Source organism: Hypanus sabinus, chromosome 5 (assembly GCF_030144855.1).
Source record: "Hypanus sabinus isolate sHypSab1 chromosome 5, sHypSab1.hap1, whole genome shotgun sequence".
NCBI lineage: Eukaryota > Metazoa > Chordata > Chondrichthyes > Myliobatiformes > Dasyatidae > Hypanus > Hypanus sabinus.
In genome coordinates, this window is record NC_082710.1 from 45607916 (window position 1) to 45720432 (window position 112517).

General features: G+C 39.8%; 1 protein-coding gene across 5 annotated transcripts; it reads left to right on the top strand.

Moving 5' to 3' along the window:
* The first annotated feature begins 6799 nt into the window (after positions 1–6799).
* Positions 6800–106909, top strand: LOC132394123 (spindlin-W). Of its 5 annotated transcripts, none has more exons than XM_059969888.1 (9): positions 6800–7944; positions 33598–33722; positions 56456–56553; positions 60130–60206; positions 69278–69495; positions 91493–91541; positions 96525–96775; positions 96895–97131; positions 100722–106909. In XM_059969888.1, the coding sequence occupies exons 5-9, from the start codon at positions 69441–69443 to the stop codon at positions 100922–100924; spliced, it is 795 nt and encodes a 264-aa protein (XP_059825871.1). In that variant the 5' UTR covers positions 6800–7944; positions 33598–33722; positions 56456–56553; positions 60130–60206; positions 69278–69440; the 3' UTR covers positions 100925–106909. The 5 variants fall into 5 exon arrangements, with proteins under 5 accessions (XP_059825871.1, XP_059825870.1, XP_059825869.1 ...); XM_059969887.1 differs by lacking the exon at positions 33598–33722 and adding an exon at positions 57658–57750; XM_059969886.1 differs by lacking the exon at positions 33598–33722.
* The last annotated feature ends 5608 nt before the right edge of the window (positions 106910–112517 follow it).

Consider the following 112517-nt stretch of genomic DNA (forward strand, 5'->3'; position numbering starts at 1 on the left):
AATCATTCAATGTTGTGAAGTGGGATCATTAAGGATCCTTGCAGACAATAGCTGTTAATGAAATATAAATCCCTAAAGAACCATTATCAGTGATGTAATTGCAATCTAATTGAAGCTGGAATTTGTGATAGCTTGGTTTATAGGTGCACTGAAGCCACATATTTATTTTTTTACCTGTTTTTAAGTTGCAGATTTGAGTCTGGAAGGATCTGTTACCTGAGGGACTAGTAAGGTGAAAAACTTTACATTGAACTCCGAATCAGAATCAGGTTTCATATCAGAATCAGAATCAGGCATACGTTGTGAAATTTGTTGTTTTGCAGCAGCAGTACATTGCAATACATAATTAAAAAACTATAAATTATGATAAGAAATATATATTTTTTAAATTAAATGAAGTAGAGCAAAAATATTTAAAAAAGAAGAAAAAAAGTGAGTTCATTGTCCATTCAGAAATCTGATGGCCGAGGGGAAGAAGTATTTCTGAAAAGTTGAGTGTATCTCTTCAGGCTCCTGTACCTCCTCCTTGATGGCAGCAATAAAAAGAGGGCATATCCTGGGTGATAGAGGATAGGGTGATGGATGCCGCCTTTTTGAGGCATTGCTTTTTGAAGATGTCCTCTATGCTGGGGAAGGCTGGTGCCCATAATGGAGCTGGCTGAGTTTACAACCTATGCAGCTTTTCCTGATTCTGTGCAGCGGCTCCTCCATACCAGATGGTGATGCAACCAGTTAGAATTATTTCTATGGTACATTTGCAGAAATTTGCAAGAATCTTTGGGTGACACACTAAGTTTCCACAAACTCCAAATGAAATATAGCTGCTGTCAGGCCTTCCTTGTAATTGCATGAATATGCTGGACCCAGGATAGATCTTCAGAGACATTGCACCCAGGAACTTGAAACTGCTCACCTTTTTCTACTGCTGATCCCTCTGAGCACTGGTGTGGGCTCCTCGACTTCCCTCAGAGAGGCTAAGTCATCACAGGCATAACACAAAGTCACCTTCATCATCAGAAACAATGCCGCACACCAGGGCAAACAGTGATGCCAGCAGTGCAGTTAATAAAAAGATGCACTTATCCAGCTTTGCAGATGACTTTGGAAAGGCAGTCAATGATGGTAATCTGGCACAGTCAGCATTGTAACAGCATTCAACCAAGGAAACCTTCAAACACATGGCTTAAAGCATCATTAACAGTCATTTCACAAAATGAGCTAAATGAACTGGAGCTCCAACCAGGTCTGGTTTCTCAATAATTGTACAGACATAATATGAGAGAGGATTGTTCCCTCTACACCATTTGTCTCAATTAATATGCAATTGAGTTATGGACTCATAGAGCATGGCAACATGCATCAGGTCACAGTGTCAATGCTGGGCATCAAATGCCAGTACCTCCCTACACTAATTCCATTTCCCAGCATGCAGTCTGTTGCCTCCTATGCCTTGGCATTTGAAGTGGTTCTTAAATATGGAAGATCACATCCAGCTTTCTCTCAGGGAGATTATTTCAAATATCAACCAGTTCTTCCTCAAATCCCCTCTGAACCTCCTTCCACTTAAACCTACGTCCTCTGGTCATGAGCACGTCTGCAAAGTGGATGTATTTCTCATTGTTTAGTTCATCCATGCCCCTCAATCTTGTAGACTTCATTCGGGTCACCCACCAGCCTTCTCAGCTTCAAAGGAAAAACATAACCTAGCTTATCCAGTTTCTTCTCATAGATGAAAAGTTCCATCCCAGGCAACATCCTGCTGAATCTCCTTCAAATCCTCTTCATTATGTCAGATTAAGTATTGGAATTCAGCACAGAGCCAAGTAAATGTCACAGAGCAGTGAGTTGAACTGGTCCATCCCTCACCTCAGTCCTCGACCTTTTCAATCTGGCCCTGCGCCTGAATCGATGTCTAAACATTGGGTTCAATCGCCTCGATACACTCTGGTGACTGGACCCCGATTTGACCTGTACCCGACCTTTCTGATTTGGCACGGCATTTAAATCGATTGAACCTCGATGTCTTCATCATCTTCAGCACCGGGCCCTCTGCCTCCAAGCCTAAAGGGAATTACAGACTATTTGTGCGTCTGCCAGAAAATGTGTGATTAACAAAGTGTTTAGTCATTTCCTTTGTTTTGTTAGCCACCAGGCAGAAGTTGTTGCAATTCACCAGCACCATCTTAAACCAGAAGTCCTCTCTAAATGTGACATTTCACACATTTCAGGATTGAATTCCAGCTATCATTTCTCGACTATCTTACCAACTAATCAATATCATATTGTACCAAAGACTTACTCCTCCCCCCACTTCCCCTACTCCACAGCCAATGACACAGTCAACTGCCTGGATTCTCTTTTACAATTACAATGACATTTCCTCAAGATCTCCATGAAATAACTGTTCACAAATGACTTTCAATAGAACCTTCCAAAACACCTCAGGGCAAGGGGAAATCTGTTCAGCATGTGTTTCCCTGAATGCTCTGAGCAAATAAGTGACCATTGGAGTGAAAAATAAGGGTTGGGGGGGGGGGGGGATAGATTTTCATCACTCAGAATACCACACCTTGACCCTGCAGCTCCCTGTCTCTGGTAACAGGTCTGCCAAATGATTTGCACATTCCTGCATACTTCTATTTTACACTTGGTGAAGGGAAAAGAAAGCTGTCTTTTCAACTGACACACTATAAATTAATATGTTAATCGAACCATGTATCAGCTTTCAAGAGCATAGAAGAAGAAATGATGCAGATTTCACATAAGGACAGCACTACACTATGTAATACTATAGTCTCCCCACTCACAGCACTTCTCATAGAATTCTTGACACATGACTGAAATAAAAAGTTTTAACTCATAAACAATCAGTATGATAAAGGAAATGTACTACTTATACATTTATAACAGCCTTTCATGCTGATATTTCTCTTTATGAGTGCTTTCCAATTAGATTTATTGCACATACTACTATGACACAGTGCTCACAACTAAACTCTTTCTGTTGCCCCCCCACCCACATTTCAGTTGGATGGATTACGATGTCTAGGATCTATGGAGCTTCTCAGAACAAATGGCAGTCGCCTTGGGCAAGGCCAATGATAAGAGGAGAAAATGAAGATATCCTGAGAGGGCATAGTCTTTCATGCTTCACAATGCCAGTGAAGCTCTTGAAGCAGCGACCAAACAACACACTCTTTGTGCTCCCTGCCAATCACTGATTACACAGCTGCTGTTGAGGCCCCTAAGCAGAGAGTTGTGGACAGAGCACAGCACATCACTAAAACCAGCCTTCTCCCATGGACTCTGCCGATTCTTCTCATTCCCTCAGTAAAGTAGACAGCATTCTGAAAGATCCCACCTACCCCAGACATTCCCTCTTCTCCACTCTCCCATCAGGCAGAAAATACAAAGGTCTGAAAGAACATACCACCGGCTCTTCTATCCCGCTGTTATTGACTAGACTATTGAATGGTTCCATAATTCAATAAAATGGACTCTTGACTTCACAATCTACATCATTATAACCTTGTTCCTTATTGCCTACCTGCGCTACACTTTCTCTGTAGCTGTTACACTTTATTCTGCATTTTGTTATTGTTTTACCTTGTTCTGTCTCAATGCACTATGTAAAGAATTGATCTAAATGATCAGTATGCAAGACAAACTTTTCACTCTATCTCAGTACAAGTGACAATAATAAAACAATTTCATTTTCAAGCTTCTGCAGTAGCAAATGATCCCATCAAGGCAATAGTATTCTCCCTGTTAGCAATGGTCTGCTCCTGATTGCTAGTTCCCTGATCTTTCAGAACAGGAGTCTACTCTTAGGTGGCAACAACCTTTTCTAGGTTGGCATCATTCACTTGTTGAAGAAACAGATACCTGTTTCTGGTTAACAATGAGCTGTTCCTGGGTGACTTCTCTGTTCTTGCTGATCAATATCTATTCCAGAGAGACAGGTGGACCTCTGATTGGAACAGCTTTGAAAATCCACTGAGTCATCAAGACCTTGGATAGCCTCCTCCTATGTCTCCATGGAAACTAGAACCTGCTCCATCAGCTGGTGCAACAAGGAAATATTGATGCTGGCTACCATAGCAGTATAAATCTCTTTCAGATTTGAAATTATACCCCTGCCCCCCAATTCCATGTGAACATTTGTGCAAGGCGAGAGATGATTTCCTTCACGCTTCTGATTATGCCTAGCATTCTGTTACACAGGAGGGAAAAGCTCCAAGTATTTGGACTTGTCTCATCAACACACTTTCTCCTTTTCTACAAGGATTGGAAGGTTGTGTTAAGTAAAGTGGATCTCCCTCCTCCACTGAATCCCTTTTCCATAGTACAAAGCACTTGCCATAGTGTTGCAGCTTGTTTATATGCCTAATGCGTGGAGCTCTATCGCTATGCAGCATTTGAAAGTGTTCTTAGCTGTGCTAAAGTAGTAATGGACAGCAGCTGCTCAGGTTACCACTGAGTGAAGCATTTTTCACTGAAACTGCCTCTGAATGTTTCCATAACTGTGATTAAAAAGCACATTTGGGCTGCACTGGAATGATTAGGTATAAGTTAATTATTCCAAATGGGATTGATTCTTCTGTTTGGAGTAATCCAATTTCTAAGCAGTCTTATTAGTGATTCAAGTGTGTGGAAATATCTTTAAAGATAATCTGAATATACAGGTACGTTTCTTAAAGGTTGACTATTTTATTCCTTCTGTGACTTATGATTTTAAAATATTAATGGCTAACATTTACAATGATGGTGGTCAATATTAGTGCAGGTAAAGTAGCTATAAATGAATCTGAAATAAACCTTGAACAGACCTGACGCTTAACAAATCCAATTACGACAAAGTAGCAATCAATAAAACAAATTGAATGTTGAACTATGCGGTTAAGAAGTACTTATTAAAGAAGATCACGGTTACACTGTGCAATGGATGCCTTGAGTATCGTGTTCTATTTTGACTTCAGAGATGCAAGGAAAGCACCTAAGACATTATTTTTTATCTTTTGTGAAACTTGGCTGTGTTCAAATTATCCACCACATTGGACTGCAAAACTGTGAATACACTTCAATTATAATTCACAATGGAACACCATAAAATGTACTTCATATACTGTACATGTCCAGCTTTTCTTGGGACATTGAAATAATGAGCCACCGGATGGATCCTTTGCCAGGTGAGATTGGAAAAATTGGGGATTTTTTTTTGGCTTGAGATGAATGTGGGCTGTAGCCAAACCTGCATCAAGTATGCATTTAACTAAACTTACCATAAAGGGATTGAGTGGAATTTTGTAGCCCTGACATATAAAAATTGACCATGCTGAATATCCCAGCATACAGGGATTTGTTACAAATAAACTGTATGCTGAAAAGTAGCATTTGGAAATATTAATGCTCAGCTGACAGCCAGTGTGGAACCCATTCATTATTGATAAAACAAGAACCATCTTGATATCTTTGTGTGATAATAGCCAAACATAAATCACAATCCTGAGCTCCAGTGGACTGGTTAGCTCAAAGACTATGGTAGGGCACCATCTTAGTGTAGCGGTTAGCCCGAAGCTATTACAACTCTTGGCCTCAGAGTTCAGAATTAATTTCTGGTGTCCTCTGTAAGAAAGGTTTCATGTGCTTTCCATGTGCACAAAAGCTTCCTCCAGGTGCTCTGGTTTCCTTCCACTGTTCAAAAATGTGCCAGTTAGTAGAGTAACAAGAATGGTAGTGAACCCAAATGCTGAGTAACATCTAGAATTAACACAGACTAGAAGTAAACAAGACCACACAAATGAAATCCAAAGGTGAAATCACAAACAGTACTACTAGAAATGGGACTCTTATGGTTGAGCACTGAGTGCTCGGCACGAGGCCTTTAAGTATAGACTTTCCATGAAGGAATGTGGCAGAGAATAATCTAAATCCCTGTCTGTTATTAATATAGGAGATTTAATGGAGATAGTTGTCCTATTATAGAATACCAAAAAATTATTTTTGTGCAGCATAGATAAGTATTTAATCTGAAATCTGATAGTTAATTTAGGTCATATCCTTTGCACAGAATTTACAGAGTCCCCAAACTTATATGCATGGTTGCAGCTGAACATCACAGTGATTTTAATGGTGTGATATATATACTTTGATGTTATTTGCATTAAAATAATTTGCCCATCTGAGATTTGTGAGTATCACCTGTTTCTATCACATCAGACTATGTCATATGATCAGGGATATCAAACCTCAACAACTTTCTCTTAGAATTTACATCTGCTTTCTGCACTTTATATCTAGTACCATTCTGGGCATTTTATTTCCACCCTCCACCTCTTCCCAATTTTTTTTGTCTTGTTGGTCTCCCCTCTCACTGCATGACATCTATATCTCTCTTTATTAGGAACAGAAAGAGCCAGTGATATGTCAAACTGTTGGGTGAACAATTTGTTTTATTATACTGCAGATCATAGTCTTTCTTGGAGGTTTTGCTGCTGCTTGCTTGGTGGGTAATGGGTGCTGATGCTTTTTTGCTGAAGTAAGGGGGGAGGGTCATTGTTCTGCTGTTGCTTGTCTGGGGGAGTTGGTGTGTAGGGGGCTTTGGGGTTCTAACATTTTTACTCTCATTCATTCCTTGGGGCACTTCTATTTTCGTGGATGCCTGTGAAGAACAAGAATTTCAGGCTGGGTATTGTATACCTTCTCTGATATTAAATGTGACCATTGAACTATTGATGCCTTGTTCCTCAGTATCCTGACCTCAGGTTCACCCACTAACATCTCAAGATCTAGCAAAGTAAAAAAAAATAAATTATTAAAAAGCATCAAGATGCAGTAAAGCATTTTGACAATGAAATGCTATGCACAGTTCCAGTGAATAAAAACAAATTTTAGGATTTTTAAAACATAAAAGAAAGTAAACATCAAATGCAAATTTTTAGGCAACGTAGTAAGGACAAAAAACATAATTTAAGAAACAGTAGGAGCAGTAGGATTCCGTGTGGGACACTAGGTTGTAACTAAGTTTACAAGATATTCATCAAAGACCATTGGATCCCTCAAGGCCCCTCTGCCATTCATCGAAATCTTCTTTGCTTGGTTAATGCAGTCTTAGTAAAAGCACGCCTCGTCGCACATCGTTGTATTAGACACGAGGAGGAAATCCTCATATGGCGGTGCTCAGGTTTCTTTGTCATTATTCTAAATCTACACTGAACTGCAGCTTACTTAAGAATTTATTCAATATCTTTGCTGTTGCTTTGGTTTTCAGTTTTAACTGTAGCACGTCTTGCTTTGGATCTTTGCAACAGAGCAAGTGTCGTACTCCCTGACTTCTTCAAAAGTAACACCGGGTTATTCTGGAAAGATTCGAGCTTTTGCACAGATCATGCTGCCTGCACCTGAGTTATATCGATGATAAAGGGTAACTTGTAAGAGACTTTGATGGACGACTGTGGCACTTTAAAATAAAATAATTGCAATGGTTGACGACGATTCAAAACTGTTCTTTACAGCACTCTAAAATAATTGTCCCCATTAAATTAACCGGGACAAGAGATTTAAAACCGAACAAAAGAAACTCGGGGCTTTAAATTCCCGCGCGTGCGTACAAATGAGGAAAGTCATTTGTTTCAATGCAGCTGTGCATAATATTAGTGAAGGACGTTTAAGCATGCTCTTTTCGCGGCTGCCTCCTGAACAGAGAGCGATACAGTAGTAGAGACACTTTGTGGCAGGAAGTCGGTATTACCCGATGTTACCGGCTTCAGTTTAGCTTGAACTCCCGAGTGGGAGCTCACAATCTGGCAGAGAGGAAAGGGAGGGAGTGAATGAGATTCACCGCTGGCGCTGCTGCAGTGAGTGCCTGTGTGAGACCGTGAGGTGGAGTTTCTATGCGCCCGGGACACGCACTAAGACTCCATAATTTTCTGCATATAAAGAAAGGTAAAGGAAATTGATACATCTTTTTTTTCTAGCTCAAGTTAAGCGTGGTCGACCTGGTTTTGGGAAACGGAGTGGCGCCGAGCGAGGTGACGGAATAGCAGAATAAGCAGGGAGAAAATGCCCAAGCGTGGCTAAAGCGAAGCGCTGGAGAGAGCGGGCGGGTGGGCGACTGCAGCAGCAGTTCCTTTGTTTGAGCACGAACGATGGCAGGCGAGTCCGTCCACCCGCTGCTGCCTCCGGTGCGGCATCGGCGCTCTGCGGAACCCGTGCCGCTCTGACCCATCACAATTCTCTGGTGCCGTGGGCGCTCAGCGACTTTACCGAAAGCGGGGTTGTGCTTTACATATTTGATTTGTCGGACCGTGAAGGTTTATGTTGTACTTGCCTTCCCACGTTCACTGAACCGTATTTACCGTGTCGTTGAAGGTTTTGTCGAAACAGAGGGGGGAAATACTCGTTTTCATGAAGTAAATCGAACGAATCAGTAAATGTATGCCTCGGGGAGATGTTAATGTGTAATTTTGTTTGGCTTTATAACGGAATGCTAGATTAAGTCAGCTGGATTCCAGTTCTGTTTTTGGAGTCGTATATTCCGAACTGCAGTTTCATTACAAAGGATGTAAATATTGTTCACAGTCAAGCCTAAAATATTTTGTGTTTCTCCTGCAACTGAAAATCTCTGTGATTTTAGAACTAGCAGCTTATGGTGCCTCTACTGCAAATTAATACATCTTGGGGTATGATGTCAGTGTGATGGATATGGTGCATGGAGGAGAGGCGGCTGCACTGTTTCTGCTGTCATCAAAACAGACGTGTATAAACAAATTATTGAGGGATTATTTAAAAATTCAGATCACAGCATCAGCACACCGTGTACACAACCAATGCGTAACTTTGATAGAATTGAAGGTGTCTAAACTTTGTTTTGTATCATATTTTGCGATCCGTAACTAAAATGATATATTTTAATTGAACAGAACACCATCATATTGTATGAAGTCCAGTTCTTTGAAGGGCCGCAGGAAGGCTGAAGAAGGGTCTCGGCCCGAAACGTTGACTGTACTCTTTTACTCCCCCCATTGATGCTGACTGCCCTGCTGAGTTCCTCCAGCATTTTGTGTCTGTTTCTTGGATTTCCAGCATCTCAGATGTTTTTCTTGTTTTAGACTGGGTAATATTCAGGTTAAGTCCCCTCAACTGAATGTTGTCATGGATATATTGCCACATAATGTTAAGCACATTCACATTTCACATCAAATGATTATTTGCACTTCTTGAAATATAATGAATGCAATATTGAAATTCTATTTCTTTCTAATTTCTCCTTCTGAAGCTACTAGCCTGTTCAAGAATGTGGTTTCAGGGGATTGGTCACTTAGTGGGGCACCATTTAAGCAATCTTTTTCCCATTTCTGGCTAGCCTGGTTTTTATACAGACCAGGTATGTCTGATTTCAAGTGAATTAGTGATGGGGAATTCTGACGAATGTTATGTATTTTATCTGTCCCTCTCCACCCACAATTAGAAGGCTGCTGGCAACAATTCTGTTGGCCCTATAGATTTGGCTGAGATGAATTACCAAGTGCATTGAGAATCAGATCTAATGTGACATTAACCATTAGATCAGATGGAGCTTTTAATGACCAGCAAAAATGTATAGCATTGGATTTCCTTAAGTCAAATCAATGAAGTTGCTATCGTAAATCAAGACAGTTAATTTCCAAATGGGGTATTTCATTAACATTGAGTCTATTAGAAGAACTCTCCTTTGAAGTTCACCATAATGCCATTCAATTGTTGTACCTCTTCGGGACCTGAGCCAGAGTATAGTGATGAAAGCACTGTTGGATTGGATTGGCGTATGATGATTATTGAAAGATAATGATGTTTAAATGGATGTGCAAGGTTCCCGGAAGGGAAATGGACCTGTGATTGGATAAGTGTGTGATTGATGTTGTTCTTCGTTGGTTACAAGTTCAGGGAAACAAGTGGGAAGATTGGCTTGGAAGAGAAGTAAAACATGGGATAATAGAAACATTGGATAGACTTCAGAGTTTGTGGATTGGCAATAGTATTTGGTTTCTAGCGTGTTTAACTTGAAATGTAGAACAATCTGAGGTATTGAACTAGCTTGCCAGAGATGACACAATTTATTACCTTTGTACATTGCTTCCAGTGCCATTCAGCAAATGCATGCACCTTAATGCTGCCTCTGGAATATCGTTTGAAGATTAACAAGTTTCTTCTTGCAGTGGCTATGATGCTCCCATTTGTTTGAGTCTGCAAATTTTATGTGGGTAGGTTGAGTAGATAAAGCATGAAAGTGATAAATTGCTTTTATCTCACAAATTAGGATTGTGAAATGCTGACACCGCATTAGACTGGCCAAATTTCAGAGCTGAGTTGGAAAAGCTTTGTATTGTTTTGGCAAAGTTCCATGAGTAATTCTGGGTTTCTTTCCACAGAGGAAATGCACTTGCCCCGCTTGGCTAGTGCCTTGGAAACCAAAAAATATTATTTTGAGAAAGTTGGCATTGGTGTAAAAGTGGCAGAATTCTTATCTCCAAGTGAGAAGGACATGGGTTTAAGATCCCTAGGGACTTAATCTTGGTTGTTAATACATTCCAATACCTAGTGACTTTGGAATGAAATTGTAAATTGGTTTATTATTGTCACATGTACCGAGATACAGTGGCAAAGCTTGCCTTGCATACTGTTGATACAGATCAATTCAGTATCACAGTGCATTGAGGTAGTATTAGGGGAAAAATCTTAACAGTATGCAGAATAAAGTCTTACAGAGAAAGTACAATGCAGCTGGACAAAAAGGTGTGAGGTCATACTGAGGTAAATTGTGTGGTCAAATCCATTTTATCATTTGGGGGACTGTTCAATAGTCTTAGAACAGTAAGATAGTAGCTGCCCTTGAGCTTGATATGTGATTTCACACTTTTATCTTCTGCCCAATGGGAGAGGTGAGAAGAAAGAATGCTCAGGGTTGGAGTGGGCAGGGGGGAAACGTCTTTGATTATGTTGACTGCTTTACCGAGGCATAATGAAGTATCTCAATTTATGGTAAAAGTTGCAGCATTATCCATTTCCAGGACCGTCAGCTGCGGTAAATGCAGATCATGTAACACAAATAATGCTGGTGGAATTCAACAGGTCAGGCAGCATCTATGGAGGGAAATAGACAGCATTTCAGGTCAAGACCCTTCTTTGTCTTAGCACCATATAATCTGTAAGCAGAAATTCTGATACAAATCGCGCTATGCTTGAAGAATACAAACTTGAAGCACAAAAGGGATCCCAGATTAAGTGATGCGTCATCTGTGCCACAGAAAATTGCCAAGATTTTGGTATCTCACTGTGCTCACAGAGCACCTTTCTAGGCGAGAGAGCACTGATAGAAACAACAGCAAATGGGGTCGCTATGATAGCATGTACATGGTTATATGATATTGATAAATTGGTTTGTTATTGTCACCTGTACAAAGATACAGTGAAAAACTTGTTTGCAAGGTTTTCATACAGATACATTCATTAATATGTCAATGCACTGTTGTGCAAGGTAGAATAACCGTGCAGAATAAAGTGTTAGTTACAGTGCAAGTGCAGTGTAGGTAAAATGTGCAAGTTCATAAGGTGGATTGTGAGGTCAAGAGTAAGGAACCATTGAAAAATAGTCTATAACAGCATTATGGGAGCTGTGCCGTGGTGCATAGGTAAAAATTGGTGGGGCTCAAAGGGGACGTGTCAAATCTCTTTAGCCTCCTGAGGAAGATCAAGTTCAAGTAATTTAAGCAGTGTGCAGCTACCATCATCTTTTGAGCAAATATAATAAATCTGAAGATACTGTTTTTGAAGGTTAGAGATAATGGCTCTGAAATCAAGGCTAATATTTAGTTTGAGTCAGTTTTACTGAATGCTGAATCATTGTTCTTTTATTGTTTGTAGACCATAGTTCTGTAAACTGTACCTAATCAAATTATGGGACTACCTCACCAGAAGGACTGCAGCAGATAAGATATTTCACCTCTGCCTTATCAAGGATAATTTAGAGATTGGCTGATCTTCCTAATCAGGACTAGGACTGCAAGCCCTGGTAACAGTTTCTTTGCTTAAGCTGTGACTTTAACAAACACCTTGCCACCAATGAGGTTTCATCGCTAGGACAGCGAGCTGTTAACTGTTTACCTGTTCTGAGCTTTGCTGTAGGTATTTTGAATTATATTTTAATTTATTTATAACATAGGATTTTGGTTTCTTGTTGTCTGGGTGCACTGTGGTCCAAAGGAATGTTGTTTCATTTGGTTGTATATATGTACAGTCAGATGAAAATAAACTTGATCTTGCCAGTAGTGAAAAGGAATTTCAAAAGTCTATACAATTTTTTCTTGTCATCATCTCTGCTGTTTTATTGCTCAACTATAACTAACAGTACAAAGTTATTTTAATAGCTCTGAAATGCTTTGGAACATCTTTAGATTACGGAAGGCACTATATAAATGCAAATATAATCTTGAACCTCGGCCAGTATGTGAATTTGACAGCTGGGCATTACTCTCAATCGACTTGGCCTTTCCGGTTGTGTATAATGGAAGGCCTAGACTGGTACATAGTTTCATTTGTCCTTACATGTTGTTCAGGCCGCTCAGTTGGTGGGTTTCTCCTAAATCATAAAAACAAAAATTTGAAAAATGTTTTTAGTTAAAAGTTTAGTTAAAAGACAATGCTTTAGAAACATTTTGGCAAAATTATGAATAGCTTGAAAAGTTTACTTGTTTTGCAAACAGGAAAGGAATATGTGGAGGAAATAGCTTATTTTGGGTCAACAATCTTGTATTTTCCCTGAATATCTCGAGTAGCTCGTCAATGTTAGGTTTGTTATTTAAAGGGATTTGGCAATCTATTGATGGGATGATTATTTCAATATGTGTGAACAAGTATCTTGAGTGTGGGAGTGCTGCGTATTATTTTACTCATTCCGGGGACATGGATGTCACTGCCAAAGCCAGCATTTATTGCCCACTTTTAATTGCTTTTGAACTGAGTGCCTTGTTAGCCCATTTCAGAGAGCATTTAAGACTTGGCTAGGCTTGCAAAAGATGGAATAATTTCCTTCTGTAAAAAAAAACTGGCACTCCACTTGGCACTGCCTTTGAATCGCTGATTCGATGTAGTGCTCGTCATCCTCCTGCCTGAAGCTCCAACCATATGTGAAAATAAGCATCTACTATGTCTGACAGACCACCTGCAAACTACAATCTCTCTCATCACCTTCTGAAAGCTGCTATCTCTAGTCTTTATTTGGCTGCTCAACTTTCCCAAGCCTGGAGATTTTTTTTCTATGATAACCAGCTTAATGGTGGGCAGCTTCCATCACATGTAGCAGGAGGTATTGAGAGAGATTGTAGGTTCCATATGGGTAATCAACCACTGGCAGCCCTTGGCAATGGGTTGCAGGCACCATGCTGGCCGGAATGTAACACAGCTCCACATCTCATCACTGGCCTTGGCCCACTCAGCTCTCTTCACAAGCAGCCTGTCCACATAGAACCATGAACCAGTGTTGAAAACTGATGCAAGAGTCCAGGGATTTGCATCAATTTTCCCATACAACAGCACTGACAGGAATTAATCTTTTATGTATAGTGTTATAATGATCCCTTTTGGTACTGATTCTCTTAATGTTTTTAGTCCAGTGTGTTACCAGTGTAATTGTGTGTGGTCAGATTTCAATATTATTCTCATAAGTTCACAGTTGAAGGACTTTTCATCTGGGAATGACCTGAATCTGCTCCAATTTCCCTACCGACACAGTAGGCCAATGGTAGATGTAATTTCATTGGCTCTTCTCTCAGTTCTGGAACACTTGGACAATGAAGATGTATAAATTAGGATGCTGTTCATTGGCTACAGCTCAGCAGTCAACACTATTATCCCCTTGAAACATGTCACTATCCGAGGCCTGGGCCTTGGCACTTCCCTGTGCAACTGAATTGTTGATTTCCTCACTGGCAGACCAGTTAGTATGTGTTGTGTATTTAATATTTCAGTAGCATTTTAGTAATATTGTACATGTATTTGATTAAGCATTCTTTGTTTAAATAATCAGTTACAGGTTTATGCAAAAGTACACAAATTATCACACCACCATGTCATATTGCATGTATCTCACTAAAAGTAAAATTGAAACTAATAAGTGTATCTCTCAAGCTCCCTTGTTTTAATTTCAATTAGTTTTATGTTTTGGAGTTACTAAACATAACAATGGCAATGAGGAAGTTTTAAACAAACCTGAAATAACAACCCACCTGTTGAAGTACAGTGAGATGTTCGAGTTTTTAAAGTGCAATGAGGCATTTGAGTTTTTTTAAAAAAGCAAAAGAACATTGAATTTATGGGCTCAAAAACTGAGTACTGCGTGATTTAAAAAAAATAGCAGAATTGACTGACTACATTAGAAAGATAGATGTGTTTGCACAGAGGGATAACTATATTGTATACTGAGTGAATTGAGCTGTAGTTTGAAACAAATGTATAGCCAACAAGAAGTGAGTGCTAGCTTTGCAATTTAAAGGCATACAGTTTGCTTAGAAGTTTAACTGCTCCAACCAAACCAGCCAAAATGAGCTTTGCTGATATCATGAAAGTAATGCAGGAACATTTAGAATCAAAACCATTGTTGATTGCAGAATGTTTTGGGTCTCATAAGCAGAATCAAAAGGAAGAGGAGTCCATTTCTGCATATGTTTGGCTGAATAGAAGAGATTGAGCATTGTCAGTTCATTGAAAAGATTAATGATGCACTGTGATATCATTTAGTTTGTAGAATATTAAATGAAAGCATTCAAAATTGGCTCCTAACTGAAGTACAAATTACATTTAAAAGAGCAGTTGAAATCACTGTATTGATGGAAACAGCAAAGATGCAATTGAGTTGTCGTCAGGAATGAAAGTGATCTTCAACAAAATTGCAGTGCCTAATCAGAACAAGCCTGGCTGAACAGGTTGTAGAAGGGACTCACATTCACCAGTCTAACACAGACTTAAAGTCAAAACTTCCATAAAATGCAACGAGGTAGCAGACAAAAATAAATGGACTGTTCTCGGAAGTGAAAAAGCTAAAAAGTCAAGTTGCAGTTTCAAAAAGAGTACTAATCTGTACGCTGTTGATTAAAAAATCTGATAATGATGCAGGATTGGGTAGCATTGTGATTTACAATGTGAAAACTAACGAGACAAGCAATATGGCTTACAGAAATGAATGGCAAACTAATGAAAATGGAATTGGACAGTAGCTTGGCTATTTAAGTCATTCCACGAAATGAGTTGGAATGGCAACTAAGAACTTGTACTGGAGAAACGATAAATCCTGTGGAAATGACATTTCTAACAATGAAACACAACAATCAACAAGCCACATTGGGCTTGTATATGTTTAAAAACAGGATGGTCAACAATATGAGGCCATGATTGGCTGACACAACTACAGTTTGATTGGAGATCCATCAGCCATTTGCATTTCACATCCCCTGTAATGGAATCAACTGAAAGCAAATTAAGCACTGAATGATGCCGCAGCAGTGTTCAGGAATGGCTTGGGAAAACTCAATTGCATCAAGGTTAAATTGGTGTTAAATGAAAATGCCACACCCAAGTTTTGTAAAGCCTGTCCAGTTCCTTGTGCCATCCATGATAAAGTAGCCAAGTGAGTTACATCACATTGAGTCTCAAGGAATTCTTTGCAAGGTTGAGTGGAGCCCATGGGTAACAGTAGTGATCACAATAGCCAAAAAGAATGGGTCTGTCAGAATCTGGTATTTTTTTTTCAGGTCACTGTCAAAACAGTATTGAAAGTAGATCAATACCCACTGCCCTCAATAGAGGGTATCTTTGCAAACCTTGCTGGAGAGAAACACTTCAGCAACATGTATGTAGCATTTTTTTGCTATAGTAGGCTTATCTTTAGAATAATATCTACACCTGCTCTTTGGAAGGAAGCAATGGACCAGGTGCTGCAAGGCTTCCCAGGCACTTAGTATTATCTGATTGATATTATTGCTACAGAGAAGGATGGCAAGGAACAGCTCCAAAATCTCAAGGCAGTGTTAAAAAGATGAGGAGATTATGAGCTCAGAGCACGACACAACAAGTGTGAATTCTTTAAGGCAGCATCCTTTACTGTGGTCGCAACATTGATACACCAGATTGACATCTGAGAAAATTCAAGCATGTTGGATGCCCCGAGGCCAGGGACATACCACAGTTGTGGTCCTTATTAGGATTTGTCCATTACTATAGCAGGTTCCTGCCAAACCTGGCTACTGTGCTGTACCTTTTGAACTCATTACTACAGATCAGGAAGAAATGCATTGGACAAAGCAGTTTAATATGCCTTTCCAAAAGACAAAGGAAATGGTGACATCAGACACTGTTCTCACACATTATGATCCACATTGCCCAGTGAAGCTTGCATGTGATGCCTTGCCTTATGGTAAAGGAATCTTGTTGAACTGTAGTATCTCTGATGAATAACATTAATGAAAATTCCAGAATCATCCTCCTACTTTTAGTCACTGTAAAGCATAATTAAATAAACTATGCCCTAGTGGAATCGTAGCTTTTGAACTCAAGCAAAATGTGGTGTCTACAGTGAACACATGAAAAGATTAATAGCATTGTCATGAACATTAGGTGCAGATACAGAGGTATCCCAGGATAAGAGATAAGAAAGGTAGATATGATATGATTTCCTAAATCAGTGGTTCTCAATCTTTTTCTGCTTGTGCCCCACTTGTGGCTTTCATTTGTCTCTGTGGCCCCCACACTCCGTAGTCTCTGTTAGCTGCTAAAGCATTTTTTGGTCAACTGTACTAATTATTCAAATATACAGTCAGTATTTAAGTTCTAACAGGTTATAGGTATTGTATGTTAAATACATTGTTCCAGGTGTATGTGGAAAATGAAACTACCTCGAACCTCTCACTAGGATACTTTGTTTATAAAATATACTGTATAATATTCTTCTAACCAGCAATGAAAGCACTTAATATTGTTGCTTTGAGTATTTAGTGAGATCCTTGTGCCTGTGTGAGAAACTAGCAAGTTTTGAACATCTGTTTGTAACTTGGTTAAAGATAATCGAAGATCACTTTTCACAACATCAAGATGGTTACAAGCTTTTTGCAGCAGGTGAAGAGCTTGACTAAAACCATATTCGATGAGATAAGAGGTGGGAAATCCATTTTAAAAACAACGTTGCTTTCTCCCAGAGATGTGGAAACTTATTTTGAATATCACTAATTATCCAGAAATTTTGCTTGAGCTAACATATCACTCTGCAGCTCGATAAGACATTCTTGTGATGTGGTGTGAACATCATTCACATTCACCCCAAATGGATTCATCACCCAATCTGGAACATTCATCTCCAGCATGTCTCTGAACTGAAATTCCATGTCAGCATGCAGTTGTTTCAAATGATCAAGATACACAATCAGACCATCATCTTGTAAATTCTATTCTTAAGAGTGGCCAGTAAATTGCATTAACTCGCGACATCCAATATTGTTGCTGAAAAGTTTGAATTTTCCAAGGAAAGCAGTAATAAGCTCGTCGCATGATATGAGATTGCAGTTTTTTTTCCCCCTTGTAACTGTTTTTAAATTGTATCTGACAGGTAAAATATGTCAGACTTAGCAATGACAATTTGTTCTCCAAGCTGCTTATTGCATAGAAATGCTGTAATACTTTCCTGAAGTGCAACAAAGTGACAAAAATAATTACCTCTTGATAACCATTGGATCTCTGTATGTATTAGTTAACCGTTAAATACCTCATAAGTTTGTCAAAAAAGACTTCCGTCATGAATTTGATTTGATGAAGTTGGTGACCATTATTACAGCAGCAAAGGTGTCAGGCAAACATCCTCCCATTGTATTTTTGCAACTAAATGCTGATGGTTGATGACACAGTCTATGCAAAAAATGTCATCCAATTATAAGTATATTCTCATGTAGGGAAATTAACAGTATTGAATATACATGTAAAAATAAAACTAGCTTTTTCAGGCTGCATTTTAAAAAGCTAGCATTTTAAAGTATTTACTTAAAATTCAATTATATGCAAATATATATTCAAATATAAGTAACATGATTTAATGGAGGTTGTAGTGGTAGGTGGTGAGGCAGTGGTAGACTTCAAGTGTTCTGGCAGATGACCCCGCTGCAGTAACTGCAACCTTCATGTATTATAACTCGCAGGGGTCAGCGGAAGACAAATCGAACCACCACATTCTTGCTGCAGATAGCCCTGCCCCATCTGCAGTTTGTGACTTGGGGTGGATGTGTAGTGGGGCAAGCTTGGCATGCCCAGGCTAACCTGTTTTGTCTGCCTCATTTGCATCTTGCATTTTCCCATTCAGTGCTCCTTTTAAATATCATTTATTTCTTTTGTTACGTATCCCGTAACTGGATAACTCACCAGCAAAGATAGAGAGCTCCGTTGGAGTCTGATGGCACTATTTTCGAACGTTTTATTCATAAAGGGGGCACAAAATTAAGGTTAAACCAAACATTCAGAACATATACATCGGCAAAACTCAATCTAAAGCGCGGGTACAGCAATAATCATCATTAAGAAATAATCTCGACTGTTGTCTAGGGGATAATATATTGTCCGTTGGGAACACAAAAGTCACTCAGAAGTCTGCAGCCTTCTGTCTCTTGGGGAATCGCTGGGTTTCACGTGTTTCAGAGAGAGTGAGGAGAAAACGGGAAAACTTGCCCGGGTCTTTGACGAAGCAACACCGTTGAGTCAGGGGAGCGTTGTTTCCCTGTTATTAGTTCGAAGTCCTTCTCGGTATTATCAGCCACCTGCTCCCCAGGCAGAGAAGTTACGCATGCATGTGGCTTTTGACTGGCTTCCAGCTATCATGGGAGCGTTGAGCGATCGAGTCCTTCTGGTGCATCTCTCTCTGGGGTACCGCCTTCTGCAGTCCCCTGTTATCTTGACTTGCAGAGTTGTATCATCAAAGTACGGTGATGCAATCCTCACCCAGTTGTCACGTAGCAGGGTCATGCCCTCAGCACAGGTGTCTCTAAGAGCCCTGGCCAAAACCATTACATTGTCTCTCATTTGCCTGGGTCCAAGACCCGAACTAATAGTGCTCTTACGATTCTCTGGAAGGAGGGGGCTGCTCCCGCCCGTTCGGCCCCTCAGAGCTGTGGTACATTCATAACACTTTATATATTTAGTAATATTTCATTAGAGCACTAGACTTAACATGGCCTTTAAGAAACTCCTGTGGCCCCCAGAGTCTTGTATTTTTACTTGTGGCCCCTATGAAATCCAGTGTGGCCCCTGGGGGCCGTATGACCCATGTTGAGAACCACTGCCCTAAATTATGCTGATTATATTCACATAAATAATTAATTCAAGATGATATGTGGGGGTCATGATCATATATTTACATCTCCCCTGAGGATAATAAATCATGGGCACAATGTCAAAATCGTCATTGCTGGATTGTGATAATGAGCTTTGCTTAAAGAAGAGGGCGCATGTATGTTCTGGGTCTGCAGGAATGTCTAGCATTGGAGAATATTTTGAGGGGTGTGGTATATATTAATATACCCGACAGCAAGAGACATTATAATGAGTCATCTCAATTGGAACATTGCGAGTTAGGAAAATTGGCAAAAATATAACAACAAATAATGTTAGAATAAATTGTGATGTTCAGAAGCTGTTGACTTGCTTGGTATCTTCTATTTGGTTAGTGATTTGCTCACCATAGCACTGAGTCAGAGGTTACTAGCATATTAACCACAGTGCTTATTATCCTCATCAGGTACCACTTTGGCCTGTTTGCAGTAGCTAAAGTGTATCCAATTACTTTTATCTTCTGCTTTCACCACCGAGTTAGCAATTAACAGCACTTGTTAAGGGCCTTCCCATCGAGCGTCCGGTAGTTGCTAATGCAGTTTTTCAATCAGGACCCATTCACCAGAAATCAGATTGTCTCCTCCTCCTCCACTCCAAGCAGCAGAAAACTGTTGAGAAGCAGACAGTACAGTTTAGGTTAATTTTACACAATAGTTGACCAAACTATCAGCCGTAATATGTGTACTAGCCTCTCTGAGATCAAGATGTCCCAGTAGTGACTTGGGATGCCCTGTTACAACCTTGAATGGACTTAGTTTAGTCTTGTTTGGGGTTGCTCTGATGCTTCATAAGACTATAGGAAGAGCTGTAGGCCAGGTACTCCTTCTCATGATACTTAGTCGTTGATGATTTCATTAATTCGTTCAACTTATCCTGATGACTCTGGGAGATGTGGACATTGAAAAGACCAGTCAATGTTCATCGCTTGACATAATTCCTGACAAACGCTCCCAGTGAAATGTGTTATTTGGTCAGTCAATGTGACATGGCAATCCCCATCTAGGAATATAATCCTTGATCAGAGTTTTTTTTTACTTTGCCTGTGGCAGTGGCTTTCCTTGCTGCAATAGCTTCTCAATATCTTGAAAATTTGTCCACTATCACCAGTATGATTGTTGTTAGCACGTCGAGCACTTAGTTATAACTTTTCAGCTGCTCCAGGGTTCAATTTCTGGCAGGTCATAGATCTTTAAAACGTTTGTTGAGCTTGTGCCTTGTACTTTGGATTTCACCACCACTGGGGTAATTTGCTGATCATCTTTTCCATGCCAGCGCGTCCTAGGGAGTAGGGTATCTGTAAAGTTTGGGCCGAACCGTCAGCTGTGCTCTTTTCCAAAGATGCTGCCTGACCTGTTGAGTTCCTCCAGCAATTTGTGTGTGTTGTTCGGGTTTCCAGCATCTGCAGATTTTCTCTTGTTTGTAGATGGAGCTACTAGTCTAGACTAGTGCCATATCTCCATGCTCCATCACTCTTCAACAACCTATTTTCCATCCAGAACCATTTTTTTCTGGTTAGAGCATCGAGCTTGCATCTCTCAAATATCCTGTATCTTCGTCTGTGATGCAGAGTCCGACTTTGTTTCCACAGCCCCAATTGTCGGCTTGTGTGAATTTGAGAACAATGTTAATTTCAGTGATGGTCAGATTTTTTTCAAAACAGCAACATATAGTTTTCCTTCACTCTTAACTTTCTACTAGAGTGGTGTACCAGAGTACAACAGGCAATGTTCTTGGAAATTTGGAAATAAGAGGGAGATCTTGCTTCCTCTTAATTTATGCACAGGAAGCTCCCACTTTATCTGGGATTCCTATGTGTCCTTAAATTTTTACACAATTTAAACAAAAATTTTTGAATTTTGAAGTTTTTGATCTGAGGTTCTTCAGAAGTCAAGAATGAGGCATAAAACTTGGGCACCATCATTTATTGAGTGCTAAAACAAACAAAAGGATTGGGAAAGGAGAGTGGTGAGTGAGAAGGCGAAGGCAGGAGAAGAAAAGAGAGCCAATGTGGACTGCTTTTTTAATTCCAATGAATTTCCATAAATAACAGACATTCCATTCAAACTTTTTAGATAAGAGTTAGCCAATCAGTAGTCCATATCCCCTAGAAGCTCCCAGTATAATACAGAATAGCTGTAACCATTTGGAAACACATTGAACAATTGTATATACATAGGTAATTAGATAAAAATAAAAAAAATGCAAACAAGCATAGGGTAGTTAAATTGCAAGGGAAGTAGCAATTATACTGCCTAACCCAACAGCTCCCAACAGAATTGATTATAAATTGACTCAAATGGTAGAGAAGCTATAAAATCAAGGTTTAAGTTAAGACTGGCAGCCATAAAATCTTGCATTTTTTTAAATGATCTCATCTGGCAATGATTTGTTAGTTCAGTGTGTATTTTATGTTGGTGTGATATGCCTTGATTTTTATTTATGCGGGCTTATTGAACCTTGCTTTAATAGCACTATATTTACAGAGATACTTTAAGCTAAGAGTAGAGGGATATTTAAATGTGATGGTAGCTCAAGTTTATAGTTATCCAACCATATGCATGTATAAGACAATGTTCCTCTGGACCAAAGTGCACAACACAGCACACATGTAGCACATAAAGTATTATTACCGCAGATAAATTAACAAATAATAAGGTGCATATGTGATGCAAATTAATAAGTGAACAGTAAAATGCTGTTGGTGCTTCATACATGGGTGGTTACAGGCAGCCCAGTAGTTTTACAGCCTGTATCAAGTAGTCTTAGTGATAAATTGAGTGTTTAACAAGGATATTATAAACAAAATGATTTCAACATTTTATGATTTTAGTTTGGTGAATGAGCTGTTAAACTATATAGACTGTGTACTTTGAAAATAAATTGGTTGGTCTACTGAATAGGTTGTTTCTGTCCTGTGAAAGAATATGTTTTGCGGTTGGTTGCAGTAGATCGTATCTGGTGTTGAACTGGCTCAGGGATTTTGTTGAACATGTCTGTTCAGTATGTTACGAATGCGCCACAACTCTGAGGGGCCGAAGGGTACAACGTAGCCCCCTCCTTTTTGAGCAGGGGTGTCAAACTCATTTTAGGTCACGGGCCGGATTGGGCAAAATGCAGCTTCATGCGGGCCGGATCAGTCAGGCGCGTGCGAACGCAGCTTTCATTGCCTCCGTTTTTTCAGCCTGTTCTCATGTGTCTCAGTCTCTGCTATAACTACAAAGTGTTTCACTTCACAAATTCAGTTTCTTATGAAGAAGACTGCTGAGCAAGCATTATTTTTATGATTGGTATTAACTTACAATCATAGGCTTCATATCGCCGGGCCATTAATAATTAAAATTATAGATATATCTAAAATGACCTCGCGGGCCGGATATGGCCCGTGGGCCTTGAGTTTGACACCTATGTTTTTGAGAATCGCAAGATCACTATTAAGTCAGTTCAGGAGACCCAGGAAATGAGAGAAAGACGTGCAGAATCCACAAAGAGTTTGGAATATGTCCTGGCCTCCGAAAGGCGGGACCATTGATACCAGCTATTGTCTCTTGGAGACAGAATTGTGTATTGAATCCGGTACGATGCATCGAAGCCCCCAGGCAATGAACTGAGGGGGAGGTTGGTGGAGGGATTGCATCATCCCAACCTGATTGTCATCTGAGACCCTGTGAGTCAGGATAAAAGAGGGTCTGTGGGAACAGCCCCTCAGACGCACCAGAAGAAACGCTAGAACTCCTGTAATAGCGAAGCCGGTGGAAACAGCCCACGTGCGTCCTCTTCCATTTGCCTCGGAATCGTAGGTCTTGCCACGGAAGAACGGTTTTAGCTAACAACAACGGGGAAATCAGTCCCCCAACGACTCTCGAAGGATTGACATCATAAAAGGAATGGGCAAGTTAAACCTCCGTCTTTCACTTGATTCCAACCAAAGGCTGCAGCCTACAGCTTGAATGAACTAAAGTGACTTTTATATTTCCATCGGACAATACATTATCCCCTAGACAACGATAGAGCTATTTCTTATTGATTATTATTATACCCGCGCTTTTAGATTTAGTATTGATGACGTATATTATCTGTATGTTTGCATTGATATTTTTGTGTATTTTATCAATAAATACTGTTAAAAATAGTACTATCAGACTTCAACGGACCTCTCTATCTTTGCTGGTTAGTGACCCAGTTACGGGGTACGTAACAAGTGAATTAGAGTAGTATAACCTGCAAAAGGGTTTTGTAAAAAGTAAATATGGAGGGAAAATTTCCAGATGTGAAAGTGCTGATAAAAGTTTAGTAAAATAGCAAAAGTTGGATTGCGCAGTTTAATTTGAACTCTTGGTTCTTAATGTACTGCAAAATCCCACCATATTCATTTATTGATTAAGCATGTGAACTTTACTCTCAATGCTTTTGACTTCTGGCACCTGATGTAGTAGGCAGATAATGTGGAACCAATTGCTAAAAGCAGCAGAAGATATTAATTTATTTTCTTCTATGGGTTGGAATAACTTGTTGCCTTCAAATTGAGATTAGCCAGTTATGTTGAGTATCATCCCAGTTGTAAAACTATCCTTTTTAGTTGTTGAGGGCAAAATGGGACAAATTTAACACAATGATGGCTGTTAAATATAGTTATGGAGCCATGGAACTTGTAAGCCTGGTATGTTTTAATGGACAAAACAAGGTGAAGTTTATGTAAAAGTTTATTAACTACAAAATTCTATACTTGAAACAACAGATAGATGATCTTGTAGGAGCTTCTTAAATAATATAACTTATGTCTTTTGGTCTGGTCTCCTCTTGGCTGTTTTCTCATGTGGCCTTTAAATGTATGTGAATCTTTCCCAAGAAACAATCTGCTAGATGATGCTGTCTTTGTACAGTATGTTTTGGATCCAATCAATATGTCTGTGAAGTTAATTTTGTTAAGTTTTTTTTGTGTGCCATACTCTGCCAAAGCCTCAGCGACCACTTTTCCTGGAGGAAAGATTCTGTGAGTGGTCCCCCACGTCCTTCTCACAGCGCAGTTGTTTTTTTATGAGGCCGAGTTGCGAGCTCGACTCTCAACCCAACACGGATGGAAAGCGTGTCCGGGACTGGATTCGAACTTGAGAGCCTTTGTTCCGGAGTCCGGCGCTGATGTCACTGCGCCACCAGTCAGCCACCAATTTTGTTAATTAAGTAGAATATATAAATATTTTATGTTTTTAAAAAAAAATAAAGAAAGAAACCGAAGTACTCAGAGAAATCCAGTGACATTCTTTAGATTACAGTATCAAACAAAATCACACATTTCTCCACCATTAGAGAAATGGACAGAGTTGTCACACTTTTTCCACTATCAGAGATCCATTCTGACAGGGAACGTAAGTATTTCTTGTCATCAGGATCAGATTTATTATTGATATACGTCATGAAATTCGTGTTTTGTGATGGTAGACCTGTTCATCACTTGTGACCCCAATTTGAAGGAGAAGTCAGCCTAATCAATCCAGAAGCTGGAGAAAACAGACGGTTCTCAAGAGGAAACAGTGTCCTGCATCACTTCTGCTGTCCGAGTGCCCCAGGAACAGCAAATAGGACACATACACTGTTGTCTTTGGCACCACTCATGAACCTGCTCTAAGAAAACCTGTAACTTCCAGTGGAAACTTTTTTTTGTATGCACTTTAGATCACATGACAAGTCACTAGCTTTACCGGAATGTTAAGCACATTCTTGGCACAAAAATAACTATCACACTTGTGGATTTTATATGTTGCATAATGAATTAAGTAGGATGTACAATATCATTATTCTTAACTGTTTACAAAGTTCTTGCCACCTTCTACATCTTACTACAGTCCTATACACAGGAGCTTTTGTTTGTACGTGTCTCTACCTACCAGAGAGCTGTCATCCTTGTTCTGGCTGCATTCTACTGCTATCTAGTCCTTCCACATACATAGCTCTTTCCTGTGATAAATTATTAAGAGACCATTTTGATTTAATCACTCTCTTGTATTTTGGCAGTAGAAAACAAGGAAGTTGTAGACCACAGAATCTTTCAACTATCGTTGAGTCACTGGTAAATTGGTTTATTATATATAACATAGAAAGTATAGCACTGGAATAGGCCCCATGGCCTACAATGTAGTGCCAAACCAATTAAATTAGTAATCAAATGGCTAACTGAATTAATCTTATCTCTGCTTAGGTATGTCCATATCCTTCCATATTCCTCAATTCGTGCATCTAGCTAAAAGTCTCTAACGTTTCTGCCTCTACCACCAGCTCTGCAGTGCATTGCAGGCACCCACCACTCTGTATAGTGGAAACAAAATTGCTTCTTACATTTCCTTTGAAATTATCTCTTCTTATTTTAAATGCATGCGCTCTGGTATCAGAGATTTCAAACACTGGAAAAAATATTGTCTGCCTATTCTTTTTATCTATGACTCTCATAATCTCAAGATCCTCTATCAGATCTCTGCTCAGCCTCCACTTCTCCAGAGAAAGCAATCCAAGTTTGTCCGACCTCTCGTTTAGCACACGTCTTCTAATTCAGACAACATCCTGATTAAACCACTTCTGCACCCTCTCCAAAGCCTCAACATCCCTCCTATAATGGGGCGACCAGTATTGTATAGAATATTCCAGTTACTGCCAAACTAGAGTTTTTTAAAGCTGCAACATGACTTCCTGAATTTTGAACTCAGTGCCTTGACTAATAAAGGCAAGAATGCCGTATGCTTTAACCACCCTATCATTGTATAACTGTGTATACAGTCGGCCCTCCTTATCTGTGGGGGATTGGTTCTGGGATCCCCCCACCCCCCCCCGCGGATACCAAAAAACACAGATGCTCAAGTCCCTTATCTAACCTGCCTCACTGTGGTGGTCTTTAGGACCCAGCGGAACCCCCGGACCTTATTTAACCTGGTTCAGTACGGTGGACATCAGGACCCAGCGCAGCTCTGAATCTGCAGTGTTTCTGTTCATTAAAATAATCACGATCACGATTGAAAATGAAGTGGAAGTAATAAAGCGATCGGAAAGAGGTGAAACGCCATCGGTCATTGGAAAAGCATTAGGCTACAGTCAGTCAACGATCGGAACAATTTCACTGGAGCTTGTGAAAGGCCCTGCCCCGATGAAAGCTACAATTATTACTAAGCAACGCAGTGGTTTAACTATTGAAATACATATGTTTCTTAAGTGTTTTATATACCGTATACTAAGACAAACGTTTGACTAACCGACGCTAAATAATACCATATGTACCTGTTCCGACTTCAAATCCGACTTAAAGACAGACTCAGGAACGGAACTCGTTCTTAGCCCGGGGACTGCCTGTACTTTTAAATCATCTCTAGATTATTTATAATACCAAATACAATGTAAATGCTATGTAAGTAGTTGTTATACCATATTGTTTATGGAATAATGACAAGAAAACATAGTCTGTACGTGCTCAAACAACGAGTGCTGGAGAGAGAACTTGCGGGTTTTCCCGATCCGCGGTTGGTTGAATCCGCGGATAAAGAAGGCCAACTGTACTATAGTATATAATTAATGAAAAGATTAGATTAGGTTGGCTTTATTGGCCACATGTACAAACATACAGTGATACACTGTCAATGACTAAAAGTCCAAGGGTGTGTTGGGACCATGCTTACATCATCAACATAACGTGCCCACACAGTCACGGGGAGAATGTACAAACTCCTTACAGAAAACAGGGAGTTGAATCCTAATCTTCTGATGGCTGGCCCTGTAACGTGTTACGCTAACTGCTGCGCTATGGTGCTGCCCACACAGTGGTCTCTATTCTACAAAGTGCGCTATTTGTACAGGGGCCTTTGGACCAGTACTTGGAGCCACTGCTTTCAAACTCGAGGTGATAGCACTACATGCTGGGCTGTCGCTTGTGTCATCAGGAGAGAAGGTAGAAGTACTGGAAAGTCCTGAGAACAGGAGACAGAAAGTGTTGCATCATATGTAAACTGCTCTGAAGAAACTGTTGTATCTTTTTTTTAAAAAAAAGAGTTAAACGGAAGTCCAGACTATGGGAAGGGATTACTAGATGGAAAGTTTGTAAATGAGCGGAGGGTTTTGGAAAGAAGTACCACAATGGTACGAACCAGTTGGGGAATGGCAGCAAATCACGATAAAGTGAGAGACGCTTAGTGTGCATGTTCAGGAGTGAAATGTGTTTTCAAATAGTGAGGTTTCATTAGTGTACATGATGAAGGAGAAATAAGGTCGGGCTCCGTGGACTGTGCAAATACAGTTATTTTGATTAGTGCTGGGATTTGAGGTTCACAGTAGTCCTGCCTCAGAAAAGTATTGCTTATATAATGGGGAGCAAGGCTGCATATCTGACAAGTTACAGAGGAAGATGTAGAAAAAAAAATAAGGCACAATTAGTAAGTTTATTAGCAGGACTCAGTTTTGGTTTTGACTTGAACAGTATTTCTTTGGAAATGCTGTTGAAGATGAATTTGGAGAATGGTTTTGATTTTATCTTTCTCTAATAGAGCTTCATCATTGGAGAATTTGCTTTAGGTGTATAGCAATTAAAACTCAACGTGCACATAGATCACTGATCAATCTGCGGGACGCACGGGTTAATTTCCTGATAGTAGAAGTAAATACTCATCTGAAAATTAAATGAGGTACAAATTAAATACATTGTTATATAAAAGAACAGAAAGATTTGGAAGAAAATAATTGAGAAAAATGTGTTTTGTGATGCACTGCAAGCATTAATAATTAAAGTGAGAACAGAGTGAAAGCCCTAAAATGATTGGAAATCCAGCCAAGTATCCTCTATATATTCTCTGATGAGGAACACTGTAATTACTAGTTGCCAGGAGAATTGTGAAAGTGTGCCATTTCCTGTCCAGCAAATTAACAGAAATGTATTGACAGAGCATCACACTCTGTTTACGGAGACCAAAAGCTTGTCCATTCCTTGATTAACATTTTAAACAATCAATTTTTATTTTTGTGTTGAGAATGGGTGTGGAAGGACCAAAAGCAAAATACCAGGCACAAAGTTTAAAAACCAAAAGGTCAAAGCTCTAGTTGTGTTAGTTTGAGTGTATTTTAACATGGAAAATGGATTTCAGAAAAATGGAGTGTGAAGCAGTGTTGATATATTTTTTGCTATAGGGCCATTGACACTTTATGTAGATGCCTTGATTTGTGAAGCTATTTGATTATAATTAATGCACTGCTATTAATAGGTGGAGATGGTCTAGGAGTCATTAATAATTCCTATTTTATAGCAAGAGACTATTTTAATGTATTTTTGTACATTACTGGTACAGTGTCATTTACCAATGCTGTTGCAATAGTTTATTAGTGCACCTGCATCAACAAAGATCTCTCAGCTATGTTGACAGCTGCGCTGAAGCAGAATGTAATTCCATCAAAAGGCTTGCATTTAATAATTTTAAGAAGCAGGTGTTAAGAAACTGATTGGCATCTTTGAAGATGACAGTCTTGGTATGGAGCACAGGTTTAGATATGATTGTATGATGCTAATCTTTGCTACAGAGAGCTCTGTTAGATGACAAAGATTTGGATGGAAGTCAAAGCTTTTTAAGACTGGCTGGTGAACCATCTGGGAAAGGTAGCAGGAAGAACCCTCACAATTAATATAACCTTCCCCGGTCTTTGATTCATCATAACCTTCCTCGGTCTTTGATTCATCAGCACCTCCATCAGGTAAACACAAGTTTTGCTAAGATAAATAATCACTTATTGAATAGTGAAACAGAAACGAGGGTTCAAATGATCTCCTGCTGCGTTTGTTTCTTATTTACTGATGGGAACATTTATTATGGCAAAATTATTGGGGAGTGGGTGTAAAAATCTATGCTGCATGTGATTGGAAGGCTTACTAATGAATATATTTACATGCTTTTGTTAGTGACTTGAATATAAGCAATTAGAACAACACACACAAAATGCTGGAGGAGCTCAGCTGGCGAGGCAGCATCTATGGAAAAGAGTAAACAGTTGACGTTTTATGCTGAGACCCTTCATTGGTTCTGGGGGTGGGGGGGAACAAAAGATGAGAAGAATCACTGAACTCAACGGGCGGACATTTGCAGTTATAGGAAAGGGTTGGAGAGATACCAGTCTACCTCAGTTAGGCATCTTGGTTGGCATGGGCTAAAGAGTCTGTTTTCTGTGCTGTATAGCTCCAAATACAGCAAAGTTTTCCCCAGATAAACATGCAAAGTTCTTCTCAGCATCTTGGGACTAAATTCAGAGAACTGTATTACAGGCTAGACATGCAGCAGTCTGACATTGTCTATGAGATACGATATTTTCCAAATATAACAATATGCCAGACTCCGCCAACACAATCATTGTATTTATCCTATCACATGGATACACCAATCAGATGATGGTAAATTGGTGAGCAAGCTGCAAGGAATAGCCTTTGGCAGCCTTTTGGCCCCCGTCTTCCAATCAATGAGATTCTCTGCACTTCCCCATATTGCTTTAGTCATCTAATATCCCAAAATCGATCAATCACTACCTTGAATATGCTTAGCAGCTGAACAACAAAACACCTTCCCAGATAAAGAATTCAAAAGTTTAGAACACTTTAAGTGGAGGAATTTCTTCTCATCTCTAGGTTATTGGGTAGTGAGAGGCAGATTATATTTCTTCATCTGCATTAGGTCTTCTATTAACAAGGGTGAAGACGTAAACCTTGGGTCAGTCTATAATAATGGAGACTGTGCCAAAAGCACTCGTACGTGGTTAGTCAGTTTTGATATGAACTATTAAGTTGGTGAATTCAATGTTGTACCTGGAAAGTTACAGTAGACCCAATTGAAAGATCTGGAGGTGTTGTTGAACTTTTAGTAGACCTTATCACTATGCAACATGCCACCAGTGGGAGTGAAAAAGAATTAAAGGGGGCAACTGGAAGCTCATGATCATTTCTGTGGAGTGAACATGAACTCTACAAAGCCTTCAGCTGATTTCCATTTGGTTTTCTTGGCGTAGAGAAGATCACGTTGTGAATACGGAATGCATTGCTCTAGACTGGAAGAAGTACAAGTGAATTGCTGCTTTGCCCGGAAAGATTTGAGTCTCTGAATGATGAGAAAGAAAGATGTTGAACGGGTATTGTTTCAAACCTTGGGGTTGCATTGTAAAGTGCCCAAGTGCTGTTAGTGAGAATATAAAATCAATTGAGAAAGCAGTGAAGGAAATGATTCCCTTAAATGCTGAAAAGGAAGAGGAATATGTTCCTGTTTAATCCTTCCAGAATAGGTGGGAAGTCTAAAGGATAATCTGATGAAGATGGGAACAGGTGTGGTGGAATTTAACATCCAGAAGACCTCTATCCGTGCTGTGTCGGAGGAGAGGCAGTGAGAACAGAGGTGCAGGACTACCTGAGTTGTTATCAAAGACTGTCCACAATGGTAGAGGTGAAGCCATGGATCAGGAAGAAGGAAAGACATTTCAGAGACCTGTGCAGAATATCTTGTCATTGAAGCTAATATGACAGAGACGGGAACTGGGAGACTGAAATGGAGGTCTTGTAAGAAGCAGGCTGGGAGGAAATTTGCTGAATGTACAGTAGCTACATAGCCTAATTAGTCTGCTCTCAACCATCAGGTTAAATAATGGAAGGTGTTGATAGTTCAATAGTTCTATTTGATATCAGAGAATGTATACAATATGCAACCCAAAATCCTTGTTCTTTGTAGACATCCATGAAAACAGACATACTATAGGCTCTTCCCCTCCTCAGTAACAGTGAGAGGGGAGACCAACAAAGACAAACAACTCACTGATTACTGTGTTAAAGTCTGCTGCGATGCTTTTGTTCCAAAACCTCTGACTCGAAAATTGGCAACAAACTCTCCCACGCCAATGAGAGAAAGAGGGCATGTGAGCCCCTGACAGCCGATCCAGTGTTCTGTTTTCTCCTGCAACACTTCAGCCAGCAGCACTGGTGAAGTATCACCTCTTCCACAGGGCCGCAGGCTCGGAAGCCCGAAGGCGTTCTCATCTTCTAGGCTGTTTCCTTGGGATATTGAAAAACGGCTGGTCATGAGCCCTAAGGGGCAGGTCCCATCACCGCAAAGATCTAAAGTTTGAGTGTAGCTCGAGGTCAGGATCTTCAGCAGGACCACATGCAGCTTAAAAAGGAAAAAGAGAAACTGAGGTTAAAAATTGAGCTGTTTTTGCAGATGAGCTGGAAGGTGTCACTGTCGAGTGCCATCATCAACACTCTCACTTGTAACCTCATCGATAACATTTTTGGATTTTAGAAATGAAGAGCCCTGGTAAAATGAATGTCAATGTTCATCAAAGGAATAATGCTCCCACTACTACACCTACCTAAACTTATAAAGGGCAGGAGTAAAACACTTCTGGATGCACAAGATTTTCTTCTCTGATATTCTACCTGTACAAGAGAGGATGCAATAGCTTAATGCAATAGGAGACATTTCAGATCCCAGTCCCCACTGTTTTATATAAATATGAAGCATAACTTTGCATGTCCTTTTTCTCAGAACAATGTTTATTGTGTTAAATAATTTTAAGTCCATGATTTTGTGAACTAGTCCATTGTCAAAGGAAATGTAATTAAATTTGATGTTAAGCTATTATAACACTGAAAATGTTTTGAAAGAGACAAAATCTGAATTAATTGCCATTCTAAAATGTTGGTGGGTGAGTTTACTCTAATGATGATTTTGATGCTTAAAGCTTTCAAAGGCTGTCTGGAGATAAATCTGATCTTGTAGAACGATGGTTGCTAATTGCATCTTGGTTTGTGGTATGTCTGTCAACAAGGGTTCAGAGAATTAAGCAAATTGGTTAATTCTCTCCTTCACTTGGGATGTTTTAAAATTTTATAATAGAAACCTCTTTTGCTGTGTGCAATACAAGGTTTGACCAATTTTGTTGTGTGGAAAGCCATAAAAACAGTTTTTAGCACCCAAATGCTTTAGTTTGTTTATTGCTAGATGTATTTTGGTTGCAGGTTCTGCATCACCCTGCATGGTAGAAGACTATCTTGGTCTTTTGGGTGTGGGGGTCAGTCAAAAGCAGGTCTTGTAAAAATGATCATGCCTTTTTCATTATCAAAGATCATGTTTACATCAGGTCTGAAGGGGAGGATATTTCCTCATGTTTGCACAACATTTATACAAGCTTAGCAAGTCAATTTTCTGCCTTTATATATGGTACGATATATAGAAATACTATCCCTTTTAAATCCATCTTCTGATAAGATGGCAACGCACTTGGACACGGCGGCATCTACGGGATCAACCAGAGGTGTTATTGTCCTTTGTAAATGTATCTTTCACAATCGCAACACCCTGCTGGACATTAACATGCTGCATGTCTACTCCATCAGTGAGTTGCTCGTTAGTGGAGAAACTGAAGGAGCCGGACTTGGTGTGGACCGTGATGCTGCATGAGGCAGGGAGGCAGTGGTGCGTGAAAGAAGTGTGCAGTCTAACAGTGAGTGATGGTCTTGGGCATTTTTCTTGTGATGGCAAGACCCTGTTGGGCATGGGTGATGTGGAATGCTGCAAGTCCAATCATTGGTTTATTGGCATACGGTGGGGGTGGATAGCGGAGAAACTGTATGGCCTCAGTTGTATTGAGGACTAGCCTCAAACCAAGGTATCGTCTGTTTGCAGCTGCCCAGGTGGAGGTGTTGGAGCTGGGAGCCCTGTGGAGTGCCAGAGGTAGTGTAGTGAGGTGCCATGCTGGAGTTGGTGATGCCCCCCTCCCATTGTTTGCTTGGCAGAAGACGAGCTGTATTGTGTTCGACTGCAGACTGTTGCAACGTTTATGGATCCAGGGACTTGGACAATATTCTTTGTTCCCCTGTACTTTACTGCTATCTTGTATGTGCTTGCGATCTTAAATGTACTATGTGTGTCTTATGCTGTATATGATTGTTGGTACTGTCTTTTGCACTTTGGCGTTGAAGTAACACTGGCTGTATTTATGAGAATTTATGTATAGTTGAATGATAATTAAACTTGAACTTGAAGCTGCAGTTTCTGTTAGCCATATGTCTCTATATTTTCTTCCTTTTTGAGATCTTGACATTGAGCAGATGTTATTTCTGTATGTGAATAACTAAAGATTGTTAAAGACCAATCATTTTGCATCCCTGTATACACATGACTGTGTTGCTGACGATACAACCTTTGTTGGTAGAATCTCAGGTGGTGACGAGAGGGCGTATAGGAGTGAGATATACCAACTTGTGGAATGGTACGGCAGCAACAACCCGGCACTCAACGTCAGTAAGACAAAAGAGCTGATTGTGGACTTCAGGAAGGGTAAGATGAAGGAACACATACCAATCCTCATAGAGGGATTAGAAGTGGAGAGAGTGAGCAGCTTCAAGTTCCTGGGTGTCAAGATTTGAGGATCTAACCTGGTCCCAACGTACTGATGTAGTCATAAAGAAGGCAAGACAATGGCTATACATTCGGCCCTCCTTATCCGCGGGGGATTGGTTCCGGGACCCCTCACGGATACCAAAATTCGTAGATGCTCAAGTCCCTTATTCATCCTGTTGCTATGTGGTGGATCTTAGGACCAAGCGGAACCCTAGACCTTATTTAACCTGTCTCAGTGCAGTGGACATTAGGACCTGGTGGTAGAACTCTGAATCCGCCGTGTTTCTGTTCGCGAAAATAATCACAAAAATGGTTGAAAATAAAGTGAAAATAATAAAGTGATCAGAAAGAGGTGAAACACCATTGATCATTGGAAAAGCGTAAGCGTCGGTCGATGATCAGAACAATTTTAAAGGATAAAGTGAGAAAGGCTCTGCCCCAATGAAAGCTACAATTATTACTAAGCAACACAGTGGTTTAATTATTGGGCTTTGTGGTTTTGGGTTTTTGATCCTCCTCATCAACCTGACATGGTGGAGAGCACACTTGGGAGCAGTCTGTCACTCAATCGAACTTGGGGAAATTCCATTCCTGAGCCTGCCGCTGAAACATACGTTCTTAAGTGTTTTATATGCACAGAAGGGTAAAATATATACAATATACTAAGACAAACATTTGACTAACTGACACTAAATAATACCGGATGTACCTGTTCCGACTTAGTAAGAGAACTTATGATTTTTTTTTTGATCCTGATCCACGATCACCCACGCGCATTCTCCCATATACTTTAATTCATCCCTAGATTACTTGTAATACCTAATACAATGTAAATACTATGTAAAGTGGTTGTTATACTGTATTGTTTAGGGAATAATGACAAGAAAAAAAAAGTCTGTACATGCTCGAACAACAAGTGCTGGAAGAGCACTTCCGGGTTTTTGCGATTTGCGGTTGGTTGTATTAGCGCATGCGGAATTCGCGGATAATGAGGGCCGACTGCTTTATTAGAAGTGTGAAGAGATTTTGGCATGTCAACAAATACAATTGAAAACTTCTATAGTTGTACCGTGGAGAGCATTCTGACAGGCTGCATCACTGTCTGGTATGGGAGGGCTACTGCACAGGACCAAAAGAAGCTGCAGAAGGTTGTGAATTTTGTTAGCTCCATCTTGGGCACTAGCCTACAAAGTACCCAGGACATCTTTGGGGAGCAGTGTCTCAGAAAGGCAGCGTCCATTATTAAGGATCTCCAGCACCCAGGACATGTCCTTTTCTCACTGTTACCATCAGGTAGGAGGTACAGAAGCCTGAAGGCGCACACTCAGTGATTCAGGAACAGCTTCTGCCATCCAATTCCTAAATGGACTTTGAAGCTTTGGACATGACCTCACTTTTTTAATATGCTGTATCTGTTTTTGCACATTTTTGAACAATCTATTCAATATATGCAATTGATTTACTTGTTCATTATGTTTTATTTTATCTATTAGTTTTTTTTCCTCTCTGCTAGATTATGTATTGAATTGAACTGCTGCTGCTAAGTTAACAAATTTCACGCCACATGCTGGTGATAATAAACCGGATCCTGATTCTGCTTCTGAAATGCCGTGCATTTTCCAAAAACAAAAGGAGCTAGAATAGATTGCAGAGGAGATCTATTCTTGATATTCCATGCATGCACATTACCACTGACCCATGTTTGGATGTCTCAAAGCACTATGTCATTGGCAATAATAAACTATTTAAAGGGTTTTCACTTGCCTGTGACATTTGATCAGGAGCCAATATGCGATGAGAAACTCTAAGCAGCGAAGAAATTCAACTCCTGCTGCCTTTGGAAACGCTTCTCCTCTGAATCACAGATATTTTCAAAAATATAATGTTAATGTGCCAAGAACAATGTTTGCATACCTCTACCATGCCCAAAGGTACTTGGGTAGATTGGGAAAATGGGCAAAGTAGTGGCAGATGGGATGTAATGTAGGGAGCTGTATGGTCAGGCACTTTAGTAGAAGGAATAAAGATGTAGGCTATTTTCTAAACGGGAAACATTCAAAATTCAGTGGTGCCAAGGGACTTGGAAGTGTTGCGCAGATTTCTGTAAAGGTTAACTTGCAGGGTGAGTCAGTGCGAAGGCAATGTTAGCAGTCATTTATAAAAGACTAGAATATAAGATCAAAGGTGTGATGCTGATGCTTTATAAGGCATTGGTCAGACTGCACTTGGAGTATTGTGAGCAGATTTGGAGCCCTTATCCAATATGGGATGGCATTGGAGAGAGTCTAGAGAATGATTCTGTGAATTAAATGGTTAACATATGAAGACAGCCTTTTTCTGATCTTGGAGTATGTGGGTCTGTTAGTGGGTAATGTTTGTGAGGTTTCTGTACAGAGTAAGTACTGTAGACCCGTTAATGTCCGTAGAAAGTTTGTTGATAGTAGCTGGATTCTTTTTTGGTCTCAGGCACCATTAAAATGCCTATCATGTGGCTTAGTGGAATCTCTTCGGATTCGGGCTTATTGCTTTTATGTAAACATTAATGCCCTTTTGTAAGTTCAAGGAGTGACCATTACTAGGTCTAATTGATTTATGAGGACTGTTTTAATGGGTACATGATGAAAAACACAGGCTGTGTTGAAACAAGAAGTCAGAGTTTGTCTATCGTGCACTTGTGAAACGTATTTATGGGGCTGCCTTCCTGGTTTCACTGGATTTCAACTGGGGCCAGAGATCAAGATCTGTGCCTAGAACCCAGGGGTGGTTTTAGGGGTGAGTCGGAAATTGGACTTCTCCCAATAATGGCAAGTGGTGATTTAAAAATCGTGAACCCTGAAGTCTTTGTGCCTTGCAGATATCTTTGTGGAAATCATTGTTACTTACTATGTAGTATTTTGTATGGTTTATTTGTGCTTTCTGTTTTTTTTAAATGATAAATTAGGCTTAAATTACTTTATGTTTGTACGCTTATTGCCACGTCTTCTGGACACTCGTATTGTTGGGTGTGATTAATGCAACCCATTACACTTTGTCATTGCCAGCAGGGTCCAGGAAAATGTGGCTGAGGACAAGCAAGTCAAGCAATACTGTGGAGCAAACACGAGGAAATCTGCGGATGCTGGAAATTCAAACAACTACACACACAAAAATGCTGGTGGAACACAGCAGGCTAGGCAGCATCTATAGGGAGAAGCGCTGTCGACGTTTTGGGTCGAGACGCTTCGTCAGGACTAATTGAAAGGAAAGATAGTGAGAGATCTGAAAGTAGTGGGGGGAGGGGGAAATGCGAAATGATAGGAGAAGACCAGAGGGGGTGGGACGAAGCTAAGAGCTGGAAAGGTGATTGGCGAAAGTGATACAGAGCTGGAGAAGGGAAAGGTTAATGGGATGGGAGGCCTCGGGAGAAAGAAAGGAGTGGGGGGGGGGGAGCCCCAGAGGGAGATGGAAAACAGGCAAACAACTAAATATGTCAGGGATTGGGTAAGAAGGAGAGGAGGGCCATTAACGGAAGTTAGAGAAGTCAATGTTCATGCCATCAGTTGGGAGGCCACCCAGCCGGTATATAAGGTGTTGTTCCTCCAACCTGAGTTTGGATTCATTTTGACAATAGAGGAGGCCATGGATAGACCTATCAGAATGGGAATGGGATGTGGAATTAAAATGTGTGGCCACTGGGAGATCCTGCTTTTTCTGACGGACTGAGCGTAGGTGTGCAGCGAAACGGTTTCCCAGTCTGTGTCGGGTCTCACCAATATATAAAAGGCCACACAGGGAGCACCGGACGCAGTATACCACACCAGCCGACTCACAGGTGAAGTGTCGCCTCACCTGGAAGGACTGTCTGGAGCCCTGAATGGTGACTTATCAGTCCCTGGGTGGATGGATAACTCTGAGGGTTTTGAATCACTGGCTAATGTTCTGAGTAAATGGGGTCCTCCCAGATGTTGGGAGAAGGTATTTGCTGAAATGTCTGACGTTAAAGCTTCCATGCGTAGTATCACAAAGCCTCAAACTTAGCTTTTCCCTCTTGAGGCAGGGAATCCCTCTTAGTGGGATGGATTTTTATGACTGCATTGTGGCGATTGAGTACTGAAAAAGCTGAACTCTGAGGAAGTCAGACGTCTAGAGTGCGAGTTTAAGTTCTCAGAACACTACTTTAAGTGAAATGGCACGTGCAGTTTGAGAATGTGCTGAGCACTCTGAAGTTAAACAAGTTGCCATGGCATGTACATGGGCTACCGTGGTGCGAAAGCATCGCATACAGTGCATCTGTGTGATTGTGGATCCCTTAAAGGTCCAATCTACGGTCCTGCAGGAGGATTGAGACCCAGACATGGGAGACTGGGATATCTGGTATGATGATGATGATTCAGATAAGGATGGAAATAATGTAATTAAGGTGCACTCCCCTTAGACGTGTAAAAGGTAAAGAGGAACCCTGGAATGCTAATGAATAAAATCAAGCTGCAGTGCCTGTCCCTACTACCAATGAGAACACAATCGATAATTAACTCTGCTATCATCGAGTTACAGGATTTAGCCCAAAACAAGGGGAATCCTTACTCAGCTGGCTCACCCACCTATGGGATTTAGGAACCTCTCAACTTTTTCATGTGCATGAATTGATTCAATTAGGGTCATTCACGATGGACTCATTAGTCCTGGCTGAAATGTGTGCTGGTCAGGCTAACAGCTGGTTGCTCCTTGTGGGCAGTGGTTGTACAAGCTGTTCGTGCTTGCTACCCTGCTTCTTTGTATTGGCATGAGTCTCCTCATCCCTTGAAAATCCCTCGATGGCTATTTAACACAATCTGCCATTTGTAATAATGTCTTTAATGGCCCTGAGATTGTCCCCTTTTCCCTTGGTTGGCTCACCTGATCGATGGAATGAGGACTCAGGGTGGAGAGGCATCATGCTGGCTCTGTTAGGACCAGGTGAGGGTTGGACTGTTGCAGAGTCGAGCAGCCTATTGGCTCTGACTTGAAGGGTCAGATGTAGATCAAGGACGGGTGCAAGGTAAGGCTGCTTTTACATTCCGTGGGCACCAGGGGCATTCTGAGTGCATGATGAATGGTACTAGGAGTGCCCCCTAAGCCGCCGATGATTGTGCCCCGGCAGTGTACCTACTGGTGCTACTTTTGTCCTCATTGTGACCCAGCTGGGTTGCATTTGATAGTCCAGACAAAGGGTCTGGTCGAACTTCCAGAATGTAATGTTAATCCCAAATCACAGGACATTCTCCGGTTATATCGGAACTTGGCTGAATTGGACCCTGGATGGCGGGTTACTCAACCTGCCGTTTACAGGTATGGCCAAGGCTCCAAGACTGCCACAGTTGCTCTAAAGGCAATGCATATTTCAGAGGGGGACCTGAGGCCATACATGCCTGTTACCCTTTGATAGTCACATGGCAACAAGCAGTGGGGAATCGCCCTGGTGGACACTGGGGCTGAGATTACCTTATTACATGGGAATCCAGATCTGTATACAGGGGAGTGAGTGTGTATTCAGGGATATGGGTAACCAGTTACAGATGCTGTACAAACAAAGGTCCATCTTGCTAATGGCAAGGGACTTCCTCTGTCTGTCCCCGAGCTCAATCTCTCAGGAACTTGTGAACATTTTGGGAATTGATTTGTTAATGGGGAAACTCTTTCATGACAGCATTTGGCAAATTTACTTTTGGTATTTGGAAGGTATCTTTTCTGGTTGGGGAAGAGTAAAATGGGAACCTGTCTTACCTGTCTTTATAACTTTGCCAAGGCAAATAGTAGTTACCAAGCAATATTGTGTCCCGTGAGGGCATAAGGAAATCAAGGAGACAGTGGGGTCCCTCCTGAACCTGGGGGTTCATCATCCTCCCTCATCCATTTATACCAGCCCTCTGGCCAGTTCAGAAACCTGATGGTTCATGGTGTATGACCATTGATTATCGTCGGTTAAATCGTTGTGCACTTGCAGGCCATAGCTGCTCCAGACATTGGTACCCTGACTGAGGACCTTTCTAGCGTGACTGAGAGTCATGTTGTTCTTGGTTTGTCTAATGCTTTTTCCTCTGTCCTTGTTGCTGAGCAGACTCAAGATCAGTTTTCTTTTACGTGACTTCCACATGTTCGTAATCCTACTATTTGTCATAGTGTGGTAGAGTGTGATTTTTGTGAACGTGTCTCATCTCCAGCATTTAAAGCAGCTCAGTATATAGATGATGTGCTCTAGGGGATCCTCTGAAAAGAGTTTCCAAAGCCCTTAATACTTTGATCACTTGATCATGGGGATGGGAAATTAATCTTGATAAAGTACAAGGCTCAGCTATGATTGTTCATATGGACCAAGGGTTATAGGAAAATTCCTGATCAGGTCAGAAATAAGATCCTAAACTTAGCACGTCCTCTAACTAAACAAGAAGCCCAATGCCTTGTTGGCCTTTTGGGTTACTGGCAGCACCATATGCCTTATTTGACTATACTCCTCCGAGCCTTGTGCACTGTGATTAGAACGAAATTTGGTTTTGTGTGAGGCCCTGGGCAACAATTTGGTTTTGTGTGGGGCCCTGAGGCTGCAAAGGAAGCTGTCATCACAGCCTTATGCCCGACTTCATTTTGAGAGGGCCTCTCCTTTGAACTGTAAGTTTCTGTTAAAGATGATGTAACAGTCTGCAGCCTGCGGTAGAAGTATGGAGGAAAGAATATGCCACTGGGGTTCCTGGTCCTGAAAGCTTCCCAATGCTGCCACCAGATATAATGCATTTGAGAAACGATTCTTGCCTGCTACTGGGCTTTGATCGAGACAGATGACATTTCCACCCTGACCTTTCCATTGCAGGATGGGTCACACTCACCCGTAAGGAAGGGCATGCACAACAGAGTTCAGTTGTCAAGTGGAAGTGGTTGATCTCTGAACCAGCATCCAAGGGACTGCATGGAATTAATAAAATACATAAACTGACTGCCCTCAGGCAACATCACCCGCTTCAGAAGCTACTTGGTCAAAGTCTTGCCTGTTGCAAGGGGCGTTGTCTCTGATCTTCTGACTCCTGCTCAGCCACAGCTCGCCTGATTCACCGACGGCTCTGTGATATGGAAGAATGATTGGCGTTGTTGGTAGGCTGCTGCCCTTAACCTTCTCACCCATTGAGTTCTGAAAAAGGAGGGCTCTGATGGGTCGAGTCAATATGCAGAACTCGTTGCAGTGCATACTGTCATTAGGCTTAAAACCAAAGAGGCCCACGTTCATATTGGTTATTGGGTTGCCCTTGTGGAACCAGCAGTCTTACACTGTTATTGGATGAGGAACAGAGTTATGGAAGGATGTTTGGAACCAATCATCACATGATACCATTACAGTTTACCATGTTGCTACCCATTTTAAAGATGATTTGCCGATGCTAAGATTTAACAATGTTGACAAACACACTTGTGTTTACATGGTAACATCTAGCCCCAGCCTCAAATACCATTATTGCCACTTGTTTGGTGTGCCCATGAGTCTTCTGGTCATTTGGGGGTACAGGGTACTGTGGAGTTGTCTAGGCAGCGAGGATTATTCCTTCCCATTGATATAACTTGTACAGTAGTAGGGAATCATGGGTGGTACTTTGAAATTAAGGACAGATAGCTTTTAAAATGACCCTTATCTGACATTTGCTGTGGGCGTGCCCCACTTAGATTTGACAATAGATTATATTGGCCCCTTTCCTTTACAGACGTGATCTCCAGAACTTCCTCACTGTGGTGGACAGTTATTCTAGTCTTTTGATGGTAAACTCTACTGTTAACAATAATCAGGTATCATAAGATCGTAAGACATAGGAGCAGAATTAGACTATGTAGCCCATCGGGTCTGCTCCGCCATTCCATCATGGTTGATCTCGGATCCCACTCAACCCAATATACTTGCCTTTTCGCCATAAACTTCTAATGCTCTGACTGATCAGGAAGCTATCAATTTCTCTTAAATATTCCCACTGGCTTGGCCTCCTCTGCAGTCTATAGTAGAGTATTCCATAGATTCACTACTCTCTGGCTTAAAATTCCTCCTTCCTTCTGTTCTAAAAGGCTGTGCCCTCTTGTTTTGGATACCCCCACCATGGGAAACATCCGCTCCACATCCACCTATTCTAGTCTTTTCAACATTCGATAGGTATCAACGAGATTCTCATGCATTCTTCTAAATTCCAGTGAGTACAGGCCAAAACTGCCAAACACTTCTCATAGGTTAACCCTTCATTCCCAGAATCATCCCTGTGAACCTCCTCTGGACTCTCTCTGATGACAATACATCCTTCCTGAGATATGGGGCCCAAAGCTCTTATCAATATTCCAAGTATGGCCTAACTATTGTCTTGTAAAGCCTCAGCATTATCTCTTGACATTTATATATTCTATTCCCCTTGAAATAAATGCCAACATTGTATTTGTCTTTCTTACCACATTCAACCCAATTCCCTCTGCACCTCTGTTTGAATCTTCTCCCTATTTAGATAATAGTCCACGTTAATGTTCTGTTTACCAAAATGCATTATCGTACATTTCCCAACACTATGTTCCACCTGTCACTTTTTTGGCCATTCTTCCTATTTGTCTAAGTCCTGCTGCAATAGCATTGCTTCCTCAACACTACCTATCTCTCTACCTGTCTTTGCTGCAAAGCCATCTATTCTATTATCCAAATCTCTGACAAGCTATGTGAAAAGTAGTGGTCAGAATACTGACTCCTGAGGAACACCACTAATCACTGGCAGCCAACCAGAAAAGGCCCCCTTTATTCCCACTTGCTGCCCTCTGGCTGTCAGCCATTCCTCTGTCTATACCAGAATCTTTCCTTTAATGCCATGGGATTTTTATCTTGTTAAGCAGCCTTGTGTGTGACACCTTATCAAGTGCCTTCTGAAAATCCAAGTAAATGCCATCCACTGCCTCTCCTTTGTCTGCCCTGTTTGTTACTTCCTCGAAGAACTAACAGATTTGTCAGGCAAGATTTCCCTTCACATGCAGACTTTGACTTATTTTGTCGTTAGTCTCCAAGTAACCTGAAACCTCATCCTTAATAATAGACTCCAACACTTTCCCAACCACTAACTGACCTATAATTTCCTTTCTTTTGCCTTCCTCCCTTTTTAGAGTGGAGTGACATTTGCAATCTTCCAGTCCTTTGGGGACCTTGCCAGAATCGAGTGATTCTTGAAAGATCATGACCAATGCATCTGTTATCTTTTCTGCAACCTCTCTCAGGACTCGGGGAGGTAGTCCAACTGGTCTGGGCAACTTATTCACCTTAAGACCTTTTGAGTTTGTCTAGCATTTTTTCCTTTGTAATAGTAATAGCAATGGCACTCACTCCTGCTCCCTGACACTCACGGACCTCTGGCACATTGCCAGTGTCTTCCACAGTGAAGACTGATGCAAAGTACCCATTAAGTTCATCTGTCATTTCTTTGTCCCCCATTACTACCTCACCAGCATCATTTTCCAGTGGTTCAATATCAACTCTCACCTCCCTTTTACTCTTTATATAACTGAAAAAACTTATAGTATCCTGCTTTTGTTATTGGGTAGTTTGTCCTTGTATTTAATCATTTCTTATAGCTTTCTAAATTGCCTGTTGTTGAATTGTAAAAGCTTGTCTGTCACATTTGCCTACCCCTGCCATTATTCAATCCAATAATGGTTTGCACTTTTCAGGTTCTAAGATACAAGAGTGGGCTGTCTGTAGTGGTTAATGGTGGGTCTTGCATGTGCCCTATTATCCTGAGGACAGTGGTTTGATTGAACAAATGAATTGCCTATTAAAACATCATGTTCATTTACTTCTGCTTGTACCTTTTCTGGATGGTTACCTGTCCTTCCCCATGCTTTGTGTAATTTGAATAACCACCTCTTGAAAGGAGATGCCTCCTTTTTGTTAATGACAGGACAACTTGTACCTTTTGTTCCTGGTGGTACAAACTGAGCGCTGATTCAGTTCTACAAGGAGAGTAAGGTGTTAGTGGAGGGTGAGATTATTGCCGACAGACAAGGAAATACACACTGGATGAGACCACAACAAGCCACTGATAACTTACTGTTTTGGGAAAATGAAATTATTGTTTCAGGAAAAGATGTACATTACGTGATATGTGCTAATTGGGGGCCTGTGAGTGGGAGGGAATGTTGTAAACCTAGGACTAGCTTTGTATAACTTTATTCTGTGAAACAAGTGCCAGCTTGATAGTAATTTGACTCTTGTATCCTTGGTCACAATGTAGTGCTTGTAAATCTTGCTCATTCTGTTTGAACTGTCAGCAAGATGTTGTTAATGCCCCCTCTCCACCCATTTAAGGATAAAGAGATGCTGAGGTTAATCCTTGTATCTGTATAATTTTTTCAGTTTCAATAATTGTGATAATAGTTTTAAACATCAAGGGATCTTAATATGTATTCTTCATTTTAAGCAGAAGGAAGAGTTCTATGTGTCTTTAACCTGCCAGGCATTCAATAAGTGCAATGTATTATATTAGTTTTGTAAAACATTGGATGAATGTCTGGAGGATCAAAATGACAATAGCTCTTTCTGGTCGTGTAGCATATGTAGTCTTTTAGTAGGTAATGTTTGTGAAGTATCTACAGAGGAAAGAGTGAGGTTGTTAATGTCTGTGGATTGTTTGTTGATAATAGCTGGATTCATCCTTGGTCTAGGGCGGGGGTCGGCAACCCGCGGCTCCGGAGCCACATGTGGCTCTTTTACGTCTGTGCTGCGGCTCCCTGTTGCTTTGGGAAATAATTGGTCAGTATTTAATTAAAATGTATTTTATGTTAGTTTGTTAGTTTTTGAAATGTAATTCTAAATTTGAAGATTATGGTGATCTTGTACAATCTAAATAAGACGTTGTGGCGACCCATTTCCTGACACATCCGAACCGGCTCACAATTAGCCAGCGTTCAGGCTAAGGGAGATAGCCTACGGGGGTTTGTGAGTACGTGTCTTTTGCAGCATCCGCGCCCATGGGGGGTGGTTTGAGGGAGGCTTAAAAGCAAGGCTGTTTAGTTCGAATAAAGCTATCTTTGACTGCAGTTTACTGACTGCGTGTAGCACACCGCTACAACGTGTTTTTATCGCTGGCTGTCCAGAGGGGAGGTGCTGAAATGCTTTGTCGCGTGTCTGGAAGAAGTGAAAACTTTCCTGGGCAGCAAAGGGCTCACCTCTCCTGAGCTGGAACAGCCAGAGTGGCTGGAAAAGCTACGCTTCATGGTAGACATGACAGCGCACCTGAACACGCTGAACACAGCTCTTAAGGGGTAAGGACGTACAGCCCTGCACATGTTGGAGGATGTTTTGGCATTCGAGCGCAAGTTGACAGTGCTTGCCAGAGATTTACAGAAAGGCACATTGTCTCACTTCCCCTATTTGAGAGAGTTCAAACAAGGTCACGACATGATAAATTCGGAGTATTTACATTCTGCAATCATCGCAATGCAAACATCGTTTGGGAAACGCTTCTGTGAGTTCAGAGAGGAAAAAAACACATTATCCTTCCCGGTCACTCCCCTAAGCATCGATCCATCCCTACTGAATACGACTGCATTGTCAGGTGTGAGTCAACCTGAACAAGTATGATAAATATTTTAATTGCCTATTATTTTACGTATATTCATATGTTTTCATTGTTCAGTGAAATAGTCCTTTTATTTTTCAGGTTGTCAGCTGGCTGACGTTATTTTTGGTTTGCTGCTGGCGGCAAATTTAAGTTTGGCGTTTTTCATAAGTACAAGAAGGACTGAAATAGACGTTGAGTATTTTACTTAAAAGTAACCTTCAACCCAACATTTTTTTTTCGGAGTTCAAAATGTTTTTGTTGCATGCAGAAATGTAATTTCGTTTTCTCTGCAGGAGTTCATCAATTTCATAAATGCAACACATTATAGTTTGTTTATACATAGCATAAAGGCAAAACAAAACGTTGTATGCAGTGTTATTTCATTTTAAATGTCAAACAGGTTTTGCGGCTCCCAGTGTTTTCTTTTCTGTGGGAAACGGGTCCAAGTGGCTCTTTCAGTGGTAAAGGTTGCTGACCCCTGGTCTAAGGCTACATCCACACTAGATCAGATAAGTCTGTAACCAAAGCATTTTCTCTTTGTTTTCACCCTCTGTCCACATTGAAACGGCGTTTTCCTCCCTCGAAAACAGAGCTTTTCTAAAATGCTCTCCAGAGTGTGCAACTCTGAAAACGCTGATTGAGCAGTTTGGTGTATACGGGGTAACCGAAGCTTTTTAAAAACGCTGTCATGGCATGCCGGAATAGATGGTAACGGCAGCACGGCAGTTCATTGTTTTCTTGAACACAACCTCCAACACCACGGCAACAATGGTGGACGGCTTCAGGAGACTGTCCCTGAGCAGAATGTTACTGCAGCTTTGCAGTATGACAGAGAATTTCAACCCCCCCCCCCCTACACAATTTAACAATTTCAGAACAGACGGCAACGAGGCTGAAGCTAGAAGAGTTAGAAATGTACTCACCAAGTACTTTGACCCATAACTTATTTGAATAAGTAAGTATACTCACTTTGCTGCGTAATATGTCCTTGCTTGTATGAAGGTGGTTTACCTATTTATCCAAGTACTTCTCTGACAATAGATGTGTAACAGCCTAATGTAACATTGTATGGAAATACAAGGTAACACTGATGCAGACATGTTTTATACAATTAACAAGGTGCTTTATTAAGGTGCTTGTGCAAACATTCGATGGATGTAATTGTCACTACTGCTAAAATGTCATTTTTAAGTAGTAGCTTATGTTTGGCATAGACGTGCAAATGTTAAGGCCAAAAAAGGAAGATTGTAAGTTTCACTTTTACTCGGGTAAAAATAAAATCACTTTTTCCTAGTAGCTCGTTTTATTGCACATGTTAAATACAGCAAAATAATACAGGAAGACATGGCAAAAGTAAAGGCAAACAAATGAAGTAACAGCAAATTTCACTTTTGCCCAGTAACAAGCCTTATTGCATTTAGTCGTAGCTGTTGTCCCTTTCATCGGTGAAGAAGCTATGGCTGTAGGAAATGTTTCCAGGGTGACCCCTCTGGGAGTGGGGGAGATGTTGGTGGAGCCACCCAGGGGTCTGTGTGTCTGTATGTGTAACTATTGTAGTGTCTGTAGGCTGGTATTGTGGCAGTGAAAAGTACGGGGGGGAGCCATTCATATTTTCTCATCATTGCAAATCCCTCTGCAACAGAGTTAGTCAGATTTTCAATGTTCGTCATCAGCCGGGTCATACTGTCAGTGAACTCCCTGTTAGTTGCCTCCATATGCTCAGTATTTGTCTTTTTTAGTTTTAAATCCTCCTGCGCGAGAGTCAACAGCTGTCTGTCATTTAGCGATTTCCTTTTTTTAAAAAAGTTTTCTCGTCTGTAACTGGACAAACGCACACCGTCTTTCACGGTGAGATTCGACACCAAACATGTTGCTTGTTTTCTGTAGCTGTGTCCTGTGCATACCCAATAGGAGGAGATTTGTCCAAATACCTGTTTTAATGTGGACGGAGGTATTTTCAGAAACACCTGGTATGGACGCCTATCGTTTTTACGTGAAACTGCTGTTTTCAAAATTATCCGGTCTATTGTGGACGTAGCCTCAGACATCATTAAAATGTGAATGTCAAGTTGTTTGATATTCTGCCCAATGGTTTCTTTTCAGATTTGGACTTATTGCTTCTATGTAAACATTAATGCCCTTTTGTATGTCCAAGGGATGCAAGGGGTGACCATTACAATGTTTAATTGATTTATGAGGACTGTGTTAATGGACACAGGATGTGTTTGGAGAGAAAAAAGCAGGCTGTGTTGAGTCAAAAGATCAAACAGATCATCTATATGTGTTTCTGTACTTATGAAACTCGTATCTATGGGGATCCATTTCCCAGTTTCATTGGACTTCAACAGGGGCCAGAGATTGTGATCAGTGCCTAGTACCCAGAGGGGGTTTCTGGAGCGAGTTGGGATCTGGAGTTACCCTGATAATAGCAACAATCAGGTAGTGACTAAGAATTGTGAGCCCTAAGATCCTTGTGCCTTGCAGGAAATCTTTGTGACTTGCTATGTATTATTTTTGTGTGGTTTATATATGCTTTCTATTTTATGGTAATAAATTAGGCTGAAGTTACTTTTTCTGTTGTTTATTTACTTATTACCCCATCTCCTGGACACTTGAATTGTTGGGTCTGCCCGTTACAACTTGCTGAAGTTTAGAAGAATGATGGATTTCATTGAAATCTATTAAATATTGAAAGGCCTAGATAGCGTGTATGTGGAGAAGATGTTTATTATAGTGGGTGAGCCTAGGACCAAAAGGCACAGCTTCAGTATAGACGGTCATTCATTTAGAAGAGGAGGTATTTCTTTAGTCAGAGGGTGGTGAATCTGAAATTCATTGTCACAGACAGCTGTGGAGACCAAGTATTGAGTATATTGAATGCAGAGGTTGATAGGTTCTTGGTTAGCCAAGGTCCTAAAGGTTATGGGGAAAAGGCAGGAGAATGGGTTGAGAGAGATGATAAAACAACCATGATGGAATAACAGAGCAGACTTGATGGGCCTAATGGCCTAATTCTGATCCTATGTCTGATGGTCTTATAGACACTTTCTGTGCAAAAAATTGTTGATTTTTTTCAAGTCATTTATGATGGTTATTCACTATCCAAAGTCGTCTTAGCACCACAGAAGAACCTTTTGAAGGTTCAAAATGTTCTTTGTTAATCTTTAACTAGTGTTATTTATTCTTTCTTTTGAGAAACAATGTTCAGGAAGAATATTATTGACAACTGAGACTGCAGCCTAATCAGAGCAGAGAACGCTCAGTCAGTCTAAGGCTCCTGCCTTCTGACCTGATCAGTGCAGTTGTTAAAACATCACATGCCTATGCAGTCATCACTAGATGGCTGGCAAAACAAAAGATATAACTATTAGAAGGCAGTAAGGGTGGAGCTGGAGATGGAGCTAGAGCAGGCATGGGCAAACTACGGCCCGCGGGCCATATGCGGCCCGTTAAGCTTTTTAATCCGGCCCGCAGAACTTGATGAAATTATATTAATAAACCTTGTTAACGTTTTTTCCCCGCAATTCTGGCGTTTTCCCAATAGATGACGCACTCTATATACATTTGTGGCGACCCATTTCCTGGCACATCCGAACCGGCACACAATTAGCCAGCGTTCCGGCTAAGGGAGATAGCTTGCGGGGATTTGCGAGCACAGAGCTTTAGAGCCTCTGCAGGGGGGCAGGTTGAGGGAGGCTTAAAAGTTGAGGCTGGGGATTTCGAATAAAGTTTTTTTTTCTTCGACTGCAGTTACCGACTCCGTGTCGTAATTTTAGTGCTGCATGTAGCACACCGCTACACATTGACCTTGGTTGAGGTGCAGCGTATTACTCCACATTTGCGCTTTACTCTTTGTTGAGCTCGACGTATTTGTGTGAACAGGCATTCAGCGTCATGAACATCAACAAAGCCAGCCACAGATCTAAGTTAACTGACCAACACCTCAGATCCATCCTGAGAATCTCCACAACAAAACTAAATCCAGACTTTGATGCGCTGGCTAAAAAGGGAGACCAACAACACTGTTCCCACTGAAATTAAAAATAAGTTCCTTCGTTGTGTTATGTAAAAAATACATTTGAAAATATTTTTTTCAATAAGCCTTACATGTTACATGTCATTTCTGTTACGTGATGGACATGAGTAGTGCGCAGGTGCATGTACGTTCTCAAAATAAAAAATGCGCTCCAGATCAAATAACGCGCTCCGCATACTGGCGCGCTGTCACTGTTCTGTCTTTGTGCTGGTCGTTGTTGAGTTTTGGCACAGGGGACAATTGAATAAGAAGGAGCAGGACAAGTAGACCTGCATCTCCTACCGTTTTTGAAATAAAGACAGTCAGGAGGAGAGTGATGATGATAATATCTTGAAGGATAACAGAATTTTCAGTGCTTTAAAATAATAACTGTTACTATTAAAAAAAGCTGTATTTTATTCATTTAATTTTCAGTGTTTTAAAAGTCATTTCAATAAATAGCTAAATACCATGGGACTTCAAAGACAGATATTTTGTTGTAATGCATTTGTTAATTTTCAATTGAAATTAAAGCACATGTTTTCTACATATCCCATGATATTTTATTTTCTCTTATGAGGTGTATTGCCAAAACACTCAGTCCATCTGCTCCTGGTCCGGCCCCCCTGTCAAATTTTAGAACCCTGTGTGGCCCACAAGTCAAAAAGTTTGCCCACACCTGAGTTAGAGCCTACTCCCTCAGCTTTGACCTGAAAGGGAACTTTTCCCAGGCCTATCTTTTTGTGACAGACAACATGTTTGTCTGCAGCTCATTGTTATGACTTTCTTGTTCATATTCGTGTTTGGAAAACCTTTGTAGAATTCTAATCTCTGTTAGAATTGTTTCTCAAAATAAATGTTCCATTTAAGATAAAATGGCTATGTTTAATCTGCTTTTTTTTTAGCTGGAAGTTTCTCATCCTTTGTTGTGAGAGGGGATCTCACCACTTGAAATAATTGACAGCTAAACTCCTCCCGAAAAGAGACTGAATTATTTCAGTAGTTTGTCCTTGGTGGATATAGTATTATGTCCCAAAAGTGAGGGTATTTATAAACAACTAAAATTGTAAGGTTAGGTTTAGGACTCTGGAAAGGGTGCACTGTATTGTCACTCTTTGTGACATATTGAATTGTTAGCAAATTTAGTCACTTGCCAAGAACCTTTTATTTGTTCAAAAAATGACTGGTAGAAGAGGACATGACAAAACAAACTTTGTTTCATTTTAGATCCATAGGGTGAAACACTGAATAAAATATAGCGTATGGCAGTCTGAGGTATTTGCACTTCAAATACTTCTGTTTGGAGAACGCCATTAACAAGTACAAACCAGCTGGGCTGGGTTCATCTGTGGTGAAAGACATTACTTCACAATAATGTAAAGTAGAGCTTGTTCCTAATATGCTGCATATTGAAGTCAAAACCATACGTTTCCAGATTTTTGTTATATTACCAATTTATTTATTGCCCATGTTCCATGTATAATGTATATACAGATGTAATAAAAAGTCAAACTGTAGTTGGGTCACCTTTTGATGTGTTTTATCAGATTTCCTTTTAAATTTGCTGTGTAAGTTTTTGTGCACGGTATTTGCAAAACAAAATACTTCCTTTTTTTTCAGGTTCATAGAATCTTCCAAGTTCTTTTATGGCTAAATAAATTCTTTTGAATATTATTAGTGTTGCAATATAAGAAATGAATATTGTTGAATAGGATAATTATTAGCTTGATGCGCTATAATGTCTTTGCATGTCAGAGCATGAAGCATAGTAGGGAATGAATCATGCAGTTCACCATTCACCTCATTTATGGCTGTGGTGGGTCTAAAAACACTAATTACACTCAATGGCCACTTTATTACAGGAAGGACCTGTTCCGACAGGACGGTTTGCACCTGAATTGGAGGGGGACTAATATCCTTGCTGGTAGGTTAGCTAGTGCTGCTCCGGGGGTTTAAACTAGATTTGCAGGGGGAGGGGAACCAGAGTGTTAGAGCAGATGATGAGGTGGAGGAGGATAAAGGTCATGCAAGGACTGCTTGTGTGGACAGAAATCAAAGGTATGTATGTGATAGAAATGCTCCCAGGTGCCAAACTGAAGATAATGGGGAAGAGGCTTCTGGCTCTCAAATAGAGAAAGATAGGAGACGGCATGTGAGGGAGGATAAGCAGGTGATAGAGAAGGGATGCGCTCAGATCAAAGGTTTGTGATCTATCTATATTAACGCAAGGAGTGTTGTGAACAAAGTACATGGAGCTATGATTGTTGGCCATCACGGTGACTTGGATGGCTGAGGGACAGGAATGGTCACTTCAAGTGCCGGGTTTTAGATGTTTCAGAAAGGGCAGGGAGGGAGGCAAAAGAGGTGGGGACGTGGCACTGTTGATCAGAGATAGTGTCGTGGCTGCAGAAAAGGTGGACACCATGGAGGGATTGTCTAAAGACTCTCTGGGTGGAGATTAGGAACAGGAAAGGGTCAATAACTTTACTGGGTTTTTTTTATAGGCCGCCCAATAGTAACAGGGATATCAAGGAGCAGATAGGGAAACAGATCCTGGAAAGGTGTAGTAACAGAGTTGTCGTGATGGGAGATTTTAATTTCCCAAATATCGATTGGCATCTCCCTAGACCAAGGGTTTTAGATGAGGTGGAGTTTGTTAGGTGTGTTCTGGAAGGTTTCTTGACACAATATGTAGATAATTCGACAAGAGGAGAGGCTGTACTTGATTTGGTATTGGGAAATGAACCTGGTCAGGTGTCAGATCTCTCAGTGGGAGAGCATCTTGGAGATAGTGATCACAATTCTATCTCCTTTACCATAGCATTGGAGAGAGATAGGAACAGACAAGTTAGAAAAGTGTTTAATTGGATTGAGGGGAATTATGAGGCTCTCGGTCAGGAAATTGGAAGTCTAAATTGGAAACAGATGTTCTCAGGGAAAAGTACGGAAGTATGGCAAATGTTCAGGGAATATTTGTGTGAAGTTCTGCATAAATATGTTCCAGTGAGACAGGAAAGTTATGGTAGGGTACAGGAACCATGGTGTACAAAGGCTGTAATAAATCTGGTCAAAAAGAAAAAAAAAACTTACAAAAGGTTCAGAGAGCTAGGTAATGTTAGAGATCTAGAAGATTATAAGGCTACTAGGAAGGAGCTTAAAAAGGAAATTAGGAGAGCCAGAAAGGGCCATGATAAGGCCTTGGCAGGCAGGATTAAGGAAAATCCCAGGGCATTCTACAAGTGTGTGAAGAGCAGGAGGATAAGACGTGAAAGAATAGGACCTATCAAATGTGACAGTGGGAAGGTGTGTATGGGACCAGAGGAAATAGCAGAGGTACTTAAGGAATACTTCAGTATTCACTATGGAAAAGGCTGTTGGTGATAATAGTGATGACTTGCAGCAGATTGAAAAGCTTGAACATGTAGATATTAAGAAAGAATATGTGCTGGAGCTTTTGGAAAGCATCAAGTTGATAAGTCACTGAGCCCGGATGAGATGTACCCCAGGCTACTGTGGGAGGCGAGGGAGGAAATTGCTGAGCCTCTGGCGATTATCTTTGCATCATCAATGGGGACGGGAGAGGTTCCAGAGGATTGGAGGGTTGTGAATGTTGTTCCTTTATTTAAGAAAGGGGTAGAGATAGTCCAAGAAATTATAGTCCAGTGAGTCTTACTTCAGTGGTTGGTAAGTTGATGGAGAAGATCCTAAGAGGCAGGATTTATGAACATTTGGAGAGGCATAATATGATTAGGAATAGTCAGCATGGCTTTGTCAAGGGCAGGTCATGCCTTACGAGCCTGACTGAATTTTTTGAGGATGAGGTTAAACACATTGATGAAGGTAGAGCTGTAGATGTAGTGTATATGGATTTCAGCAAAGCATTTGATAAGGTACCCCATGCAAGGCTTATTGAGAAAGTAAGGAGGCATGGGATCCAAGGGGACATTGCTTTATGAATCCAGAACTGGCTTGCCCACAGAAGGCAAAGCGTGGTTGTAGACAGGTCATGTTCTGCACAGTGGTTGGTCACCAGTGGAGTGCCTCGGGGATCTGTTCTGGGACCCTTACTCTTCATGATTTTTATAAATGACCTGGATGCAGAAGTGGAGGGATGTGTTAATAAGTTTGTAAATGAAACTAAGGTTGGAGGTGTTGTGATAGTGTGGAGGGCTGTCAGAGGTTATAGTGGGACAATGATAGGATGCAAAACTGGGCTGAGAAGTGGCAGATGGAGTTTAACCCAGCTAAGTATGAAGTAGTTCATTTTGGTAAGTCAAATATGATGGCAGAATATAGTATTAATGGTAAGACTCTTGGCAGTATGGAGGATTAGAGGGGTCTTGGGGTCCAAGTCCATAGGATGCTTAAAGAAGCTGCGCAGGTTGACTCAGTGGTTAAGAAGGCGTACATGTATTGGCCTTCATCAATCGTGGAATTAAATTTAAGAGCCAAGAGGTAATGTTGCAGCTATATAGGACCCTGGTCAGAACCCACTTGGAGTACTGTGCTCAGTTTTGGTCACCTCACTACAGGAAGGATGTGGAAACCATAGAAATGGTGCAGAGGAGATTTACAAGGACGTTGCCTGGATTGGGGAGCATGCCTTATGAGAATAGGTTGAGTGAACTCGGCCTTTTCTCCTTGGAGCGATGGAGGATGAGAGATGACCTGATAGAGGTGTATAAGATGTTGAGAAGCATTTTCCCAGGGCTGAAATGGTTGCCCCAAGAGGACACAGGTTTAAGGTGCTGGGGAGTAGGGTACGCGGAGATGTTGGGGTAAGTTTTTTTTTACTCAGAGAGTGAGTGCGTGGAATGGGCTGCCGGCAATGGTGGTGGAGGCGGATACGATAGGGTCTTTTGAGAGACTTTTGGATAGGTACATGGAGCTTAGTGAAATAGAGGGCTATGGGTAAGCCCAGTAATTTCTAAGATAGGGACATGTTCGGCACAACTTTCTGGACCGAAGGGCCTGTATTGTGCTGCATGTTTATGTTTCTATGTTTTCTATTAGGCAGAGAAGTAGAACCCAGTGTTCTTCTACAGCTGTATTTATCCACTTCAAGGTTCAACATTTTGTGCATTCAGAGATGCCTCTTCTGCACACCACCGTTATAATGTGTGCTTATTTGAGTTACTATAAGCTCGAACTAGTCTGGCCGTTCTCCTCTGACTTCTCTCATTAACAAGGTTTTTTTGCCCACAGAACTGCCACTTACTGGATTTTTGTCTTTTTTTTCTCCCCCCCCCCCCCCCCCACACCATTCTCTATAAACTGTAGAGACTGTTGTGAATGAGAATTCCAGAAGATTAGTAGTTTTTGAGATGCTCAAACCATGCCATTTGGCACCAGCCATCATTCCAAGGTCAAAGTCAGTTGTATCACATTTCTTCTCCATTCTGATATTTGGACTAAACAACAACTGATGTTTTTGACCATGTCTGCATGTTTTCATGCATGAATTGCTGCGACATGATTGGCTGATTAGATATTTGCAATATAGAATACGTGTGCAGGTTTACTTAATAAAATGGCCACTGAGTTGGTGAATGTTTTCAAGCACAAAAAGCAAAGCTGCTGTTCAGTAGGAGCAGATGAAACTTTGTTTTTCAGGTGAGATTTTTGCCATTGATTTTTTGTTTTTAGAGATTTTATATGACTTCAGACAATAGGTAGTTGGGCTCTTAAAGAACAACTGACTTTATACAAGAACAATTTATCGTGTAAAAAAGAAAGAGCCATGTTGGCTCATCCAGGAACTGTTTAACCATTCCATTTTCTTTTTCAATCTGTTTGGGTTTCCAACTTGTATTTATTTGTACCATGCCATTGACCATGTTCCCTCCAATTTTTTACCTCATTCATGCAATGACCACAGGTTGCAGATCCATGCACATCTACTACATTACCAAGTTTAAGAATGAAAGCCCTTGTATTATTCCACAAGGAAAAATTTGTATTATAAGGAAACTCACTATTTTTGCATTAAAATGAATAAAGTGTTAATAGTGTAACTATGATAATACAGAGTACTTTTTTTGGCAGTTTAAAATTTGGCACAGTTAATGGATGGAGGAGCGAGAGGGCAAAGAAGAAGAATAACAATTGTATAATAAGTAACAATTTAAACCACAGTTTTCTATTGATGTAAACTGAAGGTTGAATACAATAAGGAAGAATTCTAAATTTTATGCTCTCTAGAAGCAAACAGTGATATAAATTAGTCGTTATATTGAGGCTTTCTTCAGTCCTCTAGTAGTTTGTCATCCACCTTCTAACAATTTTCTGGCACCTGAGAATTACTCAGTCACTTATTTGAATGAATTAATGAATAAGCAGTTATCATAACCCTGCAAGTTCTGGAAGCTTTGATCTTCTGAAGTTCTGAAGCTTTGTGGTTTGCTCAATATTTCAGACGCATAAGCATGTAGTAGAAACCAAATGCCAGGCAGAAATAACTAATAGGCAGGAATGTGGCTGTACAGAGATAGGTAACAAGTAATATCAAGTTAATTGGTTTGGATTCAAGAAAACATTGACTGGTCACTTGTGAATGTCCCACCAAAGGGACAGTAAGTAAGACCCTCAGTTAGCTCCATTTCGAAAGGATTGGAAAGGAGATATTTGTCCTAGAAACCAATGTTTTTTGTGTTTTTGGTATGTTACAGGAAATGGGCTTAATGATATATGTGGGCCTGTTATTAATTTGAAGTTGGTGGGACCTCCATCATTTTGCAGTTTCAGCAATGAATGTTTTAGGTTCAGAAATTTTCCAGGAAGCAAGAACCCTCCAAAAGGTATGAGAAGGTGATCACATAGTGGCCTGGATTATGATGTGGTGGTCCTCTTTCCCCACCCCACCCCATTCCAGTGTTGGTGTGAACTGCCCTTTCAAGGCAATCCCTGTATCAATTAATAATGATGTCATCATACTAGTCGTGCAGCCAGTCATCTTGCAGAAGGTTAGAAGGACAATTTGAATACATTTGGACTCTAAATAATTGAAATAATATAGTAAATATTTTATCAATAAACCTGGAATTTTTATCAATTCATTGATGTTTGTTTCTCCTTGATTGCAGTGAAGATGGCCACAGATCAGCACAAACTTTGGAAGAGGCTGAATCACTGACAGCAACCTCTGGATATCTGTGTTAATCAGCACATGTGACTCATTTGTGTGAGTAAATGGAACGGGGTATAGTTGTGAAAACATAGATAGGACTACTGAGGAGCAGTAGAAAGGTGAATGCATAGAGGTTTAAGGATGATATTTGGGATATACATGGACAAGAATCCTTTACACTGCCTGGGGAAGTGTTTTTGTGTGGTTTGGGTGATGGGCTACGGCAAGAGAATTAATTCCGGCAATGAGCTCGCAAACAACACTGTTATTCAAGCAGTTCAAAGTAAATGTATTATCAAAGTATGTATATGTTACCATATACTACCCTGAGATTCTTTTTTTTTTTTGCAGGCAATTTTTGCAGGAAAATTTTTTATGAAAAATCATACAAAAACAAAGATTGACTAACAGCCAGTGTGCAAAAGAAGAAAGCTGTACAAATAAAAATAATACTGAGAACACAAGTTGAGGGAAGTCCAGGAAAGTGAGTCTGTAGATCGTAGGATCAGTTCAGAGTAGTGGTGAATGAAGTTATCCACACTGGTTCAGGGGTTTGATGGTTGTAGGGTAACTGTTCCTGAACCTGATGGTATAGGAACTTAAGCTTAATGGTGGTAGTGAGGAGAATGTGCTTTCTCTACAATCTAAGTCCATTTGAGCTTTAGTCGGCAACGTTCAGGATCATCAAAGAAGTTCTGCTTCTAAAGACTTTCTGGGCTTCCTGTTATTTTAACCACATGAGGTAATGCATTTGTGCTGGAATTGGGGCGGGGGGGGGGGGGGGGAAGAAAACTATTGTTATTCAATTTTATTTGTTCCTCAATTGAGAAGCTGGCTGAACCATTCGCTAGGGCATGAAAAGTCAATCACATTGTGGATCTCGAGTTAAATAGAGGTCAGTTTGAGTAAGGTTAACAGATTCCTTTTTCTGTAGAACGTTGCTGAATGAAGTGGGCTTTTAGAAGCAAAAAGGCAGTTTCTTGGCCACCATTATAGATGCTGCCTTTTTATTTCAATTTATAATACTGCTTGAATGACAAGTTCCCTCTCCTTAGCTGCCTTGAGTGAGATTCGAACTGGTGACTTCAGATAGTTGTCCAGACTTCTGGGTGCTAGTCTAAGAACTTAACCATTATGCTACTGTTTCCTTAATAACAGGTGTAAACAAAAATGCTGTCATAGCTTCAGGAATACACTTGAGATGCTAAGGCTGTTCAAATCATGCCTTCATTCTTGAAGCTAGCCTATTAGGTGAGCAATGTAAGCCTGTTTCATTAATGCTGAAGCATCATACTCCACTAGCTTTTATAATGTCTTAATTGTATCTTGCGGAGACTGATGACAATTCCTCCAACACTCAAAAATGTCAGATGTATTTTCTTACCAAACCAGATGTATTAGCCATTAGCAGCAGTTTGCAACAGCTATTTTAATTGTTCTTGCCTGGGATTAGACAACTGGAAAAACAGTTAAGAGGCTATTTTGTGGAATTGTATGTCTTTATAGATGGTTTGATCTTCATCCATCTGATATCTGGCCTGGTTCTTCCTAAAAGCTCTGCTAGGATATATTTTTATCTATACATTAAGTTTATTAGCTTTAATTATTACTTTCAAATCCATCTACTTAAGTTACCTATCCAAGCAATATCTAAGACAGTTTCTATCAGCCTATTGAGGAAATGGATGTATTGATTTCTTAAGGGTTTGTCAGTATCATATCTGAATAGATAGCTAAGACTCCAAACTATTGAGTGGTATTCAAGCAAAAACAAACCTAAAGATTGCTTGACTTTTATAGTAGTGATAACATAACTTTATTGGTTATGTTTCAGCTAATATGACAACATACAATGTCTTATTTGCTGAATTTTTTTTGTTTCCCCACACAAGGTGTATAAATCAGGTGAAAATCAACCATTATATTTGAAATTTTAGTGAAGATTCCTGACCATTTTTTAAAGTGGCGGTAAGAGAACAAGAGATGTTATTCTTCAACCTCTAGGTTCTGCTGTCATATGATTGGGCTGTTATATATTATTCGCAAACAAGACAGAATGAATAATGAGTGATCACATTACTGTGCTCAACAAAGTATCAAAGTCTATTTTCAGATTTTATTTGCAAATTTCTAAAAGGCTACTTCTGTTACTTAATTGGCACCTTATCAAAAAGGCTTCTACTATAATGTACAATTATAGAATACTAAGAATGTTTAATCAAGTTCATCTCCAGAAATTAAAGGTTTTTCTAGATTAATTGATTAGTGCATGCATCATAGTCAAAGTGTATAATGGAAATAAATTTCCATGGACAGCCAGATTTGAGAGGAAAGTTCCATATTGTGTTCTGATGGAATCAGTGGTTTTGATGAGGTCGGAAAAGGCCATGTGTTGGTGTTGCTCCCTTGCATTTTTTTCTTGTGGGGTGAAGATCATGTCTACCTAATGATTTGGGGAACAATTGTTCATAAGAAGTGGTTGAAGAGGGTTGTCAAATATGGCCATGTCAATGTCCCAACAGTTTCTCTGCCTTTCTTACCACAATGTTTCTGTTCACCTTAAACAAACTTCCAGCAGGAGTGAAGCTATCCTCAAAGCTAATGAGAACCTGTAGTATTATAATCTAGAGCCAAGCTTACCCAAGTCTTGGTAGAGAGGCTTCTGTAGAGGCAGAACTTCAAGTATCATCACCACTGAATTCTAGTCCTGCCAAACCTGAAGATTTGAGTAGGCTTAGAGCTTTATGGTTTCACAGAATGTCATCAGTAAATATAACAATGGCCTTTTCAGTTTATTTTAGCAGGGATTGACATTTGAGTTTTTTTAATCCATACAGTTTCTGAGTTAACAAGACCACAAAAGAATGTGTAAAAGTAATGCCCATCTTGCTGTGGTGATTAAACAACTCTGAAAACTCTTGTCAGGGAGTTAATAGTAAATTGAAAGCCTGTCTCATACCACCTAAGTTGGGTTCAGTTGACAAATATAGAGATATTCCAGGACATGCCTTATTTATTGGGAATGATTGACAAAAGAATAGGATTTAGCTAAAACAGAAGTCCAAGTAGAACAAGTTGCCCCACTATTGATACCAGAAAGCAAACAACTGCAGATGCTGAAAATCTGAAATAAATTCAAGGTGAATATTTATCAGGTCAGGCAGTATCTGTAGAGATGCTATCTTGACTGTTCTATCATAACTGTAAAAAGTCAATCATATTTTAAGTTACAGAAAATATGGAGGCTGCAGAGAACAGAGGGGATTTCTGTGAAAGATGCAATTCAGGCTGAGGTTGAGTTTGACAATCTATTTTACCTGATCTGAACTTATACAGAAGGTGCTAGATCATCTAAGCCACGTTGACCATAGGAGTAATGATTTGTTAGCTGTGGAACTTTGCTGCTCTAACACATGGACTATTTATAAAATAACTATGGAGTTATTTTATATCCTGACTGTCTAATGAATGTAATTGTCTTCTCGGCTATCTAGTAAATGGAAGAAACTCAGATTCCAGTTGCTGCATTGATAAATAATGTTCATTGATGCAATGAGCTGATGGCATTAACTCTGAGCTGTACTTTGAAAACTAATTATGTCTATTAATTGTTGCTGTTCAAATTGCTAGGTAAATTGACTTCAACCATTTTCATACTACTTGCAAGCGCTTCTTGTGCAGCTAAGCAACCATGGTCATCAAACAAGGTAAGAGTACTATGCTAAAAGAAAAAAATAACAGCTATGAATGTAGAAAGCCAGTAGGGTAAGAAAGCCATTAAAATATGAATGCACTAATATGTGGGAAAAATCATTTGTGATGTATGAATATCATTGGCAATGCTAGTGTTTCTGTTTGAACGTCCTACTCTGAAGGGATGTTTAACGAATCGGGTTTTTTTATAGATGTAAATGAGGGTAGCTTTTAGTCAAATTCCTGATTTTGTTATTTACATTTCCCAGGTAGTGGGATTTGAGCTCTAATAACTCAGCCCCAAGTAAGCATGCTCGCTTTATTCTGAAACACCTGATGTTCCCTAGTGATCTGTACTGGGAATTTCAGTCTTTCAACATTTATATTCTTAAAGTTGCATGGGGGAGTAGCATAATTAATACTTAGTTACAAAGAAAGCACCAAGTTAGGAAGCACAATAGTTGTATGGCTACAAGTAGGAACCCTGGCTAACTGGTGCTGTCACGTTCTCCTTCGGGTGTAATGAAACGCCGAATTTAACGTCCGGATAAACCACAGTTAATAAGAACCAGATCGCAGTAAGATTAACCATTTACTGTTCACTCTTCACATTAACATATGGTGAAAACTGTTGATAAAACAATACAAGATTGATACAGTATTTGTTCCTTACTTAATATCACATTTCAAGTGTAAATACTTGCAAAGGTGACTATAACTACATTACACTAAGGTGCAGTATACAGGGAGAGTTTACCTGCTCCATTGACTACTTTAAATACACTTCCATGCAAACTATCCGCGACTCTTTAACTAACGAAAGCATAAACATTATCTACCGTCGTTACCTCTAACAGGATCAGCATTAACATCTTAGTTCAATATATCGATTATCTATTAACTTACAGCGTTGCTCTCACTGTGATTTCTCATGCCTGCAAAACTGCTTGTGCTCAGGTGAGCCTCGTGGAAAGCCCCCACCCTCGCGCTAATTTCAAACCGGTGTTTTCCCACAAGACGCGGCGAAACCGGATGTGACGTCATCGCATGCCGATATATTTTACATGCAATGAATATACTTTAAACACTTCTAATTCTAACTAGAAAATACTATTGAATGAATTACTAAGCGAAAATATTATAAACTAAATAACTGTCGTAAAGACAGCACAGGTGCTTTGGAAGATGGAGATGAATGTGAGGAAGTCTTTGACGTAAATCAGTTGGATTGAAATATCTTAATGCCAGCAGACAAGGAAGCGTGGAAGAGCAAAAGGATTTGGGTATCTGGGTTAATTGATTACAAATACACACCTAATCAAATAGGCAATTCAAGAATTTGAAATGATGCCATTTTGTTGCTATAGAAGCAAGGTGCTATAGTTACAGTGGCACAATTTTTCACATGATTAAAACGGTGATTTATTTTGGTTAGTTCATCTGCTGCAGAAGTGAGTATACTAATGAGATTTGAGCAATGTTTAGATGTAGTGTGCCTAAGTACCTATTTAGGAAAGTATGTGGAAGTTTGAAAGTAATGTGCCTGTTGTTTTGAATGGATGTAGGAAAATTAAGTGCTTTTCCTAATTAAACTGTCTCAAATGAATGAAATAACATGACAAGATAAACAGTGATGGGCTGTATATTGCTCTAATTTGCAATGGGTCCAGCTAAATACATTTTTTTTTGCATCAGTCATATTATCAAGTAAACCAGAGTTCCAGTATTGGAGAGTTCTTACCAAAAGGGTGACTTGAAAATAGTCTAGACTTTAATAGACGAAGCTATGCTTGGGTAACTATACATTGTGGATGTAATATTATAAATTTCCAATTCCGTTGTCATTGTGCAATGCTGCAATTAATTATGGCTTTGTACTTTTTAATGGGTCCAATGGGACATTTTAAAAAAAAAACTTGCATAACTTTCAAGAAACAGTTGCATTTTGTCACAAATACATTGAGGAACCTGTTTAAGTGCCACAGAATATTGTTACTTGTCTCTGTCTTTCCTTGAAGATCATTTGAAACGTGACATGCGTGGTATATGCCTCAATTTGTGTCCTGTCTAATGCAGCTGTATATCTGTAGCATTTGGTTATTCACTCTAAATTTCAGAATATGCACTGTTGTGAGTACAGTTACTTACGTTATAAATTTGAACACATCCATATCATGTTCTTGGATCTCTTTTCAAGTGATGATGGACTTCACTCTGTCAAATATTTAAAGCCATCAGTCCTTGGGTGTGATACTGTATTTTTCTGAGATTTTAAAACTTGCCTGTTTAAATTTTTTTAAGTTGAGGCTTTTCCTTCACAGTCTGCATACCTTCCACTTACTATTTGAAGTGAAATAGTTCATTTCAGAAAAATAGCCATCCAAGATTTTTACGTCTAGGATTAACAAAGACTGAATATGTATTAACAATAACTGAAAACGATGTGCTTTGGAGTTTTATTAAAACCCCTGTAATTAAGATTTTCTTCTGCTCGTTCCATAATGAAGAAGATGATAATTGGATCACACTTAATTTACCCAACAATAATCCATCTGTCATTCACAGTTCAATCTATTCAAAAGTGTAGGTTGTCTAGAAAATTATCATTTTGCATAAAATCTTCTGCATTAAATATTAATGCCACTTTAAAATGTTGAAATTTGCATTTGCAAATAAGAATATTACTTGTATTGAATGGCTTCTCCTTCCTCAGCTGTTTAGCTATTCATCAACCACACCCTAGCCCCCAAGATAAACTAACTTGTCTCAGTAAACAATTTGCCAAAGGTGTCCAATCCCTACTTGTCAGTGCTATTTCTAAAAACTACCAAGAGCAGCTGCCACAAAGCAATGCAGTCAGGACTGTTAACCTAGCCTGATTCCATGATATTTTTCACAGGTAAGTACATGGTTTGTGGCTATGTCTTTATATTATTTCTTCTCTCCTGGCATAATGGTTTTTTTTGCCAGATTGGAGGACTGCTTTGTCGAGCACCTTTGTCTGCCACAAAGGGCAGAATCTGCTGGTGGCTACCCACTTTAATTCAACTTCCCACCCTCATTCTAACATGTCTGTCCTTGCCACCTCTTTTGCCATAATGAGGCTAAACTCAGGTTGGGGGAGCAACATCTTGTATTCCCTCTGGAATAGCCTCCAACTTGATGCTCTTAACATTGATTTCTTCAATTTCCAATAATTACCCCTCCCCTTTTTTATTCCCCAATACTCTCTCACCCCTTCTCATCTCCTCACCTACCCAAAGTGTAGATTGTCTAGAAAAAAAGATAATTTTGCTTAAAATCTTCTTTATTAAAAATTAATGCCACTTTAAAATGTTGAAATTTGCATTTGCAAATAAGAATATTACTTGTATTGAATGGCTTCTCCTTCCTCAGCTGTTTAGTTACTCATCAACCACACCTTAACCCCCAAAATAAACTAATTTATCTCATTAAACAGTTTGCCAAAGGTGTCCAATCCCTACTTGTCAGTCTTGGCCCAAACTGTTGACTGTTTATTCTCCTTGAACAAAGGGAACTATGGAGCTATGAGGGAGGAGCTGGCCAAAGTTCAATGGAACAATACCCTAGCAGGGAAGACAGTGAAACAACAATGGCAGGTATTTCTGGGAATAATACAGTAGGTGCAGGATCAGTTCATTCTAAAGAGGAAGAAAGATCCTAAGGGGAGTAAGGGGCGGCCTTGGCTGACGAGGGAAGTAAAGGGCAGTATAAAAATAAAAGAGAAGAAGTATAATGTAGCAAAGATGAGCGGGAAACCGGAGGACTGGGAAGCTTTTAAAGAGCAACAGAAGATAACAGAAAAGGCAATACGCCAAGAAAAAAATGAGGTACGAAGGTAAACTAGCCAAGAATATAAAGGAGGATAGTAAAAGCTTCTTTAGGTATGTGAATAGCAAAAAAATAGTTGTCCAAAATTGGGCCATTGAAGACAGAAACGGGTGAATTTATTATGGGGAACAAGGAAATGGCAGATGAATTGAACAGGTACTTTGGATCTGTCTTCACTAGGGAAGACGCAAACAATCTCCCAGATGTAACAGTGGTCAAAGGAACTAGGGTAAAGGATGAACTGAAAGAAATTTATATTAGGCAAGAAACGGTGTTGTATAGACTGTTGAGTCTGAAGGCTGATAAGTCCCCGGGACCTGATCGTCTACATCCCAGGGTACTTAAAGAGGTGGCTGTGGAAATCGTGAATGCATTGGTAATCATTTTCCAATGTTCTATGGATCCAGGAACAGTTCCTGCTGATTGGACAGTGACTAATGTTGTCCCACTTTTCAAGAAAGGAGGGAGAGAGAAAACAGGGAATTATAGACCGGTTAGCCTGACATCAGTGGTGGGAAAGATGCTGGAGTCAATTATAAAAGAGGAAATTACGACACATTTGGATAGCAGTAGAAGGATCAGTCCGAGTCAGCATGGATTTATGAAGGGAAAACCATGCTTTACTAATCTTCTGGAGTTTTTTGAGAATGTAACTATGAAAATGGACAAGGGAGAGCCAGTGGATGTAGTGTACCTGGACTTCCAGAAAGCTTTTGATAAAGTCCCACATAGGAGATTAGTGGGCAAAATTAGGGTACATGGTATTGGGGGCAAAGTACTGACATGGATTGAAAATTGGCTGGCTGACAGGAAACAGTAGCAATTAACGGGTCCCTTTCGGAATGGCAGGCTGTGACCAGTGGGGTACCGCAAGGATCGGTGCTGGGACCGCAGCTGTTTACGATATACATGAATGATTTAGATGAAGGGATTAAAAGTAACATTAGCAAATTTGCTGATGACACAAAGCTGGGTGGCAGTGTGATATGTCAGGAGGATGTTATGAGAATGCAGGGTGACTTGGACAGGTTGGGTGAGTGGGCAAATGTATGGCAGATGCAGTTTAATGTGGATAAATGTGAGGTTATCCACTTTGGTGGCAAGAACAGGAAGGCAGATTACTACCTAAATGGAGTCAAGTTAGGAAAAGCGGAAGTACAACAAGATCTAAGTGTTCTTGTATATCAGTCAATGAAAGCAAGCATGCAGGTACAGCAGGCAGTGAAGAAAGCTAATGGCATGCTGGCTTTTATAACGAGGAATTGAGTATAGGAGTAAAGAGGTCCTTCTGCTGTATAGGGCCCTGGTGAGACCCCACCTGGAGTACTGTGTGCAGTTTTGGTCTCCAAATTTGAGGAAGGACATTCTTGCTATTGAGGGAGTGCAGCGTAGGTTCACCAGGTTAATTCCCGGAATGGAAGGACTGTCAATTGTTGAAATATTGGAGCGACTGAGCTTGTATACACTGGAATTTAGAAGGATGAGAGGGGATCTGATTGAAACATATAAGATTATTAAGGGATTGGACACGCTGGAGGTAGGAAGCATGCTCCCGCTGATGGGTGAGTCCAGAACTAGAGGCCACAGTTTAAGAATAAGGGGTAGGCCATTTAGAACAGAGATGCGGAAAAACTTTTTCACCCAGAGAATGGTGGATATGTGGAATGCTCTGCCCCAGAAGGCAGTGGAGGCCAAGTCTCTGGATGCATTCTAGATAGAGCTCTTATAGATAGCAGGGTCAAGGGATATGGGGAGAGGGCAGGAACAGGGTACTGATTGTGTATGATCAGCCATGATCACAGTGAATGGTGGTGCTGGCTAGAAGGGCCGAAAGGCCTACTCCTGCACCTACTGTCTATTGTCCTCAAGATGTTGCCTGATTCCAGAGTTCTTCCAGTACTTTGTGTGTTGTGTGTATTACACAATGTTTTGTACTTCCTGAATGCAAAGACAATAATATATGATTAACTATAATTCCGATGGCTAGAAATACCTACTTTTAAGTTTTTGAACGTAAACTGGTAACTTTGCAGAGTTGCATATTTACAGTGATTCACAAACGAAAAAATCGGCAGATGCCAGAAATCCGAGCAACAGACACAAAATGCTGGAAGAACTCAGCAGACCAGGCAGCGTCTGTGTTGGTTGGTGGGGGAGTACAGTCAATGTTTTGGGCTGAAACCCTTCGGCAGGACTGGAGAAAAAAGGCTGAGGAGTAGATTTGGGGGAAGGGGAGAGAGAAACAGAAGTAGATGAGTGAAACGTGCCCCTACACCTCCTCCCTCACTATCATTCAGGGCCCTAAATAGTCCTTACAGGTGAGGCAACACTTCACCTGTGAGTCTGTTGGGGTCATTTCCTGTGTCAGTTGCTCCCGGTGTAGCCTCCTGTGTATTGGAGAAACCCAACATAGATTGGGAGACTGTTTCATCAAGCATCCATGCTTCATCTGCCAGAAGAAGCGGGATCTCCCAGTGGCCGCCCATATTATTTCCACCTCTCATTCCCATTCCAATATGTCCATCCATGGTCTCCTCCACTGTCGTGATAAGGCCACACTTAGTTTGATGGAACAACACCTTGTATTCCATTTGCCTAGCCTCCGACCTGATGGCATGAACATCAATTTTTTTTTCCAAATGTTTGGTAATACCCCTACCCCACCTCTTCAGCATTTCCCATCCCCTTTTCCTTCCCTCACCTTATCTCCTTGCCCACTCACCACCTCCCGCTGGTGCCTCCCCCCACCCCCGCCATTTTCTTTCTTCCATGGCCACCTGTCTCTTTTATGAATCAACTTCTCAGCTCTTTACTTCATCCCTCCCCCTCCAGGCTTCACCTATCACCTTGTGTTTCTTTCTCCCCTTCCCTTACCTTTGAAATCTACTCATCAGCTCTTTTCCTTCAGTCCTGCTGAAGGGTTTTAGCCTGAAATGTCGACTGTGCTTTTTTCCGTAGATGCTGCCTGGCTGCTGACACCCCAGTGATTGGTTGTGATGGTATCTGTTGAACCTAAAATGTGAACAGGTTTTTAATTACAGAAGGTGGATTGTCATTTTAATTCATATCTGTGTTCTATAGTTTCTTAACTCCAGAATAATCCCTTAAAATGGAAAACTTCAAAATGGATGACTTGATTTTTTTAATTTGCTTCTCACATAAAATTTTTCCTTCATGTCTGCTTTCTAAACGAACCATGTTTGTTGTCGTATGTTAAATTGTCTGCAACAGAGTATTTAAAATAAATGTTTTCTACATACTGCCAATTGGTTATTTTAGTGTTTTTACTAACTGATCTTTGATTATTGCCAGTTAAGTTACTGATATTGGTTGAGGGATGAATATTGGCCTGGATATGGGGATACCCTCTTTTGTACTACATGTGATCTTGTACATCCATCGAGGGCAGTTTGGGCTTAGCTTTGTCTAATCAGAGAGTACCTTACACAGTGACAGTGTTTTTTGTGCTCAAGTTTCTGAAATGAGATTTGAATCTGGAAACATCTGGCTCAGAAGCAAATGCTATGAACTTAGACACAATTGGCACTGCAATATAAAATATGAAGCAAATAGTGACTAGTTTGATCTAGATTAGAATTGATTTGTAACAAATGGCATGCAAGGCACATTTTTCATTGTACCTCAGTTTGTGACAATAATAAACCAATTTAGTTATTGAACTGTTTATCTGCATTAATGGAATTTGATGATGAGCTGTAGTTTCAATTTGAAGTCCATCAATATGCTAAGTCTGTGGAATGAAATATTTAAAAATATTGATGCTGACAATAATAATCTTTCATGGTTGGATTGACGGGTAGTTATGGCAGTAGGAGAGTTGATATGGTTTGTCAAAAATTTCAATTGCCTGTTTAAGATTGAATTACTGTTCCAAAGGTCAATTAGTCTGATGAATTGAGAAATTCATGTATTCATGTACAAATGTGTATTTCCAGATTTTTTACTTGTACTTAAAGGCCTTCAGGATTTCACTCTCAAGAGATCCATAGGGGTTGGACATAGTAGGTAGCTACACTTCAGCGGTTCATTCTAAATTGTTGCTACTTTTTCTTTTTAATTAACTTTTAACTTCTAGAAAAAGAAAGGAGCGGATGCATTTTATAATAGTTTGCCTTAATGCTTTGAACCCACTTTGACATGCCATTTCTACCTGTCTATCTTTGCCATTTTGATTTCCTCATCTAGAGAATTATTTGCCCAAGAATTTTGGATATGAGTTTATTTCCTTAATTGGAAATTTCCTTCAAAATCACTGACATGGGTCATGAAATTTGTTGTTTTGTAGCAGCGGTACAGTGCAAGACACAAAAAATTACTGTAAATCGCAGTTTAAAACAGTGCAAAAGAGGAATAGTGATGCAGTGCTTATGGGTTTGTGGACTGTTCACATCTCTGATGGCAGAGAGGAAGAAGCTGTTCATAAAATGTTGAGTGTTTTTTCAACTCTTGCACCTCCTCCCAGATGGTAGTAACAAGAAGAGATGTGATGCATGCTGCCTCCTTGAGGCACTGCTTCTTGAAGTTGCCCTTGATGGAGATGCCTGAATCTACAACCCTCTGCAGTCTGTTTTGATCCTGTGTATTAGACCTCCATATCAGATGGATATGCAACTTTTGTGTATTCTTCTGACTTCCCCTTCCTTAAATCCTTAAATTCCTTGGTATTACTGATGCTGAGTACAAAGTTATTGTTCTAACACCACTCAACCAGTCAGCCTATCTCACTCCTATCTGTCTCCTCTGCACCTTCTGAGATTCTGTGAACAACAGTGGTGTCGTTGGCAAGTGTATAGATGGTGTTTGAGCTGTGCTTAGCTGCACAGTCATGAGTGTATAGAGAGAGAGGGAGAGAGTAGAATTAAGAGCTAAATACATATTCTTGTTCTTGTGGAACTGGAATCTGGTGCACAGTCAGCAGATGGCTTGAACTTGTCCGAATCATTACCATAACCTTGCTAGGAACTTGTCTGTTGGCAGTAATGTGCTTGCTGATGCTCTTGGGAAGTATATACTGGCAATTCCATGAGAGCTACCTTCCCAGACAGTGTTGGCACTATCAGTTCATTTATTTTTCAAAGGCAAAGTAACTGTTCTCGAATTATGTATACACAAAAAAAAATCAGTAGTTTAGAAATTATTTACTTATGTTTGTTTAAATAGTTTTAGGCTGATGTTTTTCAGCAATAATGGCCTGTCTCTTTTTTTAAAACAGGTTTACTGGATTGCTACATACTAATCCTGGCTCCATGTAACCCTTAGTACTAGTGCTGGGCGCTGCTTCAGCAGTTCTGTACATAGCTTGGGGTTCTTTATATCACACTGAAGGCATCACTTTAGCTTCACCTTACCAAAAGCTGTGCACCCTATACAGATGAATGAAGACCCCATTTGGGAAGCGATCCAGTCAGAGGTTATCAATTGATGCAGCAGGTAAGAGTTGATGAAGTCAAAATATGTATCTATTTGATTTGTGGTTTCTACCATTTGCAGGATTGTTTTTAAGATAGAAAAACACTTAATGCTATGGATGATAATTGACACTGCCCCTTGGATCTTAGTATCAAACTAACTTCTCTGAATTTACCTTAAAGCAAGTTTGCTCCTTTATGATTTTGAATGCTTTGATCTGATCAAACCTTCTAAAGTTAAGTGAATGAACTTGGTATTTATGCAATCTGACTGGACAATTTCACCCTCAGATCCTAGGATATTCCAGAGCGTCTGTATTGTTTTCCCACAAAGGCACAAAATTCCCAAAGTGCTTCTGTGCAGATTGAATGGAATTGGATCTAATGTCAACATCTGAGCCATCACTCACTCACCCTGGAACTCCAGTATGCTTTGAGATTATGGGTGTTTGAGTCATTTTGACGATTGTTCATATCTAAGCATCAACTATTATTGAAGATGAGCACATATATCTTTGACACCGAGCAGTTCCAAATGCAAATGGATGACCCTGTATTTCCTCATATCTGAACTCAGTTGCTATAGTTCTCTCAACTTGTTTGTATTGTCTTTGTCCTTTGAACAACATACTCCAACACATGTATGGAATTAACTGCACTCCAAACTTAGTTTGAATTTTAAATTTGGATCTCAACATGTCCTTTTTATTCAACACCATAATAATAGATACCGAGAAAACCATTGTTCCTAGTCCTGATATCAAGATTGTTCTTGGATCTGTTTGGCTCTTGCCCCTCGGCTGAGCTCTGCCCGTAACAACGCTCATTGTTACATTTGCCCCTAGCAACGCTCATTGTTACATCTGCCCCTAAACCTCCTCCCTCACAGTCATTGAGTCCTAAACATCCAAGTGAGGCAGTCCTTAACTTGAGAATTGATTGGTGTCATTTATTGCATCGGGTGCTCCTGGTGTGGCCTACTCTACATTGGTGAGACCCAAGAGATTGGCAGATCGCTTTATCAAACACCATTGCATCCTCCCCCGTACCAGCTGGGATCTACTGGTGGCCGGCCATTTTAATTCCCCTACCCATTCCCACACTGGCTTGTCTATTGGCAAGTTGACACAGATTGGAGGTACATCATCTTGGATTCTGATGGCATGAATATTGATGTCTCTCACGTTCTTCCCCACCCTTTTGTCCTGCCCATCACCCACACATTCCTCCCTCTTATTTCCATCCTCACCACCTCCTCTATCCTCTGTCAGATCCCATCTTAAGTCACTTCCACCTATCACCTCCCAGCTTCTTGTACCATTCCCATTCATTTTGCCCCCCCCCACTTGCCTATCATATGCTATATCAATTACAAGTTCTTGCTCTCCCCCCCCCCCCCCACCTTTTTATATTGGCTATCTCCCCTCTTTCCCAGTGTTGATGAAGGGTCTCAGCCTGAACCTTTGACAGTGCACTTCCCTCTGTAGATGCTGGTGACCTGAATTCCTCCGTTTTTTTGTGTGTTGCTTGGGAGCAATAATCAACTCCTTTCGAGAATCAGCATTGCTTGTGGAAGGAGTCTACTGTTCACCCTGTTTGTATACAGCCATCATTCGCCATAATTGAGTACTGTAAGAATGATGTCAAATTTCAAATGGACAAGTGGAACCAGCTGATATTTGTTTAGAGGGAGAAAGAGATCTCTTTACACTGTACATAAGGTAAAGTTTTTTTTAATACAATTATTGCTGAAAATAATTTTGGTCCAAATTAAGGTTCACAAAAGCTTGGCTTGCTAGAAATACTAGGAAATCACATTGCTCCATGGAGAGCTAATATTTCAGAGCAATGAACAGATTTAAGGTGCAGAGGAAGGAGAAATGATACATTGCAAAGTTATAGAAGGTACAGAGCAAGGGAGAATCGGACAGAAACGATGATGGTGCAAGTTGGAGGAGTGAAAATGAAGAATGTTTGAAATTAGTGAAGAAATTATTTAGCAGCACTGGAAACTTGAACGAAAATGTTGCAATGCAGACAATCTGAAATTGTTGATTCCATCTTGAGTCTTGGGCCAGCCATGTTGTGCCGAAATGAGTGTCATTGTTATTACTAAGGAGAAGGTGCTTGGGAAGCTGAACAGTCTGAAGGTAGATAAGTCACCTGGACCAGATGGTCTGCATTCCAGGGTTCTGAAAGAGGTGGCTGAAGAGACCTGTGGAGGCATTAGTAATGACGTTTCAAGAATCACTAGATTCTGGAGTGGTTCCTGAGGACTGGAAAATTGCAAATGTCACTCCACTCTTCAAGAAGGGAGAGAGGCAGAAGAAAGGAAATTATAGGCAAGTTAGCCTGGCTTCAGTGGTTGGAAAGTTGTTGGAGTCTATTATTAAGGATGAGGTTTTGGGGTGTTGGAGATTCTTGATAAAATAGGCATGGTCAGCATGGTTTTCTAAAGGTGGAATTCTGTGCCTGACAAATATTTTGGAATTCTTTGAGGAATTAACAAGCAGGATAGACAAGAGTGTCAGTGGATGTTGCTTATTTGGATTTTCAGAAGGCCTTTGACAAGGTGCCACACGTGAGGCTGCTGAACAAAATAAGAGCCCATGATATTAAGAGAATTTTACTAGAATGGATAAAAGATGGGGTTTCTGTCAGAAGGCAAAGAGTGGAAATAAAGGGGGCCTTTTCTGGTTGGCTGCCAATAACTAGTGGTGTGCTGCATGGGTCGGTGTTCGGACTGCTTCTTTTCACGTAGTACATCAATGATTTGGATGAAGGAATTGATAGCTTTGTGGCCACATTTGCAGAAGATAAGATAGGTGGAAGGACAGGTTGTGTTGAGAAAACAAGATGCCTGCAGAAGCATTGGGGGGATGGAAAAGAAGTGGCAGATGGAATATAGTATGGGGAAGTGTGTGGTCTTGCACTTTGGAAGAAGAGATTAAGATGTGAACTACTTTGTGAATGGGGCGAAAATTCAAAACTGAGGCGCAGATTTGGGAGTCCTCGTGCAGTTTTCCCTAACTTGCAGTTGACTCCATGGTAAGGAAGGCAAATGCAATGTTAGCATTCATTTCAAGAGGACTAGAGTACAAAAGCAAGGATGCAATGCTGAGGCTTAATAAGGAATTGGTCAGACCGCACTTGGAATATTGTGCACAGTTTTGGGCCTCTTATCTAAGAAAGGATGTGCTGGCATTGGAGAGAATCCAGAGAAGGTTTGCAAGAATGATCTCAGGAATGAAAGGGTTAACAGATAAGTATTTGATGGGTGATGGTTCTGGGCCAGTATCCTAGAGGTTAGAACAATGAGGAGGCATCTCATTGGAACTTACTGAATATTGGAAGATCTGGATACAATACACTAATCAACAACTATAGTGACCAGTCCTGATCATACTTAGGATATCCAGCTGTAGATGGAATGAATTCCTAGTGTCCAGGGTTTACCTTCAGAACAAACTTCCCTTTTTTACAAGCTGACATTGACAGAGGATGAATGCTCACTGATGCAAAGTTTTCGTTATACTTGTACTATTTTTTTAATCTACTTTTCCCCCCACTTTCTCCATCCCGCATGCACTGTGTATACAGTACATAGCATGAAGTAAGCTGTCTGTGGTGTCGAGCTTCAGTACCTATGTATCTGCTATGTGAGCTGTTTGCGGTTCCCCTTCCAGCGGTTACTTGAAAACAAACCGAAGCCACTGACTGAGTACAGGAGCTGGCACTGTATGCCGTGCTTCCAGAATAACCTGAGTTCCATGTAAACAAAAATACATTCGATCCTTATTATGAAATCAGCAAAGACAAGTGATCTTAGCGATATTAGAAATTATCAAATTAAATTAGTAATGTAGCGAAATAAGAGTAATTAGTATTCAAATTAAGTGAAGATGTAATTAAGTGAAGATCGTAAATAAGTGTAATTAGCGGTGAACAAAAAAAGTCATTCCCTGGCTGCCTCCAATTAACCGGACTAAACTATCTAAAACACAGTGTGAATACGTAACTATACTCATTTGCTTCTACTACATCCTAACCCACATGGCAAGTTACCCATAATAAGTGCACAACACAAAGTACAAACAGAAAATAGGTACCTGGCTACTACCAATACACACAAAATGCTGTAGGAACTCATCAGGCCTGATGAAGTGTCTCGGCCTGAAACATCGACTGTTTACTCTTGTCCATAGATGCTGCCAGACCTGCTGAGTTTTTCCAAGATTTTGTGTGTGTTGCTCGGATTTCCAGCATCTGCAGATTTTCTCATGTTTGTGACATGGCTCCTGTACCCCTTTTACTTTGTATTTACAATGGCAAGCCTCCATCCTGGAGTTGAATTAAACCATTGCTAGGCTGGTAGCCAGACATGAGTTCACAGTAGTTCACTTTAGTCTAGTTTGTGGCTTGGGCCAGTTGAGCCTGTTGCAGACTTCCACTGCTTTGAATCATAACCACAGGGGTCCCCTTTCTTCCTCTACTACATGCTGACCCCCTAACTCTCCCTGCTGTGTTATGGAATTGAGAAGTCACTATTCCCTACTATTGAATTTATGATCCCCTCCTGTGCAGTGATCTGTATCATGGACTTGTGATCTCTCCTTGTGCAGTCGCAGGTTTTCCTATCATTCATGGTATGAAGAGGAGTTAAATCCTGTTGCCAGGACTTGTGCCCATCTTATTCTTTCTATTCTCCAAAGAGACTATTCCACTTTGTCAACTCAGCACAAGTTGAATTTTGGTTCTCTGTGTCCCATTTGCCACAGTGCTACCATCAGAGAAGCCTGGAATTGATTGCTCATGACAGTTCATGTAAGGACCCCATTTCTCCACATGCATCTCATAACCAGACCTCACATCATGGGTATCTATTTCTCTGTCTTAACTTAGCTCTTGTTATCTCTGTTGTCATAAGGATGGCCAGCCCCTTACTTTTGCCTGATACAGAAGTCTTTGCTGTCTTTGGCTTGTATCTCACTACAGCCAGCTGGGCATGGTCTCATGTTCTGAAGTAATGATATGGGGGAAGGGGAGAAGGGTGATTGTCCACTATGCCAGTATAATTTCAGTCTACAGTTATATCTATTACAGTGTTAATTGCCACAAATAGCTTTTGGAAATAATTGCTGATTCAGAATCCTGATCCTGGAGACTTGCTTAAGTCAAGATCAATCTCTTTTTACTTACCATTTTCAGAATTTTACAGACTCTTAACCACCCCTGTATTTAGCAACCTCCAAATGTTAAAATTGAAGACATTGGTCATTTTTTGTTCAATGATGGTTATTTTTTTTTGATTCTTTGATTTCTGCATTACTGACTATAACAAAAATAAATCAATATGTGCAGGCCTAAGGGAAAGGGAAAGGAAACGCATGTCACCATTAGTTAAATTATGGACACGCTTCCAATGCTGTAAAGTCAACTACTTTTTACAATAATGGTGCAGATGCCTTTTCTTTCGTTCTGTACGAAGGTCAAATTCCTGTCTGAATATACTGGGACTATCTGACAGGGAAACTCTGGCTAGAATTCTATGGTCAGTGGCAAGCACAGTTAATGAGAATTTTAAAAAAAACTGAAGATGCTAGAAATCTGAAATAAAAACAGAAGATATTGCATCTTTTCCCATGACTACTGCTAGTTTCACACTCACCCCAGAGATCAATTTAAAGAGTACATTGGAGTTTCCAGGAACTGTCAGACACTTCCTGGCCTACCAAAGCAGCCCCTACTTGTGCAGAGTAATACACACAAAATGCAGGAGGAGCTCAGCAGGTGAGGCAGCACCTATGAAAAGAGTAAACAGTTGACGTTCCAGGCTGAGACCCTTCATCAGGACTGGGAAAAGATGAGGTCAGAGTGAGAAGGCGAGCAGAAGGGAGGAAGAAGTACGAGATAGATGGTAGGAGAAACGGGGGGGGGGGGGGGAGGAGTGAAGTAAAGAGCAGGGAAGTCAATTGGTGAAAGAGATTGGCTGGAGAAGTGGGAATCTGATAGGAGAGGAAAGAAAGCCACTGAAGAAAGGCAAGGGGGAGGAGCACCAACCGGAGGTGATGGGCAGGTAAGGAGATGAGATGAGGAGTGATGGGAATTGGGAATGCTGAAGGATGGAGGGGAGACGATTACCAGAAGTTTGAGAAATTGATGTCCATGCCGTCAGGTTGGAGGTGACGCAGTCAGAATATAAGGTGTTGCTCTTCCAATTTGAGTGTGGCCTTTTCGCAGCAGTAGAGGAATCCATGGGCTGATATGTTGGAATAAGAATGGGAAGTGGAATTAAAATGGGCAGCCACTGGGAGATTCCAGTTTTTTGACAAATGTAGTGTAGATGCTCAGTGAAGCGGTCTCCCAGTCTACGTCAGGTCTTGCTGACATACAGAAAGCCACACTAGGAACCATGGGTGCAGTATATGCCCCCAACAGATTCAAAGATAAAGTGTCACCTCACCTGGAAGGATGGTTTGGGGCCCTGGGTGGTAGTGAGGGATGAGGTGTAGGGGCATGTGTGGCACTTGTTCCAATTGCAAGGATAAGTACCTGGAGGGAGATCAGTGGGGAGGGACGAAAGGGCAAGGGAATTGCGTAGGGAGCAATCCTAGTGGAAAGCAGTGGGGGTGAGGGAAAGATGTGCTTGGTGGTGGGATCCTTTTGGAGATGGCAGAATTATGTACTGGACGCAGAGGCTATGGGGTGGGAGGTGAGGACAAGAGGAACCTTGCCCCTGGTAGGGTTGCGGACAGCTTGGGTGAGGGCAGATGAGCATGAAATGGAAGAGGTGCGAGTTAGGGCAGTGTAGATGATACTGCTTCCCCCTCCCCCCCCCCCCCCCCCAACTACTTGTGCTGAACCCAGCCCCAACCTGCCCTTTATATTTAAAGTTCAGTGTTAGCATCTCTAATGAACGCAGGTTTTAAGCAAGAGAAAATCTGCAGATGCTGGAAATCAAAGTAATACAAAATGCTGGGGAACTCAGTAGGCCAGGCAGCATCTATGGAAGAGGTTAAACAATTGATGTTTCAGGCTGAGATTTTTCATCAGGACTGAAAAATAGAGATTAGGTTTTAAGCAATGTGAGAAGAAAACAACAAAAGAAATGTCGGAATTCAGTGTCCAGCAAGAGTGATTAGAAGATCTAGTGCAAAGCAGAGTGATAATGGGGTCCTAAAGACAATAAAAGATGGCTGTAGAGGTGGTGCAAATAAGAATAGCTGTACCATTTTCTAAAGCTGTTAAATATAGTTCTGAGCTTTAAAAGCTTTACAGTATTTTATAGTATAGTGGAGGAATTATAAATGGAGCATAATTCAGGTAAATGTTACATTGAGTTGTTGCATTTTGGGAAGAGGAATGAAGGTAGAACTTTCACAGTAAAAGGTAAGACCCCAGGGAGTGATGTAGAACAAACAGATCAAAGAGAACAAACACATAGTTCCCTGAAAATGATGTAATTGCTACTACAAGGGTTGTGAAGAGGCTTTTGGCTCTCTGGCCTTGATCACTCGGGGCAGTGAGTATAGAAGTTGGGATGTTGCATTGTATTAGATGTTGATGAGGCCACATCTGGAATATTCTCCACAACTTCTGCCATCTTCAATGGGACGCCATCACCAAACATATCTTTACCTCCACACACCCCCTCCACTCTCTTCCTTCCACGGGGATCACTCGCTCTGTGATAACTTTGTCCACTTGCTCCTCCCCACCAATCTCCCTCCTGGCACTTACCTCTGCAAGTGGTGATACCTGGCCATTCACCTCCATTCAGGGGCCCAGGCAGTCCTTTCAGGTGAGGCAACACTTCTCTTGCAAATATTTTGGGGACACTTACTGTATTTGCTGTCCCTCCCCCTTCCCTCATCTTCAATTTCCCACTCAGGTCCCCCTCTTAATTTTTGTCTTGTCACCTGCTTATCACCTCCCCCTGGTGTTCCTCTTTCTTTCTCCCATGGTCCACTCTCTTGTCCTATCAGATTCCTCCTCCAGCCCTTCTGGTAAGATGGCAGTGCATTCAATTGCAGCGACTGCTATGGGCTCAACCAAAGGTGGTGGTGTCCTTTTTAAACAATTTTGGCGATTGCAAGATCCTGCTGGACTATTAGAACTTAAAAGTACTGCAGGTCTACACCATCAGCAAGTTGCTCGTTGGCAGAGAAGCTGAAGGAGCTGGACTTGGTGCAACTCGTGTCACTGCCTGTGTCAAAGAAGCGTCGTGGAGTTGGTGTGTGAATGCGGTGTACAGTCTTAACAGCAAGTGATCATCTTGGTCATTTTTGTTGTGATTGCAAAATCCTGTTGGGCATTGTAAATGTGGAATACTGTGTTCGATTCACTGATTTATTGCCGGCGGGTGGAGGGTTGACAGTGGTGCTCCATGGCCTTAGTCATAGTGGAGACTTGGCCTCAAATTTTGTTGTTGCTTGTTTACAGTCTTGGAGTCTGCGCTCCACCGCAGACCGTGTTGTACAGTGTCCGAGTCAGTGGAATCTTGTAAGATGATGCTAGTGATCATTGGCAACTTCCTGCGGGCTGCAGAAAATTGTTCCAGATTTCCCCTTAAATGTACTTTTTACTTTTGCTGCAATTTGTAGAATGTAAATTTCCTCTGAACAATAGACTTTTGAAGCAGGTCAATGATCTTCAGATCTTATGATTGATGAAAGAACGCGGAGCAGTCAAGCGTGGTGCCTTTAGGGATCATCGCCATGGCTGTAAGCTCTGCAGGAAAGGGGAGGGGGCATCCAGCCAGGCCGCCCCGATCCAGCAGCATGTTGGCGAGTGTGCAGCCATTAATAAAATTGACTATCTGAGAGCAGGACTACTGTATCAGAGTTAGATGAGGCAGATCTCGATTGTTTGTTGTATCAAGACTTGGTTATGTGCGGACATGAAAGATGCACCAGTCAGACCGTAAGGATTTACAATTTTCAGAATGGATCAAACTGGAGATTCTGGAGGTGGCTTATGTTTTGTGCTCAATTCTCATTGGTGCTCCAACATGGCGATTATATTGAACTTGTGTTTCCCCTGACTTGGAACACCTGTCAATCAATTGTAGATCATTCTATTTGCCTCGTGAGTTCTCATCTGTCATCTGTGAACCTGACCACAGTTTATATACCACCAGTGTCCCACTATAAGCAAGCACTCAGGACACTGCACAGTGTCGTCTGTGGACAAGAAACAACCCATCCCAACACATTTCAAGTTATAGACAGAAACTTCAACCAGGCCTTTTAGAAGAAAACCCTGCCCAATTATCATCAGTAACTCCAGAGATCCCAACATACTGAATCATTGCTACACTATGATGAGGATTGCTTATTGTTCCTTGCCTAGACCACATTTTGGTAAATTGGACCACTTGGTTGTCCTCCTGTCACATGTGTATAGGCAGAGCCTAAAAAGCAAGGCTCCAGAGACTAGGACAACTAAGAGGTGGTCATGGGATGTGGAGGAACGGTTACAGGATTGTCTAGAGTCAATGGACTGGGCTGTGTTCAAGCACTCATCTGAGGACCTACACTGGGGTTGCAATAGACTTTACTGAAACAGCTGTAGATAAGTTTGTCCCCATGAAGTTGTTCAGAGTCTTCCTCAATCAGAGACCCTGGAGCGGGGGTCGGCAACCCGCGGCTCCGGAGCCACATGTGGCTCTTTTACGTCTGTGCTGCGGCTCCCTGTTGCTTTGGGAAATAATTGGTTGTGGCGACCCTTTTCCTGGCACATCCGAACCGACTCACAATTAGATAGCCTACGGGGGGGGACGTCACGTGATGACGTAGGATCGAGACGCTGGAATCCAGCCCTCCCGTAAAAAAGTTAATAAATTAATGTCTAAGTGAAGAAAAGTTAATTAATACTTTTTTAAGGTTACTTATAAACTATTCCGGATTGTTTTAAGCTATGCCTCATAAACAGGGGACGAAGAAAACTGCTACCGCGAAGACCGCTCAAGTTGGAACAGAATCAAGGCCTACTTCTACCGAAGAACCGCGGACTCAGGTACAACACACCACCGGTGAAACAGAAAAGGAGACTGCGGCAGCATCGGCCATTTCTAAAGGGAAAGATCAACGAGAACTGCGCAAGCGTAAAGGAACGAGCATGCGCAAAAGAGAACAACCAGAACTACAAATCCCAGCAACGACTGAAACCGACAGTGAAAGTGAGTCTGAGAGAGAGGCGGACTCTCTGGAAAAATCAGATGAAGATGGAGAAGACGAAAGTTCCTCTGAAAGTACAAAAAAGACTTTGAGGCAAATAATGCATAAATTAAAGGCATTAAAAGTAATTAAAAGTAACCAAAAAGTAATGACAGAAAAAATAACAAATATGGAGGCTATGTTTGATAAAATGACAAAGAAACAGGAAAAAATGGAAAAGAAAATTATAGATTTGGACGTCAGAATGGAAGAAATGGAGGGAAGAATGAAGAGGATGGAAGATGATAATGATGCCTGGACATCAGAAAGAAAACAACTCGTGGGAAAAATTGATAAACTTGAAAATTTTAGTAGACGCAATAATATTAAAATTGTTGGACTTAAAGAAGGTACCGAAGGAGAAGACCCAATAAATTTTTTTCAAAAGTGGATTCCTGAAAAATTGGAAATGGGAGAAGAAGCTGTAATTGAGATTGAAAGGGTGCACAGAGCTTTAAGACCAAGATCTCAAGATGATCAAAATCCGCGATCAATTTTGATAAGATGTTTAAGATACCAGGATAAAGAAAAGATTTTGAGGGCGGCTGCCCAGGGTGCTAAAAGAAGAAAAGGTCCGTTGATGATAGCTGAGAAACCAGTTCTTTTTTATCCTGATATAAGTTATAACCTTTTGAAGAGAAAGAAGGAATTTAATCCAGCTAAAAAGGTTTTGTGGGAAAAAGGTTATAATTTTTCAATGCGTCACCCAGCAACACTGATAATTTTTTTGGAGGAAGGAAAAAGATTTTTTTCTGATTATCAAGATGCGGAGCTGTTTGCACAAAGACTTCCATCTATTCGTTGATTAAAAGCGGAGATTTCTAAATGTAATGGTTAAAGACGAAGACAGAGAAAGTAAATGGAACTGATGGACATTTAAGGGCGATATAAGGGAGAAAAGTAATATTTTAGAAATATTAATTGAGAATAGTATTTTTTTTTATATATATTTTTCATGTTGCGGGGGGGCTGGGGAGCTTTGAATCGGTTACTGCGGGATTCACGTGTGTAATCATGGCGATTGCCATGACCCGTACAATAGAGGGGGGTAATGTTGTGTTTCTTTTTTTTCACAACATTAGTAGGGGGGTATTTTGTTTTTTTCTTTATTTTCTATTTTTCTTCTATTCTTTTGCCTGGATGATTGGTGGGGACACACATAGCAACATGGAGACTTCTAAAAAGATTTCCCAGGATATAATGAGAGTTGAAAGATTAGGTATTATTATAGATTGGAGTAACATAAATAAAAATAATGACTAATTTATTGAATTTTTTAAGTTTTAATGTTAATGGGCTTAATGGACCAATAAAAAGAAAAAGAATTTTAACATACATTAAAAAAATGAAAATAGATATAGCTTTCTTACAAGAAACTCATTTAACGGATATAGAACATCAGAAATTAAAAAGAGACTGGGTTGGAAATGTTATTGCAGCTTCATTTAACTCAAAGGCAAGAGGAGTTGCAATTTTGGTTAATAAAAATTTACCAATTAAAATACAAAATGTATTAATTGATTCGGCAGGAAGATATTTAATTATACATTGTCAAATTTTTTCAGAACTATGGACTCTTATGAATATTTATGCACCAAATGAAAATGATGTAAAATTTATACAGGAGGTTTTTTTGAATTTGGCTAATGCACATGATAAAATATTAATAGGTGGAGATTTTAATTTTTGTTTAGATCCAGTTTTAGATAGATCAACAAAGGCTATTACAAAATCAAAAGTAGCAAAATGAACTCTATCATTGATGAAAGATCTAAATTTGATTGATATATGGAGAAGAATCAATCCAAAAGAAAGGGATTATTCATTTTATTCAAATAGACATAAAACATATTCAAGGATAGATTTTTTCCTGTTATCAACAAATATTCAAGATAGAGTGAAAAACATGGAATATAAAGCAAGAATATTGTCTGATCACTCTCCTTTAATAATGACAATGATAATGACAGATAAAGAGGAATCAATTTATAGATGGAGATTTAATTCAATTTTACTAAAACGTCAAGATTTTTGTGATTTTATGAAAAAACAGATTCAGTTCTTTTTAGATACAAATTTACATTCAGTTGATGATAAATTTATATTGTGGGAAGCAATGAAAGCATATTTGAGAGGTCAGATAATAAGTTATACTTCTAAAATTAAGAAGGAATATATGACAGAAATAGATCAATTGGAAAAGGAGATTATAAAATTAGAAAAAGAATCTCAAAGAAATATGACAGAAGAAAAACGAAGACAACTTATTAATAAGAAGTTAAAATATAATACACTCCAGACATATCGAACAGAAAAAGCAATTATGAGAACTAAACAGAGATATTATGAATTAGGTGAAAGATCACATAAAGTTCTTGCATGGCAGTTAAAAACAGATCAGATTTCTAAAACAATAAATGCAATTCGAACAAAAGTGAATGAAATTACTTATAAACCTCTAGAAATTAATGAGGCTTTTAAGAATTTTTATTCTGAGTTGTATAAATCAGAATCAAAGAATGACGATGTTAAGATAGAAGAATTTTTATCACAAATAACTCTTCCAAAATTAAATACAGAAGAACAGAAGGGATTAGGTATGTCTTTTACAATGAAAGAAGTTGAAGAAGCTTTGGGATCACTTCAAAGTAATAAATCTCCAGGAGAAGATGGTTTTCCACCTGAATTTTATAAAAAGTTTAAAGATTTATTAATTCCTCCTTTTATGGAGTTAATATATCAGGCGGAAAGAACGCATAAACTTCCAGAATCTTTTTCAACAGCTATTTTAATAGTATTGCCAAAAAAAGACAGAGACCTTTTAAAACCAGCATCATATAGACCTATTTCTTTATTAAACACTGATTATAAAATAATAGCAAAAATCTTATCTAATAGATTATCTAAATGCTTACCAAAATTAGTGCATATGGATCAAACAGGATTTATCAAAAATAGACAATCGGCAGATAATGTAACTCGGTTATTTAGTATAATCCATTTAGCACAAAAGAGGGAGGAAATGAGTGTGGCGGTTGCTTTAGATGCAGAGAAAGCATTTGATAGATTGGAATGGGATTTTTTATTTAAGGTATTGGAAAAATATGGATTAGGAACATCATTTATAAAATGGATTAAAACCTTAAATACTAATCCCAAAGCTAAAGTAGTGACAAATGGTCAAATTTCAACATCATTTCAGTTAACAAGATCAACTCGGCAAGGTTGCCCACTATCACCTGCTTTGTTTGTGTTGGCAATAGAACCACTAGCTGAATTAACTAGAATGGACCCAGATATTAAGGGTTTCAGAGTTAATCAGGAAGAATACAAGATTAACTTATTTGCTGATGATGTTCTAATTTATTTAACAGATCCATTACATTCACTACGCAAATTATCTTATAGACTAGAAGAATATGGGAAAATATCGGGTTATAAAATAAATTGGGATAAAAGTGAAATTTTGCCTCTTACTAAAGGAGATTATAATCAATGTCGATTAATAACTCAATTTAGATGGCCAGCAAATGGTATAAAATATTTAGGTATAAGAGTTGATAATGATATAAAAAACTTATACAAATTAAATTACTTACCACTTTTGAAAAAAATTCAGGAAGATCTTGAAAAATGGATGGCATTACCAATAACATTAGTAGGTAGAGTAAATACTATAAAAATGAATATATTCCCTAGATTACAATATTTATTTCAATCATTACCAATACAATTACCCCAGAAGTTTTTTCAAGAGTTAAATAAATATCTGAGGAAATTCCTCTGGAAAGGTAAGATGTCCAGAATATCGTTGGAAAAATTGACATGGAAATTTGATCTAGGAGGATTACAACTTCCAAATTTTAAGAATTATTATAAAGCAAATCAACTTAGATTTATTGCATCTTTTTTTGAGAAAGATAAACCGGCATGGATTAGAATAGAATTAGACAAAATAGGAGAAAATGTACCAGAAGATTTTATATACAGATAGCCTACGGGGGTTTGCGAGCACAGAGCTTTGGAGCCTCTGCGCCATGGGGGGCAGGTTGAGGGAGGCTTAAAAGTGAGGCTGAAGATTTCGAATAAAGTTTTTTCCTTCGACTGCAGTTACCAACTCCGTGTCGTAATTTTAGCGCTGCGTGTAGCACACCGCTACATGGTCAGTATTTAATTAAAATGTATTTTATGTTAGTTTGTTAGTTTTTGAAATGTAAATCTAAATTTGAAGATTATGGTGATCTTGTACAATCTAAATAAGACGTTGTGGCGACCCATTTCCTGACACATCCGAACCGGCTCACAATTAGCCAGCGTTCAGGCTAAGGGAGATAGCCTACGGGGGTTTGTGAGTACGTGTCTTTTGCAGCATCCGCGCCCATGGGGGGCGGGTTGAGGGAGGCTTAAAAGCAAGGCTGTTTAGTTCGAATAAAGCTATCTTTGACTGCAGTTTACTGACTGCGTGTAGCACACCGCTACAACGTGTTTTTATCGCTGGCTGTCCAGAGGGGAGGTGCTGAAACGCTTTGTCGTGTGTCTGGAAGAAGTGAAAACTTTCCTGGGCAGCAAAGGGCTCACCTTTCCTGAGCTGGAACAGCCAGAGTGGCTGGAAAAGCTACACTTCATGGTAGACATGACAGCGCACCTGAACACGCTGAACACAGCTCTTCAACGGGGTAAGGACGTACAGCCCTGCACATGTTGGAGGATGTTTTGGCATTTGAGTGCAAGTTGACGTTGCTTGCCAGAGATTTACAGAAAGGCACATTGTCTCACTTCCCCAATTTGAGAGAGTTCAAACAAGGTCACGACATGATAAATTCGGAGTATTTACATTCTGCAAACATCGTTTGGGAAACGCTTCTGTGAGTTCAGAGAGGAAAAAAACACATTATCCTTCCCGGTCACTCCCCTAAGCATCGATCCATCCCTACTGAATACGACTGCATTGTCAGGTGTGAGTCAACCTGAACAAGTATGATAAATATTTTAATTGCCTATTATTTTACGTATATTCATATGTTTTCATTGTTCAGTGAAATAGTCCTTTTATTTTTCAGGTTGACAGCTGGCTGACGTTATTTTTGGTTTGCTGCTGGCGGCAAATTTAAGTTTGGCGTTTTTCATAAATACAAGAAGGACTGAAATAGACATTGAGTATTTTACTTAAAAGTAACCTTCAACCCAACGTCTTTTTTTCAGAGTTCAAAATGTTTTTGTTGCATGCAGAAATGTAATTTCGTTTTCTCTGCAGGAGTTCATCAATTTCATAAATGCAACACATTATAGTTTGTTTATACATAGCATAAAGGCAAAACAAAACGTTGTATGCAGTGTTATTTCATTTTAAATGTCAAACGGGTTTTGCGGCTCCCAGTGTTTTCTTTTCTGTGGGAAACGGGTCCAAATGGCTCTTTCAGTGGTAAAGGTTGCTGACCCCTGCCCTGGAGGAACAATGAAATTCAAAATCTTCCGAGGGCCTGATCAGAGGCATTCAGGTCTGGAGGAGTAAGCTCCAGAAAGCTGTCTCTTGGGTGAAGTGGAGATTCTGGACTGAACTGGTATCAACAAGAGATGCTAGACAGCTGTGGCAGGGTTTGAATACTATAAACCAACAAAGTTAAATCAAGTGACATGGGGGATAGCAGGGCTCTGCTTCCGGGTGAGCTCAATGTCTTCTATGCTGGCTTTGACTGTCAGAACTGGGAGGAACCATCGTGACCCCTACTTAAGACCATAAGATACAGGTGAAGAATTAGGCTATTTGGCTCATCGAGTCAGCTCTGCCATTTCATAATGGCTGATCCACTTTTTCCTCTCAGCCCAATCTCCTGCTTTCTTCCAGTATACCTTCATGCCCTGACCAATCAAGAATCTATCAACCTCTGCTTTAAATATGCATAAAGACTTGGCCTCCACAGCTGCTTGTGGCAAAGAATTCCACAGATCCATCACCCTGTGGCCAAAATTGTTCCTCCTCATCTTTATTCTGAAAGGACACCCCTCTATTCTGAGGTTGTGTCCTCTGGTCTTAGACTCTCCCATCAGGGGAAACATCCTTTCCACATCCACTCTTATCAAGGCCTTTCACCATTTGATAAGTTTCATTCTTCTGAATTCTAGTGATTAAAGGCCCAGAGCCATCAAATGTTCTTCATGTGACAAGCATTCAATCCTGGAATCATTTTCATGAAACTTTGTTTGAACCCTCTCCAGTTTTAGCACATTCTTTCTAAGATTAGGGGCCAAAACCTGCTCATAATACTCCAAGTGAGGCCTCACCAGTGCTTTATAATGTTTTAGTATTACATCCGTGCTTTTAGATTCTCTTGAAATGAATACAAACATTGCTTTTGCCTTCCTCACCACAGACTCAACCTGCAAATTAACCTTTAGGGAATAGAAACATAGAAAATAGGTTCAGGAGTAGGCCATTCAGCCCTTCGAGCCTGCACCGCCATTCAGTCCGATCATGGCTGATCATCCAACTCAGAACCCTGTACCTGCTTTCGCTCCATACCCCCGATCCCTTTAGCCACAAGGGCCATATCTACCTTCCTCTTAAATATAGCCAATGAACCGGCCTCAACTGTTTCCTGTGGCAGAGAATTCCACAGATTCACCACTCTCTGTGTGAAGAAGTTTTTCCTCATCTCGGTCCTAAAAGGCTTCCCTTTTATCCTTAAACTGTGACCCCTCGTTCTGGACTTCCCCAACATCAGAAACAATCTTCCTGCATCTAGCCTGTTCAATCCCTTTAGAATTTTATACGTTTCAATAAGATTCCCCCTCAATCTTCTAAATTCCACTGAGTATAAGCCTAGTCGATCCAGTCTTTATTCATATGAAAGTCCTGCCATCCCAGGAATCAATCTGGTGAACCTTCTCTGTACTCCCTCTATGGCAAGAATGTCTTCCCTAAGATTAGGGGACCAAAACTGCACACAATATTCTAGGTGCGGTCTCACCAAGGCACAATTTTCTAGGTGCGGTCTCACCAAGTCTAGCATAAGGACTCGCAAGTCCCTTTGCTTCTCAGTTTTTTTTTGCATTTTTTTCACTATTTAGAAAGTAGTGAATTCTTTAATTTCAAACAAAACAAATGAGAAAATCTGCAGTTGCTGAAAATCCAAGCCCCACACAAAGTGCTGGAGGAACTCAGCAGGGCCAGGCAGCATCTATGGAAAAAAGTACAGTCCATGATTCAGACTGAACCATTGACTGTATGTTTTTCCATAGATGCTGCCTGACCCTGCTGAGTTCCTCCAGCATTTTGTGTGTATTGCTCACTCCTTTCATTTCTTCTACCAAAGTGCATGGCAATACACTTCCCAACACTGTATTCCATCTGCCATTTCTTTGCCCATTCTCCTAATCTAAGTCCTTCTGTAGCTTCTTTACCTCCTCAAAACTACCTGCCCCTCCACCAATCTTGATATCATCTGCAGACTTTGCAACAAAGCCATCAATTCCATCTTCCAAATCATTGACATATAACATATGATGATCCTTCGGTCTCAGTATCCGAAGCTGATGTGCAAGCTGTTTTCAGGAGGGTGAATCCAAGGAAAGCATCCAGACCGACGGGGTACCTGGCTGAGTACTGAGCTGGCTGGTGTGTTCACTGATATCTTCAACTTCTGGCTTTGGCAGTGTGTGGTACCTACCTGTTTCAAACAGGCCCAAGAAGAGCGCGGTGACTTGCCTCAATGACTATCGCCCCATTGTATTTACATCCACATTGATTGAGTGCCTTGAGAGGCTGGTGATGAAACATATCAGCTTCTGCTTGAGAGGCAATCCACAGCAGATGCCATCTCATTGGCTTGTTACATAACCCTGGAACATCTGGATAGCAAAGTTGCATACATCAGGATGCTCTATAAATTGCTGCTCAACATTTAATACCATCATCCCCTGCAAATTAATCAATATACTCCAAGACTTGGTCCTCAAAACCTTCTTGTGCAATTGGATTCTGGGTTTTCTCACTTGCAGTTCCCAGTCTGTTCGGATTGGCAAATAATCTTGCACGATCTCTATCAGCACAGGTGTACCACGGGGCTGTGTGCTTAGCTCCCTGCTCTACTAGCTTTACACCAATGGTACCTCCAACACCATATTCAGCTTTGCTGTTGCGGGCTAAATCAAAGGTGGTGATGAATCGGCACACAGGAGGGAGATTGAAAATCTGGCTGAGCGGTGTCACAACAGCAATCTCTCATTCAACGTCAGCAAGAACAAGGGACTGATTGGAGACTTCAGGAGAGGGAAACCAGCAGTCCATAAGCCAGTCATCAGAGGATCAGGGATGGCGAGGGGGTCAGTAACTTTAAATTCCTGGCTGTTACTGTCTCAGAGGACCTATCCTGGACCCATCATGTAAATGTCACTGCAAGGAAAGCACGACAGCGCCTCCACTTCCTTAGGAGTCTGCGGAGATTCGGTGTGACATCAAAACTTTGCCAAACTTCTATAGATGTGTAGTGAAGAATGTTTTGCCTGACTGCATCATAGCCTGGCATTGGAACACCAGTGCCTTTGAATGGAAAATCTTACAAAGATAGTGGATTCGGCCCAGTAGATCACAGGTAAAGTGCTCCCAATCATTGAGCACATCTACGTGAAATGCCATTGGAGGAAAGCAGCATCTTATCATTCAGGATCCTGTTCATCCAGGCCAAGCTCTTTTCCTACTGCTACCATTGTGCAGAAGGTACAAGAGCCTCAGGTTTAAGAACTGTTACTACCTCTCAACCTCTTGAACGAAAGGGGAGATGTTCACACCACCAGTGATCTCACTTTGAGGACACTTTATCATGTTATTTCATGTTCTCATTGTTGACTGCTATTTATTTTCTGTTTGCATTTGCAGTTTGTTGACTTTACACTCTACGTTCATCAATACTGTTATAGTTACTATTCTATAGATTTGCTCGCTATGCCGGCAGGAAAAAGAATCCCAGGGTCATATGTAGTGACGGAGATGTTTAATATGTCATTAGAAACGGGGATTGTGCCGGAGGATTGGCGTATTGCTCATGTGGTTCCATTGTTTAAAAAGGGTTCTAGAAGGAAGCCTAGCAATTATTGACCTATCAGTTTGACATCAGTGGTGGGTAAATTAATGGAAAGTATTCTTAGAGATAGTATTTATAATTATCTGGATAGACAGGATCTGATTAGAAGTAGCCAGCATGGATTTGTGCGTGGAAGGTCATGTTTGACTAACCTTATTGAATTTTTTGAAGAAGTTACGAGGAATGTTGACGAGGGTAAGTCAGTGGATGTAGTCTATATGGACTTCAGCAAAGCCTTTGACAAAGTTCCACATGGAAGGTTAGTTAAGAAGGTTCAGTCATTAGGTATTAATGCTGGAGTAATAAAATGGATTCAACAGTGGCTAGATGGGAGATGCCAGAGAGTAGTGGTGGATAATTGTTTATCGGAATGGAGGCCGGTGACTAGCTGGGTGCCTCAGGGATCTGTTTTGGGCCCAAAGTTGTTTGTAATATACATAAATGATCTGGATGATGGTGTGGTAAATTGGATTAGTAAGTATGCCGATGATAGGAGGATAGGATGATAAGGTAGGAGGTGTTGTGGATAATGAGGTGGATTTTCAAAGCTTGCAGGGAGATTTATGCCGGTTAGAAGAATGGGCTGAATGTTGGCAGATGGAGTTTAATGCTGAGAAGTGTGAGGTTCTACATTTTGGCAGGAATAATCCAAATAGAACATACAGAGTAAATGGTAGGGCATTGAGGAATGCAGAGGAACAGAGAGATCTTGGAATAACTGTGCATAGTTCCCTGAAAGTGGAGTCTCATGTAGATAGGGTGGTGAAGAGGGCTTTTGGAACGCTGGCCTTTATAAATCAAAGCATTGAGTACAGAAGTTGGGATGTAATGCTAAAGTTGTACAAGGCATTGGTAAGGCCAAATTTGGAATATTGTGTGCAGTTCTGGTCATCGAATTATAGGAAAGATATCAAATTAGAGTGCAGAGACGATTTACTAGGATGTTACCTGGGTTTCAGCAATTAAGTTACAGAGAAAGGTTGAACAAGTTAGGTCTCTATTCATTGGAGCGTAGAAGGTTGAGGGGGGATTTGATCGAGGTATTTAAAATTTTGAGAGGGATAGATAGAGTTGACTTGAACAGGCTGTTTCCATTGAGAGTAGGGGAGATTCAAACTAGAGGACATGATTTGAGAGTTAGGGGGCAGAGGTTTAAGGGAAACACGAGGGGGTATTTCTTTACTCAAAGAGTGATAGCTGTGTGGAATGAGCTTCCTGTAGAAGTAGTAGAGGCCAGTTCAGTTGTGTCATTTAAGGTAAAATTGGATAGGTATATGGACAGGAAAGGAGTGGAGGGTTATGGGCTGAGTGCGGGTAGGTGGGACTAGGTGAGATTAAGGGTTTGGCACGGACTAGGAGGGCCAAGATGGCTTGTTTCCGTGCTGTGATTGTTATATGTTGTACTCTGATAATAAAACTTCGAACTTTGCTGCCCCCCAGTGTTCGCTCAGCAGAAGACAAGCTGTATTATGGTTGACTGCAGATTTCAGCAATGTTTATTGATGGACTCGGGGTCTTGAAATATATTTTCTTCAGTGTGCCTCTGTTTTACTGATATCTTGTATATGCCTTGTGCAGCGTGTGACTGTTCATTTTGCACCTTGGCCCTGGAGTAATGCTGTTTCGTTTGACTGTAGTCATGGGTATTCGTGTATGGTTGAATGACACTTCAACTTGTCCACCTACACCCCTCAGCTTTTTACTTCATCCCATTCCCCCTACCTCATTTTGACTTTCTCCCTTTTCCTTTCCCATCCCAATGAAACATTGGCTGTGTATTCACTTTCAGAGATGCTTCCTGATCTGCTGAGTTCCTCCAGCATTTTGTTTGCATTGCTCTGAGTTTCCAGTAACTGCAGAATCTCTTGTGCTTTGGATTATTGTATTCAGTTTTGGTTGCCCTCCTATAGGAAGGAATTCTATTAGCCTGGGAGGAATGGAGAGCAGATTTACAAAGATGTTCGTGGGACTCAAGGGACTAAGTTTTGGAGAGAGGTTGAGTAGATTGGGACTTCTTTATGGAAGTGTAAGAGAATGAGGGGTATATAAAATTGTGGGGCATAGTTAGGGTTTGGAAAAAGTAAGAACCTAGAGGTCATAAGTTTAAGGTGAGAAAGGACAGTTTTTTAAGGAATGTGGGACAACTTTTTCCACCAGAGTGGTGAGCATATGAAATGAAGAAGTGATGGAGGCAGGTACTTTAACAGTATTTAAAAGGTACTTGGACAGGTACATGGATAGGAAAGATTTAAAGGGATATAGGTCAAATGCAGGCAAATTGGACTGGCTTAAATGGGAATCTTAGTTGGCATGGACCAGTTAGGCAAAGGGGCCTGTTTCCATGCTCTTAATGACGAGAGGTTAGAAACTGGAATGCCTGTTTTTGAATGCTGTGCATGAAACTGAAAAGCCAAGTGTTTCATGCACGTTGTGCCAGGTTCACACTATTTGTGTTGTTCTATGCAAGCAAGTGGGATGCTAGGGCAATTTTGCCATGATTTTCAGATGGATCTGTGTAGGCCGTGTATCCTTGCCAACATCAGTAAGAAGAGTGTCGGGGCAGAGCTCAGAGGCGGAGTGATGAGGAGAATTGGTTGCAGGTAGTTGGAAGTTTTGGGTGACACTTGAAGGACTGAATAGAGCCTTTTCATCTGATTAAGTTTAAATGTGTTTCAAACTTGTGCATTTCTGATTAAAAGTAATTAATTTCTGTTTTCTCTAGGTCTTCCTGGTGTGTCTGGTAATATGATGAAGAAGAAAAGTAATCACAGGTGTGTCTGAAGGAATAGCAGTTATGAACTGAGTTAGGTCATCCTAAAATCATCAGTCTCGTGGACTGTTGGGGTTGAAGCTGGCAGGCAAATTACATGACCTATATTATGATAACAATTAAAATTCACTTTTTATAAAAATTCTATCATAGGAAGAAAAGGAAATTCAGTTGAGTCAAATCATCCATAAGGTAATGAAGCATCCATTTGTTTATTGATTGGCATAGAAACTAGAATCAGAATACTTTCTAAAACAGAGGTACCCAACCATTTTTTAATGTAATGAACCAATATCAAGGAAACATAGGAAACCTACAGCACAATACAGGCCCTTTGGCCCACAAAGTTGTGCCGAACATGTCCCTACCTTAGAAATTACTAGGGTTACCCATAGCCCTCTGTTTTTCTAAGCTCCATGTACCTATCCAAAAGTCTCTTAAAGACCCTATTGTAACTGCCTCCACTACCATTGCTGGCAGCCCATTCCATGCACTCACCACTCTGAGTTTTTTAAAAAACTTACCCCTGACATCTCCTCTGTACCTACTCCTCAGCACCTTAAACCTGTGTCCTTTTGTGACAACAATTTCAGCCCTGGGAAAAAACCTCTTGACTATCCACACAATGAATGCCTCTCATCATCTTATACACCTCTATCAGGTCACCTCTCATCCTCCATTGCTCCATGGAGAAAAGACCGAGTTCACTCAACCTATTCTCATAAGGCATGCTCCCCAATCCAGACAACACCCTTGTAAATCTCCTCTGCACCCTTTCTATGGCTTCCACATCCTTCCTGTAGTGAGGTGACCAGAACTGAGCACAGTACTCCAAGTGGGGTCTGACCAAGACCCTATATAGCTACAACGTTACCTCTGGGCTCCTAAATTCAATTCCATGATTGATGAAGGCCAATACAGCATACGCTGCCTTAATCACAGTGTCAACCTGCACAGCTGCTTTGAGTGTGCTGTGGACTTGGACCCCAAGATCCCTCTGATCCTCCACACTGTCAAGAGTCTTACCATTAATACTATATTCTGTCATCATATTTGACCTAGCAAAATGAACCACTTCACACTTGAACTCCATCTGCAACTTCTCAGCCCAGTTTTGCATCCTATAAGTGTCCCGCTGTAATCTCTGACAGCCCTCTATACTATCCACAACTCCTCCAACCTTTGTGTCATCAGCAGACGTAGTAACCCATCCCTCCACTTCCTCATCCAGGTCATTTATAAAAATCACAAAGAGTAAGGGTCCCAGACCAGATCCCTGAGGCACGCCACTGGTCACCAACCTCCATACAGAATAAAGAGTCTGTGGAGCCCAGTTTGGGAACCCCTGTTCAAAAGCATAGTGTTGGATCTGGACGAAATATTGCCCAGAAGGTCAAGAATGAGTTGTAAATCTTGTGGTTATTGCCATTTTATTAAATGTTCATACCAATGCAATAACAGTAACCATCTCTACTATAAGTAAGAAAGAACAACCAAAGAATGCCCGAATCTTGCCTTGTGGTTATCTTAACACTGAAAACAAGCTCAAACTAGACAGATAAGAAAATTTGTTTGATAAGACAGCTTGATTTTTTTGCTGGTGTGTGACATGGTTGCAGCCAAAGTATCAAAATAGCAGAACCAGCAATATTACAAATCATGGGAAATGCATTGAACGTTTAAGGAGAAATAGGTGTTTATACAAACATCTAAGCAAGCAAGTTAAACTATAAGAAAAATAACAATTTAGACTCTAATCCAACAGTAGGTTGGCACACAACTGAGGTATTGTGTCTAATTCTGGTTATCCCAAATACATTGGGAAGAGTGGGAGAGTTTAGAAAAGATGCAGAAAAGTTGATCTATGGTAGTTGTGGTCTAGATTTGTTTCCCTTGAAGCAAGGAAGACTGAGTGGAAATATAAAATATAAATCACGATGGCTTAGTTAGGATAACTGGAGATGAGCTGTTTCCATTATAGTATAGTTCAAGGGCTAAAAGTAATGAATAATGGGTTAGTGGGAATGTGAAGGAAAACTTTATACAGGATGTGACAGCAATCTAGAACTTTTGCCTGTAAGAGTATTGGGAAATTAAGACAAAGTACTGATAGTGCTTCGCAGTATCTATGGAGACAAAAGCTTGGGTTAATATGTGAGGACTTTGACAAACAGATCCACGTAGCCAGTCCTCTCCTGGTAGCATTTTTCATATCACCATCTCAATTTTTATGGATGGTTTTATCCCAGAAGGATATAACTCTCTGAATATCAAATGCATTCAAGGCAACTACAGTGCAACTCTGTTTTGATAATGTTTGCTCTAGAAAACCATAATTTGCCTCTGTCACTACTGAGGATACTGAAGTGAAATCAGATAATCATGACTGAAGTGGCTAATTGGACAAATGGTTAATTTTTGATTGACATTGAAGATGGCCCCCTTGTATTGTTTGGATTACACTTTTTATACATTGAATTGCTTATAGTCGAATCGACTAACCGGAATATAAGAAACTTATTGGGAGACATTTTAACAATTGTTTCAGAACTTAGGCTGGTGAATTCTGAAATGTTCACCACAGATTCACCTCTTTACATTTTCTTTCAAACTGGAGCTAATCACCCTGAAGGTCAGGAAATGTTTCAGTTGATCTCCAGCTTTCTGTGGTAGCCAGCCTGGCTTCTCATTTCCAAAGGACAGAGGTGGAGATAGGAACAGGCTCAACTGTCCAGTTTCACACCCAGTAACAGAATGTACTGCCAAGACTTGCTGTTTGGATTTCCATGCAAATTTATACTGCAAGGCATTAGAGTGTGTTGGGAGTTATTGGCATGAACAGGAAACAGGATTAATATGTTAGACAAAGGGAGGCAGTGTACTATGTGAGAAAGGATTGTTTTTGAGAAAGCCCAGTCGAATTTTCTTTTCATTGTTTTTCAAGTATTTTTAACTATTCTGTAGTTAAATAAAAAAATCTCTAGTTTAAATATGCATTATCTGCAAATTCGTGACATCCGAAAGTTTTTAAGGTCCCTCTGATTTGAATTATGGGTCTCTATCATATGCTACCATCTTGAAATGGAGGCATTTGTGCTTATCATTTATGGTACGTGGCAAAACATCTGAACAACACTGACTATGCTAGCATGGAAAGAAATTGTAGAATTCTTCCATTCATGTAGAATGTTGGAAAGTCTATAGAAACTAGGAAAGAATGAGTTGGAGCAAACCCCAAGATGGCTATTTGAGGGGCAGCACAGAAAGCTGTTCCATTTTGCGGCGATAGTGATTCAAATCAGGAGATTGCTGAATACAGGACCATGGACTATGTCAGCTGACTTCAGTAAACTTGTTTATGAATGACTTGGAATGTCACACCAAAGGAATTGTCCTGTTTTTGGATCACCTGCGCAAAAAGGTCAAACCATTTTAACAAGGATTGGAAATTAGTGAACATTGAGATTTTCACTTGCTGGTTGGAAAAACATCCACTTCATGAAAATGAGAGGCAAGAAAGTTAGTGAAGTACGTTGATTTACTTGCAAGTGGCTTTGAGAAATGTTCACCAATAGTAAATCTAATAATTTTTTTTTCTATTCTAACTTGTATAATTTTTATTTGTAAAGCATATAGCCCACATAAGGTGCACAAAATGTCATTACTTAATATTGTGACTAACAATAATACTGTTTAATATTATTAGTGATCAATGTTTATAATTAAAATTTATCTGCAATCTAAATATTGTGTATTTGCAAATGATTAGATTGAAAACCTTCCACTATGTGTTCAGGTATTTATGCATTTTGAAAGCTTTTGTATATCAAAAGTTCCATGAAAAGTGGGAATATTTAATATACATTGCTGAAGTGAGTGATTATCCCAATATACCCGATCGCTATGGAAAGAATGCATTACCATATCAGACTGATAGCATTGATAAGTTTATTAGTTTCTGTGTGTGTGTGTGTGTGTGTGGGGTTGTGGTGGAAATTAGGTTGGTGATGCTGCATACCAAAGGGAAAGAAATAAACTACTGCAAATACTAGCAATACAAAGCAAAAGTCGATCAGTCTGGAAATATTATTAATGTTGCCAAATCCTTGAGGCAAATCTGGGCAGCTAGGGTTGCAATGGCCAATACTGGATGACATCTTTTCAAGATGAGTGGAGAAAAATTTAGGGGAGATGCCAGAGGTAGTGTTCTCTCAATCTAGAAATTGGTGGTTGCCTGAATAGCACTGCTGGGGTTGGTGATGGAGGCTGATACAACAGAGACATTGAAAAGACACTTAGGTAGTCAGATGGATCTCAGAAAAATGTAAGGTAATGAATTGTGTAGGAGAGTAGGGTTAGATTGATCATGGAGTAGGTGTATAATACAGGTTGGGACAATATCATGGGCTTGACAGGCCCATACTGTGCTGTACTGTTCTGTGTTCAAGGTGAGAGGACGATGAAATTAATGTTTTGAGTCTCATCTAAAAATCATTTTGTTTCCCTTGGTTGGAATTAATATTCTTACTGGCCAGTAGTGTACTAATCAACTGTTCATCAGTCCTCTAGAGTGAGGCTCCAGACTGCCTTCTATTTTTTTTTATATAGCTTATCGTGAAGGCTGAGAATTTAAATGATTACAGTATTACAACATTTCCATTATAGTGTATGTGTGCCTGATTGACATTGTGATTGCACTAGAAAAGCTTATTGGTATTTTACTTGTGCCTGTATCATATATTTACAAATATGAATAATTTGCCAGGTTACATCTTGCTTTTATAGAGGATAACTATTTTGGAGGAAATGGCTAGTTTGTCTGCATAATCTATATGTATGTTGTTGCTTTTTTTTTGTGTATATGCACTGCAATTTGACCAGCTATCTTATACTAATATTCTGTAAAAGAAAAAAAACAACACAAATGGATTTAATTTTTCCCCCCACTTGTGTTTACATTGCAAACCATTTTTCTGTTGTATAGGAAACATCGTAGCAACGTGGGGCCAAGCAAAACTGTAACTCATTCACGACGAAATATCGTGGGTTGCAGAATTGAACATGGGTGGAAAGAACAAGGCGGAATTACACAATGGAAAGGCACAGTTTTGGATCAGGTTCCAGTAAATCCGGCACTTTACCTTATCAAATATGATGGATTCGACTGTGTATATGGACTTGAACTTCACAAAGATGAGAGGGTGTTAGGATTTCGGGTCCTCCCAGATAGAGTTTGTGAGTGATGATACGATTTCATAATCACTAATGACACTAAATAACATGATCAAGTAACATTTTTACCAGCATAATTCCATCAGTTGCTTAGTATTTTGTACATTTTTTTTTGCTTTTAGCCGCTTCTCGAATCAGTGATGTAGATCTGGCAGAAATGATGATAGGCAAAGCAGTTGAGCACATGTTTGAGAAAGATGATGATGGGGCTAAAGATGAATGGCGGGGAATGGTGCTGGCACGTGCTCCAATCATGAATACGTGGTTTTATATCACCTATGAAAAGGATCCCGTCTTGTACATGTACCAGCTTTTAGAAGACTACAAAGAAGGAGATTTACGAATTATGCCTGACTCAAGTAAGTACCAAGTGAGGCTATTATTTTCTTAAATAATAAGATAAGACAGGACATAGGAGCACAATTAGGCCATCTGGCCCATTGAATCAGCTCCATCATGGCTTGATCCAATTTTCCTCTCAGCCCCAATCTCCTGTCTTCTCCCTGTATCCCTTCATGCCCTGACCAATAAAAAATCTATCAACCTCTGCCTTAAATATAGACAAAGACTTGGCCTCTACAGCTGCCTGTGGCAAAGAATTCCACAGATTCACCACCCTCTGGCTAAAGGAGTTCTTCCTCATCTCCTTTCTGAAAGGCCGCCCCTCTACTCTGAGGCTGTGTCCCTTGGTCTTAGACTCTCCTACTGCAGGAAATATCCTCTCCACATCCACTCTATCAAGGCCTTCCACCATTCAATAGGTTTCAATGAGGTTACCTATCGTTCTTCTGAATTATAGTGAACACAGGCCCAGAGCCATCAAACACTCTTCATATGACAAGCCATTCATTCTTGGAATCATTTTCGTGAACTTCCTTTGAACCTTCTCCAGTTTCAGCACATCCTTTCTAAGATAAGGGGCCCAAAACTGCTCACAATGCTTTAAATGAGGCCTCACTGGTACTTTCAGTATCAACATTACATCCTTGCTTTTATATTCTAGTCCTCTTGAAATGAATGCTAGCATCGCATTTGTCTTCCTTACCACAGATTCAACCTGCAAATCAAACTTTAGGGAATCCTGCACAAGGACTCCCAAGTCCCTTTGCACCTCAGTTTTTATATTTCCTCTCCATTTAGAAAATGGTCAACCTTTTCACTTTTTATTCCAAAGTGTATAACCATACACTTCCCGACACTGTATTCCATCTGCCATTTCTTTGCTCATTCTCCAAATGTCTAAGTACCTTCTGTAGCTTCTCTACTTCCTCAAACTGCCTTCCCCTCCACCTATCTTTATATTGTCTGCAAACTTTGCAACAAAGCCATCAATTCCTTCACCCAAATCAATGACATAAAACGTAAAAAGAATTGGTCCCAACACAGACCACTGTGGAACACCACTAGTTACTGGCAGACAGCCAAAAAAGGGTCTCTTTATTCCCACTCTTTGCCTCCTATCAATCAGCCACCACTTTATCCAAGCTAGAATCTTACCTGTAATACCATGGGCTCGTAGCTTGTTAGGCACCCTCATGTGTGGCACCTTGTCAAAGGCCTTCTGAAAATCCAAGTACACAACATCAACAGATTCCCCTTTGTCTATCCTGCTTGATATTTCTTCAAAGAATTCCAGCAGAATTGTCGGGCAAGATTTTCCCATGCTGACCACAGCTTATTTTATCATGTCTCTTAAGTACCCTAAGACCTCATTCTTAATAATTGGCTCCAACATCTTCCCAACCACTGAGGTCAGACTAACTAGCCTATAGTTTCCTTTCTTCTGCTTTTTTTCCTGCTTGAAGAGTGCCATTTGTAATTTTCCAGTCTTCCAGGACTATTCCAGAATTTAGTGATTCTCATCATTACTAATAGCTCCATGATGTCTTCAGTCATCTCTTTCAGAATTCTTGGATGCACACCATCTGATCCAGGTGACACATCTATCTTCAGACCTTGAAGCTTCCCAAGAAATAATGCCTTCTCTGACTATTTGTTGGAAATAAAATACGACTAATGAAATGTATCTTAATTGGATGTTTGTGATGTAATGTTGGATTTCTGCAAGACCATACAGCTGGGGAGGTTAACATGTGGCACGCATTACATTTTGGGCATGCGCAAAATTTTTGTTGGCATGTGGCATGCAGAGCTGCCCCTTGATTCTTTACACCCCACCAACAATAAAAATATACAAAATGATTATCTTTACTACCAAATGAAAGGGCAAATGATATTTACAACCCGAGAGCAGTGAGATATTTTCACAAGAAAAGTCTCACACTGGCTTGGAATCCTTGTAGACCTAATGTATATATCAGTATCTGGATAGTAAACTGTTACAATAAAAATATTATTTAGAAATAATACTATTTTTCAATTGTCTATTTAAAAGTTTAATATTAAAAAATTTTCTAAAATTCATTCATTTATTGCAAAATGTCTCTATTATGCTTTAATAGTAAAGCAGTGAATAACAATTAAATAACAAATTGGTGATAATCTTCCAAAAAAATTCTCTCGCATGCCCTGGTGATTTTGAGCAGAGATTTTCATTGATTAATTTTTAATCCATTATAATAATAATTATGGACCTCATTGAGGAAAATGACACAAATATTTTCTTTAATAAAGTTGATACTTATTGTTACTAATTTATTAATCAATGATAATCTCTGCTGAAAATCACCATGAAACACAAGAAAATTTCTTGGAAGATTATCGCTAATTTGGGCACATGCTTTCAAAAGGGTTCACCATCCCTGCCATAGAGGCAGTCTGATTATGTGGACTGGAATCATTGGTCATTCTTGTATCCCTTAAAAGTAATTATCTACTGGGCTCAACCAATTCCAGCTGAGCATTTTGATAAATTCTATCAATATTTTCTCATCAGAAAGCAACTCCTGATGAACATTGATATACAAAGGGAACTGGACATTTTGTCCACCGATTATAGAAAACAAACAAGCAGGTGAAGCAAGCAGTTAATAAGTCAAATAGTACTCTGGCATTCATTGTAGAGGGTTTTGTGTACAGAAGCAAGGACATTATATTACGATTATACAGGACCTAAGTGAGACTATACTTGCAGTACTGATTGGTTTCTTAACTAAAGGAGATACCCAATTAAGAGCAAGTGTAATGAAAATTTACTAGGGACTGTCTTAGAGAGGCAACGCTGCTAAGTGTATTGCTCAGGTATATAGCCTCAAGATTCGGAAGTAGATTTAGGACGGAGATGAGGAGGAATTGCCTTTCCCAGGCAGTGTTGAATCTGTGGAATTCTCTGCCCAATGATGCATTGGAGACTACCTCAGTAAATATTATTTAAGACAAGGTTGGATAGATGTTTGCACAGTAGGGGAATTAAGGGTTATGGAGAAAAGGCAGGTATGTAGAGATGAGTCCATGGCCAGATCATCCACGATCTTACTGAATGGCGGAGCAGGCTCAACGGGCCAGATGGCCTACTCCTGCTCCAATTTCTTGTGTTCTTATGTAGGTAGCCTGTATTCACTAAATTGCAGAAAACGTTTGGGAAGATACCGTTGAAGTGTACAAAATTCTGATAGACCTTGACAGGCTGAATGTAGGAACAGTGTTTAATCTGGACTGAGGATTCTAGAACTGGGGGTGGGCTGCAGTCTTGGGACATTTAAAACTGATAAGAGTGGCAGTTTCTTCACTTAGAGGGTAGTAAATCTGTGGATTTGTTTTTATCCACTGAAACAGTGATATCACTGAATGTATTTAAGGCATTAGGATATCTCTTGTCACAAAGGCATCAAAAATACGGTATTGAGATAGAGGATCAGCCATAATAATTTTGAATGGTGGAGTGGATTGAAGGGTAAGTGGTCTACTTTTTTTTTAAGAAGTGCTTAAGTAAGATGATTTACAGACTCTTAGTTTTGCTGACGGTTAAAATTTCTGATTGATTCTACAGATAACGATTCTCCACCAGCTGAGAGAGAACCAGGAGAAGTAGTAGACAGCTTGGTGGGTAAACAAGTGGAATACGCCAAAGAAGATGGCTCAAAGAGGACTGGCATGGTCATCCACCAAGTAGAAGCCAAACCATCAGTGTATTTTATCAAATTTGATGATGATTTTCACATTTATGTTTACGATTTAGTAAAAACTTCTTAGATGCACTCCATAATATAATGGGAAGGCCATATTGGCCTGTACGTGAACTAATTCCATATGTGGACATTGATAAACTAGGCTTCTAGAAGTCCAGTAGATGTGTAAGCTCATAATCTCTGCCAACGGAAGTTTGAATCAGATAAATGGTTCTATAAATATTTCCATTTATGATGGTATGAACGCAAGATGTTTTTTTTTGCAGAAGGAAGTCTTAAACCAGTATTTAAAAGAAATGGAAACAAGATTTCCAGTGCACTTTGTCACAAATGTGCTAGAAGATAATAAACATGAGCAAGGGTTTGGCAATAGAGTGAGTAAATATAGTAGCATAAATTTCAACTCGACTTAGCAAAACAATCACCTGAATTGGGGAGGAAAAACAGTGGTGAGGGAAGAGAGTAATGGACTGGTCATTGTCTTATAGCTCATTTCTATTTAACATCACATTTGAGGATTGTGACTCTTATTTGAAGTTGAGCACATCTTTGGGCTCAGAGTAAGCTGAAAATTTATTAATATTTTACTGTATAGAATTAGATCTTCTTTATGGCCTGTTGCAGTAATATTAAGAAGTGGAGTTCAATATTTTTCATAAAGCCTTTTCTTTCAAAATGAACATAATAAATGTCATAAATTAGCCATAATTTGTTATGTGGTGAACAGTGCATATGTCTGAAGAAATTAATGAGATAAAGGAGTAAGGGGTATAGAATAATTTGCTAATCTTTGGGAAAGCTTGACTAGTATGTCATTGAAGTAGTAAGTTTAATTTTTTTTGTGATATAATCATCATGGCATTATCCATCCCAGTTGCCCTGAAAAGATGGCATACTGTTGATTTAAACTGCTGCCTTCCACATGTTAAATATCAGCAGTTTGATTCAAGTGAACGCCTCCTCAAGACAACTTGGTGAAGCATGTTGTTGAACATAAACCAGCCAATCTGGATCAAGTTTGCAGGTTCCTGCTCTAAAGAACATTTTATGACCATGTAACAGCTTTGGGTTTACTTTAAGCAATATTGGTTTCAAATTTAATACAATCTTCTGATTACCATCAAGAAATTATCTAAAAACACCCAATGTTATTTTGTAAATTATAACTTGTACAGTTTTTCTTATTTTACGTAGCTAATTTTTGGTATGCATTTTATCAACAATGGAAAAAGATACATTTTTACCCTAAAATGGTAGTTAATTGACTGCATATTGTAAACATTTTCATTCAAGTGTAATAATTTGTCAATTTAATAACTGTATTTTCTATTTCTGCTGCTTGCTTACTGTTTTATTTATCTTTCTCTACCTTTTCTCAAACCTTTACTCCAGTCCATCCCATCTCCTTTATTTTCTGCACGTGTGCACTCCTAAATCCAAAATCCAACCCTTCAGCATTCTTCACCACCCAATTCTTCAATGTGTCGCAGGCTTCACTGCATTTCCATAATCCCACACAATTTCTCTGCCTCTTGGTATTCTCCAAAGAGACTGACTAGACTCTTAACTGCTTTCTGTGTAATTGCCAAAAACTGAGTGGCCTACAGGAACTATTCTTTCATCCTGTTTCCTGTCCCACTGCCTCTTCCAAAGATAACTTTAGGACTTTGCCAATGAACCAATTATCAATATCTAATTCTACATTTCACCTCAGAATGTTTGCCCACTTGTGAATAAGTTTGTTAACATTTGTGAGTTTAATGAGAATGGGTGTATTGACATCATGATTTTGATGGCTGAGGGGTGTTCACAGTTCCCCTTAAATCTCTGCCAAATTTAGCTTTCCACAGATGGCATCAACCAGACTCCCTTTCTGGTGATCCAACTTTTTCCACTAATTTATACCATGGCCATTGTGCCCTCTAGCATTTCCTCTAACTTTAAGCATCTTGCCACCTTCTCCCTGTCTTTGATTTTGTCCCACCCCCTGAAAGACTATATCCTAGTTACAGCTCTATTTGAAAATCTCCAATCAGTACAGCTTTTTGTCCGACTTTTACCACCACACTTCTGCAGTTATTCACCTGTTCAACTTGTATCCACTTTCTTTACTGTTCTAAGTTGTCCTCCTGTCAGGTGACAACACACTATTGACTTCTTAATTTTGAATCCCTTTACTGTTGTTTACTTTGTGGCCTAGAGGTATCTGCACACCTCCAGTTCTAACATCTTGTTCATTTCTGCTTGCTAATCTCCAACCTTTGGTTACTGTGGCACTCCCCACCCCCCCCCCCACCAAATGTCTTCATGTTTCCTTTTTCATTAGAAGTTCACTTAAGAAGTACCTTTTTGACTCTCTGCCCAATAGTTCTGTTATGAATTGGTGTCAGTTTTATTTGATAATTATCTGCAGTGCTCCTGAGATGTTTTAAATTGCTTAAAGTGCTAAAATTTGCTCTGTTGTTACTGCACAGTTTAGCTGAAATAATTCCTATAAGTATCAGAAACCGATTTGCCTCTAGCTGGATGAATATTGATTGTCAAATTTGAATAATTTATGTAATTTATATAACATCAAGGTAAGACTTCGTTAAAAATAAGAGCCCTTTAACAACTAAACATTATGTGAAACTTTTGCATCATATTTGTACTTTCTATAATACTCCATCGTAAACCTTGAATTCTGTCATTGTACAGTAGGTGACAGTATTGTAGATATTAAACTGCAGTTCAAATGGTGACATAAGAAGTTGCTGCTTAGACCTTGCTTATGGGTCTTCAGTAATTGTGTGCTTTCATTCAGTCAAAGGAAATTGTAAGAGGTCAAGTATGTTGTCATTGGTTGGAGAAGCAGTCAGAAGTTTTCTCCCTTGAGATTCTTTGAATACCTCATCAGAGGAATGCAGGAAAATTACCTGTACTAAGAATAATAAGGTTTATTGTGCAGTAAGAAAGGCAGTGCAACGAAAGATGATTTTTATCCCGGTTAGGATATTTAGTGTTACAATATCTGATGGCATAACAAATTGTTGATAAGTTCAAATTTTTGTATTGCCACTGAGTAACTATTTTTGAAATATTACCAATGTTGCAATCGTGAGAGGTAAACAGGCTAGACACTATATGATTTTACAAAAATATTTATAATCTATTTTAATAAGAAATGCATGGTCAAGTTTATTAATTTGCAGTAGTCTTTCCTTTTTATTTTCTCCTTTAAAATTGATCAGATTGAGAACATTTATAGTCAGTGTTGCTCTCTAAAGAATATTATTAGCAAACGGGAGATATTTCATACCACTCCCAGATCTAACATCTGCCTGTGTTTAATCTCAATAATTTAAAACATTAATGCTAGTGTTCCTAAATTTAATAGTGGATAAGCCAACAATTTTAGTTTCCTTGGGTATTTTGGAAACATTGCATAGGTTACCTATACCATGACAGTGCAAATTGAAATATTTAGCCTCTAACATTGGATATCCCTGCTGTAGTATTTCAAATTGTGTATTTATCCTATAACAGTTGCCAATCATATGACATGAATACTTTTTATTTACTGTTCCAATTTTTTCTACAGCTTTTATTGACAGCTGTTAATTACACCAGAATATAATTCCATGAGCACTGCTGGAAATCCAATAGTTTCTCCAAGTAATAATTAGATTTAAAATGCATTAATATTGGCTGGATATTGAAGTATGAAGAGGCATAATCTAAACATTCAAATCAGCTGCCAGGGAATGAACATTTGCCATATCTGGCTCTGTATTAGTCCCTCAATTGAAACTTACTGCAAAATGCTTGTAATGATTTTTACAATTGGTTTTAGCAAACAGTAGATTAACCTAAAGTTTTCCTGGTGTGTACACCATTAGTAGTTGTAAGATTCTCCAAAATAAAACTGGTACCAATTTGTGTGCCTAAATACTTCTCAAGCATCATAAACACCATGCTGGAACTAGTCCTATGTTTGTTGCTCCTTCTGGGATATGAAGCAAAATATGATTCAGTGTTAACTTTTGATTTGCCAGTTCCAATAATCTGAGCCATAGATTTTAATTGACTATATATAGTTTTGGCAGCACAATGCCTGTTTGGTTAATTCTTAGTGTACAAATTATTTCCATAGCTTCTGATGTAAATAGAACTGCTTTTTTTTTGTTTCAAAGCTGTTAATGCAATGATACGTCAGTTATGATTTAAAGGTGTTTGGCTTGTGTTTCTATATTTAGTTAATGGAATTTAGAACACTGAAATAAGCCACTTAAATCTGATATGTTAAAAGATGCTTTTTTTTTTAACTCATAGACCTTTCAAAACCCTCATTCTCAATGTTTGTTATCAAAACAGGCAAAAGCAGCTACCTAGCTTTTGCTGTTAAACTAGCAGTCATTTTCAATAACTTATGATACATTTTCTATGAGGTCTGCCTTTAAAGTACAACATTCTTTGGGTTTTCTGAATCAGGATGATAATTTTCACTTTAAAGAACATGTTAACCATCTTCCTAAGTGCTTGCTTTATTTATTCAAGTTATTTCTTCTCTTTAGCCTTGTCCATAAACACATTACAATTTTATTCTTCAGTCATCATTGTGCAGGTATTGTAATTCAACCAGTATTCTAATGTGAGCAACCAAAGGCAGATCATATGTTCTTTTTAGACTATTTATGTTAGCAAATAGATTCTTGTATACTTTTTTTATGAACCACTCTTTAACCTAACCCAAGTCTGTTTTGTTAATATATGTAAACAATTTCATACTACAGTGTTGGCAGAGTTTCTGCAAATGTTGTCACTTTGTAAATTTAATAGAATGCAATCTTTAAGGTTTTAGGTCTAACCCCTATTTACAGTTGAAATAAATTTGAAGTCCTTCCTAAGACAAATTGGGCAGAGATCTTTAAATCTGAAAATGAAGTAATGAGTGACAAATTGACTTTCAGGTTTAGATGCAGTGCAGACATGACCCTGGTTAAGTCTTTTTCTGGGAGCCAACAGTGCTAAAATTTTCTTGGGGCTTGTGATTATAAGTGACACAATCTTGGATATGTAATAAAAATAGTTGATCATTTAACTTGGGCTATATACTATGTGAAGTACAGCTTCTATATTGTGATCTTTTAAATGCAATGTGTTTTTCTGCATGTTCTAAAGTTAGAGCCATTTCACATAACCAGCTTTGCATGTAGAACTATATTTTAGTTTGTCTGTTTGCTTATTGTATTGTCTGATTGTAAGCTAGGCTGAAATGTACTGGTTTTAGAGCAGTGCCAATTGTTGTGGCTTATATCGTAAAAAGGACCATACTTTTTTATTTTCTGAGTGGCGGGTTCTCGGGTGAGGGCAAGTTGTGGTAGGGAAAATTTACCAAGGGTTGCTTGTGAATTAATATCAAAAGAACCTAGGTTTATTCATTAAAACATGCAACCCTTCTTGGAATGTATCTTGGACCTATTGAAGTGTCAAGTTTTCAATAGTCTTGAAATTTTCATTACTCATTGGCATTTAAGCGAATGAGCCTTTTGTTATTAATTGCAATTCACAGGATGAGCATTTATTGATACCTTTGCCTTGAGCAATTGTTTTATTTAATATAGACTCAGCAAATATAACACCATGCAGCCTTAGTTTAGAAGGAGGCATAACAAGTGTGTATATGCACACATTTATACAAGGGTAAGTTTGATAATGGGCCTTCTGATATGACTTGATTTTACAAATCAAAGTCCAATATTTCCACAATTACATTTTGGAAATATTCTTTAATGAGATGGGGGGAGGGGAAACACCACCATTAGAGTACAATGTACAATTACAAATGTATGGTCCTTTATTAGTTAGTGTTTTTTTTCAAAAAAAACTACTCAGCATAAATGTACCATTGAAATGTAATGTTGATGTTTGCTTCTGGAATTAGGCAAATTTTCAGATGTATAGACATTGTAGATCATGTTGCTGTAAGCCATTAGTTCTATCAACATCTTTAAAATCTTGTGTAAGTTTTTTTATAATGTTGTATAAATATAAAAATAAAAAAGTGCAATTAAAATGTCTATCATACTATTTTAAACACAAACAAGAGAGAATCTGCAGATGCTGGAAATCCAAGCAACACACACAAAATGCTGGAGGAACTCAGCAGGTCAGGCAGCATCTATGGGGAAAAGGTACAGTCGATGTTTCGGGCTGAGACCCTTCGGCAGGACTGGAGAAAAAAGATGAGCAGGTGAGGGGAGGGAGAGAGAAACAAAAGTTGATAGATGAAACTGCGAGGGGGAGGGATAAAGATGGGAAATTAGTGGAAGAGATACAAGGCTGGAGAAGGGGGAAATCTAATAGAAGACAGAAGGCCATGCAAGAAAGAAAAGGGGGAGGAGCCCCAGAGGAAGGTGATGGGCAGGCAATGGAGATAAAGTGAGAGGGGGGGGGGAAGGGGATGGGGAATGATGAAGGGGAGGAGCATTACTTGAAGTTCAAGAAACCAATGTTCAGTCTATCAGATTGGAGGCTACCCAGATATATACAAGGTGGTGTTCCTCCAACCTGAGTGTGGCCTCATCATGTTAGTACAGGAGGCCATGGATTGATGTATGGGAATGGGAAGTGGAATTAAAATGGATGGCCACTGGAAGATCCTGCTTCTGGCAGACACAGCGTAGGTCCCCAGCGAAGCGGTCTCCTAATCTACGTTGGGTCTCACCAATATAACTTTTAAACTAAACTCAAATTCTTATTTAGCTTGTAGCCATTAACACTGAATAAGAATTACATTCCAGTATTTACAATTTTGTGGCTTTTCTGTATTATTTTTACTTTAATTAGATCATGCATTACTCTGATGTTTATATATTTAAAAATAACCCTGGTCATGTAGACACAGGCTTATCCTCAAGTAACTGAGTTTTACATTCCTTCCAACAGAAATCTAAAATGAAATGGGAGAAAAGCTGTAGTTTGAAAACATTGTAGTGTTTTCTTGCTTCATATGTCAAGCACCAGCCACAATAAACAAATCATTAGTGAATAGAGTATAAGAGTAACAAAAACTTCAATTAACATAAGGAAATAGGTGAGAAATACTGTTCATGAGCTACTGACTAATGTTACAAAGGAAGTAAAACTTGTTGGGAAAAGGGTAGAATTGGTGTTAAAAGGGCCTAGTGGAGTAGATTAATTGTAGATAAATTTGGGACAGCAGTATAGTAACTAAGTGGGAAAAGCCTTTGAAAGATAATTGAGCAAGTACTGGTTAAATGTTTAGATGCAAAATTAAATTGCAAAAACGATTGGGAAGGAAGATGAAAAATAAAAATGAATTTAGAGCAGTAGAGTTGTATGTGTGTGGGGAAAGGAGGAATGACAAGCATTTAAGATAATTGTACGCAACTTGTATCACTCATTACTGTTAGTCATGTGGAGCCAGTTTCTTGATAGCTTTAAATTATGAGGCAAATAGTGAAATGTGGCTTTTTTTTGTGAAATGATCAATTAAATCTAAATGTACTGTGGTTCCAGTAAATTCTGATCCCATTTATTTATATATGTAAACTCTGTGCTGTAGCAGATTTTTCCAAATATTCTGAAATATAGAGAAAAAACAATGTAGATTTTTGTTGTATTTTCAGATTCAAACTATTTGAATATATCAAATGCTAACCAGATTCAAAACTCTTGACATTGCTCTAGATAGGCCAATTTGGTAATGGTACATTTCAACTGACAATGACCTATATATACTATACTGTAAATATGTACATCAAGACTATGTTCACCACTTGTCAAAACAGTTTCACCCTGTCTCCAAATGTGACTGCAGTTTTTCCCTGAAGAATGGGCTGGAATGTGTCGAATCTGAATCTGATGGCCTTGTTTATTTTAATTGGTCTTTCCTGTTTTAATATTGCGCAGTGTAAATCACAATGTATTATACTGCTAAAACTGTAGATGCACTTGTAAGAGAAATTTACACAGTTAACTTCCACTTTTTTCTCCTCCACAATCTCCGCTCAAATTACTTTCCTCTCCCACAATAACTGCGTAAAACTCAAAACTGGAAATAATTCGACATTAGAGATGACCATTTTGCTTTAGCCAAAATTCACCTCTTCTCCAGCAAAAATAAATTACTTGCCAGAAAGAGGGGACAGAAATAAGGTGGGGAATTGATGCTTGGAGCCAACAAGAGTGGATGAGCATTAAATGAGTATTTCGTATCAGCATTCATCAAGAAGAACATGGGGAACTGAGATCAAGAAGGTGTATACTGATATTCTAGAGCGTGTTGATCTCAAGGAGATGGTGTTGAGTCCTTTGAAGAATATTATGGTGGACAAATCCTTGGGGCCTGATGTAATCTATCTCAGGGTATCGAGGAAGACGAGAGATTTCTGGGGCCATAGAAACCTCTTCAGCTGCAGGAGAGGTCCCAGAAGACAGAATAGCTAATATTTATTGTTCCTTTAAGAAGCGCAATAAAGACAAACCAGGAAATTATTGGCAAGTATCTTTCAAGATTGGGTTTGCATTTATCTAGAAAAGCTTGGGCCTATTAGGGATAATTAGCATTGCTTTTTACAGGGTAGTCATGAGTTATAAACTTGATTGAGCTTTGATGAATAATAACAGTTAATGTGGTCTTTAGTAAAACATTTGGCAAGGTACGTGGCAATGTCATAGTTGATTGATCTATAAGATTAAGACACATGAGATCCACAGACTATGTGGATGGATTCAAAATTGGCTTGTCCATAGATGACAAACTCTAGTGCTTGTGTGGTGCTATGGTGACTGCAGGTTTGTGTTCAGTGGCGTCCCACAAGGATTAGTGCTGAGATCATTGATTTAAACAAATTGGATAAAGATCCACGTGTTGATTAGTAAGTTTGCAGATGACAAGTGGTCATTGGAATATAGCCCAGTTGGAAATTTGCAGAAAGAAATGGCAGATGATACTTAAATTGGGTAAGTGTGGGGTGTTAACACTTTAGATGGTAGTATATAGTAAATGCAAAACCCCTTGGCGCACTGATGTATAGAGAGATCTTGGGTTGGAAGTCCATAAGCTCTCTGAATGTAACAACACAAGTAGACAGTGATAAATGAGATGGATGGTATACTTTGTCAGAGCACTGAGTATAAAAGTTGTTAAGTCACTTTGCAGCTATATAAAACTTTGGTTAGGCTACATTGGGAGTATTTTGTCCAGTGATGTTCACTGTATTACAAGAAGGATGTTATGCCTTTGCAGAGGGTGTGAAAGTAGTTTATCATGACATTGCCTGCTTTAAGGAGATGTTGGATAACACTGTTTTCTTTGGAGCTTCAAAGGCTGAGTGACGTGATAAAACTATGAGAGGCATAGATAGAATCTTTTACCTAGAATGGAAATTTCAAATACTAGAGGGCATAGATTTAAGGGGAGAGGTGGAAAGTTTAAAGATTTGTAGGGCAAGTTTATTTTTCTTTAAACACAGCAGCAGGTGTTTGGAATGCTCTACCAGGAAGGTGGTGGAAGCAAATACAATAGCAATGTTTTAAGAGGCATGTGAAGGGATAGACAATATGCAGACATGGGATGAGTTTAAATTATTGTTATAGTCAGCATGAATATTGTGAGCTGAAAGGCGTGTTCCTGTGCTGGACTATATATGCAAGAAAATATGTGTGAACCCTTTGCAGTTACCTGGTTTTCTGCATTAATTGCTCATAAAATGTGGTTTGATCTTCATCTAAGTCATAATAATACATGCAATCTGCCTAAACTAATAGCACACATTGTGCTTCTTGTCAGTATGGAGTATACCATTTAAGCAATCACCATCTCTGTTCAAAAAAGTATGTGAACCTCTAGGGTCTGCAAAAGCTATTTGGAGTGTTCCAATAAATGAGAAGAGAAGAGATTAGAGGTGTGGTTTGTAGAGGTGCTTTGCTCCATATAAAAGACACACAAAGATTACTGACACAGCCTGCTTTTCTCGAGAGAGATCTGTTTATGTGCACCATGCCTCAATCAAAACAACTTTCAGAGGACCTTAGAAGAATTGTAGAGATGTATGAAGCTGGAAAAGGCTACAAAAACATTTCTGAATACCTGTGTGTTCGTCAGTCCACAGAAAGAGAAATAGAGGAATTTCAGTACTGTTGCTACTCTTAATAGGGGTGGGCATTTTGCTAAGATCATACCAGTAGACTACATGCAATGCTGAAGGAGGTGAAAAAGATCCCAAGGGTATCAGCAAAAGACCTGCAAAAATCTATAAAGCTTGCTGAAGTCCTTCTTCATGTGTCCACTAAGAAAAACACTGAACATGAATGTTCATGGAAGGACACCGCAGGAAAACAACATTCTTAAAAAATATATAACTATAGCTGCACGTCTCAAGATTGCAAAAGACCACCTAGATGTTCCACAATGCTTCTGAGACAAAAGTTGAACTTTTTGGCAGAAATGCACACTATGTTTGGAGGAAGGAGCATCATGGTTTAGGGATGCTTTGCTGACCCAGGGCCTTGACACTTTGCAATTCTTGAGGGAACAATGAATTCAAACTTGTATCAATACATTTTACAGGAGAATTTTAGGGTAGAGGTCTGTCACTTGAAGCTTAATAGAAGTTGGATGATAGAACAAGACAATGATCCAAAACAATGGTAAATTAACAATAGAATGGTTTAAAAAGAAGAAAGTTTGGCTTTTGGAATGACTGAGTCGGGCTCCAGACCTTAACCCAATTGAGATGCTGTGGCATGACCTAAAGAGGGCTGTTCATGCAAAGCATCCCAGAAATATTGATGAAACAGTTTTGTATGGAGGAATGGTCTAAAATTCCTCCTCACTGTTGTGCAAGTCTGATCAGGAAATGTTTGGTGGAGGTTATTGCTGCTAAAGGATGTTCTACCAGTTACTGAATGCAAGAGTTCACATACTTTTTCCAGCTTGGACTGTGAATGATTAAACAATGTGTTCAATAAAGACATGAAAAGTACAATTGTTTGTATTATTAGTTTACACAGATTCTCCGTGTCTTTTATTGTGACTTAGATGAAGATCAGATCACATTTTGAGTAATGAATGCAGAAAACCAGGTAATTGCAAAGGGTTTACAAACAACTGTATCTCATGTACCTAATAAGTTGTCCACATAGTGTATGTTCATGGTGTTCTATTGCTGCAGCATTCAGGGATGCTCTTCTGCACAGCACTATTGTAACAGGAGTTGCTGTTGGCTTCCTGTCAGCTTGGAGCAGTCTGGCCATTCTCCTCTGTCCTCTCTCTTAAGGTATTTTCTTCCTCCAGAACTTCACTGGTATTTCTTGTGTTTTTTGTACCATTTTCTGTAAACTCTAGAGACTGTTGTGCATGAAAACCTGAGCAGTTTCCTGTTTGGCACCAACAACCATTCCACAGTCAAAGTCACTTCAATTACATTTCTTCTCCATTGTGAATTTTTGTTTGAACAACAACTGAACCTCTTGACCATCTTTGCAAGGTTTTATGCATTGGGTTGCTTGCCAAATGATTAGTTGATTAAACAATTATTAAAGAGCAGGTTTACCCAATAAAATAGCCACTGAGTGTATATAATAGCAGCAGCCCTATTCCCTGCAATACAATTAGTTGATCCACTAATTCTTTAAAAGGATCCGACTAC

Bases quoted from the DNA above. Each gene is read 5' to 3' on its own strand.
- LOC132394123 (XM_059969888.1), top strand. From the start codon at position 69,441: ATGAAGACCCCATTTGGGAAGCGATCCAGTCAGAGGTTATCAATTGAT. The intron at 91,542-96,524 runs GTGTGTCTGAAG...TCTGTTGTATAG, and splicing joins AAGAAGAAAAGTAATCACAG to GAAACATCGTAGCAACGTGG. The intron at 96,776-96,894 runs GTGAGTGATGAT...TTTTGCTTTTAG, and splicing joins GGTCCTCCCAGATAGAGTTT to CCGCTTCTCGAATCAGTGAT.